The 123554-nt window shown below is 40.6% G+C and overlaps 1 protein-coding gene across 1 annotated transcript; it reads right to left on the reverse strand.

The window, feature by feature from the left end:
* Positions 1-3004: 3004 nt before the first annotated feature.
* Positions 3005-103371, reverse strand: Itga2 (integrin subunit alpha 2). Its single transcript, XM_052743775.1, has 30 exons — positions 103311-103371; positions 73169-73286; positions 59223-59332; positions 56309-56400; positions 52090-52204; positions 51800-51927; positions 49262-49410; positions 45489-45639; positions 45075-45240; positions 43227-43303; positions 40918-41056; positions 39496-39641; positions 38501-38644; positions 36753-36956; positions 35956-36092; positions 32861-33000; positions 29934-30085; positions 27346-27456; positions 26418-26500; positions 26103-26244; positions 24814-24906; positions 24253-24329; positions 24084-24167; positions 20409-20511; positions 18661-18771; positions 16560-16664; positions 13862-13975; positions 10460-10549; positions 7750-7866; positions 3005-7229 (listed from the first exon to the last, which is right to left on the reverse strand). Exons 1-30 carry the CDS (start codon positions 103369-103371, stop codon positions 7149-7151), a joined length of 3540 nt encoding a protein of 1179 aa, XP_052599735.1. The 3' UTR covers positions 3005-7148.
* Positions 103372-123554: the final 20183 nt, after the last annotated feature.

A 123554-nucleotide genomic window follows, 5' to 3' on the forward strand; every position in this document is an offset into this window, starting at 1 on the left:
GTGATTTGGGGTAATCTGTCTGTCTCAACCTTCTCTCACTTTAGAACCTTCCTGTCCTTCCACCAAGATTTAGTCTGCATCTGTGGGGATCAAGAGCTGGGTGTTGGAGTCAGTTACTCTAACCCTGAAAACACATTAGGTTACTAGGCCACTGTGTATATTCTTAGGATTTTGCACTCCTGGTGTTAATGTGTTGCATTTAATGTTAATGTGAGATACTTTCAAGTTTTTAAGATATTTCTACTAGAGCTGAGAGTGGTAATGTATGCCTTAATCTCAGCACTAGAGAGGGTTTCTGTGAGTTTGAGGCTAGCCTGGTCTACATAGTAAGTTCTAGGATACCAGGGCTACACAGAGAAATCCTGTCTCAAAAACCAAAACCCACCAAACAAAAACAACAAAACGATTTTTCTATTCAAAGGCTCTTTACAAGGCTTTCATTGAAGGTAATTATGTTTTTAAAGAGCGTAGAGAAGTCATTAAAAATGGCTTTAAAGAATTATGCCTTCAGTAAGTAGGCTTGATGCTGTGTGGGACCTGGATACTGTGCTCCTAAGTCTCCAGCATGAAAATGGAGGATTAGATTTGGGGTGTGCTGGGAGAACCAGAATGGAGCATCCTTGAAAGTTTGTAGTTCAGGACACTGGGAGCTTCGTTAGTCCCCACCTAGGAGTGGCAGAGTTAATTGGTTGTTGAGTGATCAAAGGCTGACATCACCCCAACATGTAGCCATTTCCAGTTGACTGTTGAAGTGGAAGAGTAGCCTTAAAAACAAGCAGCAGCCTTTAGTAGATTGCTTGCTTTGGACTGTAACTGGGCATGAGGTGAGTTCCCTTAAGAAGCACGATCGATAATCATGGTACGTTTGTGCTTCACCTGCCTTTGAATGGGTAGAGAATGGAAAGGGTCTTATCTTCACATGGAAGTAATAGATGCTCAGCCATTGATGTAGCCTCTAGATTTTTATCTTTTGGATATGAGCTGTAGAGTCACAATATGTCTTCAGAACGTTTCCAGACAGTCGTTAAGAAGCAGTTGTTTGGATCTTGGTTTTGACTTTCTGAGTATGAACATTTTGGCTAATGGGATTCCTGGGTGAGTCTTGAGTCCCGTTTCTTTACTTCCCTCCCTGGTCCGGGCCTTGTGAACTATAACCATCACCTACCAGTCCTGTTCCCTCTCTACCATTTCCAGCCTAACTCATCCATTTTTTTAGTAGTGAGCCTTCTCACCGGTGCTGGGATCCCAAAGCCCTGAGTTTTCACCTCTGCAATCCAACAAAGTTGCCTTCCTCCCCACCTCCCATCCTGCTTCAGGCTTGCTGCTTTGCTGTGGCTGGTGTGGGCAAGCTATTCCCGCTTCTAGATTATTCTTCCTTCCCAGATTTTGTGGATTCTGCTTCTTGACTTTGTTCCAGTCTCTGAATGTCATTTGCACAGAGAGCCTTCACAGACTGACTACCCTGCTTAAAAGTAGAGTCCTGTCCGTTTCCTATGCTCGTGTTCTGTTATGGTACCTGATGCTGCCTGAAGTACTACATTCAGTAGTTTATCACCAGTAGTTTGACATTAGCTACGACTCCGTGTCACCAAAGTACACGAGCTTGTAGTGTTCACTCAAATATTTGTTGAGTGAGTAATGGTGCTGTTGGTTTCACATACTGTGTGTCAAATTAAACACACCTGACATGTAAGTTGTGCCACACACAGATGTGAAAAGGCATCTGGTTAAAGGAACCAGTGGGCTAGTCTACTGTGTGTTGTAATTATTTGAACCCTCCAGCAGAGGGCAGTAGATCCAGGCCTATAATTGTGACCGCCTTAAATCACATTTTATACTGACTAGAGTTGAGTTTAGTGTGGCCATTCTGTAAGGCTAGAGGGGTCCTTAAGTGTGACTAAGGTTTGGTCTTTAATTAGTATCTTATTTAAAAATTAAAGGTTACAGTAGGGGGAGGGACAGACTTGTAGAGAAATTTTGTTTGTAGTTTTTAATACTAATACAGAACAGGAAAAGGAATCAATTACCTTTTAAAAGTGGGTCAATAGAGAATTATTATATAGTTACCTGTATGGGACAAGATGATAGCTTTAGTGCAGGTTTTCAGATGTTAGTGCTGAGAAGGGGAAGTGGGCATAAAGTCCCAAACTGACCAATAATTTGCAATTGGTACCTGCTGGGAAATGGAAAATTAATAGAGTGTCACTTGGCATTATCAGCCACATTCCAGGGCAGACCCTGTGCCCAGGAGTAGATGGCCAACACAAAAGGATTCCATGCTTTTTTGTGCTATTTTTTTTTGTTTTATTTTGCGTGGGTTTTTTTTTGGGGGGGGGGTGGGAAGGGAGAGAGAGAAGAGGAAAATAAACAAAGTTAGTTGAGTAGGGAAGTGGGAGGGTCTGGGAAGAGTTAAGTGAGGGGAAAGAGTGTGGTTGGAATATGTTGTCTGAAAATTTTTTAAATAAAATAATATAGGTCTCTCTGTAAAGAAAAATAAAACAGAAAACTAAAAACAAAGCAATAACAAAAAGTTATTTTTCCCAGCATTGAATTTTAAGCACATGGACTCGTTTTTCTATAGAAAGCTGTATTTGGGAGTGAGAATTCACATGTAGGAATGCCTAATACCAAGTGGGAGATGTTTTAACGTTGATACAGATGGAGGCAACACAGTCACATTCTGCCTGGACTTTGCAGTGGACTGCCATGCATATCATGACGGCACTCTGCAAACTCAAGTCTGTCTAGCGTCAATTCTTCAGTGTGTTCATTTCAGTGTATGCAATTTTTTGACATTTAAGTCATCTCTCACTTAATATTCAAATGTTTTAGCTATCCTTTGCACATGGTAGCATATCAGCTGCTTTGAGTTTCTACCAGACCAGAAACTTATGTTACTGACAGTCCGAGTCTTCAGAACACATCTTGAGTGTGTTCTGAAGCAAAAGGGCTCCCTAAGACATATTGACGTGTAACTTTGCAATAAAAACCAAAGTTGAGTAGCTCACTTTCAAAACAGTTTTAATGACATTTAACGACAGGGTATGAAAAGAACAATTTACAAGTAAATACAACATTTCTGTCTGGTTCTCATGCTTTGATACCAGAAAGGCTTTTATTTGTGTCAGTTACTACAACTTGATTGTTTCTAAGAAATCAAATAAATTCACCAAGTTGGTGTACAAACAAATACATTCATCTTATTTACTTTTGGTGGAGAGAAAAAAGACAAAATATTTCATTCAAACCTCAAACGTTACATCTTAACCAAGATTACCTATCATGTGTGAAGGAAATAAGACAATCTCCTCTTTTAAAAATAGATAATTCTAATATAGTTGTACAATATATACATTTACCTTTGGCTTCCTTTGCCAAAATCAAGTACAAACAATACAATCTATATATTTACACAATGACTACATCTTTATACTTTAGAATTCAAAGTAGTAAATATATTACTCCCAAATTCACCCCTGTGTTTATCTTTTAACTGGATGTTTACTCTGTCGTGTTAATGGGAACAAACCTTCCTGAATGTACATGAAGGGTATAGTTCTAGCAGGCTGTGTATGGACTTGTTCTGTGTGTAAGGATGACGGAGCTCTGCTGAGTGTCCTGCCTTCTGATGAATGAAATCTTGAGACTTTCACGTGTTAGGTTACAGCTGTGTATCAGATGGATACAGTGTAACATTATTATATATAATTTAGAATAATCACTTGTGTGACTGTCATAAATTGGCTGTAGTTGTCTTTAGTCTTCACAGTTAAAAGGCAAGTTGCACTGTTTTATGAACATAACACTGCCAGGTAGGAAAACGTCTGTCCAGCTAGGCATTCATAGTTTGCTGCTAAGATGAGTGGTGCATCACTTGAAGTGTGTCCAGTTTCTTGATTACACTATTCTACCCTCCTGCTGTTTACAGAGTTGTGTGATGACCACACAGGAAGCAACTCGGGTTTTTTTTTTTTTTTTGGTTTTTCGAGACAAGGTTTCTCTGTGTAGCTTTGCGCCTTTCCTGGAACTCACTCTGTAGCCCAGGCTGGCCTCGAACTCACAGAGATCCGCCTGCCTCTGCCTCCCGAGTGCTGGGATTAAAGGCGTGCGCCACCACCGCCCGGCTGCAACTCGGGTTTTTAAGATCACATTTTGTGATATACCATTTATGAAATGGAAATTTTAACCTGACATCTTTTGAGTCCTATACTTACTTTTGAAGCAAAGGTAGGGTTGAATGGACCATGTAACTTCCTTTCAAACACTGCCTACCTGCCCCCAATAATTTCTTGAGAACACTCATCTTTGCTTAAAATTTCTTGAAAAACACAGGAGTCGTTTAGTAAAGACTGGATGTGGGGCTCAACTGGGGACATTTGTTATTGTCCTGACCATGGCGGAAGATGCAATCTATCCTTGAGTAGGTAGAGGCCACGGATGCTGCTTAAAACCCAGTAAGGAACAAGACAGGCCCTCCCCTCCTATAACTACCTGCTCCAAAATTACAGTATTGCTAAAGTCATAGACCCTGGGGCTTGTGTGAGAAATGCTTTAGAGACTTTTGTCTAAGTCTTGCTTGTAACCCAGCCCTACCCCTTTAAAAACTAATCAAAGCTGATCACCGAAACCAAGGCTAGTCAAAGGTCACAAGCTCTATGTGTATAGTAGTACATAACCCTGTTTGCTACCTTCAGAAGGAGAGGGAGGCTGTTAAATAAAGGAACTGTGTGCTATGGGTACTCATAAAGCACACTAGAAAACTCGTGTGTGTGCGCGTGCGCGCGTGCAGTAGGTTAACATGGTGTGTGAAGTATTCTCTGTCAACCTAATGACTGGTTTCTCCACTCTAAAATAAAATTTTGGTTCGAATGACACAATGATTCCACACAGCTGTTAGAAGAACTGGACTCTGGATCACGTACCTAAGAGAGTACCAAGCTGTTTTTGCTGTGCCTCCCTGACCTTTACAGCTAATATTTTTTCCCCTCTGTTTGTTTAGCTTTATCAAGGATGAAGTAAGCCAGTAACTGCTCCAATTAGCTCTGGACAGCCATTCAGGGGCCTGGCCTTCCATACACACACAGGCGAGCTGGTTTTCCTCTGAGCTCTCTAGGTCCCGTTCTTGGAGGTTGTATAGTAGGAAATCCTTACGGTTGACTTTTCAGAATGAGTCGCTGCTGAGCCCTGATCCTGATTTCCCCTTTCATAATGAGAACAATGAAGTTCCTGGAGGTTAAGAACCGGGCCAAAGATTGGCACGTACAGTGTGTGACAGAGTGGCTTCCCCTGTTGTTCCCTGAACCTCTTTCTTCCAGCTCTCTTCTGGAGAACGTATAGGCTCAGAAATAAGGAGCAGAGGGTGGAAAGGGTGCACAACTCCCTGGAGTGAGTGCAGTCTGTTTACCTCACCAACACTGGGTGCTTGTCAAAATGGGGGCCACTGGGCTTTCTATCAGCCCGACCTAGTAAGAGTTTCAGGAGTTGGGGCTGAACAGTTTTGCCTGCCCCGGTCAAGAACAACGGATGCACCTGCTACGTGAGTGGTTTCTGCTGCTCCTCCAGCCTGCAAATCCCTGAGCTGTTCCATTCACCTCCTTTGTAACTGCAACAGCTACAAATGCAGGCGTAGTTTTCTTAGTTGTGTGGCAGCAAAATGAAAATAGCCCCCTAAAGTTAGTGTAGAGAGTGATCACACAGGTGTGTGAACTAAACAGGGGACTTTCTCATCCCACCACTTGGGGTAGTGTGTGGGAGCGGGTTGGGATTCACGGTGTGGGAGATAAAGTGGATAACTACTAGAGAGAAAGGCAGGCGACCGGGGGCTTCTGTCATTAAGGGCGACAGGGAAGGGGAGAGGCAGGGGAGGCAGTTAGCAAAAGAAATTGTTCATCTCTAGGTTCCTCCCAGCTAGCTAACCAACTGAAAGAGAGCTCTTGCTATTCCTAAAGGGAATGCCCCTCCCCCTTTCCTTTGGCAAGGGATGGCCCCAGCAGACGGTTCTACTATAAATATGTTATAGTATAGGTTACTAGTAAATTTTGATACCTTGACTTTTAAACTGTCCCCGCCCCAGCATAATGTTTGTGGGGGTTTCTTTAGTAGGTGGCATATTTATCTTCAAATATTTTATATATATATATAAAATACTTATTATGTACATATAATCTGTTTTTCCTGGTTATTCAAGCATGTTTATAGTAAGATAGGACTCAGAAGAGGCAGTCAGGGCCTGAAAGAAAGCAACAAATTTTATCTACTTTTTTTTTGAGATCCTGCCAAACAAGCACTCTACGATTAAGCTAAGCTCCAGCATCCTTTTTCCTTTTGCTTTTAGACAGGGTCTCCTTAAGTTGTCCAGGGTAGCCTTGAGCTCACTGTCCAACTCAGGGAGACCTCGGACTGCTGTCTCAACTTCCTGAGCAGCTGAGATTACTGTCCTGCAAGAGCAGGACTTTTTTTTTTAAACCTAGTTTATAAATAAGATTGTCACCTAAAAGTATCCTCTATAGCAACCTTGGATGAGCAGCATACATTGAAAAAGCAATCTATGCTGGTTTTCTCTCTTTTCAACCAACATTCATATTCATTATAGTAATATAGTTATTATGTATGTGGAAGGATTCAGTATAATATACATATTATCTACAATATAATTTATGTCACAGTTATAGATATGTAATACATACTTATATATGCTATATTGATTGTATATAACATATATAATATGTGTTATGTATTATATACATACCAGGTGCTTTCCACTTTTATTGATACTGTTAATCAAAATAAAAAGAGCATTCCCCATGCACTCTCCCACCCCCCAAATCTGAAAAATGTTACAATTTTCTTGAAGGCTTGTCATGCATAGACGCACTCCGTCTTCCCGACACAGTAAATGTTAGCATGTAAACATTGGACTAGCCAGTTTAAAGAGTACTTTTCCTTTCTGAATAATGTGTGATCTTTGTAGCCCTAACCCCCACCCACAATGTCTTCATTCTCAACTGACCAGCAGTTACTCTAAAACTATCAGGCTAGTTTGCCTATTGAATTATTTAAAACTGGACTGTAAAAGAAATCCATTCACCACACAGTGAACTCTAGCTGGGGTGTCACCAGCCCCCATGCCGTGGTGTCCGTGGCGGGGTTTAGCTGTTGAGGTCTGTGGTCTCGTCCATCTCATCTGGATTTTGGCTCATTTTTTTATATTGTCTTTTGAAGAAGCCAAGCTGTAAGGTGACAACATAACCTTTTACCACACTGTGACTCCAGTTACCTTGATTTGATCATTACCTGAAACCCATGCAACCCACACCACACCTTGCCCAGAAAATACCAACCATGAAAAGAATGACATTACCACCCGTGGCTTACTCAGCACGTGCCCTTGACCTGCTTTGTTGCCCACTTTTCTGCAGCCCCTCTGGACTGCCTGGAGGTTTGGGGCGACTGGTACACAGGCTGCTGACTAATGTCAGCACCCGTACATTGAGGAACTTTATGTTCAGGGAGTTAAGTTGCATTGTGTGGAATTGAATATCTGTCATATCCGTTTGAAACTGAACAAAATGTTCAGGGTGCCGGGTGATAGGGAGGTTAAAACAAAAACAAGTTCTTACTGGCTTTTCAAAGACTTGAGTAAGAAAATACAAACAGCCTTGCATTTCTTTTCTTGATGGCAAGAGGTACCATGCCATTCAAAACAGGGGCCTTTGGGAGTACCACATTTTAGCCATGAAGTTTTCTTACCTTCCACAAACCAGCAACCAGAGCCGCCAGCAGGAGGATCCCAGCAATTATGCTTCCTACTATAACCCCTGTTGGTACTTCGGCTTTCTCGGTGGGTTTCATTATCATGAGGGGAATCTGTGAATGAACACGTGCTCACAACTGACTCGTCTATTTAGCGGAGCAGTAAGATGGCCTAACACAATTCAATAATTTACAAATACGACCCACAGTTCCAGAGGGGGGCTGTGACTTGTCATAATGGCATCTGTCCCCTAAGCATCGTGGAAAACACACTGCAGACAACTTGGAAACTCGGGTAATGCACAGCCTTTTTACTTTTTCTTTCTCAGCTGTATTGCTGTCTTATGGCTATGCTGAGCTGAAAGCATCCATTGCTTTCGTTGTTTAAAGTAGGCACTTCAGTTCCCAGCATATATTTTGTGTGTGTATGTGTGTGTGTGTGTGTGTGTGTGTGTGTGTGTGTGTGTGTGTGTGTGTGTGTGTGATCAGACGAGACCAAAGTATCCTTGGAAGGGGGGCCAGCATTGCCTTGTCCAAGCCCTCATTCAATAACTTCGCGCCAGCTTTTAAAGTCCTGATTTCAATACCGTTCACGTTTGATATAAAACACTGGGAAAGTAGAATCGATAGGAGATCTCAGGGGTGAGGCTGACATTTTCAGTGATGACATTGCCCTTGGGCATACTCATGACCTTATGCCCATGTCCCATGAAGATTGTGGCAGTGGGGTGGAATGGCATCCTTAGGGGCTTTGAACAGTGACACTTCATATCCCTTTTCTTAGTTGAGAAAAGGAGTCACCACAAAATAGTCTTAGAGAGCAAAAGGGAACAATACTTAATTTATTTACTTGATACCATATTAAACTGTACTGACAAAGGAGCTGCCTTTTTTTTTTTTGTTTCCTTGTTTTTCTGGTTTTGTTTTGTTTTTTGAGGCAGGGTTTCTCTGTGTAACCGTGGCCATCCTGGACCTCACTCTGTAGACCAGGCTGGCCTCAGACTTAGAACTCAGAGATTAGCCCACCTCTGCTTCCCTGGTGCTGGGATTAAAGGCATGTGCCATCACCACCACCTGGCAACCTGCTTTTTATGGTAGGAGACATAGGAAGCCAGCTCTGTGACTATGGTTTCTCCTCGTTTGTCTTAAAAAGCTCAAGTGTTCTGAATGAAATTGGTATAAATTCGTGCAGTTCACTTCTGTGTAGTAGTGAGCTACTAAAGCTTTATTCCAGAGCCCACCAACCTGATGCTTGAATCACCCTGTACCCTTGAGCACAATACTTCTTCATGTATCTGATTTTGAAATGGGCCTTCATATAGGTGTGTGCCAATGTATTCTTTGGGTTCCAAGGATTCCTCAAAAGGTCATCCAGATTATTGTTTGGATTACTGATTAATTTCATAAACACAAATAGAAGTCAGTCTCTGCTATTAATTAGTACTGCTCATAGAAAAACCAAGAAAAGAAAAATCTGGTGGATTCATGAAAATGAAACTTTGAATCTTCAATTAATATCTTCAAGGGCTGCTTTCAAGAACGACTTTAGCAGAGTTTACATATCACCCAAATGCTGCATTTTTCTAACATGAGCTTTGAGGACAGTCTATACTGCTTTCTCTCTTCACTTAGGTTCATAGCAGTTTGACTTTGGAACCTGCACTTCCCTTTGGCTCTGTTTCTGGGTTTCCATGCCCAGCCTCTGCAGAGAGGGTGTGGGCTTTCACTGAGGTTCCCAAAGCAGAGGCAGAAAAGCAGCCTCTATTGTGTGGAATCATTTTTCCTGGGACAAGAGTGGGACAGCAGTGTTGTGAACTCAAGGCAGGCATTGAGAAAGGCCGAGAGTTCATGGGGCCCTTGGCTTTTTAACCAATCTGTAGGCTGGAGCACTGGACAGAGGCCAACGGTCCAGCTGGCCTTGGGGGCAGAGTTGTGAACTGACCTCCAGTTCTTTAACAAAAGCTTTGGGAGGAAAATGCTCGGGGGCTCTGCCAGCAGATTCATCGGGCATGGAAATCCTGCTGTATCTAAAAATGGCACATGCTAACCAGTGGATCACTGCTAAGGAAAGTCGACTCTGCCAGCCCCAAGAACAGACAGCCTTTGTCTTCTGTAAAAGGACAAGTCTCCATAGTACTCTCCCTTTTGAATGAAGGTTACATTTGTAGGTCTTTAGACTGTAAGGCCATGAATGGACATGTCACAGTGCCTGGTTATAAGAAGCACTTTTAAAAAAAAAGTGTAATAAATGCCTGATTTACATACTCTTACAATGCCCTGGGTCGAAGTCACGATTTAAGCCAGCATAACTTAGGTCTTATGCCTCAGAGCCTGATGCTTTCTCCCAGCACAGGAAGAGGTGGGGATGTGGCTTGAGGCGTGAACTGTTGCCATGGTGTCCCAAACACAACAGAGCCCCTCTGTTTGTACCTCTTCTGGTGGATCTTCACTTCTAGAAAGCCAGCTTTGCAGCGTGAGGGTGGGGTGGGGTGGGGAGGGGGAGCGGGGCGCGGGTGCAAAGAAGAAGGCAAGTGTGTCACTGGACTCTGCGGCACAGCCACCCTGGCCACACCTCCACCTGATGGAGCCCAGGCAGGCCTTCAGTGTTTCGGTGGGGAGCCTTCTGGGTGGTCAGAGGTGAGAACGGCTGTTCCGTGTGTCGCACGCTAGAATGTCTGTCCCAGGGAGAGGGATGCAGCACACTCACCGTGACGGCGTTTTCCTCAATCACGTACAGCTCAGGGTTGTGTGTGTCAATTTCTGCTGCTGCTGTCAGTTGCACGGTCTGGAAGGTCGACTGGAACATAGAACAAAAACATTTCATCCTTGCAGCAGTAAACACAGAAGGCCCTGGCACGTTGGAGGTTGGTTAGTTCCTGGCGGACAGTCACAAGAAGAAAACTCGGTTCTGAAGATTCCTCCCTTGCGTGCTTCAACTCGCCGTGTGGACTAAGCCTGCCCATCCGAAGCTGCGGAGCAGCCTTTGAAATGTGCAGTGATTGGAGCCTGCTGCTGCAAATTAGACCAAATCTCAGGGTGGCACCCAGATGGGAGCCTTGGAAACACCTCCTGACATCATTCAAATCTGAAAATGATTCAAACAGAAGGCTCACAAGGCCTGTTTTTAAAAAGAAAAGTTTGTCACTGAGATTTTTCTTAAATTTAATGAAGCTTGATACATGAAAGAAAATTGCACATAATACTCTTTCACTCGTACCTGAATGAGGCACGTTATGGGATGAGACACCAGCATTTGAGTTTCTTCTGTTGTATAAAGTATTACTATCTAAAAGTATACCTGAACTTGATTATACATGATGGCTGTGGAAACCTTGAGCCTTCGTACATGTTAATCACATTGGGAATGATTTCATATGTCCTCATCTAAGTGTCTCTATCACATGATACTGACTGGGGTGGATGGATAAGGACATACATTATGCTGATGCTATAAGTAAGAATATATAGGAAGCTTGCATGACGTTATCAATTTGTTGATGGAAAAAGAGTCTGTTCAATGGGAACATAATGATGCCAATGTCTTGCTGCCAGTGTTTGCTATACAACACAAATTGTGGGCCTGATAATTAGGTGTGATAGAACTAACATTCAGATTTTAGAACTGTCTTCACGTGCTCTGGCTATTAGGACTCCACTGTCCTGGTTACTAGGGCACACAAGTCAACATCTTTGTGAAGTAACTTCCTAGACTATATCCAGGAGCCAGCAAGAGAGAATATATTTCCAAAAAGTGAGCAATTTGTTTCCTTTCTGCTGGCCCAGCCTCTGGTTATTCTTAATTTTCTCAAGATGGAAAATTGCATCATATGTTAACCCTAAATGTTGATATTTTAAACATATATTATAGGTGAAACATTAAGAGTATTTATATTGTGTGTGTGTGTGTGTGAGTGTGTGTGTGTGTGTGTGTGTGTGTGTGTGTGTGTGTGTGTGTGTGTGTGTTTAGAAATCGCTCAGTGGTTAAGAGCCCTCACTACTCTTGCAGAGGACTCCAGTTCAGTTCCCACCTATACCTTCAATTATAGAAGACCTAATTCCCTTTCCTGACCTCCAAGAGCACCTGCATGCATGTAGTACACATGAACTCATGTAGACACACACACACACACACACACACACACACACTTAAACAAAAAGTGGCAGTCAAGTGAACTCTAGGCTATATAGCCCCTGTAGACTGTGTGATGAAATAATTGTTCTTAAAATGCTCATATAGCTGCCCACACAGAGCAGGCTATTCTTACACAGACCCAATGTCCTACACTATTAACTAGTAGAGGAAGGTGTACAACACACACCCAGGAGAGCAAAGTAGCACACTTGCTAGCATTTGCCAGGGTTTTCCTTGCAAAAGGCAGCCAATGCTATTGGGAAGCCCGAGCAATCAGTATGTGATGAGATACTTGAGATGTTAAGCTGAGGTGCATTGCATCAGAAAAAGAAGTAATCACATTGTGAGCCCCATACAGGAAATGAGACCCGAATCTCAGACTGGAGCAGCTGTTAAAATGGATGAAAGTAAGGCAAGGGTAAGCAGCTGGCTTCTCATGGAGGAGGAAGACGTGCCGTGCTTGACACCCATTGATACCCAGTAGTAATTCTGAGGATGTAACTATTGTGAAAAAGGAAAAATGCTCCACTGCTTAAGAACTTGCACCCAGAAAGGAAAGGCTGCCTCAGAGCCTGTTGAGAGGCACTTTCACAAAGCCTGATGGTTAAAATATTGTAGCTTCAAGCAAACTCCAGAAAACCCAAATACTTTTCACAGAGGAGTTGGAGCGACAATATTTTGATGTGCAGAAGTCAGTTTTCCTTTCCACTTGGCAAAGTTTGTTACAAAAAATATTTACTCTTCAGATCTAAGGAGCCAGGAACCCACTGAGTACCGAGACTGGATACCAAGCTTCAGCAGCTGGGAGAACAGTGGTACCTCCAACAGCATACATCATCTTTTAGGACTTAGAACTGTCCCAGAGGCTGTAAAGCCAATGCAACTGACAGGCAAAAGGAGACAATATCCTCAAAAGGAATCCCAACCCCTCAGTCTTCCCTCTCCCCCAGTTCTGAAATCTTTCCCTAAGCTTCCGCCACTCTTTTCATATTATGTCGTCACTCAATCTTACTGCTTGGGTTTTGACTCCAGGGCCAAGGTAGGAGGGCGATCTCAAACTAATCCACAACTCCAACTCAGAGAATGGGGACTATCGCTGGTTGTGAAACGGTGAAAATTGAGGGACCAGAGTTCAAAGAGAACCAGTGAGGGCCATACTGATCCCTGGGAGATCCAAACTAAGATAGTTTGTCAACGCTCAGTGCCAGCATTGGAAAAGGGACTAGCTAGCTATTCCAGCAGCCAGGATCAAGGAGGCTGAGGCCCGCTCCTTCTTGTGTTACCTGTATTTACACAGTTCCTGCCAGACTAAAATCCTGACGACCCAACCCCTGCTCAAATAGTGCTATGGTAGACTCGAGCCCGCTGGGTAGGGAAACACCACCAATTGTTTTGGCGCTTTCCTTTTCATGGGTGTGGAGATAGCCGAAGAGTTGTATGCTGTCTGCTTTTACTCATTAAACTGAAGCTAAACTAGGAAAGTGGAGTGTCTGCCTATTTATTAATAGAGGGAGATGGACCCTCAAGCTGGATTCATTGCTTCATGGTTTAAGATCAATGACACACTTGGCTGAGAGTTCAAGGAGAGAGACAAGGGCATGAGCATCCTGATTCAGGTGTGACTACAGAAAAAGAACTGTGGGGACATCATGAAGGAGACCAAGAAGATGCTGTCTATGCCAAGGACAGCAAAGGGATCCTTGGCACCATTCATATAAATGCCATGGGCTGCTGTGACATCTAAGAGGCAGACCTCTTCATGAGCTCTCCAGATGATTCTGAGGCAAAGCCAGACAGGGTGAGCACTGAAAAGGGATGTGAACTTACGACCCAGAGTACAGCTGCTCGGGCTTGCTTGGGCATTTCTGACTGTAGGCAGGGCGCTATTTCATCAAAAAGGAGGAATATTTTTGACAATGAAGCTGCATGCTTCCTTGCTCTCCCTTGATAGACCTGGTAGTGAAAGCTGATACTTACAGCAGCGAATGTCCCGTTCCAGACTCTGGTAGTCACATTGATGAAGTACTCTGATTTCATGTGAAGGTCTTTCAGCCAGCAGGTGATGTCACTGCAGGAGGTGGTTCTGCAGTCCTTTCAGATCGGAGTCCATGGGGAGAAAGAGGGAGAGAGAGAAAACGGGTGTTACAAATGCTAAAACTTTAGAAAAAGATAAAACAGTGCTAGGAAGGACCTGCAGAAACAGGCACTATCAGACTCAATTGGTATTCATATCATTATTTATATTTATACCTATTATTACTTATACTAATTTATATTAGTATTTACATCTATTTTAGTATTTATTATTAGTATTTAGCTCTATGAGTATTTATAGCTATATATTACTAGTATTTATACTAATTTATAACTTCAAGGGATTTTGATAATATGTTTCAGACTATAAGCAGAGTTGACATAGCTTTTTCCAGCCATTTCCCATCTGTATTGATAACCTCAGAGATAACAGAAATATGTGAAAAGAAGGATGTTGCAGAATATTTGTTTAACCACGTAAAGATGTGTTGCACTTGTTTAATTATGTAAAGATGTGTTGCTGTTTCACCTTGCCTGCCTAAGACACTTGATTTGTCTAATTAAAAGCTGAACGGCCAATAGTAAGGGAGGAGGTATAGGCAGGACTTCCAGGCAGGGAGAGTAAGTAGGGGGAGGAATTTAGGCTCAAAGGAGAAAGAAAAGGAGACACCACGGAGACGCCAGAGGCCAGCCAGGCAGACATGGAGGAAGCAGGAAAGTAGGGCATACAGAATGAAAGAAAGGTAAAAAGCCCTGAGGCAAAATGTAGATAAATAGAAACAGGTTAAATTAAGTTAGAAGGGTTAGTGAGACAAGCCTAAGCTAAGGCTGAGCATTCATAATTAATAAGAAGTCTCTGTGTCTTATTTGGGAGCTGGTTGGTGGCCCAAAGAAAATTCCAACTACAAAAGGGCACAACCTTTTCATTATACTATTTATGACTGTAAAAACTAAACACAGTAACTAATTCATGTTATCAGCAATGTGCTAGGCAAGTAAATTATTGAACAGAAACAACATGTTGTATAATTTAGCCATTAATGACAATAATGAATTTCCTACATTAAAATATGTCAGTAAAAGAATCAGTAGTTCTCAGGGGTTATGGGAGAGAGGGAGGTATGACTACAGAGACCACAGTAGGTTTTTAGGGTTGTTAAGTCACCCGGTATGCTGTCGTAATTAATGGACACAGGCCATTATACATTTTCAACTCCATAGTGTGAATGCTTGAAATTCTAACCATGAGCCCCAGTGTAAACTATGGCATAGGGGATATGTTCTGTTAGTGTAGGTCTGTCACTTATGACAAATGTGCCACCCTATCATGGGATTTCAATGGTGGATGAAGCCATGCATATGTGAGAACAGGAGATATATGGGAAATTCCTCTACATTTCACATGATTTTGTTATAAATTGCTTTAAAAAGTAAAGTCTTTTAAAAAACAGTCTATAAGGCCGAGCAAGAGAGCACAGTGGATTAGAGTACTTGCAAGCATTAGGACCCGAGTTCAAGTCCTCAGCACCCACATGAAAAGCTCGGCCTGGCTGTGTGTGCCTGTAGCTCCAGTGTTCGGGGATGCAGTGCAGAGAGAAGTGGATCCTGAGGGTTCTCTGGTAATCTAGCCTTTCCAAAAAGTGGTGAGCATCCAGTGTAGTGAGAGACCCTGTCTCAAGGTAATATGATAGAAAGCAATAGAGAAGTACCCCGGCCCCATATTCCTGTGCATGTACCATACAACCACAGACAGACAGACACACATACACACGCACAAAACACCACATACATATGCACATACACTCCACACCACACACAGGGACACACACACTGTACTATTCATACAGATATACACATTGTATATACACACACTCACACCATGCTCCCCAACACACATTGTACACACACACACACACACACACACACACACACACACACACACATACACACACCCCTGAAAACCCAAAAGCAGTCTATGACACTGGCTTATGTCCGGCCAAAAAATAACAACATGGCTTATTTATGTAACAACACACATATACATCGACATATTAATGCATTATAGAAAAAAAAGTTTCATTTTAACCTTTTCTGTTTATTTCATCCATCACAATATAAAAAAAAATTGCAAAGAAAGAAAGCTAAGGATGACTTCAGGATCACTGACGGTGAAAAGCCACAGCTTGCTAGGGTTTATGGTTTACTTACCCGATGACTGAGCTAGCTGCTATACTAACCTCATCCCCCAGAACAGGCAGAGCTGGGCAGCAGACGGTAAGCACACGGAGTTCCTTGTTAAAAGCTAGCAGAGGAAGTGTTGGTTTCCATGTGCTGGTTTCAAGCCTGATTGTTTCTGTTGATTCTCTTTCCCTGCTCTCCATCCCCTGACCCTCTGCCCCCTCCACCTCCAGTGGCCTCTTTGGCACTTCCCTGTCACAGCCCACATGTCCTGTTGATGCTGTGAACTGTGGACCTAAGCTTGAAAATGTGTTTGCTGTATTCCGCTTCCCGCTCGACCTCAAAGGCAAAAGGACACTCTGGAGTGTCAGCTGCTGGGATAAAACAAGAGCCCCAATTCCAGGTGCAACAAACACCAGATCACTTAAAGGCAAGTTCGGCAGGAACATTGACCTCTCCTCACCAAATCTTTCGTAGTCCGGAAGTTTTCACTCTTGAAAGACACAGGGGAGGACGCGGGTCCCAGATTTAGTGGATTTATTTCTGCTGCGCAACTGATGTCACCAGCCTACAGAGAAGAAGACCATGTCAGACTTGGAAAGAAAAATGGTTGGTGCTGTTTCTTTCAGCCTGCCAGGAAATCCTGCCGTCGTGTGGGGTATGGGAGGGACCCTAAGCTGCTTTCTCAGGGGCTCAGTGGCCAAATGCTTGTTCTCCAGTAAAACCTGAAGTATTCCAGTCAGCTGATGTGACCAGAGGAGGCAGGCCAGCTTCTCATAGCCTGTCATGATTTCAATGTAGTTTGTTCCTCAAAGTTCACACATTAGAAGTGTGGTCCTCAAGTTGGCAGTGTGGAGAGAAGGTGGGACCTTTAGAGTTGGGTTCCATTAGAACATCTACAGGCTAATTGGAAGGATGTCCTAAAAAAGGGAGTTCAGAATTCTAGGCCCTCTCTAGTTTCCAACTCGGCAAATGTACTTCCATCTGCCTCCCCCCACCCCCCTTATACCAACTACCATGAGTCCCTCACCAGAGCTGAAATGATGCTGGCATCCTATCATTAAATAGCAAGAGCTGGGGTTTAAATAAGCCTCTTTATCTGTAAAGATGCAAAATGAACTAATACTTTTCCAGTGTGACATGAGATTAAGGGGCCAGTCCTGCAGACCCAAAGCTGCAGGATTTCCACAACACAGGGCAACAACAGGAGATCCAAGAGAAGTCCCAGTGAAGGTCTAGCATGGATAGTGTAGCAGAAACCAGAGGCCTCAAACGGGACCAATGGCTCTTTGCAATGAACGTTTGCACATAAAGATATATGGATAAAAGGGTTTACTGCGTGACTCACTATGTCACATTATAACTTCCATGACAAGATATTTCCTTTTTTACTCTAATTTTTTTTTTTTTTTTTGTTTCTTTTGGGGAAGGTTACAAGGGCAGAGGTCGGATACAAAGGAATGGGGAAATGAATGGAGTCAAGATGCATGATGTGAAAGACACAAAATAAATAAATTTTTTTTTTTTAAAGAATAGTAAAACAAAAACACCATGAGTGATTCAATTCAAGGTTCTTTTCCCTGGAACACTTTAGGACTTTAATTTCTTGAAGTCTACTATGCATATTACAGAAATAATACTGCTGTAAGACCAGTTAAGTGCTCAACTAAAGGAGACCCAATGTTAACACATTTGGTTATGGCAGCAGGCACTACCTCTTGGTCCAGGCCGCATGAAAGAACCCCTGTCTGTAGCTTTCAAAGAGGAATGCCATAGCGAGACAGTTGTGTAGCTGATCTCCTTAAGGGCCCCCCTGGCAGTAGGATCAGAATCCATCCCTGGTGCATGAGCAGACCTTTTGGAGCCCACTTCTATGATGGGACACCCACGGACAGCCTTGAGTCGGGGAAGGGGCTTAGGACTGCCTCTACTAAATGTACCTCCTCCCCATGGGGAGGCCTTACCATCTTGTAGAAGGGGATAGGGGTGGGTTGGGAGGGGGAGGCTGGAGGAGCAGGAGGAGGGAAGAGGGGGATCTTTGGTATATAAAATGAATAAAAAAATTTCTTAATCAAAAAGAAAAAGAAAGAAAGAAAGAAAAAGAAAGGAATGCTAGTGTTCTGACCTTATCTTCAGATCCTGATTTCATTGCCTTGATGGCTCTCCTTAAAAGGTAACTGGGGTAATTAAAATGAATAGCTAGGACTGAGTCCTACTGGATGAAAGTCCAAGCCAGCTGCTTAAAGACCAGCTACTAATTGAAGCTTTCTAGACCTACTAAGTGCTACATGCCCACAATAGACCGAACTTCTCACTTCTCAGGTTTCTCTTCTAATAGGGTTCTGACCAAGTCAAATCCTCTCCTACCCTGAACAGAGATCTCAGCCACCAGGACGCTGATTTTCTTAGGACGGTGTTCTGCTTATAATATGAAGTCTGATGCTGGATTGTTGGGATCTGGTATGCGTAGCGTTCTCTTTGTTTTTTCAACATTCAGGTGCAGACACCATCACCCTTAAGTCATGGGTTCTGTACATCTGTATGGCCGGTTGTGTTGTCCTTACCTCGTCTGTTTGCACCCCGGTCAGATACAGGAGTGGGTTCTTTGCCTTGGTGTACTGAGGGATGTGGATCGTTACCGACGCCATGCTTACTGGAGAGCTTCCTGTTGTCACCTATGTAGAGAACCACACATGACACAAATGCTGCCAGAAAAACCACCCCTGATGCTAGTCGAGGGGGATAAAGAGTAGCAGCGTGGCTTGGGCAAGAAACTGAACCTCCCTAAGGATAATTTTTCACCTAAAAATTAAAGATCATCAAAAAATGTGCTATCTGTTCTCACTAATGGGAATTATGTTGTTAGTGTGTAAAACCCACAATCCAATGTCTGATGCTTACATTCTTAATAGTGTGATTATTATTATTATTATTATTTACCATGAATTGATTAAAAATCCTATAAAGCATGTGGTTACCATCCTCATTTTCTGAAACACAAAATCTGGATAACAAATCAAGATTCTTTTGTCATTAAAGACATGACACTAAACTGCAGATCTGAAGGTGTGCATGTCCTAGTGGAAATGCACAGACACAGAATGGTACTGACTCAGGGAGGCGGGTGAATTCCTATTTACTTTCCAAAGTTTCTATAGCATTCTTTTCTAAATCAACTATTCTTTTATAACTTATTTTTTCTCTCTCTTTCTCAGTCATACTCTGTGGCCCAGACTGGCCTTAAACTTACAGCAATCTCACCTCAGCTTCCCAAGTTCTGGGATTACAGGTGTCTTTCTTTGAATTTCTCTATAATAACTGATTCCAATCTTTAGATTTATAGCTACTTATTCAAAGATACTTAGTTATGTTGCATTGAATTGACTCAAAGCATTTTAGATACTACTTAGCATAACTGTACAAAAGCCCTACCTGTACTGTGTACAAATGATGAGCTTTTCAAACAAGACTGGTCTCCAAGCATAAAGTAGTGTAAAAGACACTCATCCACAATAATGCCAGTGTAGCGATGCCTTGTTCGTTCATCCTGAGTATTTTCTTTGAAAATATATAATTTCTCCCTTACTAACGACGCACAACTAAACACTAGTGTAGCTAGAGTTTTCCTGCCTGGCCCACAGTCAGGGCAAATCTCTCTCACTGGCCAGTCCCACAGCTGCTCAGACCCAACCAAGTAAACACAGAGACTTATATTGCTTACAAACTGTATGGCCGTGCCAGGCTTCTTGCTAACTGTTCTTATATCTTAAACTAATCCATTTCTATAAATCTATACCTTGCCACGTGGCTCGTGGCTTACTGGCATCTTCACATGCTGTTTGTCATGGCGGTGGCTGGCAGTGTCTCCCTTCCACCTTCCTGTTCTCTCAATTCTCCTCTCTGTTAGTCCTGCCTATACTTCCTGCCTGGCCACTGGCCAATCAGTGTTTTATTTACTAACCAATCAGAGCAGCACATTTGCCATACAGAACATCCCACAGCACACAAGTCCTTCTACTTTCCTGTCATCTACCTCAATGTTCTCAAAGTATGACACCCAAGCCAGCAGCATCTGCAGCATGGCCCATGGGCTTGTGGGAAATGCACACTTCCAGACTCACCACAGACCTTCTGAGTCAGAAACCTGGGGACGGGGCTCAGCTGTGTGAGCTGTAACACACTCTCCCGATGTTATTGCACACTCAAGATTGACAACCATTGTGTTACATTGTGTTACTTTCTTCTCATCCTATACTCCCTGACTTCGCTCCTCCTCTTCCTGCTTTGTCATCTTTATGACAAGCTTACCAACCTTGAGGGAGAAGACGAATTTAGGACCAATATCTTCAACACTGTTTATGACAGAAGGGGCATTCTCATCCGAAGAGATTTCACAAAAGTTTATGTTGGTGGATCTGTTGGGTGACATTGGTAAAACCAGTTATTTCTGTTTTGTTGTTGCTCTTGAAATATTATATTTATTTTATATAAGTATCTTCTAGCTTGGATTACCATCAAAATGGTTCAGTTTTACTTACAGAAGCACCAAATGTTTATTCTACCTTTTAAGCTTCCACATGAGAGAATATGAGAATCTACTGATATGAGAATATGAGAATTCTGCTTGGCTGCTGTCTGGGGAGTATGGTAATGGCAGTGCTACCTACCACTGACATTATTTGTATGCACATATATATAATATTGAGCCTCTAAATATTTAGAATTATTAATTATTATCATAATCCAAAAGTTAAAAAATAACAAATGTGAATGAATGCATGTTAGATTCCACAGACCAGTGTATGTTTCTGAGATTAAAACAACTTCCTTTTAAATCATACTCCTTCACTGTCCTTCTGAGGACAGCCTGTGTGTTTATCAGTTGTCAAGTTTCTAACACAGGTGTAAAAGTATTGTTTGAGGACTGACAGTTGTATTAGTCTCCAGACTTCTGTTACATTGGCAAATGTGTTGAAAAGGTAGACACTCCAGCTTTGGTGGTTGGATTGGATCTCTAAGCCAAGATTTTCTTCCCTTGCTTGGGGCTGTAGTACAATGATGGGTACCAGTTACTAGCTCCTGCAGTATTTGTTACTAAATGTCTTTCAGACAGGGCATAGATTTATTTTATTAATCTTTCTCTAGTTTTTGACCAACTTGAATAGTTGGCAATGAATTGAGGGTTGACTGAATTTGTTTCCATCATTGCAGAACCACTCTTAAAATCCAAAGATTTTTTAATATGAGATCTTGACCACATGATTTAGGATTCATGATTAATGCCTGCAAGTATAGTAATGCCCAGGCCAGAGGATTCCCCAGGAAACTGTTCAGATGTAGGTGAAACTGGATATCTTCCATTTTCTCACCTATTTACGATGCTTTGAAGCTATAGCCCAACCAGGCAGCTTCTTTGCATTATGTGGAGTGCAAAGGAGCTGATAGCCAGAGTGGGATTCTGAAAAGCATTATGCATGCCCCTTCACGCATTCCAGGGGACAATTTATCTAGATTATGGGATGTTCAGTTCACTTCCTAAAAGAATGGACTAGACATTTTCTGAGACAGAATATTTTCTATCCTCTGGGCATCACTATCTCTTTCTGTCTTTATCTCTCTGTACCTGTCTCTTTCTCTCTGTCTCTCTCCTTCTCCCCCTCCTCTCTCTCCCCCCTCTCTCCATCTTTTACGAAAGTTCTTCCAAAATTTCAAAAGGAAAATCTGTCACAGGGAGAGTTGAATATATGTGGAATTTGTCAAAGTTTTATGTGTATGAGAGGAAACAATGATGTGTCAGCCTTGTATGGAAAATGGGAAAACTGACTCGGATTTGAAACAGAAAACTCAGCTGTGTGTGCATGAGTTATCCTCTTTGCTTTCCAGATGTTTATGTAAGCCCCTAAACAGAGCCAACTCCTAAATTGATTGATACAGTCTGCTTTTTGTATTTTAAGGAGATCCAACACTTGTCCACTTTTTACATAAGTTTTCTCTAGTTTACTTAGGTTTACAGTAGCAATCATCTAAATTCAGGAGGATCCTGTTAAAAACAATTCTATTTATATTTATTATATGCAGAAAATATAGTGGCACATGTATACAGTATTACGGTGGATAAAGGACATGATAGGTGGGACTTTTCGCAAAAGTTTACAAAATGTTAAAGCTTTTTTTGCAGTATTGTTTTTGATGGCTATACAAACAAAAATGTGAAACAACCAATATATCTTATTACTGCTAGAGTGGTTGCATGAATTATGATTTATTCAGAAATAGAATGAGTTAAATATGTATAACCTGCTATGAAAACCATATGAAGATATGAAAGAATGTTTTAGTATTCCCTTTTAGTAGGTAAAATGTTTGAGCATGAGTGCGTGTATAACCTTGAAGATAAATTAACCGTATGTGTTGAAGATATTCCAGAATAGTCTCATTAGTCATTTGTGGGGACTGTCATCAAGGTGGAGGATAATGCTAATCTCTTCACTTTGTGTTTTCCTGTAAGATTTGGATTTTCCAAATACATTCATGTAATGCTTTAAAAAAGAGAAGCATGTGGGAAGCCATCTGGGCAGAAGATGTCAGAAGTCATTTCTTTAATATTCTCCATAACAAAAATTTTTACCATATACCTTAACATTTTATGACATACTATAGACTCTAATACCAGGATGAATTAGAATAAAAGTTGCAGTCACAAAAAATACATGGCTAAGATGTTAGTAAAAGTAAAGTCATATTTTAATACTATATTTATTCCATGTTAACCCACCTGAAAAAATATAGACTCTCACTAAATGTGTTTAAGAGAATACAGAATTGTATGTAATAGAGGGGAAAATTTTGGGTGATGTGGCAATACTCATTACTGTAGCTTTGTCATTAATTGCGTGTTCTAGCAAAGAGAGATTTTTGGAAACTCTAGCTACGGATACACTTATCAGGGCTGGATAACATGGGCTATGTTTTGTTTCTACATGCACCTTTGTGACTTTGATACAGACATGTTCTTTTTATCTTTGCTCATCTGTCTCAGGCTTCACACAGGATGGCAGGTGTTCCTTTTCAGTTTTGTTTTGTAATTTATTGCATGAACTGTATGTTCCATGCTTTCATGGACTGGGCTGTCAAGACAGGGGTTAGAGAATGTGGTGACCCGTATACTTACTGGGACACCAGTGCTTAAATGTTTTCAGAGGTCTTTGGTTTACACAGGGAAGTAGCCTTAGTTCTGAGAGTGAACTAAGGTTGGATCTGACTATAGCACCTTTTGGATTTGTATGTTACCCATTTCCCCCAGAAACCTGCCTCTGATGTCTACTGGTAACATTTTAACTACTGTCCTCAGGTTGACCTGCATTGGAAGGCAAGAAAAAGGTATTAAGCCTTTCTTCACGGATGACTTCTTTTGGAAAATCCCTCATTTCCTCCTGGTTGGAAGAAAACCATCATCAGTCATGTCTGAAGTTTTCCATTAAGAAGCTAGACTTGGTCTAGTTTCCATATCAGCTTATTTATCCCATGACTCCATTTCTTATTTGTTGTGCCCCTTCAATGTCCAAAACATGGTGCTGGGGACTTTCATGTCCAAGAACAGGTCTATTCTTGACATCCAGTATCATATTGTGAAGGGAGCAGTGAGAAGTGTTGGCAACTCTCACAACCTCCAAGAGTCTGTTTCTGCATGTTAGGACAGATTACAGGCAGCTTACCACCTTCAGGGGTGCTGACCTATGACATGTGATGAAAACATTTTTCCTCTGCCATTTCCTCTGGTGCTATTCTGAGTCAATAAACCTAAAGAGTTCAAGGGTTCCTAGGCATCAATTTGTCTGCATATTTCTAATCTAGTTGACAAGTCGGAAATAAATTCATGTGCTAAGACTGAGCCGACAGTGGACTGTAGTCCTGAGCTAAATGAGTCATGTACCAGGGTGCTGTCAGGGGGAAAAAGCTACCCACTCGGGTAGCAGGCTTCACCTACCGGGTTAAGTGAAGTTCGGCGTCATACAGAAGAGGGATCTTGAGACTGACGGAATTATCCACTTTGTTGGCTTCTTGGCTCTCACTATGAAAACAAATATTAGAAATTACTTAAAGAGACATCTCATAAAGCCTACCTAGCATAAAGTTATGATGACATTGCGTCTTACCTGAAGGCTTGGAAATGGATGGATGCCTGATTCTGGAGGTTTTGAAGGTTGAAGTCGAAGTTGATGGTAAAAGTCACCTAGACACATTAAAATCCATCAACCTGGGATACTGTATACCAGGGAAAAAAGTTCCCCAGCAAGATGAACCCATTCTCTTGTAACTCTGGATTTCATGTCTCAAAATTTTGGTTGTAGACCATGTCTGAGTACCTTGCTTACCTGAGAACCAGAGCTTAATTTCTATCAGAAGTATATGCCATCCAGCTACATTTTTCAGAATTGTCAAGTTTTGTGGTGATCTAATATTTACTTACATGACTTTGACCAGTGTTGGTCAACACAGTCACACAAAAGAGCATTATGTATGGCATGTGCACTTGGAAAAAGGTACATGAGGAAATGCTACCTTTGTTAACGATTTAAAGAGAATGACCCCAGTGAGGGAACCCCTTCCAGGAATGTGGCTGGTGATTTTGTGATGTCTGTTAAATGATGATGCCTGGTAAAGACAGTGAGTGCTCTCGAGTGTGGAGAGCTGGGATTAGAGGACACAAGCTGTACCTGCTGTTCACTCTGTAAGGCAGGATATCCCACATCACAGGTGACAGATTTCTGCGATGAGCCAACCTGGCATGTTACTTCTGTCCCATCGACCTGAAGGGAACCAAAGGAGTAACAATTAAGTGTGTGTGTGTGTGTGTGTGTGTGTGTGTGTGTGTATGTGTGTGTGTGCACCCACATTGAAAGGTGGACAAGACATCTTAGCAGTGATATTGGTTTATATTGAAATAGTTTATTGCTCTCAAAGACTTGAATACCTTGTATTATCCAAGTGGTTAACATGTTGTTTTTATTGCCAACTCTAAAGACACACTCAAGAAGCTAAAGGATTGGGGAAATATGTACAAAGATGGAAATCAACTTTTGTATTTCAGCAGCACAAATACCTTTAACATAATATTCAGGAGCCTAATACTTAGAAATACCTTCTTCATAATGTTTTTGAAATATGTATTTTTAAGAGAAGAAAAATACATGTTGGCATTTGTATTTTAAGTAACTAACAGGTTTTGCCAGTTTTCATCAGTTCATTTTGTTTTTAATGTAAGAGCTGCTATTTGGCACAGGCCATTTAAACAGAGGTCAGCATAGGTTTGCAATTCTAAACCTCTAAAGTTTACATTAATGTGAAATAGAAAGAAACTTTTTTATATCCTTTAATCAAGCAGCCCAGTTGGAAAATAGATTTTCCTTCTTTTCTTTTTTTTCTCCTCATGGCTTGAGAGCAGAAGAATTAGCAAGGGGCTCTCCCGGTTAAGTGTATTCCTGCTTTAGTGATCAGGTCAACTCAATAGAATGGCTTGGCAGGAATGCACCATCCTGGCACCAGAAGTAGCAGCATCCTGAAGCTGGGACTACACTGTGGGACTGGATGCCACTGAGCAAGTGCACCACATCTGTCCGGCACAGGACAGGCGGCCTCCTCACAGCACCGATGGCTGGAGAAGTTATGAGTTGTCTCCGCCAAGGCCTGGGGTAAAGGAAAAAGTGACCCTCACTGCTAATGGAGCCGCCCTAGATTCGGAGCCAGACTGCATTCTCAGGAGGCTTTACTAACTGGAATCCACAAGGTGGGACTGAGCATGCCTGGGGTCAACTTTGATTTTTTTTCAGACAGCTTGGAGGACAGGGAGGTCTTAAGTACCAGAGACAGCGATTGGCAGAGCTAAGGAGCGAAATGCTGTGTGGGGGTGTGGTTTGTGGGAGTGTGGGGGGGTTGGGGGGATAGGGATGTGTGTGTGTGGCGGGGAGGGGGGGGGGCGCTACAGGGGGTGGGGTTCCTTACTTACCGGCATGGTAAAAGAAGCAAAAAACAAGTTCTCTGAGAAGTCAGCCACGACTGCTGTGTTGTAAGCACTCTCCCCTCTGTTCTTCAGTGTGACTGAAAATGTTAACCTTTTGTTCTGGTTGCTGACAATAAAGGGTTGATTTCTGTTCACACAAGAAAAGGGGGACAGGTAAAGCCACTGAAGTTAAAACTACCCCAGTATTCAACACTTCCTCTGTAAAAAAGAAATCCAAAATTTTATCTTGAATGAGGAGAGGTAATGCGCCTTTTATTTCTACATTTTTTTTTCCTCATAGAAATGTAAAGTTGAACATACTGCATGTCTGGCAGCTGTTGGATGTCCAGGATCAGGTCAGAGATGCAAAGTCCATCGCTGCCACATTCTTTATAGAAAGGAATCTACAACAAAAGAAAAAAAAAATCATCATTCTTGGGTACTTGTGGATTAAAAACAAAACATAAAAGAATATATACAATATTATCCCATTTGCATAAAGGTCAAAACTATGGGATCCCAGCACTCGGGAGGCAGAGCCAGGTGGATCTTTCTGAGTTTGAGGCCAGCCTGGTCTACAGAGCGAGATCCAGGAAAGGCGCAAAGCTACACAGAGAAACCCTGTCTTGAAAAACCAAAAAACAAAACAAAACAAAAGGTTGAAACTATGGGAAACAAAACAAAGTTTTAGGAGCTTCTACATAGCATAATCATAAAGAAAAAATATTGAAAAATACAAAATTCAAGATAATAGTTTGCTTTTCTGTTTGTTTGTTTATTTATTTGTTTTGTTCTTTTTGAGACAGTTTTTGCAACTTGCTCTGTAGACCAGGCTGGCCACGAACTCAGAGATCTGCCTGCCTCTGCCTCCTAAGTGCTGGGACTAAAGGCCTGCGCTACAATGTCTGGCTGGTAATAGCTTGTTTGTGGGCAGCTAAATTAAAATAGTTATAATGGAGAGAGACAACTCCACAGGCATCTGAATTTTTAAGTGAGTGTTAACACAAGCAGTTTGGCCGGCTTTAGTCTTTATTTCTTCAAGAAGCATTTGTTGAACACCTATGGTGGCTTGGCACCTCTCGGGGCTGGAAACAGAGTGGTGAAGAAGAAATCTCTGCTTTGTGGAACTGAAATGCCCACGAATTGTGTGCATCATTACATTTAGGCCGCATCTGTGGCATCTGTAACACCCCAGTGACTATGGAAGCTGCTTGCCAGCCTCCACTTGGGAAGGGCAAGCCACACTCACGCTGAAGATTTTGACAGTATCCGAATAGGCTTCAAGGGCAGGGCTAGTGCCAGGGTTTTCCAAACTGATGTCCACACGCAGATCCAAAGGGTTGACGACATCAGAGGGCTTCTAAATACAGGAGGAGGGGGATGATTGATTACTTAGACATAGTAACTTAAAAACAAAGTCCGCAAATGTGTTTATAATTAAAAGCACCATCAGTTACAGAGAAGAGGCTTGTGCCGAATGACCAAGACTTCCTCTTTGGTCCCAGTTCTGCTCTTATCCTCTAAATTCAGAAGGCTAAGGGGACTCGATTACAATAAAAATCTGAAGTGGCAATTCTTACTGAAATGGTAAATAATCTGATTATTTACACACAGTAATTATGAGTATTTAGATATGTCCTATGTCAGTGCCCAGCTCTTGGGTGGTCTTGCTTCTCATTCCTAGTGTCTTCTCTCTTCTTCCCATGAAATCTGGAATTGCGTGGGTAATTTGACCCCATAGTAGACAAAGTCTGGAAAGAACGGAAGCCAAGTTTCTTTCCTGCTCTGTCTCCTCCCTCCTTCCCTTCCTGTCTCCTCGCCCATCTCAACCCTTTGTTCCCGTCCACTCCTAACCCTTCTCTTTCCTTCCAAATGTGTGTGTGCACATGTGTGTATGTGTGCACATGTGTATGTGTGCATGTGTGTGTGTGTGCATGTGTGTGGCACATGTGTATGTGTGTGTGTGTGTGTGTGTGTGTGTGTGTGTGTGTGTGTATGATGCACAGGGACCTTCAATAACTAACAAAAGCCCCAGGTGTTCATAAACAAGAATTCTTCAAATTAACCGATAAATAGAATAACAGAACTAATTTTGATGCATCAAAATTTCAAGAGATTTTCCCACAGTGTGTGTGTGTGTGTGTGTGTGTGTGTGTGTGTGTGTTACATGCACATGTATATATGTGCCCATGTGGAGGTATCTTCTGTTACTTTTAAGGTATTATTACACAGTTGCTGAGGGGGGTGTTTCATATAACTTATAAAATAAGTTTCTGATTGGAAAGTTTTTCCTAAGAAGCATTTTTCCTACAGGATAGATTTCCCAAATCAATGTGAACTCTGGCACTTATGGCCTAATAGGAGAACAAGGAATCTTTATCACATAATCTCCCATCATTCACCTAGCACAGCGGTTCTCAACCTGTGGGTTATGAGCCCTTTGCGGGTCGCATATCAGATATCCTGAATGTCAGATATTTACATTATGATTCATAATAGTAGGAAAATTACAGTTGTGGAGTAGCCATGGAATAATTTTATGATGGGGGGGGTCACCACAACATGAGAAACTGTACTAAAGGTCACAGCATTAGGAAGGTTGAGAACCACTGACCTAGTGTAAAGCGGTATTAGACACCACTTTTGAGATTTTCATGTTCAGTAGCTTAAAATGACTGAAACTTTTACCTGATGGGAGAGATGTCAAAATGAAATTGTCAATGGAAAGTTCACTCAATTAGTCATTTAAGAAATTGGGGGATTCGGGGATGCGGGGTGGCTTGGGAAAGAGGGCTGGGGGGTGGGAGGAGGGAGGAGGGGGGAATCTGTGGATAGTATGTGGAGTGAGTAGAAAATTTCTTAATAAAGAAAAATGAAAGAAGAAAAAAACCCAAAAAATCCAAAACAAACAAACAAACAAAAAAGAAAATGTTGTCTTTCAATTTTAAAAAAGCATTTATTTAATTAATCTAATTATTTTCTTTATTCAATGTGTGTATGGTGTAGGGGCACGTGTGCCTGTGTATATGTGTGTGTGTGGTGTATGTGCACATGTGTGTGTGCACGTGTGTGCGAATATATGTGTTGTGCATGTGGGGTGTGTGTGTGTGTGTGTGTGTGTGTGTGTGTGTGGGCCAAGGGGGACATCAGATATTTTCCTTCATTATGCTCTACATTTTCCCCTTGAGATGGAGTCTCTAGATGATCCTGAGTTAGCCTGGCAGCCAGCAAGCCCCAGAAATTGTCTTGTCTCTGACGTTCACAGCACTAGGCTTACAGGCACATGTATAGCCATATTTGACATTTTTACATAAGTGCTGTAGATGTGAATTCAGGCACTAATGCTTATGCAGAAGGTATCCTTAGCAGCTCAGCCATCTCTCTAGGCCCCAGTGTTTGATTTCTTTAACAATCTTTTATCCCCTTTAGTTGCCATCCCTATATAAAATGTAATGCCACTAACACATATAAAATCAGAATGTGGCCGGGCGGTGGTGGCGCACGCCTTTAATCCCAGCACTTGGGAGGCAGAGCCAGGCGGATCTCTGTGAGTTTGAGGCCAGCCTGGGCTACCAAGTGAGTTCCAGGAGAGGCGCAAAGCTACACAGAGAAACCCTGTCTCGAAAAACCAAAAAAAAAAAAAAAAAAAAAAAAAAAAAATCAGAATGTGACCGTAAGTATTATAAAAGAAATGTGCTTCTCATTCACAGAGTTAGACAAGAGATGCAGTCATTAGAAAGGCGAGCATTTCCTAACATGTCAATCCCACTGTAGACTTTCTGTACTCGCTAATCTTTTAGAAGAAAGAGGTGGAGAGATGTAACTCGGAGGTCTCACCTGTATGCTAATGTGGTGCTCAGAACAGCTCTGTACTTCATTTACAACCGTGTTCTTCTGCAGGAATCGTTCACTGTTTTCTTTAAATATCCCCCTGGAGGTTACTCTGGACGAATATCTGTCCGCATCAAGGGTCATGTTAAACAGGATGGCTAGGATAAAATCACAAAGAAATATGTCCAGTGAGCTCTGAAGAAGAAAACAATCTTGTTTTCTTGTATCTTATTGGACAAGAGCCTGACATCAAGAAAATGCAGAAACCAAATGGCATTTGTAATTTCATGTGATTCAGTCCAAGTGAAGGAAAAAACAAAAAACTGAACCAGAGAAATGCAGCAATCAGCAATGGAAAACAAAAACAATTGTACTTGCCCCGGGAAATCTACTGGATAAATTGGGCAAATTAATCCCTTTCCTGTGTATTAGCTTCATTTGCCATTAGCATAGGGCACACAGAGAAGTCGTCATTATGGAACGCCTCCGGTTGAACACATCCTCATATGCTACCAACTCTACAGTAAACCTGGACACTGGATATCCTGACGCTACTGTCGAGATAACAAACTAGATCAGATGAGGCAGAGTAATGGGCATGAGTTCACACCGCTGGCACAAGGTCAGAGGTGAAATATGATTCATTTTGAAATGAAGGTTCACGTTCTTTCCATTTCCACGCCATTACAAGGACTAAATGTTATTATGAGAAGTAACTGTGATCATCTACGGACAGGGCCTGCCATATTCTAGATGCTCACGTGGAGAAAGATGTGCATCATCGCAGCCCCAAGGTTTGAGTCAGATATTCTTAGATTGACAGTAATCCTACAGTTTATGACCTCCTTGACCTTGAGCTACCCTCTTTGAGTCTCTGTTTCTCTAGCAATCATAAATGATTAATATCAATTCAGGGGAGTGGAAATGAAGAAACTCCTGTGTGATGAGAAAATGATGACAGTAACCAAGGTCTAAATAGTCACACCGGCTGCCTTTAAGAACGTCCATGGGCCACATCCCAGAAATTAGACAGCTGGTTACAGCAGCTGTCTAATTTGGAATTACTTTATCAGATTTATTCAGTATTTTAAAGTTGAATATAATTCCCAAGACAATGTATCTACGTTACCTTTAATATCTCTATTAAAGAAACAAGAAATTTCTGGGTTTCCGTGACTTAATGAGACCAACAAGAACGTCAAAAACATGAAAGAATTGAATGGACAGATGAAAAGAAAATGATAAAAAATATGGAAATGGAAAACTAATAACAGGGGGGCTGGATAACTGTCAAAAGGACAAAGTTAGCACACTTGATATACTTTTTTAAAAAATAGCTTGATAAAATAGATATATAGTTCCATAGATCATACGGTTTTAAAAATGGGATTTCGTTCTTGTGTATTGTTATTGCTAAGCAACAAAGTGAAAACTTATGACCTGCTCCTCAGGGTAGACCTGAGCACAGCAGGATAAAGTGTCAAAAGGGCAAGGTTCCCATTGGGGAGAAAAGCCCCAAATCCAAAAGCCAATCAGTGGGAAGGGAATCCTCTGAAAGTACAGGGTTTTCAGGATGTGCCAACAGAACATATGAAGAACACTCAAAACGTGGAAGACGCACAAGGCTTATTCATGCTTTAGGGCCAAGATAGCTGGGCAGCCAGCCATGTCTGCCAGAGAATGCATTTTCCATTTTAATCTTTTAAGCAGACTAAAAATGTTCATATGGTGGTGGTTTTCGGCTTAACTATGATGGCTGCTCAGATGAATGTGTGCTCCAAGGCAGGCCTGTGAGGTATGCCACTCAAAGGTGGGTCAGGGTTTGAACACCTGAGAGTAAGGAGATCCAGAAGCGGTGCCAGTTGTGAATCCCACTTTGGCTTCTCTCCTTGTTCATTTATTTCTTGGCACGAAGCATGACAACCTACCGACCCGATTGTTTTCGGCCTGTATGTTAATTTGCTTGCAATTTCATTAAGTGCCACTAGGAACTAAGAGATCTGAAATATAGAGCTGGAGTCTGATGGAGGGGAGATCAGAATCCATGGATTAGCAAGGGAAAACATTCAGCTTTTAATGAAGTGGTGTTTTGCTTGTTGTCTACAGAGGATGCTGAGACAACAGAGCAGTTGTTTGGTTAGAAATGGCTTCAAAGAGGATGCTGTACCGCAGTCAGGTCCTGCAAGATGACCTCATCTCTCTAGGAGAGACAAGACGACAGTTCCTGCTGACATTTGCCCACAGTCCTGCCTGAGCTTTCCCCTGTCTGATGGGACACACTTCAGACTCCTGCTATAGAAATGGTAAAACAATGGTTACAAAGTGTATGTTCCCCTCTCTTTTTCTTCTGCTTGATACCAGTGCTTTTACTAAGCACACCTATGTAGACAATGGCATTGACAGAAGGTGGCCCACTCATTTAGAACTTGCCACAGTTCAATGAAATCTGTGTGTGCTGAGGATCTGCGGAAGGGAACTGTGGATAAGAGAGACTCAAAGAAAGAGCCTATGATTATGCCATTGTGATTACAATGTTTTGCAGTAAAATGTCACCAGCTAGAGCTGAGCAAGGATGCTCTAGACAAACCTCCCATGCCTAATGAACTACTCTTAGGTACTGAATGTGTGGCAATTTAAGCATGTCCAGTAAAAGATCCTTATTTCTGCCGGGCGGTGGCGCACGCCTTTAATCCCAGCACTCCGGAGGAGGGGCAGGGGGATCTCTGTGAGTTCGAGGCCAGCCTGGGCTACCAAGTGAGTCCCAGGAAAGGCGCAAAGCTACATAGAGAAACCCTGTCTCGAAAAACCAAAAAAAAAAAAAAAAAAAAAAAAAAAAAAAAAATTCTTATTTCTTCTGGTCTGCAAACCAGAACTTCTAGCTAAAGCTGTCAAGGCAAACCCATCTCCGTATGGGTTATTTAAGGTCTACTCACCCACTTGATGGTTTTGCCCAGTAGGTCTAAACTTTGCTCTGAAGCAAAGTTTGAGAATTATCTTAGCATCCTTGTTGAGCAAAGTGATTTTGTCTGGAGTGAATGAAGCGTCTATAGCCACATCAGCAATGCTTTGTGACCTGAAAGACACAAATGGAAACATATGCACATTATTGCTCAGCATACCAGCGAACATGACCTTCACATAGAGGACCCAGAGCTGGTATCATTGAATTTTTCTCTCCATTGTCTTAGAATTTGAGCAGTTTTTCCTATTTGAAAGCAAAAGATCGCAGCAGGAGTGAATGGATTTTTTTGTTGGTAACTGTGTGCCCTATCTATATCTATATCTATATCTATATCTATCTATCTATCTATCTATCTATCTATTTATCTATATGTGTGTGTGTGTGTGTGTGTGTGTGTAATATATATAAGTAACAGTTGCGCCTACACAGAATAGAAACCTGAAATCTCTTTGCAAATGAAGTGTTAAGTCATGACCCTTCTGTGTCTTTCCAACTGGGGTTGGTGTAACTCTTGCTTCTTGAGATGGCAAGAGAGAGAGAGAAGACAGGGAAATGGAGGTGTCAGAGCTGATGAATGTTGCCATGGCTTGTGCCTTGCTGCCTCCATGGTTAGCGTCACCTGTCCATGATGGTGGCAATGAGCATGATGGCAAAATATGACTGAGGTGTCCATCACAGGGTGCCAGAGTTTTCTATCCCAGTGTGGCCCTTTGTATACCTGAGACAGCCTTATTTTCTCTTTCAAAGCTGGCGTGAAATAGAACAAATATTGGTTCCATTCTATTAATGAAAATATCTGAGACACAGGCTTACCATTTCACAGGACACTTGTCAGTGAGGAAATGGAACCTACAGTCTGAGTCCCCCCATTACTGGAATTTGAACTTTACCACAATGACTCCTGTGTACACCTTCCACTATTTCTAAGGTAGCAAGCAATGATTAGCAATTTCACCTTTTTGAAAAGTACTACAAATAGATCCAGAAAACATTTCTTTTTATTTTTAGGCATCACTGGAAAGACTATTTCAAAAGTTACTATGTATCTGTGATTTCTCTTAATATGCAGCCATGACATATCTAATAAGAAATGTAACAGGGCTTCAGGTTTATAATCTAATGCTTAATTGAATTTTAGCGCAACTATTTGAGAGACTGAACATTCATTCTAATACAGATGATGTTGATTTACATGTTTTGTAAATGCATTACATATTATTCCTAGAGTTATCCAGAAAAAGCAGTTCAGCACTTTATAGGAATGTGACCACAGAATATTAGCTTAGCATGAACAGTCAGCTCAGCACATTCATTTGATCCCACGTGTGTTGACTTTTCTGAAGAATCAAGTACACCTTTCAGAACAGAAGCTTAGCCACATCACTGACTAAACTATGTCACAGTATGGTAAATGCAAAGGCACCACATGGGAAAGACTGCCTAGAGGCTTATACGGTGCCATTGCTGCCAAGTATGTGATTGATACATTATGTTAAATGAAGCCATGTAACTCTATAGCACTCCTAGCATGCCGTTCTTTAATTATTTTAACTAATTTTATTCAGTAAATGCATTTTCTAGTTTCTCAGTCTTAAAGCTATCCTTGGTTTTCCATATAACAGTTTCAATTTTCAAAAAGAAATGCATTTCACTCTTGAAAAGCTCAATTCACATGTGTACAGAGTAGCATCAAACTCAGAAATCATATAACGTCAATAGACTGTGTTTCTATTCCCAATATGTCTGGACAGTTAAAGCATATATTTTCAACAGAGAAAAATGGACATATGAGTATTCTTGACTGTATAATCAATTTCTTTTCAATTCCAGTATCTCATTAGATCATCGACCCAAGTTTTGTGTGTATTTGTCTGGTTCTTGTGTGTGTGTGTGTGTGTGTGTGTGTGTGTGTGTGTGTGTGTGTGTGTGTGTGTGTCTGTGTCTGTGTAGGTGCATGTATGTGTGTGCATGTGCATCAGGATGCCAGTGGCCAACTTTGGGTGTCATCCCCCAGGTACTCTGTTGATTGAGACATGGTCTCCACTGCCCTGGGACTTGACAATTAGTCTAGGCTAGCTGGCTAGTGAGCTCCAGGTATTGTCTCTGCCTCACCATCACTGGGGTTACATGCCACTAAGCCTGGCTTTTTGTATGTTTACTTATTTAAATGGTCTCACTATAGAGCTATGGCTGGCCTGGAATGCTCTATGAAAACCAGGCTGGCCTCAAACTCACAGAGACCCACCTGTGGCAGCCTCCCAAATGCTGGGATAAAAGGCGTGAGCTACCTCATCTGGCTCTGTCTGGCTTTTTGATGGGTCCTGGGGACTGAACTCAGGTCCTCATGCTTGTACAGAAGGTTCTTTAACCAACTGAGCTATCTTTACAAGCCCTTCACATACCTAATTTTTAAAACCTTCAACCATATTTCCTTCGAGTCCTTTCATATTCCCCCAACTTTTACACCTACACAGGCAATGAAGAGCTCAGCGAAGCCAAAACAGTGGTTCTTATTCACGACTACGGTTTTAAACTATGCTTTTTAAGCACATAGGAAGTTTCACTTTTTTGTGTCCTACAAGTTTGCTCTCATGAGGTTTCCTGACTGGAAGCTGAAATGAGGCTGTGTGTAAGAAGGTAACATTTAGAAACATGTGGGATAGCATTTTAAGGGCTTCTTCTTTTCTACACACTGACTCTTCACATGAGAAGAAAAGTATGACTCTAATGACAAAGAAATCTATCTATCTCTATATATACATATATGTACGTGTGTGTGACAAAGACACATGCCTGCCAGTAAATTATATATGAATGTATATATACACACGTATATATGTGTACACACACACACACACACACACACACACACACACACACACACACACACACATATGTATTCCCCCAGCTTTCAGAAAAACCATGTGTATTTCTTCCTTTATGCAACTCAAACCATGATAAATACATTTCCTACAGTCTTATAAAATACATTGGGCATTACACATACTATATAATCCAGCAGGTCATTTTAATTAGCCAGTCTTAATCTTGCACTTGCTGACTCACCAGAGTTGAACCACTTGTCCCAAAGCACCAATGGATACATCAGTGATGGAATCCCCATTTAAATCTCCATAGCCATCCAGGGACCTTCCAAAGAACTGGAGGTGGTTCCTGAAGGCTCCATCGGATCCAAGGATTTTCTGTAAGAGCAGATTTAACGTGAAGTTGTAGTACACACAGCTGACTCAGAGCAACAGCCTTTGTCTTGCCCCTTACATTCTCTATATGGTCATTTTTCAGGTTATCTGGTCCAGGAAATTTTATTGTTTTCTTCCCCCACGTATGATCTCTGTATTATTTTTACAATGAATCTTTCCTCAAGGAAACAGCATGGATCTTTAATGTGCTAGTATAAGCCAGTACAAAATGGCGAGAAGTCAGTGGGCTAGGAATGAGCTGAGACAAGTTCAGGTCTTGATTCCTTTCCTAGCTAGCTTTCCTCAGGACTTACACAAAATTGCCTGTTGGTGAGGCCTTCTTCACCATCCTTTGATCATCTGATAGCCCTCACAATACTTGAAAATTGACCTCTTAACTGACTTCTTATGTTTGATGCTTGGCATTTGTTATTATCTCTAGCACTGCAACTTACTTCTTGTATTCACATTTTCTCTTTTGGAATATAAGGTCAGCAAAAAGCAGAACTTTGTCTGTCTTGTTCTGTACAGCATTCTCAGAGATGGCGTTCAACAAACAGTAATGCTTTACTAAATATTTTTGATGGAAAGAACACAGATCTAAGGTAAGGGGCATGGATTGGATGAAGCCGTCCAGCTCTAGCCGTTATGTTCATGGATTACCTGGGAATACTTGGTGCGAATGGTACCCTGGTGACCATTGTAAATGTATACCGCTCCAGAGTTCTCGTTCTCCACAGGTGAACCAACGATCACATCATTAAAGCCATCCATGTTGATGTCTGATAGGGCTGCAATTGCTGAACCAAACCGAGCATTTCCAGTACCTTCAGGTCCTTCAAGGAACTGGTGCTGATTCAAGACGCCCTTGCGAAGGGAGAAGGAAGGGTTGCAGCCAAGTTTTCAATGTGTATCATTAACATTCAACGCAACTATGTGAAGGCAGACAGGGATTTAATCTTAGAATTGATGATTCTCTATTTTGTGATGAGAATTACAAATAAAAATTTTCACTAATTAAGGTCACAAGACACCTGCTCCTAAGCCAAGATTAAAGGAGGTAATAATTCTCTTTTTTTGTACCTGAAAAACCTACATAAAATGTCTGGCCTTCTATCTCCACTTTCTCTTAGTATTGGAACTGTTACCTCTTTCCAAATCTTTGATTTAAAAACTTTCTGGTGAAAGGCTAATATCGTGAGTGAAATTAAGGTAGGTACAAAGCACAAGGAAACATGATCATTTAGATCTCACTTATTGCTGAATGGTGACATAATTATAATGGGTAGGAAGTGGAAAATGAAGTCACTATCACTTCACGACAAGCAACACAAAATGGTTCTGTGCAAAGGAAAAGGCATTTTCTTTTATAAAATAGTTTTTCCTTCAGATTTTGTGCTCAAGTATGAAAATATTTAATAGCTTTGCAAGAAAGCAAAATGCCTCACCTAGGAAACTGGGTCAGTGTAGATTCTTTCTCGTTTATAGTAATTTTATAAAGATTAATTAATTTTCTGAGATAGAGGAAGCATGAAGAGATAGTGTTAGGCACTGGAGAGGTGGCTCAGTGGCTAAGAGCCTCTTTGCTCTTGCAGTGGACCTGTGTTCATTTCCCAGAACCCACAGTATTTCCCAGCACTCCATTATTTTAACTGCTTGTGTTAAAGGGTCAGTTTTTACGTTAATATATAGTAAGTATCAAACATATAAAATATCCCAACAACTAAGCACAACTGTCCCTGCCCCCTACACCTATCTGGCTTCCTATGTCAACCACTGCCTTTCATTTGCTTTTATTGCTGTCCTTGCAGAGCTCCAGATTCCTACTGAAATGGATTTAGAGTTCTGTCGACAAGCTGGAAAAATGATGCCTTCTCTCCTTGAGTCAGCTCAGTTTTATGGCAAGAATCTGAAATTCCAAGGATTGGACGTGTACCTAACTGTGACACCAAGCACTGGAATTTTCTGGCAAACTAATGTAGAAAGCATTCTAGGTCATCTGGAGGTTGCTGGAGTTGCTGGGACAATTGTTTTCACTGGGAGATGAAGAGGTCAGCGTGCCCAGTGATTACCCTCATTTCAAAGAAATGTCACAAGATGCTATAAAAGTAAACCAATATTTATATTTATGTGTATGCTAAAAAATTATTTGTGCTTATAATGGCTTCATTTGAATAGGAACACATACCCAAAGATCTCTTATGAAAAACACTATATATTAAACTCCATGCCTTTTAATGTCTTTTTAAAAATTGTAACAGTGGTGACTCCTTGAATTTGATTAAATACATATCATACTATGCATGAAAATTATTGATTATTCTAGAATAATAAGCATCCCTCAAATTTTAGATGAACTTATTTATCGGTACTCGAGTCAGTTAAGCTGTCTGTTTGATGTTGATGTTTACCTTTGTGATGGTGAAGAGGTAGACCTTTCCCTCTTCCTTCTTGAGGTCATTCATGTACATGGGAGCACCTACCAAGAGCACGTCTGTAATGGTGTCTTTATCCACATCAATTGAACACAGCACACTACCAAAATAGGAGCCAATCTGGAGTAGCAAAGCATATTCATCTTAGGAGTCATATTATCACATATGTATCCTAGCACATGCAACTCTAGGGGTTTCTGATGCCAATGAGCAAGAGACCACATTCAAAAGAGGAACCTGTAATAGCTACGTGAGCTGTGATTTAGAGGAAGACAGCAGGGACAGGGCCAGCCAAGGACAGCAAATAACCATGTTCCCATGAAAAGCAAAACAAAAACTGTTGTAATAAAGATGCCTTATCAGAGTGTAGGGAGGGGGTGGAGGGGTCAGGGAGGGAAGTATCATTTGAATAGGATCTTAAGGACAAAAGGAGTTTTCTAGGTGGAGGGAAATATGAATGATGTAATGCCAGTGGTGTGGTCTAGCACAGATCATGTCGCCTGGGAGAAAAGATAGGAGAACTAGGTAGAGATGAAGTAAAATTAGAAGGGCTGGGGATCTGAATGCCATCCCATCCAGCAATGTTCAGTGAGTGCCTGTGTGAACATTTCTTAAGGATTTAAACATTAATAAATGATTTCTTCTGTGACACTGTCATTATTTTTTTTCTCAAAATAGAAACACCATTCTTTAAACTACTAAAGAGGAGACAAAAGCCTGATTTAATAGCTACTTTGTGACTAGTTTGTGGCTCCCTTACTCCTATAAAATCAATGGCAAGAGAAGGGTCAGATTTAATCCCAGTGAACCTTCTGTTGTTAGGATTTAACATAGACATGGGAAAATTCAGATGACATTCCCAAACACAGAGGAGCCATTCAGTAAACACCAGCTTCCACTTTGCCCACTCAACTGTCCACCTGCCCCAGTTGTCCGTAAAATTAATTTCACTTGCTAGAAATGATGCTTACCTGGTCCCCTCTGTGAGACTGAATCACTGTGACAGTGCCATCCTTGTTGACACTGTACAGCACTATCTGGCCAGTATAATTTGCCCGAGGAGCGCCAGCAGCAAAGTGGACACCATTTTCAGTAGAAATTGCAGCCACAGAGTAACCTAGGAGAGAAGAAATTCTGGAGTAAGCATCCCTCACTGTCTCAGCCAGAGAGGGCTTTTGAGGTAGCAGGGATGCTCAGAAGTCTTGATGTTAGAAGTGATGATCACTCATGCTCCTGAGATGAATTGTCCTCACCTTTCTTTGTAGCTCTTACTACCTTATATAGGCTCTCAAGTTAAAAAGCTCTCCCTTGATCCTGGGTTGTTCTCATCAGCTACCTCTCAAGCCTGGATTACTGCTAATTTTAATTGTCAACTTAACACAATCTACTGTTACCCGAGAAGGGCATTTCAGTGAGGGTTTGTCTAGATTCAGTGTTCCCCTGGGCATATCTGGGAGGAATTAGGTGGATTATATTACGTGAGTAGTTGAGGTGGAAAGACCTGCTCACTGTGGGTGACACCATTCCTTAGGCAGAAGATCCTGAACTGGGTAAGAGTAAAGGAAGTGAGCTGGGAGTAAGCATATATCCATTAACTCATTTCTCTCTATTCCTGATGGTGTATATAATGGGACTGGCTGCTTCAGGTCCCTGCTGCCTTGATTCCCCACAATGATGGACTATAACTTGAAACTGTGAGCCAAAGAAATCCTTTCTTCTTTAAGTTGCCTTTGTCAGTGTATCTTACCACAGCAACAAGAAGCAAAACAAAGACACTGGCCTTTAACAAGTGTTTAATGAATGAACAAATGAATTGAAATAGTAAAGTTGCTTCATGGAAAGAGCATAGGTCCTGGAGTTAACAGAGTTCTAGGTGTAAATTCTGAATTTGTCATTTGCTAGGCTGTTGAAGTTGATAAAAATTATTAAGGTCACAGGCTCTCAAAGGATTTTGGAAGGGTTTGTGTAGATAGAATACAGATACTGAACATCACTGGATGCTTATCATATGAACAACAATAACAAACAAAAAACAAAAACCCCTAAGAACTTTAAAACAATAGAAGGACACTAGTTAGTGTATAGCATTTCAGGAACAACTTCTGTTGTGGAGAAACAACCATGTTCCAGAGATATCTGCCTGAACAGATTTGTGTGTTTTAGAAACAGTGGAGTTAAATAACATCATCAGTCACATGAGCTTAACAGACCTCCACAGAGATTTGTGTGTAAAACTCAGCTTCCCTAACTTATGGGCTGAGGCCTGACTGCCAAAGAGGTAACATCTGTGAATTAAGAACACGTAAGCAGAGGACAGAGGCTCTGCTGAGCTGACCTGAGAGTTTAAAGAAAAAGAACCTGAGTTGTCTGAGCTGACCGCTATTGCGCCTCACCTAAAAACGAACTGTGGTTTCTATCCTGCAGAACGTGCTCAAAGGCTTGTTTAGGAAAGATCAGGTGCTCACGAGACGTCTCCTGGACAACTGTTCCACTCCAGCCAAAAGCTCCCACTGCACCTAGCATCAGAATATCCTGAAACAATTGAAGAAATGAAGATTAAGACAAATCACCTTTAATGCAAAATAATTCAGGCTAGTCAAAACATTGAAATAAATGGTCAAAATTTAAGGAAATTTTCACAGTAAGCTATATATATATATCTGTTTTGATTTTACTGGAGAACTAGCTTACCATGAGCTATGCCAACAGTTTTCACCCTTTCATAGTGTCGCCTAAGACCATTCTATATATCAGATATTTACATTATGATTCATAACAGTAGCAAAATTGCATTTATGAAGTAGCAACGAAAGTAATTTTATGGTTGTGGGGTCACCACACCACGAGGAACTGCATTAAAGGGTCTCAGCATTAGGAAGGCTGAGAACCACTGAGCTATACCCTCTTGGAGGAGCTTATGATAATGCATTATGTAGAACTCTTTGCAGTAGGCCATGGCACAGGATGGACGCACAGTCGTCTTCAACTCAAAGGCACACTTTTGAAAATGCTGAACCTTTCAGAACTTACAGAAGAAACAGATGAGAACTTCTCATCCCACATACTCACAGGAAAGGCTCGTTATGAATAGGAGACACACTAAAGCAATAGAAAGTACTGATGTCAGAGGAGGGAGGAGATGCTGCTCTTCCCTAGCATGTCTTGGGAGACCTTCTGACCAGTTGTATTTCCAACTCTCTGTATGTTTGCTGTGTGTGTTGTATGCTTGGATGTGCATACTTGTGCACAAAGAGGCCAGAGGAGGATATCAGGCATACTGCTCTATCGCTCTCTGCTTCATTTCCTTCACATGGAATCTCTCACTAAAGCCAGCAAACCCCAGCGATCCTCCTATCTCTGCGCTCCCCACAGTGCTAGGGTTACAGGTGCATGGGCAGCCATGTGCCCCTGCCTGAATTGTGGGTGTTGGGATCCGAACTCGGGTTCCCATGCTTGTTCAACAAGCTCACTTACCCATTGAGTTATTGCTCTAGCCCTTACGGTCCTTCATTCTTTTCCTCAGTCCTTTTCAAATGTTCTCACATCTACATCCCTATAGCCCATGTGTTTAACCATAGCACAGCCACAAAACTCACCTGTAGCTGTGCCAGTCAATGTAGTGGACTGAAAACAAGCCTAAGTCAGGGATGGGAAAGACCAGACAGCTCAGGGTCTTCTGCATTGGTTCAAACTCAATTTAAATATCAAAGGCTACAAGTCCTTAGGAACAGGCTTGGCCAGAATGAAAGGTGTTATTGTTAAGGGTCTTTTTGTTGTTGTTGTTGTTTGTTTGTTTGTTTTGATATAAGGGAACAGGGATATGGTGATGTGGGGTTAAAAATACCAAATAGGGAAAAAAATATATCTCATTCTGAGGAAAAATACAAAATTTTGAGAATAAGCATAATGTAAGCACAGACTCTAAGCTGGGAGTATATGACTGGATAGTAACCTCATGAAATTGTGTGAAAATATTTCTGTACTATTGTATTTATTTACCTCTTTCTACAGGAAAGATTTCTAACTTTTTTCAGCATCTCTAAGTGTTGTTGAATCAGTAACATGAGCATCTTTTATTTCAGGCAAAGGATGAGCTGTTCTTGGTCCTTGGATCTGTTTATCACCCTCTGACTTCAAATTCATCCCTAAATATTTCCCAGAATCTTGTACCATTTTGTCTCTCATTCCCCTCCAATGTCCTGGGCAGGATTTGGGTCCAGACCTTGAGGGTGTTTCTGAGAACACTGGATGGATTCCCTGAGTTACCAAGACATGGACTCCAGGTCCACCTCAGGTCTCACAAATTGCCCATCTTCAACAATTCTCTGTCTCTGCTTGTGAAAAATGATACCATGGCAATGTGGTCTGTGACTGTGTCAGGGATAAAAAGGGCTTTTTTTTTCTCTGACAAATGTTTTAGGTAATTAATTGATTCCCATGAAATTCTTATAAGGATAATGTTTGGAATTAGTATAGTGTCTTTGCCATAGGAAACTCAAAGCTTTTATTATAAAAGGTATTTTCCTCTGACATAGGGAAGGAAGAATTTAACTGCTTTTTTTTTAAAGCTTAGTGACTGGGCCCAGGAATCTGAATCATTGCTCAGGGAATGGCTGTTTTTCCTACTGTGTCTAAGCTATTGTGTCTTTGTGTGTGTTGTGGTCAGTGGCAATATTGGCTTAAGCTTATCTGGTATACACACATTTTGAGGAGAGTAGTCTGCGCTGAATCCGACTTGTGCCATTTCCATCTGGAAGTGGTCTCCTCCTTGAACAGTACCTGGTAAACATCATTTTCAAAAATTATACTATTGTCAGCGATTTTAAATCAAAATTTAAAGCATGGACACACATCTGCAAGCATGTGCATTCATGAACACACACACACACACACACACACACACACACACAGACACACAAGTGTTTTCATGTCAATGTACAGCTGTAGGTTGGAGGATTCTAGGATGGGGAAATCACTAAAAAAGTGTCCAAAGAAGTGTTCAAAGTTGGCTTTGATCCCCCATTAAGCATTAATTTAATGTAATATTTATGCTGTTCTTGATATCAAATGAGCTTCAGCAAAGAAAAAATATTTAGTAAAGGTGGAAAATGAGATCAGAGTGTTCTTGTAAATTTATCATTAATAGTTAAGAAATTATGTAGGTTTTGCTTTTAAATACTGGTGTTCCTAATGCTCAGATACTTCAGATGCTTTAGAAAAAGAGGTGATTATTTTGTATTGTAGACTGGACTGATGGAAACCTGTGTCAGCCATTGGAAACCAAGACTCAAGACTAAAGAGTTTCCTAGCTGGGAAGTTTGTTTTAATTGCACTTAAGTATCTGTTGGTGTCTAACACAGCAGAACTCTATTGGTAGGCACATCCTTTTCAGTGTGGTCAGCATGGTTGTCTTTCAATAATGTTCCTGAGAAGCAAGCCAAATTCCTCCACAAACACTTCAATAGAACAAACTTTACTACTGTGAGGGGTCCTCTTGCTGAGGAAGTATGACAATAACACTGATTGCATAGACACAGTTTGGGGGAGAAATATGTTTATGTTCCTCAAAAGTCTTCGACAATAGAAAATGTCCAAGATCATTTCAAGTTAGCCTTAAATTGCATTGCAATTACTCCTACTCACAGACTCCCATCAAATTTGCTCTTACAGATACCTTAGTAGTTTTGAATAATTGCAGGAGGCCTTAGTTTTTGGTGATGATTTAAATAACTCAGAAATACCACACTTCCACAATAAAATTTGGGGTGGGACAGAAATTTCTAGTGCATCAACAGAAGATCAAGGTTGGACTGCAGAAGTGGACACCTTTGCAATACCTTCAAACCAGTTTCTAAGCAGGACCTGATATGTAGGTGCACAATTAAACACCAGTTTTATTGCTGAGTTATTTGGGTTAAGCACCTGGAACTAGGATTTGGGTTGCATGGAACTTTTTTTTAACCAACTGTGAAGAGTGTTCTAGTCCTCCAGGTCCTGCTTGTCTGAATGGGTGACAATTCTGCCCTGAGGATGTTCCAAGGCTATGGAGGTGCATCAGTAATGCTGTAATAAGTAAAGCCTTTCCCCTAACTGAACTGCTGGAGATCATCACTGAATTTTCAATATTTTAAAGGTATATATGTTTACTATAAACAAATTCAAGAATTTTTGAAATAACATAAAAAGAAAAAAACTATGATTATAATAGATATTGGTAGATTGTTCTCTCAAAAATTGAAAAAATTCATCATCTTATCAACCATGTTTGAGCTTTGCACCTCAGAGACTTGTAGAAAATTAAACAGTATTGATGTGTCATCTTTTAGGCAAAGTACAAAAGTGGCTGGATACATATTTTTCTTCTGCTCTGTAATCACATTTCTCTTATAAATCATGTAGTCATATCTTTCTTCCTGACATGTGACATATCTGAGTTAGTCTTTATGCACAGTCTATGAGTTAATATCCATATAGCAAATACATTATATGAAAATAACAAATTATCCAACAAGAATTATTTGAAGGGAAAGTTTGTGCAAGGCCTTTGTACCTTCAATGCTGAAAATGTGTTCTCCTAGTGTTCCAGCCTTTTCCAGAAGAGCGGCTTCATCGGCCACATTGAAAAAGAATCTCTCTGTTGGAGTACTAGCAATGGCTTTGATTTCCTTGATTAAATTTTTAGTATCAAGGGCATTTCTGTTTAAATACCCAAGAACCTTGAAAAAAGAGAGAGCAGGACAAAGGTCATTCTTCTTCTACCTCGATTTCCCTATCTGTTCATTTCAGGACGTTTCTGATCATCCCAGAGCTTCTTGCAAACACTCCCACAGCCACTTATTCAGTTGATAGGACTGAAAACGAGCAAGAAGCAGAGAGACTGTACAAATTGCAGACCGGGAAAGTGATGGAGTTCAGGACTGTGTACCCATCAACCGCCAGACATGTCCAAACAGAAGCCACTTACTGCTATGCCGAACCTCAATATCTCATCATCATTGCATTTCTGGATCACCTCTTTCAGCATTGACCCATCATGGGATTCACCATCAGTCACAACTACCATGACTTTCGTAGCTCCTGGGCGCCCACCAGAAGCTGGTAAATAAGCCTCGTCTCTGTGACAGATAAAAATGCTCATTATTAACAGAAGCTAAGATGTAGATCCCTGCTTTGAAGTAGAAATGGAAAATTAGCATCTTTAAGCACATCAGTCATAAACTATGTTGTGTTTTCCACATCAATTCCTTCTATGTCAATGCCGGTGTTATATTTAAGAGCATTGTTCTATTTGTAGCTTCTTCAGAGAAATAAAAAATATAATTCACATTTAATAGTAATTTCAAGAGATTTCATGGTGTGTGTGTGTATGTGTGTGTGTGTGTGTGTGTGTGTGTGTGTGTGTGTGTGTGTGTATTCTAGTTAGCTTTTTGTTGCTGTGATAAAACACCAAAACAAAAAGAAACTTGGAAGGAAAGAGTTTATTTGGTTTACGGGTTATATCTATCATCAAGGCAGAAACTGAGGGCAGGAGCTTGCAGCAAAACTATGGAAGAAAAACAGCTTCATCTGGTTTGCTTGGCTGCTTTTGTTATACAGCCCAGGCCGACCTGCCTAAGGATAACACTGCCCACAGTGGGCTGGACCCGCCCCCCAGGCATCAATTATTAATCAAGAATATGCCATGTAGTCATGTCCATAGAACAGTCTGATGGAGGTAATTCCTCAGTTTAGCCTTCCCAGGTGACTCTGACTCTGTCTTTGTCTCTGTCTCTATTCTCTCTCTCTCTCTCTCTCTCTGTGTGTGTGTGTGTGTGTGTGTGTGTGTGTGTGTGTGTGTGTGTGTTGTATATGGCCCATATATGTTTTCCTGTATAAATGCATAGATACACATGCATGAATGTGCATATGGAGGTCAGAGATCAATATTCAGTGTCTTTTTTCTATACCTCTCCACTTCAGTTTTTAAGACAAGGTCTCACTAAACCTGGATTTCAATGACTCAGCTATGCTGCGTGGCCAGCAAGCTCTGGAGTTGCATCTGTCTCTCCCCTCCCCAGTTCTAAGCATACAGACATATACCACAGCACCTGGCTTTTATGTGGGTTCTGGGAATCCATGTAAGCTCCTCAGTCTTGTGGAGAAAGCACTTTACCCACTGGGCAATCTTCCAGCCCCACCCAAACCCTATATTTATATTTAAAGAGTCAAATCTATTAATCCATTTTCTTATATTCCCTTTATATTTGATACGGCACTTATAAAAAATACATGATCCGTTTTAAAAAATGTCTAAAATTATCATTAAAATCTCATGTACATGCTTAATCCTTTAATGCTTTCATTTTTTTGTATTTTGTATTTTCTTTTCTTGAGATAGGGTCTTGCCATGTAGCCCAGGCTAGAATCATAGGCATACACCAATATGCCCAGGTAGATTGAAAATTTAATTCAGCTAAAATCTATTTTGATGCAAGAAGTAAGGTACATTATTCAGCTTTATTTTCTTCTATATAGACAGCCAACCAACAAGTTATTTCTCTCTGTCTATTAGAATCTCCATGACGTTCTTCCTAGGGGATGCCACCTACTTCATAGGGTAAACTATCAGCTAGCTATGTAATGATTTCTGTTTCCCGTTCATCCCTTCTGTCTTCATATTTATGTCTTCAGTGCTGGCTAACCATCTGCCCACTTACCAATACTCTAATGCCAAGGTTTTTAAAGCTGATAAATCATTTTTGTTAGACAGAATATTTTATGTGTATATTATTAGGAAACATGGAAATGAAGAAGAAATATATTCCATATTTTCAGACAGACAAATTTTAATCACGGAGCTCATGTCATATCCTTTTTTTAAAAGTGACGTTTATCCTTTGTGGGTACAGTGTACACCAAGAGTGATTTGAGGATGGAACTGCCTCATTTAGTTTTTATTTCCTGAATTGTCCTATAATGGTAGGTGTTTGATGAAATAAAGTGTGTGGAAATAAGGGGATATTTACAGAAAGGTTATCAGAATTCTGTGTGTGTGTGTGTGTGTGTGTGTGTGTGTGTGTGTGTGTGTGTTCTGGTAGGTGATGATTAGAATTTGGGTGGGTCCTGATTTTTGTTCATTGTGAAACTGTGGTGGTAGTGGGGAAATTCAGGGCTTTAAAAAGGTAATAAAAGCCAGACAGGCCACACACACCTCAACAAATAGTAATCATGCCTTATTTTGGAGATGAAAGCTTAACAGGCCTCCAGGTTCCTTCCTGGTGGGTAGGCCCCAGCTACATTCTCTGCTGAAGACTGAAGTCCTCTGAGATTATCTTGACAACATTCTTTCCTTAGTCTGAGTTACTAGACTGGAACGGGCTCTCCACTCAATGACAGGTGACTCATTTTTATGGCCTGCAGTTTATGAGATGGTCAAGCCCCCAAAGAGCTAGAGACAGAAAGACGAAGACAATCGCATCTTCTCATATGGACAGTGTCTTTTAAGACATATGAAGAAAATCTCACCAGTTGATGAAAGCAGGAACTTCAGTATACATACAGAGAAAAGGAGGGGACAGATAAAATAGGTAATGAGGAGATAGACGTGGCAAATTTCATGATGGCCAGCTATGTATCTTAGGAGAAGTGGGAAGAGGTAAGGCAGCACGGAGGGTTTTGCCTGATGATGGCGTGAACAGACACCAGCTTCATGAGCAGTGAAGAAACAGAATGAGGCTGCTTTAGGGCACGATGAATGTTCTGAGATGGTACTCCCAATAAAGACGCTCAACTTCAGTGGGATGCCTGACGACTTTGGGGAGCGAGCTAAGAGATGACACATAGCAATGGGGGAGCCCACACAGGGTTAGTCCTCACACCAAGGGTAAGGACATTGTTCCTGAAAGGACTGTGGAGGAAAGAGGTCTTTGTTCAGTGACGAAAAACCAGGAGTAGGAGCCCAGGAAGAGGCCAGAGTTGGTGGCAATCCCAGAAGTTTATGGTGTTCCATGAAGACTGAGTTCAGAGCAGCAGTGTATGTCTGCCCTTATCAAATGCTCAGAGGTGCTATGGGCGACGGGCTTGAGGCTAGCTGGTGCAGAGACCATGTTCACCTAGGGGCAGAGCTACAGGCTTTGCAGAACAGGCAAGAAGAATCACAGACAACTTGTTTTAATGACTTTTGAAAGAATAAAAACAGGAAGTGGAAAAGGTTGTGAGCAGGTTTAAGAGCAGGCACATTATTCTCATTTTTAAAAAATGACAGGCAGACATTTAATAAAGTGTCTAATAAAGCTTACAGAGCAGAAAAAGAGAAACTGAGGTAAGAAGGAGGTGGATGCCATACAGTTGTAAAATTCACACCCCTGTGTGTTGCAGCAGGAATAATAATCTTAACGTTTAGATTCTTGTGCATAATGCACAATGAGCTTCATTAACGTGTACAAAATACTCTATTAGCTTTATTTGTTTGAAGTTAATATTAACAGTGGTAGAATCTTTCCTTTCACACTATTTTAATCTAAGACCTTTGTATTTTATGCAATTCATGAACAATCATATCACATCACTCCGTCTGTCTGACCATCCCAGACCATGGTGTGTGAACTCAGTTCCCCTGTACCATGTCAAGGGACACATGTCACAGAAAGCTCAGGCTTGTCTCTGCTGGTTACTTTTGTTTTGACTTTTTCATTCCTTTCTCTTACTTTGAGCATTTTGATGTTGTCAAAGGGTTGACTCGATAGCATTAAAACTTACCTTGCAAATTTGATTGCTTTGAAGGTATTGGTGAGGTCCCCACCGTATTGGAAGGTTCTGGATGTGGCTTCAACCATTTCCTCTTTGGTTTTGAAAGTGTCCAAGTTAAATATAACTCTTGGGCTATTGGCATATTGAATTAATGCCACCTTCAAAAGAGAAGTCTATTAATGATCATTAGCTTATAAACAACTTATATTTAGCCAATATAATACGAAAGGTGAATTTAGATGTGTAGTCTGATAACTTAAAGAAACCAAATACAATTCTGTGCTTGAAAATCATTCTTCTTTCTGTGGAATTATCTTTGTTGGAGGTCTTCAGTATGTAACAGGAGCATGATTGCCACGCAAGACAATCTGTTACAGCTTGCACTTTGGTTCAGAAATAACTTGAGATTCTTAAAGCACTTCCTTAGTATATTTAATGCAAAAGAATATTAGGTTCTGCTTTCTGGTGCAAAGATGAAAGTAGATACAAATAAATAAACTTTCTAATTATCAATGGATACTAGCTTGAAAACAACTATAAGCAATCATAGATGGAGGGTAATATCTCAATAGTTTTGAGTAGTTATGTAACAGAGTCACAGTTGAATTGAAAAAAAGCTCATGTATTCCTAAGCTATGTACCTAGTTTAACTGACTGTTAGAGCAAGGGTGTTAGCTATCCACGTGGGGCAGGGAATCTCTGGCCTTCAGAGTATACACAGTGGAAAGAACCTTATTTGAGGGAGCAAACAGAAAGATAAACTTCTGAACAAGGTATCTAGGGGACAGTTTCTAATACTGTAGACCAAGGAACTTACATCTTTCTATCTCTATGCCTATTTCTGAGCATTAGAAGAATTCTCCCAGCCCTGGAGATGGGATCGTGTGAGCAGGAAACAGGGGTGAGTGTTGAGAGGCTCTCTGGAAGACATAAGACTCATAAGAGGTAAGACTACAAGGGATTCGGAGGGACAGCCCTTGATGCCTGAGTCCAGTTTGTAGTTTTGCCTGGGAGGAGGTATGACAGCCACTGGGAAGGCATGAGAAACACGGTGATCATCCTATACATCTTACTATAAGATAAGATGTGCAACTGATTCTAAACTAACTGAGGATATCAGCCAGATACGATCCTATGACACAGCCGTAGACCTGAGTGCAGAGAGGAGGGTTTAAAGATAAGGTGTATATCAAATACGGGCCATAAGAAGAGAGACTAAACTCAGCTACCTCTAGAGAGGAGACAATAGATTGTGGTGGGAAGACACAGAAGAAAGTCGAGAATTCTGGAGACTATTAAATCAGCTGGGACAGGTATGGTAACTGATTTAGAAACAGGAAAGAAAGAGACAAATGGGGACAGTTTCTTCTTAAGGAGATTTAAAGGTGGTGTTCTCCAGAAACCAGGGTGACATGTAGCCTTCATTAATAGAAGTTTCTAGTAAAAAGCCATAGTGGAACTTTCATGGTCTCAGAAGGCTGTTTGCCCACTCCCTTGGTATGTAAAATCAACATCAAAACTACATATATTACTTCTCATACTGGGTCACCTTGCCAAGCCTTAATACATGGGGAGGTGCTTAGTCTTACTGCAACTTGATATGCCATGTTTTGTTGATACTCATGGGAGACCTGCCCTTTCCTAATCAGAAAAGGAGGAGATGATGGGGGGTAGGCATAGAAGGGGTTGGGTGAGGGACTGAGAGGAGAGGAGGGAGGGGAAACTATGGCTGAGATGTAAAATTAATTAATTAATTAATTAATTAATTAATAAAAATATAAAAAAGAAGATATAATAGAATCCAATTGAGACTTCTCAAAACATAGAAAATTTCAAATTATTGAAAATATTTTCTTATGTAAAATACAAGTCAGATTATACTAGATTATAAACAAAAGGCTATAAACTAATATCAGAATTATGCAGTTATTTTTGAATTTCACAGAATTCAGATAATTCTTTTACAAGCAAAGTGTAAACTTGAGGAATTCACTATTGATCAAAATGGATATAGGGAAAAATATGTATCTAATTTAAAAATGTATTATTTATTATTTTTTATTTATGTATATATGTGTGTGCCTGTGTGAATTTATGTGCACCATGTGTGTGTGTGTACAGGTGCCTGTAGAGGCCAGGGGACTTTGGATCTCCTGGAACTGGAGTTGTAGGCTGCAGACTGAACCTGGGTCCTCTGCAAAACAGTAAGTGTTCTTAAACACTAAGCCATCTTTCTATTCCTATAAAGGTATTATTAATAAACTCATGGGTTAAAGAATTACAATAAGCAGCTTTTAGAAGAGATACTAATGTTATACACCATTCTTTTGATAACTCTGTCAAAAATAAAACTAAAATCAGCAACACTGAATGAAGCCATGGGCCAAATACTGACCTTAGAAGTGTATGTTTCAATTCATTTCCTAGGTCACATTAAATGCATTAAAAATGAAGATCTGACAAATGAAAAATTTAAGACTTCACATCTAACATTATTCTCCCCCAAAGGAGAGCCATGTGCTCATTTATGATTTTTGATGTCCTTACCTGTGTCTTTTTAGGTCCTATATCCAGGCCTTGTACAAATTTTTCCAAAAAGTTCTTTACCGCCTCCCAGGGATAAATACTGTTTGATTCATCACATACAACTACAACATCTACAAGGGAAGGGCAAGCTGCACAGGGAGAGACAAAGGAAGAACACATTTTCCAAAGATAAGTCAAACTTCACCACCATATATGCTTCAGACTTACAGAGAGGTTGGGTTGGACTTGGTACCCCTTCCCCCCGTTAATCGTAAGGCGTTGCTCAGACATCCTTCACATTCATATCTTACCCTGAACTGCAGGTGAAAAGCTGGTCAAGGACTGAAAGTCTGGACTGATGTCAGAACAAATTCCAGTCGCATAATACTGATTTCCACACTGATGTGCCCACAGAGGACCACAGGTCTTCAAAGAAAGGAGAAAATAATATACATACACAGGAAATGTAACCTTCTACTTCTCCTTTTATGGAATTAAGACACCATATCCATTCTTTCCCAAGATATTAGGATTCACCAACTCACACACACATATGTGTATATATACATACATATGTACACATGTATACACATGCATGTATATATACATATATGTGTATATATATATATTTGTGCATGTGTGTGCATACATATATGTTTTACTTGTACTTATGTCTTTGTGCTACTTTTGTGCTCAGTGCCCTTGGAGGCCAGAGGAGGATGTTGGCTTCTGGGAATTGAACCCAGGTCCTCTGGAAGGACAGCCAGTGGTCTTAATCACTGAGCCATCTTGCCATCACCTGATTTACCAATTTTACAAAACTAGCAAGTCAAAAATGCATTGGAAGGCCTGGAGAGATAGCTCAGTGGTTAAGAGCACTGGCTGCTTTTCTAGAGGGCCCAGATTCAATTCCCATTCTTCACATGGCAGCTAACAACCTTCTATGATTCCAGGCCCAAGACATCTGACATCTTCCTTTGGTTTCCATAGGCACTGGCAAGCACCTTGTGCACAGACATACATTCAGGCAAACATTCATATGGCTGAAATAAAAATAAACTCTCAAAAATCTTCATAGAATGTGTTTGAGGGACCATGCTCTGGGAAGGCTAAAAAGACAAGAAGAAAGCAACAGATGGCCTGCTTCATGATGGGCCTTCAGGGAGAGAGATGCGGCCATCGGGGTAGCTGTCAATGGAGAGAGAGAGACCATGGGTTCCCCCACCAAACTACTTCTAGAAAAGCTCCATAAGAAAATTGAATGCAAAGTTGGCTTTTCGTCTCTCAGGTATGTGGGTCTCACATGACTCATTTATAAAATGAAGATAATCAGGTCTTTTTGCTTGTAAGATTGTAGAGACTGAATGTTCAATGATCCATAGATATAAAATACTCAGAACAAGTCAAGGGAAAGAGTCATTACTGCAGTAGCACATCATTGTGGTTGTCTGAGCATGGGGGTCTCCTCCTGTCCCATTCATCTAGGACTTCTCAATAGGAACCAAAAATCTAGCTGCCTCTAAGGACAGGTAGGGGTCCTCAAGAGTGCCTGAGGCCAGTATGGACACTATGGCAAACAGAAAACACACTTCTTATATTCAGGGGCAGGCCACCGTGTCCCTGCTCATGTGATATTTTAAAACCCTTTGTTTTTCTTTCTGAGTTTATGAAGGCAAATTTTGAGTAAAACCTCATTCTTGTAAAGCACATTAACACACAAAACAACACAATTGAGGTAATGAACTGCTACCTTTTACCCTCGCTGTAAACTATGGTGATATTTTATTTGTATTAAAATGTTATTTGTATGTTAATAAATAAAGTTGCCCGGGGGTCAGAGCTATTAGCAAGCCATAGGAAAGCAGGGCAGTGGTAGCGTACGCTTGTAATTCCAGCACTTGGTAGGCAGAGCTGGATAAGTCTCTGTGTGTTCAGGGATACAGCCATTATTGGATACACATGCCTTTAATCTTAATACCAATCCTGGAAAACCTGGAGGCCTATACAGACAGGCTGTGAGGAGGCGGTCATGTGGTTGGGTTTACAACCAATGAGAAGGCAGGACAGGAACTCTATATAAAGACTTTAACACAGGGGTAGCTCTGGTTCGGAGAGGTAGGACCACCGCAGGAGGAAGGGTAAGGTTTTAGCTCTTAGCTCTGACCTCTTGGCTTTCTTCTTTGCATTGGTTCTGTGTTTCTTATTTAATAAGAAGGTTGGATACATCTACATTAAACTATTTCTTTACTGTGAGTTTCAAGGTCCCTAGCTGGCTAGTATTTATCTCCTTGCTCAAGCATACATATCCTGACTCTTACTATCTCCACGAACACAGCACCAATTCTTCATTTTCATCAGCCCTTTGATGAAAGCTGAGAACTGGTGATTAAATAATGATTAAAGCACACAGGAGACATTAGACTCTCTAAAATCAAATTTTCTAGAGGAAGAGAGGTCAAGTCTAAAGATACTGAAAGTTACCAAAAGAACTTCACATTATATAAAGCTGTGACCCATGCATAACAGAGCACTAAACTTATGGACAGATCAATTATTTAAACTGAATAGAGAAGTGTGAACTTATAGGAAGCAATTGGAAAAACAAAAGGAATCTATTTGACCCAGTTTAACTGTTAGTGGCTTAATCCTAGCAGCTGCGCTCATATTTCATGCTCAGTGAGCAAGCACGGTTTTCCTGCCATAAAGCTGGAACATTTTGCCAATTAGGAAAAAGTCATTGTTGCTTCTGGCTAGCGCGCACGCGCGCGCGCACACACACACACACACACACACACACACACACACACACACACACAGTAGAGGACAATCATTCATACCCATGTCTGCATCCTCAGTCGCTTTATCACCTTGGCAGGTAACTCATGATACATGCAAGAAGAGAAGCTCTTTTTCATAAGCAATGGAAAACAGAATGAAGAAGCAGAAGTTACAATACGCCAATTGTTACTGCCAAAGCATTCTTGCTTTAAGCCCAGAACTTAAGAAGGTTCAGAAATATGTGATGACTGTTAGTCTTTTCCACATAACTCTTAAGAGGAGTTCAAGAGCCTGACCTTTTCAATGTGTAAAGAAAGTTGGGTCTTTTCCTCTTCCCAGCTCCTTTACAGTGACTACTAATTCTCTTTGTTAAAAATTTTTATTGTATCTAGAATTAAGGATTAAAACTTTTAAAGTACATCTACAGTCCATAATTCTCAAGATATTCTTCTGGTTTAGCCAACTGCAAAAATAAACAAAAACCATAAAACCAACTCTATTATAAAGGTCTCAGAATATAACAAAGCCCGGAAGATACCTTGCAATAGTTGTTTATACACTGCTTTGACACATATGATAACCAATATTTAATTTATTTAGTGGTAATAGTTTTTCTAAATGTAAATGTTTGTTATTCTAAATAAAATGACAATATTGGTTACAATTTTTTAAATCAAGTTTTTTTTTTTTTTTTTAAAGCAAGATTTTTGGTTAACAGGTCAATAGCACAGACAGCCTGGGCCTTTGAAGACAGTATTTCAGAGCTGTCTTAACTAGACTATTTTTATATGAGCCAGAGGAAATTTCAAATGTGATTTAGTTTTTACTTGTCTTCTTGTCTTTCAACTTTCTAGGGGATGGAGAGGGTATGTGAATTTTTTTTTCTCCCTGTTTGTATAGTCAAATATTTTCAGGAATTTCTTATATTAAATCGGAGCTCAGAAATTCTTCTTGCCTTCAGAAAATTTCCTTTCGTAGCTCACTAGAAAATAAGTGACAGGACAGGCAGATAAATGACATGATAGACAGCTCCTCACTTTACATCGGGTCAGAGTAGCCAGAGCTTACAGCAGCGATTCAAGACAGAAGAGCTGCCGGGCGCTGGTGGCACACGCCTTTAATCCCAGCACTCGGGAGGCAGAGCCAGGCGGATCTCTGTGAGTTCGAGGCCAGCCTGGGCTACCAGGTGAGTTCCAGGAGAGGCACAAAGCTACACAGAGAAATCCTGTCTCAAAAAACCAATAAATAAATAAATAAATAAATAAATAAATGAATGAATGAATGAATGAATGAATGAATGAATGAATGAATGAATGAATGAATGAATAAATAAATAAATAAATAAATAAATAAATAAATAAATAAATAAATAAAAAGACAGAAGAGCTGCTTGGCTTTGAACCCTGCCTGCTGAATGGAAGGTGCCTGCACATGCTCCCTGAGGAAGCAGAAACAGGGAAACAGGACCTGAGATTTTGATGGTATCCACACCTGCTCCTCACACCTCTCAGGGGAAAAGGGCTTCTTCTGAGGCTTCCCGTTTCATCGAAAACATTCTATTGCTTGCTGAATACTCAAGAAGGCTCCACATCAACACTGTTACGTCTCCTTGGTTATCCAAGGAGCATAGTTGATCCAAAAGCAAACTTCAATGTTTAAATCTCCAGATTATATTTGATAAGGGGGATGTCAGGGGGACACTGACCACAAGTTCTCTCCAGAGGAAGGAGGATCTGAGAGCACAACACTCACTAGAAAGCCACCGGTCCCCGAATTCCTGGTGAGGGTCAAACCCAGGCTCATGTTGGTTTTTATCTCTGTAACATTTGAGATGCTTGTTGAATCTTTAGGAGAGAAAGAGATGTTTTAAAGTATTAACTATTTACCATTCACTTAAGCTATAATAAAACCAAACAGGCAGACTCATGTTTCTACATAGGTTTGAATGTGGCATAACGTGTCTAGAAACTAGCATTATATGATGAGTGGGGATGTGGTGTCTTCAGCCACTCACTACTCACTCCCGTGTGAAAGGCAATTAGGCAGCTGCACTGTCAGGGTATTTAAATATGTGTTTTTAAAAGAAAATGTTCTCATCAAACAAAACACACAATGAGGGTACCATGCATTTCTGTTTGCCACCTTGTCTCCTGCTCTCTCTCTCTCTTTTTTTTTTTAATTGGGCTTGCTTAAAATAGTCTTAATGAACACCATTTGATAGACTCTGGCTCAAAGCAGTAGGAGAATTTCAAAACAAAACCATGGGACCAGCCAGGTAAAATAAGAAATGAATCTGTCCCTCCAAGCTATGGCACCAACCAGTACCTGGCTGTTTTCTCTCCTGAGCCACTAAACTCCATAATTCACCTCTGTAACAAGTTCTCTAGTTTCAGGCAAGCCAGGGCCACTACTTTCGTTAATCCTCAACTGGGTGGCTTCCCGCATTTCCCAGGGCGACTGCTGTAAGACTTCCCTCTTCTCAACACTCCTTCCCTCAGCCTCAGTGAGAAGCTCACACACTGTGGCCATGAATCACACTCTCCAGGGAGCTTGGTTCCTCCACACTGATGAGGGTTACTGCTAGGACTTCCCCCTCCCTCCTTCCTGTCTGTCTTAGAGGAGGAGGTGTTCTCCTCAGACTCATTCTGCCAGGCACCAGTGACACCTCTCTGGCTAGATTAAACGCTGCACTGTCATTGGCTAATACACACTTCATTTGTACCACCCCTTCGTAATCTCTGCCATTTTCTGGAAATAATTCTTAATCTTGTTACCCCATTGAGCTGTCTTTCCACCTCTCCTGTATTACCTAATTTCTAGAAATGTAGACTGGCTATCAATCCTTGTATTATCTGTCTGTCTGTCTATCTATCTATTTATCTATCTCTTTATTACCTCCCAGCCCCACTGGACTTACAACTACGTTAGTTTGTTAGTTACATATGTTTTGGTAGAGTAAGAATTTCTTTGGTATAGAAAGAAAACAATGAAACTCCTGTGCATATGCTCTTATTTTTAAATTTATTTTTTATGTAAACATATTATCCATAAAGCAATGTGCCAGTCCATGTGTTAACTTAAAATTAAATATGTGCATGTCTTCTGAACTCCCTGTTTTATTCAAAAATGTTCTATGACCGTTTTTGCTGAATATCTGGCTATACCTCAACAGTGTTATTTTTCCTAGGCTATCTAAATAGTATAATTGACCCAAAAGCAAACCCCGATGTTTAAATCTCCAGGTTTTGTTTGAAAATAGGGGTGGGAAGACACTGACCACAGATTCTCTCCAGGGAAATGAGACTCTAGAAGAAAAATCTTACCAGAAGGCTACCACCTACGTGCTGAAACATTGAGATGACACAATGGCTTGAGGTGATACAATAACATGGGTGGTGTGTGGTTCCCTTTGGTTGATGCTTTTCCTGGAATGCTTGGGATAGAACCCAGGCCCTCACATATTCCTGGATCTACCATTCAGCTACACACCCAGTTGTTAAGTAAAATTTTTGAGTATCAATTCCATATATGATTGAGTGTTTAGAATTCTATCACCCACATCCCTTTTTATGTGAACGGAAAATGTGTACTCGGGCTTCACACTTCAATCCCTGTAGCATTTGACATCACTGACCATATGACTCATTGAAAATTGGCTTATTTAGCTCCTACTGTGAGGCAGAAAACATGTTACAAACTTGTCATATAGAGATGTGTAAGGGATACTCCTCTTCCTTTTTCTATCATGTGTGTGTGTATATGTGTGTGTATGTGTGTTTGTGTGTGTATATATGTGTGTGTGGGGGGGGGTGTCTGTGTGCATATGCCTGCACTTGGAAGCCAGAGGACAACTGTGGATATTGTTCCTCAGGCACCATTTACCTTTTTTTTTTCAGACAAAGCAAGTCCTTTACTGACTGAACCACCTCCCCAGCCATGTTTCTAATATTTAATAACTGTCATTGAAATCCTTTTTTTCTTTGAGTTTTTTAACAATGCTCTTTCTTATTTTATGCCTTGATTCTTGAGGACTTGGACTCAGCAATGTTTGTATTTTCATGGCTCTCCTGAGGAGCTAACCATTAAGCTGAATGTCCTTTTACTTCCTTCAGGAAATACTGTGTGGGATATTACTCTTTCAGCTTTCTAGTCCTACATCTGTATTAAATATTTCACATTGTAATATAACACACCTGCAATGTATGTAAATGAAATAGCAAATAATTTTAAGTTGTGTATTTTTATTAGAATGTAACTATTCAGCATAATCTGAAATATATAGTGTTTCTTAGACCCTTCAATCTCAGCTCCAGAAATATTGTGTTTTGTACATAATGGCTTATTCTAGAAAGAGGAGATAGAGAAATATTGATAGTCTCAGATTTCTGGCCATAATTTGAAAAATAAAAATGGTAGAAATCATTCCATGGTCTAAGGCAAATGTCCCAGAAGGCAGAACATTACCCATGAAGATTATTAAACCAGGTCTTCAAACTCATTTAAAAATTTAGATATGAACTGGTGTCCATATGATTAAATAAACAAAGGCCTAAGGCTATCTACATTTCTTGAAGACAAATTTGAGATCTTTTTGTCATTTTGTCTCAATTTATGACAAATGAGAGTTTGCTATTTGTAAAGAATCGCATTGCTAAGTACAACTCACTTTGCAGGTTCAGCTTTTCACAAGTGGCAGCGGGTACATCAACAGGGCACTTGTATACATCTCCCATTCTGTTCTCAGGAAAGCCACTCCATGGTGAACCAACCAGTAGCCTAGGAACAGGATGTTCTCATGAGTCATAGCATGCTATGGACAGTCTATTAAAGAGAAAACTGACCACAGGTCAGCAACATTACATTTCACTTTAATCTTATATAAATTCATAGTTCAAAGGTGTTCACTTATAATTTGACTTGTTTCCTCATAGCTGATCAGGACACTTAATGTCTGTGATATGTCTGCTTTGCTAAACACCCTGAGATGTCTCTCCACAGCAGCTAGAGAAGCATAATGCTTGCCACAGTATGAGCCACACAAGTAATTGCAGATTTTCTACTAGGCAGTTGCATTAATGCAATAAAAGTGACAGTCAAAAATAATTTTAATAATGTATATTAGCTCCACATTAAAAAAAATAGCATGTAGTCAGCATAAAATATTTCAATGAATTACTTTTAATTTTCTCCCACAAAGTATTTAAAATTTGGTGCATATTTTATGCTGAGAACACATATCAATATGCAAGCAACATTTTAAGAACATAAAGGACACAAGCAGTTAGATACTACTATATGTATTAGCAAAGTGCTGAAGAATGACATCATATTTATTCTTACCCAAGAGTAACAACAACTGACATTTTTGGAGTTCTTTCTATGCCTTAAGTTCTGTCACAGGCTGTGTTATTTAGGCAGCAGGTGAGGTATCTTTGTGGCTTTACGGCTCCTGCCTTTATAAAGCAGATATTTGCGGTAACACTGAACACATGTATCTTGGAGATCTCCTTACTGATTGCAATATTTTTGGTGCATATCTAGAATACAGGATGAGTCTGGTATTCACATCCTTCCTTTGGTTAGCTTCGTTTCCCTTCTAGGGACTCTGCTTCTCCTCCCTACAGAAATACTCACTAGATGTTTATGCTCGTATGGTACTGAACAGAAAGAGAGTATGTACTGTTGGATCATTTTTCTCTTATGCATATGTGTGCAGATGCACATGTGTGTGCAAGTGAGTGTGTGTGGGCCAGACAATAATCTGAAACACTATCAACCTCCTTTGAGACAGGATCTTTCATTGGCTAGGAACTCCTGAGTTAGACTACACTGGCTGGCCGGGAGGTCCTAAGGATCCACCTGCCTCAGCCTCTCTAGCACTGGTAACAAGTGAATCACCACGCCCAGCATTTTTGCATAGGTTCTGGGGCTCAGGGTCGTGCTTCTGAGACAAACACTTTATCAACTGAGCTGTTGCTCAACCCAATCAGCTTAATCTTCAGAGGCCATAGCTGGTTATGTATTGTGTAACAGCCAGTTACTAAGGAAGTATACTTGCTTTACTGTTAGTTGTGCTTTTTTAAGTTGAGAAGATTATCTGTGAAATTTTTCCGTGAGTGTTCTTTGCTAATAATTTGTCATTATCACTTACACTTTTGCTCCATGCTAAATGTTATGTAGTAGACATATAGAAATCCTGTCTACTAAATCCGGCATAACTATTTAACATACATAACCAATAAAACAATTATATGAGAGAGATGAAGGATAGGAATTAAGTTCTTCTGTGAAACAAATGTTAAAATAGTCAAAGGATGCAAAAAGAGACATAAAGGATGAAAATTTATACTTCAATAATATAATTACCTTATTCATTGCATAGAATTATTCTTAGAGAATATTCAGAATACTTAATAATTCAATTAACTTTTATTAAGGTTACAACTGAAAGATTTTGTCCTCCTAAAAGCAGATAATATAGTATTACCTATTAAAATGTTACTTGTACTCAACACTTCAATCACGTTGGGCACACAGGTTAAGGCTCTTGAACAGTCAGAAATCTGAGTGATGGCTATAACGTTGTTACAGTATTTATTTTAGTGGTGGGGAGCTGCTGGTGGCATTTGGCATGCATGTTTGAGCATGTCTGGTGTTCTCCATGACCACTTAGAGGAAGTTAGGAATCTCCTTTGTACTGTGAAAACTGTTTCAACAACAGTTCAAACCTTCTCCCTCTTTAGTAGTCTCTAGTACTCATTTACAGGGGGTCTACATAGCATTCTTTTGGTTTTCTTGCACAGACACTTCTTTAAAAATCAGGTGATATGCCTCTAATTTCCTGTCCAGCCCTGTCTTATTCTTGCATACTCCTGGGGTTGTAGAGTCCAGTCTTACTGAATTCAGTTTTCTAGACCAGAGTCTCTTATGCTTTCAGACATTCATACATGCCATGCCATGCCATTCCATGCATGGCAGGTTCTACCCATCAGCTACATCTCCTGTTGGATAATCCTCCTTCCAAAAAGCCATCTGGCTCTTTGAACTCTGAGGACTAGATCCTCCAGTAAATATGAAGGTTGATGAGGGCAGAGATTCTGTGCCTGTAGGTCTAAATATTTGCTGAACAAATGAATGAAAAAAATAAGCATTTCAGTTACTGATTGGAAGACTGTCTCAGTAAAGGAAAGGGTAATTAATAATCTATAATTATCTTTTAGCTGAAGGACATACTATTTTTGTCCAAGTAAAGGTGAAAATAAAGAGCCAATACACACACACACACACACACACACACACACACACACACACACACACACACACACACACACACTATGTGTGTGTATATACATACATATATATATATGTATAATTTAGTGTTACCTATTAAAATGTTACTTGTACTCAATGCTTCAATCACAGTAGGCACACAGGTTAAGGCTCTTGAAAAGTCAAAGAGAGCCCAAAGGAAGCATACACCGTGACTGTTCTGTTAGCTATTTCAGATTCAGTCTGTACCTTCTACTATGCGTCAAAATTATACTTCTAAGAAAATTAATGTTTTAAATTTATCTTTGAAATTTTCATACATGTGTACAACGTGTCTTGATCATAACCACTTTCCACTCCCAAGCCACCTCCCTTGTACCCCAGTGCATCCTTTCAACCTCCTTTTTAAAATCTCCTACTAATTCCAATTAGTGTTACCCATAAGCGCATGGGTGCATGACCCTTCACTAGGGTTTTGGCAGCCTACCAGTAGCCACACCCTGAAGAAAATAGTCTTTTCCTTGCCCAGCAGCCATCAATTACCCATAACTCATCTGCTAGGAGTGGGTTCTCATGCACCCTTTCCTCATCCATGATGGAATGTTGACTGGCTTGATCTTGTGTTGATCACGTAGAGATAGAACACAGCCGCTGGGAGTTGATGTTCTCGATGACTATGCAAACCCAGAAGTCATCATTTCCCAGCTTAACTCCCCATCCACTGACTGTTCCGTTCTTTTGCCTCCTCCCCATTCTGCATAGTTTCTTGAGTCTTAGATGGCGAAAAGTTGATACAGATGACCCATGCGAAACTCAGCACTTCGTGTTATTTTACACTTGGTACTTTGATCAGTTATGAGTCTCTGAGCACAAAGAAGCTTCTCTGGTCAAGGTTTAAGGGATGAAGGAAAGTAGACTGCGGAGTCTATTTAGGAAGAAAACAGCATCATGATGGTCAATCTTCATAGCCAAATTTGACTGGATCTGGAATCAGATGGAACCATAATCTCGACTGTGTCTAAGAAGCTTAATTCCTAGATGGTTGAACTGAGAAAGGAAGACTCATCCTAAATGTGGGCAGCAATCATCCATGGCTGAGGGGGCGGGGCTTTGATCCAATGGAAAAGAGAAATCTAGCTGAGTTCTAGCACTCATGACTCTCGGCTTCTTGACCAGAAATGAACTGTGACCGCCTGCCTCATGCTCCTGTGTTCACGCCTTCCTCACCATGATGGCTGTGCCCTCAAACTGTGAGCTTAAATGAACCATTATTCCTTAAAATGCTCCTGCCACGTGTGTTGTTAGAACAATGAGAAAAGTAACTAATGGAGTACCTTAAGACAAGCAGTTACAGCAAGTGTGGCTCTGGCCCTTGGCATTCTGGGAATTCCTGTTAATGCTGGTAAATCTTACAGTATTTTGGAGTAGGTATAAGGCTTTCCAAAAATTATCTTATTTAATCTCCAAAAACAAATCTGAGATTATATTATTGGCATTTTACAAATGGAAGTGTTGAGACAGAGAGATGAACAATTCACTCCTTATAAAATTGCTGGTCATGGTCAACTCTGCCCCTGTCTGAAGAACTGGTTTTTAACCTCCAGACAGCTCTCTTTCCTCTTCAGTGCAAGAAGCCCTAGGGTAGGCTTGGGGCTTGGGAAAGCTCTCTACATAGATGAGATGAGTTCTAGAAACTGGAAGCAGAGGGCCAGGTCACACTTACTGGGAACAGGTATACGGCTATGTAGTGCTGAAGGGAGCCACAGTTCAGATATGTGCATGCCATGGTCATCCTTGTGAGAGTACATATACACAGCAAGGGACAGGCCATGCTGTTTGCAATGACAGTCAAGGACAGAGCAAGTTCAGTAAATACCAGATTTGATCACACAGGTGACTTCTTTGATACACACCTCTTTAACAAAGGCACACTGAGGAAAGTTAAGTATGTCTGAACTAAAGTGCTCTGTTTCTCAGTGTCTCCAGCAGTAAGGATATAGCACCTGCTCTCTGCTAGTCTCCTTGAGAAGAAGCCAGAGATACTGGCTGCTTTCTCTCCCACTGAGAGCCCTGATGGGCAGCTCCCCTCACCTCCTCTCAGAATTCAGGATTAGTTAACCTTGAAATTAGAGAAGGGTTAAGATGCTACCATCACCCTTACTACTGGGAACATTGTGACTCTTTTAAGGTAAGCAGACACAAAGAAGAGGGAGAGGCATACTTCTGCTCTATCATATGCCACTCAATAAGGAGTAAATAAAAGCACTGAGATGTCAGGGAAAAAACAGAAATAAAGTTATTTTCTTCATCTGCTATCTTAAATTATTGAAGACAGGAGAAAGCAATACAAAACCTGGCTATTTGGGGTGTACCTGAAGAACAAAGGAGTCTTCGTCCCTAGTTCACGCATGACTCATTCTGTAAATATTATAGCACATTAGGTATCCACCTCCAGGCCAGCAATTCCAGGGAAGGTTCTAGACCACAGCCACGGCCTTTACTGGCAATATTTCCCACCCTGCAGCAGACACCTTCCCACACCCACAGATTTTTATGGAATCCTCTTCCTTACAGCTCATCCCCATGAGAGGAGGCTATGAAGTCACCAGAGGCCACTCCCAGGGAATCATGACATCCTTAAATCAACCAGACAGGAAGTTAAGGAGGCTGGTATTGTCAACCATTAAATTTTATGGACACACGGCTGTAACAGGGAGCAGAACAACAGTACAAATTTTTCAAAGGGAGGTATGGCATCCACAGGTGGGAAAAACATGTTGAAACATGACAGGAATCCTTTGTAGTTATAGATTTCATTAACTCTGAACCAGAAAAAAAAAAATAGAGCTGTGTGAATAGTCATGAGTGCTGATCCTCCAAACTAAACAAAAACCCAAGATATAAACTTCTTCTTCCCTACAGTGAAACTGGAAATTCTTCCAAGACTGTCTTAAATAACACTTACTGTTCAATTATCTTGTGGGAAAATAGTGATTATGTAGACTCCCCAAAAGCAGCCAATTTGCCCACCTCAGTGGAATTCAAAGTGCTTTGTTTAGTCAGTAAACAATATTTATGATGGTGTAGGTCCAACAATTTTAAACCCACAATCCAGGAGGTGCTAAAAATATCTTCCTTTGTTCTGTGGGTCTCTAAGCTCTCCAGACATTTCATCAACAGTAAGGATTTTTATAGAGATTGCCAATGGAGGCGCAGTTAAAACAATATGGTATTGCACACGCCTTTAATCCCAGCACTCGGGAGGCAGAGCCAGGCGGATCTCTGTGAGTTCGAGGCTGGCCTGGGCTACCAAGTGAGTTCCGGGAAAGGCGCAAAGCTACACAGAGAAACCCTGTCTTGAAAAACCAAAAAAAAAAAAGAAAAAAAGAAAAGAAAACAATATGGTATTGTCAAGAAATTTTTAATGAGTGCCTATGGGATGGACATGTTGTACAACTCCAGGAGGTACCATTCTTATGTAAACTGTATGTCCTGGCCCTGTACAGTAGACCACCTATGAGGTTGTGTACAGTGGCAAGACCTACTGTCTTAGGCTTAGGGTTACTATTGCTGTGCTAAAACACCATGAGAAAAAGCAAACTGAAGAGGAAAGAGTTTATTATTACACTTCCATTTTACTCTTCATCTCTGGAGGAAGTCAGGACAGAAACTCAAACAGGGCAGGAACCTGGAGGCAAGAGCTGATGCAGAGGCTAAGGAATGGTACTGTATGGCTTGCACCTCATGGCTTCTTCAGCCTGCTTTTTTATAGAACCCAGGACCACCAGCCCAGGGATGGCACCACCCACAGTGGGCTGAGCCCTCCCCATCAATCACTAATTAAGAAAATGCCCTCTAGGGTTGCCTACAGCCTGATCTTACAGAGGCCTTTTCTCAAGTGAGGCTCCCTTCTCTAATGACTCTGGCTGTGTCAAATTGACATAAAACTAGCCAGAATACCTACTATGGACCATACTCAGTTGTAGGTATCAAGGAAGTCACTAGAAAAATTCTGGCCTTAAATTTTACATCCTAGGGAAAAGATAGATAATAAAGCTTGTAAGTGAACCATATGGTGGCAGTGATCAGTGCGTTGGAAGGAAGATGAGTGGAATAGAGTTAGGAGTATGAGGTGGAGAGTGGTATAATCTTTATTTGAATGGTTAGAGAAGCCCCCCTCCCCTCCAAAAAAAATACTGTTCAAGATTTAAGGAAACTTAAGTATTCAAGACTTAAAGAAAAGAAAAAAAGAGTCAGGAGACTTTGGTGGAGGAGTAGCCTGGGGCTGCAACAAGCTGGAAAGTCCAGTGGCTGGGGAAAATGGCAAGAGGTGGGATCAGCTTGGCAAGGGGGCCAGACCACATATAGACTTGCATTTAATTAGTCCTCATTTTTCTTTTTCTTTCTTTCTTTCTTTCTTTTTCTTTCTTTCTTTCTTTCTTTCTTTCTTTCTTTATTTCTTTCTTTCTTTCTTTTTTGTTCTCTAAGTAAGAAATGTTTCAGGGGGGTGAGTAGAGTGATCATAATTGGACATACTTGGGGAACTGTGACAGGTACTTCATTAAAACGATTGTACTGAAGCCACAGGGGAGCAGGTCAAGTATTTGTAAGGTCCTTGTGGTCTCCTGGGTAAAAGCTGGCAGAGGCTCACAGAGGTTCAGAGAATTCCGGTGGTGAGCACTTGTCTTGTTTAAAATAGTTTGTCAAAGTAGGACCAGCAGGATTTCTTTAGGTTGTCTTTCAAAGGAAAACTTAAACAGAGGAAGCAAGAAAGAGGGACAGAGGGGTGGAGGGATGAACACAAGCTCAAGGCAAACCCTTGGAGCTGGGATGTTAAGCAGAATGAGTGTCATCATCACAAAGGATGCTGTCAGCTGAGCAAGATTTTGAGATGAAGAAGCTCAACAGCTGTGTGAGAGACACCTGGAGTTTGAGATGTCTTCTAGACCCCGGAGGAGATACCTTACTCATGACTGGAGCCTATTCTATGTAATATCTATATTAACATTAGAAATTTCAAAGCCACAGTGTATGAATAAGAATATCATCCTTTTATTATTCTAGGTTATTGACAATACAGTGCATCTGGCAAGTTATAAATAGAGCCTTGCTTTCTGCTAGTTAATGGAAAAGGTATTTGGGAATGAAGGAAGTCACCTATAAAATTTTGCCCCTTAGGGAAAGAGGGGGCAGGTAGACTTTTAGGTCATAGTATTGCTGTTCCAAACTCAATAGTCAAACTCTTTGGTGTAAGTTAAAAGCAATGTTAGTATGTCAACCTCATTATGTGACCACAGACTCTTCGGCTTCCAGATTGTTCCCTGAAGTGGTGAGATAGCAAAACCTTCAAGGTCTTTCAATGTCACAACAGAGTCCACCAACCTCATTATCTCTAAAGCATCTTAAGTCTTTTCTGCTCCATAAAAAGCCTAGAAATTAATTTTCTCACTGGAATCAAAGGAGCCAATAAATACCAATTGTGGCTTTAAATCATCTTCCATGAAGTTTTCCTGAAGTTAAAATCAAAAGCTGAGATACTCACTATAAATACTTTTGGTGATACAAAATCCTCCACTTTTACCCATCCTAGGGAACCAAGTATGATTTTTAAGATTACCACATTTCAGACATCAAAACCCACGAGACAATATCTTTCTGCTGGGTGCTTTGGAGGCCATTTTTTTTTTTAATCAGAGATAAACACTTGAATAGCAACAGCATTATAAAACTACACAGTGGTTAATGAAGGACTCATATGAATTATCTCCTTTGGTCCTTATAATTACCTGTGAGGTGTTATACCTATTTCTGTTTTTGTATAAAGACACTGTGTCTACAGTGGTTTGAATGAGATGCACCTGCCCCATTCCAAGACGCAGGCATTTGAACACTTGGTCCCCAGTTGGTGGTGCTGTTTGGGGAAATTTGGGAGGTGTGGCCTTGCTGGAGAAAGTATGTCACTGAGGGCAGACTTTTAGAACATAGCCTCATCCTACTTCCATTTTTTCTCTTTCTTCTCTCTGATTTTGATTGGAATATGACCTCTTTCTCCTCCTGATGCTTGCTGCCATGTCTGCTCATAATGGACTCACCCCTCAGGAACTATAAGGCCAAGTAAACTTCTTTCTTTAGGTTGCCTTGGTCATGGTGTTTCACCATAGCAATGGGAAAGTAACTAGTACAGAGTCTCAGTGGCAGCAGAATATACACCCACTTCTATGTCCCTTCCATCCAAATCCACAATTCTACCTTACTGGGTCCACTTAGAACTCTTTTAGACAAGAACTCAACAAGTGTTCATCATATGGAACTTAAAAACATTAACAACTACCTCCTATCTATGCCACTTAGCACTTCCCACATCCATGTTCTGATGGAGAGAAACGTTTCAGATGATTGGTTACCAGAAAGGCGTATGTATCAAAGCTCTTTACTTTTGTAAGTTAATTTTTTTTTCTGGAGCAGACACTTGATATTATCATGAGGAATATCTGATATGATGTTTTGGAACCGTGGAGGATTTTTCCATAGATCATTGATATGTCTCAAGCGTTCTACAACAGCAGGTATCTTTCAAGTGTGAGTCACAAATGTGGAGTGTGTGTGTGTGTGTGTGTGTGTGTGTGTGTGTGTGTGTGTGTACATGAGCATCACAAACTCAAGTCCAGAATGGATGATGGAAGAAACAAGTTAGAGTAAGAGATATTTAACACACATAGCCTTTGTGTCTGCTATAAAACTGAAAATTTCTCACTTCTATATGACTTTTTATTTAAATTTCTCCTACAGAGACATTTTTTTGGGGAACTATCACACTTATAATAAATAAAGAATTTTACTAAAATTTCTCTCAACCAAAAAGTTAAAACAATAACACATGCCCATATATAGATATAGTGATTTTTTTTTTGATGAAGTATTCATTCATAGTTCTTCTCTCTTTATAAGGAAGTAGAATGCACTAGTCCTTGATGAAACAAGAAAATACATTTCCATGACTGGAAATACCCCTCATTCTTAGTCAGTCTTCGTCTCACAAGTGATTTCAGTTACAATGATTTTGAGTCATATAATGAACTCAGATTGTTCTTGGGGCAAGCCTTCATTCAGATTACACAAACAGAAACAGTGCATATCAGTGCTAGTTCCAGGAAATGATCTTAAACATGTCTCAGGCCCTCACAGATTGTTTGTGATAAGGATTGCATCATCCGTGCTGGACATCCGGTGTATGAGACTCAGGCTGGAGGCAGGCTGGCCCTCCTCTGCCTATGCCGAAAGAGGAGCACACCAAGCTTTGCTCTTAGCCACAGGGCTGCACAGCAGCTCTGCTCAGGAGGGTCAGCTTGCTTTTAAAACTATGCAGCTCACAAGAGACTGTGGAAAAGGCTCAAGAAGTAATAAAGAGATGTCACTGATACTATTAAAGTAGAAGTCTAGGGTGTAATAAAAATCTAATAAATAATGCTACTAAAATAGCCAAGTTGGCTTCATTAAAATCTAGTAGATCTTGAAGTAAAACATGCCTATATTCTTAACATTGGACACACAGGACAACTCAAACTGCACTCCGAAATAACAGTGTGATTTAAGAACACTTCTACTGGAGCCTTGAACGAGTTAGAGGAAAAGGGCTGAGAGATGGAGTCAAGGGTAAAAGAGATTGTAAAGGAAGTCAAAGTAAGCAGACAGAAAAGGGGCAAGATCTACTTCAGAATAAGCAGTAAGACATCATTGACCTGTGTGTGTGTGTGTGTGTGTGTGTGTGTGTGTGTGTGTGTGTGTGTGTCTGTGAGACACCCTGACTCAGAGCAAACACTCACAATTTATTGAACGGATTCCTAGCAAAAGTTAACTTCATTAGTATCAGAAGGAAAGTTAATGTTTAAACAGTTTTTCCCACATCTGCTACTTCCATAACGTCTGGGCAATTGTCATAAATTAGGAGTGGGGAAGGGCACAGTGCCAATTGTCAAAACAAATGGGCCATTCTGGAGCCCAGGTTCCACATTATTTTTCTTCTGCTCTGGGAAGGCAGCCTGTCCTAACTCAGGACCACCTATCCCTGGTGCCTTGTACCCAAGGAAGGCCCACTGATAGGGACGGGCTAATGACAGAGGCCATGAGGAAATCTTGTACCTCTAGTGTCCTGGGCCTTGGAAAGGGAAAATGAGCTTTACCCTTAATGGAGGTAGAAGCATGAAAACATGAGCTACGACAAGGGTTGGCCCTGAATTATCCCTTCTCTCTTATTCCTGCATTCCTACTCTGCATATAAATCTTCCTCTTAGACCGTTCCACACTCCGGAGGGCAAGTTCCATGCTCTGCGTTTCCTACACCCCACATAGGCACAGTATCCAGTCACAGTGGATTAGGTAATTTTGTCCATGGCTTAGCCTGTTCTGTTCCTTTGCTTGGCAAGAAGGCGGTGAGAGGATTTGGACAGGCTCGCCCGCCAGCTCTGCTCTCTTCTTCTCCGCTTTGTGCCTTCAGCCCCTTAGACATGAATTGTCCCTTCTCCTCGGTGTGGTGCAGTACGTCTGCACAGGCTGATGATGATTAGACACTGGCTGAAGGGAAGGAAGGCTGTGGTCCTAAGCTAAAAATTACACTTTACCAGAAAGTTCCATATTGGTATTGAAGGCACCAACCCAGCCAGTTGTAGAGTAGGGCCTCATTTCCCAATAGCCATTGTCATTATTTACACAAGAAATATTATGGGAAGGCTAAGGCAGGATTTCGAATTATCTGATGTCCCTGATCTCGATGTCACCCAATCAGCATGAGAATTTCAATATAATCGGCAAATACCAAAGCCTTTTAACGATATCTTGAGTTCTTCTTACACAGAGAGAAACATCAAGACTGACCCTCACTTTCTCAGGATTCTACATTAGGTCCCTGTCATCTCTTTGTCATTTTAGTCTTATTCAACTGCCACATAGCCAGCAGTTGAGTTCCTCACCAATCCATAACTGACATCATCTCTAATAACATCTATTACAGATGGTAGCGCTTTCTCTTAGACTTATTCTGCCTCTGAGAAGCTGATGCTGAAAACAAGACAAAACCACCTCAAACTCAATGCCAGATTGTTCTTAGCTAGGCTGTGCCTTTGCAGTAGACCACTGGAGTTCATGTGGAGCTCCTCTTCAGCTCATAGGTCTTAAGGTAGTCTCAAATAGTTCACCCCATAGGCTATCTATGGTGAATCAGTTGGAAGTAGGCTTCTCATTTAGTCATTCAACAAATTATTATTATTTAAATGTTAAGCTGTATTTTAATTATGTGTTTATATGTGTGTGCAAATGTGTGCATGTGAGTGCAGGCATCAGATACGCTTGGAATTGTGATTATAAGCAGTTAATAGTCATCCTACATGGATAGTGGAAATCAAACTCTGGTCTTCAGCAAGAGCAGTATGCACTCTCAACTAGGGAGGCATCTCTCCAGCCTCAAGAAATAGTTTATGGATTTCTTGCAAAGGAGCAGATGCGAACTTGGGTTCATTGGCAACTTAATGAATTGGATTCTAAGGTCAAAACAGGGCTGTATCACCCTTCTAGCTTGCTTTCTTCTCTATAGTAATTAAAGAAAAAGTTATAATTGGTAGAACTGATGCTCCCTCCTGTACTCCAAATGATTGCAGGAGTACAGTCCTTGGAATGATTAGCCTGGCTGTTCTCTCCCAGGCTGACAGACTATTTCCAACCGTGATTGCTTTCTGGATCTCTTCAGAGTAAGTAGTTCAGGTTCTTCTCCAGCCCACCTGTCTCCATCATTTTAATCCTAGCTCAATCTTTGCTTCTTCTAAATGCCTTCTAAGATAAACCATGATAGTTGCATTGTATTTCCCCATCACACAGGTAAGCATGCCCCAGTGCAGAAACAACATGGACTTAAAATAGTCTTTTCTTTTTCTTTAAATCTATTGGATTAGTGAATCAAAGGTAAGTTCACAACATGAAGATTATACATGGTAATTCTCACGTAAAGGTCACCCGAAGTTCGTGTTATTGTTTAAAAACATCCAGAAGGTGAAGATCAGGACCTAAAGCTCCAGGCTGAATGGGCAGAGCTTAAGTCCTTGGGCTACAATGAGAGGTTAGGTTCTATGGACCTGTCTACAAATGGGCATCAAATTGGAGAGGGGAGGAACATGCCTTCCTCAACATAATTTTCAGGGTTATCTTATTTCCTTGAGTTTTTTTTTTCTATTACTTTCACAGTAAACTTAAACTAGCAATGGATATACATATCCATTATATGTTTATTATATATACATATACACATATATAGATGCATATTTTCCTCCAGTTTCTCAAAGGTAGTCATTTTTCACCAGATAATAAAGCTCTGGTTTATAAAATGTAATCCTTTACATTAAAATTCTTGGGTACTGTCCTGGCTAGTTTTATGTTAACTTGACACAAGCTAGAGTTATCTGAAAGGAGGGAACCTTAATTGAGAAAAATGCCTCCGTAAGATCTAGCTGTAGGGCATATTCTTAATTAGTGATTGATGGGGGAGGGCCCAGTTCATTGTGGGTGGTGCCATCCCTGGGCTGGTGGTCCTGGCTTCTGTAAAAAAGCAGGCTGAGCAAGCCATGATGAACAAGCCAGTAAACAGCATAGCAATAGTAACTTAAACTAAGATGAGTACTTTAGGATAGAACTAAATGAAGGCAACTTTGTGAGTTTTCTATGAATACATATGAGAACTCTTGCTATCAGGCACATTGAAAGCTGACTTGGAGCAGAGGGGGCTAAGCCCCACTGAAGGAGAAGATTTAGGATGTTGTTCTGCCCCTCCCCCCGCAAGAAGGGACATCAAAATAACATTAGCTAGATGATTACTTTTAAAACTCAAGGAAGATCAGTTCAAAGGTTAAGGAACCAAGGCAATATCTATCTGTCTATGTTTTATCTACAACCTTAATGGTCAGAACTTGTATTGTCAGTAAAATTTTTAGAGAAAGTTTTCTGTCTGGGATTTCTCCTCACTAAATAGTACTATTCTAGTATCCCGATAGTTATCAATCTACAGTTATCAACTCTCGAAGAAAAAACCCCTCATTTACAAATATTTGATCAAACAAACAAACAAGCAAACAGCAGAGCTGGGTGCACCTTTAATTCTCAACACACCCTGAAGACAGAGGCAAGCATATTTCTGTGGATTCTGGGCCAGCCAGAGTAAGACGGTGAGGCTGTCTAAGGGCAATTTTAATGCATTATCCATTAACAGTATATTCATTCATCTATTTGGATTAAAAATGGATTTAACTACTACATTTACACAATTATATTTTATTGAAATAATAAGGGAGAGAATAGTCTTACCATTTGCCCTGTGAGGTTGTGAGCTGCTGCACGGCATAGCCAAACTGTTCACTTGAAGGACCAGCAAATATTTTTGCTCCTGGGAGGCCAACATTGTATGCCAGACAACTTAAAATACCTATTTAAAAGTAGAAAACATCATCAATATTTACAATTTTTAATGTAAGGGTATAATAGAATTGTTAAAGACCATGTTAAAAAAAAAAAAACAAAAACCTTGTTCGACCCGATAACTATTCTCCTTATCAGTGTTGATAAGAAATAATAGCTACTACATCTAAAGTCCTTATGTGGGCCCTGGCATGGGTCTAGATAATCATATGAAAATTCATTGCCTTAACTATCCAGCCCCAGGAGATAGTCACCAAAGGCATTTTGCTTCACAGAGATTTTTGAGGCTCCAGGTGAGTCTCTCGTGTCCAGTGCTAAGGGAAGGTCAGGATTTGAACAGGAGACTGAATCAAGACACTAGGCTCTTAAACTGTTGTCCTATCTCTAAGAATTATGAAGTGATTTAAATTCTATTTGTGTTTCCTCGCAGAGCAAGACTCGATGCTACTCACACAGTGCCGGAAGGGTGCCCTGCTCCTGACATGGTCTCCACCTGAAATGTGTGTTAAAAACGCAGTGCTGGGGAGGGAGGAAAGTCATAGCTCAGGAAATCAGCATCACTGTTTCTCTCGGAAAGTGATGCTTTATAGGCTAAAGATTTAGGAAATGGTGCATTATCTTTTGATTCCAGTGGAAACTGCCAAAGCACTTCTGTCTTTTGCGTTTTCTTGCTTAATGGTCAATAAATGACAATCATGAAAAACAGAGCAAACCAAGGGAGACAATACCTAATAGACTTTCTGAAAAACTTTTGTTTCTGATAGAAGAGGAGAGAAGAGTAGGGTTAACTCCCTCTGGCATTAGAGTATTGATGCTGGGAGTCCTTCACACTGTGTAAGCCAGGCTTTGTGGAGTTTGAAAGATGGCAGTGTGCCATGTTCCTTGGAGCTTCAGCATTTATCTTTGCAGAGCTTAAAAATACCTGGACTCTTTAAACTTAATGCCACTGCTCCTGTACCCTTTGTCTTCACAAGGGAAGATTTCACTTTGGGGGCCGCATTATGGCTGCACAATGTTTCAGACGTCTGTAGTTCCGCACACCGAAAGACTGGATGAAAGGGCTTGCTTTCCCATTGTGTTTCTGAACTTATGGGAGGAGATTCTATAGACTGTTCCAAAAGGAAAAATGAAGTCACTGACGATGCTTTGGGGAGTTGAAATAGTCAATGTGCCTTTTTAAGTGCCAAAAATACTCTACTGGGCGTTTGCTCACTCAAAAAAAAGCCCACTCATTATTTCTTAGGAAAATAAAGTTGCCAGGAAGAAAAGGGCACATATTAATTTTGCAATACAATGTGACATAATATGCACAGGTCAGCATTGGAAATTCGACCTGTAACATCTGTCTCTCGATAGGACCACTGTTCCTTTTTACTGAGGAAAAAAAAGCAAAAGGAAATAACATAAAATTAAACAGAATACTGAAAGTGGCATTCAGAATGCTTGTGTTTCTAATTATTACTTCATTTTCACCCACTATGAGAATTTAGCAAATACTGTTTGAATATTTATCAGGTCTTATATATTCTAGTTAATGTTTGAGAGGTGATGTCAAACTATTGTCACTTTAAACATATCTAACACCAGAAAGAATATATGTGGCTGGACATACAATAAATAACACAGCTCTCTCCCACTATTAAGTTAGACTTTGACAAATCATGTAATAGGAAGTGAATCAGGATGGAGTTCATTTTCTTATTCAATTTTATGATATATTGCATTTATAGGCATTTATTTCACGTAGTGGCAAGTGTATGCTTTCAGAAATGTGTTCTTGGGTGCTTTTGTTATTATGCAATCATAAAATGCGCATAAACACACAAGATCACTATTACACTCTTGGGAAACATAATCTTTTAAATTTCTTTAGTGAATTTTTTTTCATACAATATATTTTGATTATATTCTTTCCTCTCAACTCCTCCCTGTTCCCTACCCAACCAACTTCATGTCTTTTTTCTTTCTTTCTCTTAAGGGTCTGTGGTACTCTATGTCATCTGTTTTTTGACTAAAATGCTGCTATACAACATATACATATAGCATATGTGCATCATTATATATGCATATACACAAATAAAATGATTGATTTACGAACAAGGAAACTGGAGTTCACTTTAACACTCTAATTGTATTATAAATGTATGTATATTATAAATGTGTATGTGGAAACCATTTTCAAAGGTGGAAGAAATAATTTCACCTTTCTCTTTAAAACCCCAAGGTCTTGCTGTAGCACTGAGAAAATCCAGTTCCCTCACAGAGCTTCCAAAGTCCTTTCCTACCTGGTGCTCTTGTAGCTTTCTGGCCTCACCCTCTCCTTGCTTCACCAGGTCCCAGACACATCCCTTTTCCTTCTGTCCTTGAACACGCCCAGAACATTCCAGGCATGGTCTTTGATATCTGTCTCACTGCCTGTAGCTTCCTCCAAACTCTAGTTTAGATATCATTCATCATATCAGCCTGGTTAGTCTCTGTTCCAAGAACTTCTTTAATCCCTCGATTTAGCAGCAATATTGTCTTCCAACATTATCCCACTGGGGTGACAATTACCTGCAGTTTTCTCATGTGTCCATATTTCTCGATGTCTGCTTCTGTCAACTAAAATGCAAGCCCCTTGAGAGTCCAGACCTGGATTTTATTTACCCATATTTTCTCAGCATTTAAGGTAATATATTTGTGTGTGTGTGTGTGGTGTGTGTGTGTGTGTGTGTGTGTGTGTGTTGCACATGGCTAGTGCACATACCCATGCACATATGGAGGCCAGAGAACAGTGTCAGGCATCCTGTTTTATCACACCATTGAGAAAGTCTTTCGCTGAACTTGGAGCTAGACTAGCAGCTGGTAAGCCCCAGCACTCCCCTGTCTCCACTCCCTCCTTGGTGAGGAGCTGGTTTTGCATTGGCTTTACTTGGGTCCTGGGGCTTTGCACTTAGGCCCTCTTTCATGTTGTTTGCATAGAAGTATTCTTAGTTGTTGAGCCATCTCTACAACCTCAGCAGCTAAGAAGATGTTTACTGAACAAAAACTGAGGGAGAGATAATGCACAGCCCGGAGTGCATTCTTCAAATTTAAGTATAGTTATTTTTTTAAATATTTCCTCCCAACACTTTTCTCTCTATAGTTTAAGCCAAAGTACATATCCTATCATCTGCTACTCCACTGAATCCAGGATTACATTAAAACCTACTATATCTTTTTTGTTGTTTTTGTTGTTTTCAAGACAGGGATTCTCTGTGTTGTTTTGGTGCCTGTCCTGGATCTCACTCCATAGACCAGGCTGGCCTCAAACTCACAGAGATATGCCTGCCTCTGCCTCCTGAGTGCTGGGATAACAGGCATGCACCACCACCGCCCAGCAAAACCTACTATATCTTAATGGTCATGTATTCATGACAATGGCAGAATTATCTTTACTTATTTGAACCCTAGAATCACCTTGTGTGATTGCAAAGCCCGCTATCACCAATTGACAAATAAGGAAAGTATAATTCATGAAGATTAAATGTCCTTATTGCTATGTCCAAGTTTTTTCTCAAGTCTTGACATGGTTCGTTTTCTCCAACATTACTGTTTAGAAATTCTGTTAATAAATGATCTGCTCATGTTCTCATAAAACCTGCCACTCGTCATCACCATCCCTTTATTCTACTGATCCTAAAATTCTCCTTTTCTGCTATTTAAATCATTTCCTTGAGACTCTGCTTCTTTTGATGAATCTAAGCATTATCAAACACACTTATTTCTCTCCTAAAATGTACTTACATCTCAGTATCTGTGCCATCAATTCACATTGGACAGAAGCTATCTTCTCAGTTTCTGTAAATCTAATACTTCTGTATAAAGCATCCTGTCTAACTCAAAATCTGTTTCTCCTTTGTAATCCTAACATTTGTAATGATACTTTCCTATTATCTCTTTAGGACCATATTGATATTAAGAACTACATTTAATTCATCTTGAACTTCCTTTTTCAACTATGCCTACATGTCTATACCCACTAAGAAATAGCTCATTCAACAAATATTTATGTAGAGCCTTTGTGCCATGAACTTTTCCACATCCTGAGGATATAGCAGATGAAAAGAACAAACAATATCCCTATTTTCTCTGACTTTCCACTCTTGCAAGTTGACAACAAATGAAAAATTACATCACAACATGATAAATATAGAAACAGAGCAAGAGACACCAGTCCTCAATACAAGTTAAATGTTAAGACAAGCTTGAAGCGGCAGCATCTAACTTGGGTATTGACAGATGAGTTGGAATTCACTCTATGTGGAGAAAGACAAACTCACTCCAGGCACAAGGATCGCCAAGGATCATCATGTTCAGCAGTCAGATACAGGTATAGAAGAGAAGACTGTGGTAATGGTGAATGGTTATGGCTCAGAAAGCTATAACCATCCTCTTTCATTTCTGTAAATGTTCCCAGTTCTACATTAGATACAATGTCTAACCAATTTACACTTTGTCCTGCCAGGAGCATATTATTACCCAGACTACAAAGCTTTCATTATCCAATAAGAACTTTTGTTTGTTTGTTTGTTTTTTAAGACAGGGGTTCTTTGGTAGCTTTGGATCCTGTCCTGGAACTCACTCTATAAACCAGGCTGGTCTTGAACTCACAGAAATCTACCTGCCTCTGCCTCCTGAGTGCTGGGATTAAAGACATGCACTACCACAGCCCAGCACAATAAGCATTCTTAAAGCATTCAGCAAAGGTGACCTTGTTAGCCAGTTGCTGACAGTAGCCAAGCCAAAGTATTCAAGTAAATCTCATCAAATGCTCACTACATAGTTCACACCCACTCTTAGTGTAGTGAGGGTATGTTAGTTACTTTTCTATTGCTGTGAAGAGACACCATGACTAAAGCAACTTATAAAAAGAAGCATCTGATTGTGGATTTGCTTACAGTCTCCGAAGGTGAGTCCATTACCACCATGATGGAGAGCATGGCAGCAGGCAGGCAGGCATAGTGCTAGAGCAGTGGCAGAGCTGACATCTGATCTAATAAGGCCACACCCCTTAATCCTTCCTCAAACAGTTCCACCAGTACGGCAGCAAGCATTCAAATATATGAACTATTCTCATTCAAGACACCACAGATGAGGATAGAGGAATACCATCCCTTTTCTAAGTTACTCACAGAAGTGGTGTGCCCTGAACATGACACTCCAAATCATAAGTGACCTTCCCTCTGCTCCAAACATATGCAGCTTCTACCAACCAGGGCTCTCAGGAGTGGAGAGCTAGGCTCCACCTTCCTGAAATGGTGCTGTCCTGCACCCACAGATCTGAAGATCTGGGTCTTGCAGCCTACACAATATTGGTCCCTCTTTGAAGGAGACATTCCTCCGTCTCACATACCAGCATACCTCTGCAGGAATGGACTAGAATGAATCTGATAACTCAGTGTTCAGCCCTGCTTGTTCATCCGAGTTACATTCCGTAACTCAGAGAATTATAGATGAGTCACATAAAAGAAGAAAGCACTGGGAGTAATGAAGATTGAGACTTAGCATCATCTGTGCTGCATTGGGGCAAGTTTCTTACCTTCTCCAAGGCTTGTATTTTTAACCTCTGAAAATAAGGACTTAGTCTAGGACTTCTATGTATAGAAATTCTATTAATTAATATAGTTTCTCATAATACAAAGTAATTGGAGATGCTTATTATATATGAATTTCTCATTTTATATTTTGTATTTCTTAGACGATTGTCTACTCATTTAAATGATTAAATTTCAAAGTTGATTTTTAAAGCAATTTTTGAAAGCTTTATAGAACACCTCATTAATTTTAGATATTTTGATAGTTAGTGTTAATGATCAACTTGACAGGATCTGGAATCACTTAGGAGGGAAGTGAAGGTTTTTTATTCTCTGAACATGCCTGTGGGGGATTGTCTTGATTAGGTTAATTTGGGAAATTGATTAGTTAATGTAGGAAGAGTCACCTTAACTGTGGGGTTGGGGCCATTCACTGAGTAGGGATCCCAGACTACATAAAAAAGGAGATGTTGAACTGGGCACCAGCATGCATCAGTCTCTAGTTCCTGGTTTTAGATGTGATGTGACCAGGTGCTTCCAGCTCCTGCTGCCATGACTGACTTCAGCCAGTTACTGGGAACTGGAATGAAGTCCTACTGTTTTGAGTTATTTTTTTGGTCAGGGTTTGTTATTACAGTCATGGGGAAAGAAAGTAAGAAAGTAATCTCTCAAGAATAGAGCCAATTCTTCATATAGTTTCATGTTCTTCTTTAAGGATTTAAAAGAAATTCTGTGCACATATATACATGGAGGTCAGAAGAGGCCATGGATCCCCTGGAGCTGAAGTGATAGGTAGTCATGAACCACCTAACATAGATATTGGTAACTGAACTCCTGTCCTCTACAAGGGCAGCATGTGCTCTTAAAATCCTGGTTTTCAGTTTTCTAGAATACTCTTCTAATCCTCTTGGTGTTATTCAAAGGTATATGTTTTGACAAGACCTTTAAGTATGAAGACTAACTTAAGCCAAGTCAGTAACCTCACAGTTGAATCCAAGTTTTAATAATGTTTAAAAATAACAGTACTAAAAAGCAATTAATATCGATATTTAAGATAGGATTCTTTATCCAAACAAACAAACAAAAAAACTCAAGGCTTTATTTTTTTTTAAATGTTAGTATCTGGTATCATTAACAAAACCAAACCTATCTCATGTACATGATGAACAAATTAATCTGAATAAATTCTGAGTACTTCTTGAGTACAGTGAAAATCATCAGCAAGAGAATGCAGCAGTGAAATATTTTTCTACCCTAGAGAAACTCCCACCCAGTCCATCAATGAGCCCCCAAATGAAGATCTCAGTCTGTGATTCCCTGCTCCAGCGCATGGTTCAGAAGGAAGGCCAGGCAGACCTCAACATTTGTAACAATAATTTCTACATAAACAATCTTTTATGGTTCAAGCATTCTAAAAAAAAAAAAATCATTCCCTTATACTTTCATTGTGCTGCATTCACAATTTTGTTTGACTCCATGATGACAATTGTAGCTAGCTATGCTTACACTTGCAAATTCTGCTCTTTGACTTTGCTATCCACATGCAGGAGACTGCGTAATCAGCCTCGGAGAGCCTGCCTTCGAGATCTGAGGAGGTTCTTTCAAGATTCTTCCTTCTCCAGGTTTTCCAGCTCTCGGCTTATCTTTCTCCATTACCATCTCTTGCTCATCTCTCCTGCATGTATGTGACATCACTGTTTTTGCCGAGGACTCAAGTTCAGTTCCTAGCATCCATGATAACAACTCCCAGCCGCCTGCATCTACAGTTCCAGGGAATCAGAGGCCCCTTTCTGGTCTCTGAGAACACCTACATGCGCATCATGCACAACAGACTCACAAAGGCAAACACATAGACACAAATAAAAGCTATAAAATGTCAATGCTCAACCAATTGCTATTTACTGGGGGGATGCTTATGTCACTTACCAAGGAACTGTCTTTGCATAGGAAACTTCTTGATTAACTACTGAGAAAATAAAAGTTGTAGGACAGAGACAATAGAAGCCAGGCTGCTGAAGAATGTGTGCACATTCTAATATTAGTTTTCTGTGGCTACTGCAGAACATTACTACAAAGCCAATGGCTTAAAACTACAGAAACTTGTAAGAAATTGAGTCAGGGTGTCAGCAGTGTGTGAGCCTTCTTGAGACTCTAGGGAAGGATCTACTTCCTGCCTGGTTTAGCTTCTGGGGACTAAGGGCACACTTCAACTTACACCTGCATTGCTCTAATCTGTCATGCTGTCACTTAAACTCCTTGTTTTTGTCATATCTGCCTCTGCATCACTCTTATTTGAACACTTATTGTTGGGCTTAGGGCCTTCCAGGTAAAAACAGATGCTTCATTTCAAGAGCCTAACTTAATTGCACACGCAGAAGCCTTTTACCAAATAAGGTAGCATGTACTAGTTCTAATGGTTAGGACATCGACATGTTTTTTTTTCCCCAGAAATGGCCACTAAGTCTGTTTTGCTCTGCTGTCTGCCTCCCCCACCAAGTCACATTCACGCTACACGTAAAATACATCATGTTTCTCCAAACGTTTCAACCCATTCTATGCTAACTCTAGGCCCCAAATCTCACCTATTACCAACTCACCACATCAGGCAGGAGTATTTATCATTTATCATCCAAATCAGGCAGGAGTGATGTTTCCATATTGCATCCCAGAACAAAATTCCTTTTCATCTCTGGGCTTCCCAACTTCCCAAACAAATTATCTACTTCCAAATATAATAGTGGAGCAGGCACAGGAAAGTCAATTCCACTCCAAAAGGCAAAAATCAGAATAAAGGAGCCACTAGTCTCAAAATCACTTGACATTAGAGGGGAAGTTTTCATTGGATCTGAGAATAACTCTGTTATTCATGACTTTGTCGCATGAACTATTGGCACTACAGGCCTTGCTACCCACAGCAGTGGTCTAAAGATCCTTGCTCTTCCCACTTAAAATGGTAGCATTTCTACTGGCACAACATTCCTTAAAAACCTTTTAAACCTGTAATACACGTCACAGGGATCTGTGCCAATGGATGAACCACCATTAGCAGATCTTTCCTGGGTAACCTCCTCTGTGCTGGATAACCTGGTTGTGCCAAGATTGTTTGAGGACTCGCTGTTAACATCCTAGTCTGTCCAGAAAAACTTTGTCTAGCCAAGCACTGGCCTCCGTGCTGGGCTTGCTTTTGTAATGATGAAATTCATAATATTGCTTGGCTTGGACTGCTATGAGGGACTAGCCCAGGAGCTTATTTCTCATAGTTCTGAAGACTGGAAGTCTGATTCCGGATGCCTGCAGGGCTGGGTTACAGTAAGAGCCCTCTTCTAGCTTGCAGATGGCTGAGTTCTTGTTCTCTCTGCTTCACTAGGCTGAAAGAGAGAGAGGGAGAGCTAGATGTCTAGTCTTTGTGTAAGGACACCAATTCCTCCAGTATTATAACCTAATTACCTCCCATAGGCTAACCCTTAAATACTTTCACTGAAGATTTCAATACATGAAATGTGGAGGGATATAAGCACTCTGAGTGTTATGTGCTACAATCTGCATAGGCTGAGGATTTTCTGGATCATCAAGGATGATGATTCTTGGTTCTTCTTCAACTTGCCTTTTCTTTTTCACAGTTGCTGTGTTAGCAAGGAAAAGACAGTCTTCGCCTTCAGCATTAGATCTGGAAGTTGGCTCAGCTAAATGACCCAAGTACAAGCTTCACAACTGTGATTTTTGCACAATGTACAGGCATAGTTAGATCTAATTTTCTGCCACAATACAAGGGAAGTCACATTTCCTCCCGTTTCCAATAAGGATTTTCCATAGTTCCTTGTAAGCCTGGAGGCAGCTTGAGCATCTGTATTTGTATCAACATTCTCCTCAAGGTATTATATAAAGAGCCTTTTGCCAAATAAAGCAACCGTCTTAGTTAGGGTCTCTATTACTGCGATGAAACACCATGACCAAAAGCAACCTGGGGAGGAAAGGGCTTATTTTGGTTACAGTTCCACATCACAGTTCATATTCAAAGGCCGTCAAGACAGGAAGTGAAACAGGGCAGGAGCCTGGTAGTAGGAGCAGCTGACACAAAAGCCATGGAGGAGTGCTGCTTACCTCTTGCTCCTTCATTATGACTTGCTCAGCCTGCATTCTAATGGCATCCAAGATCATCAACTCAGGGGTGGCACCAAGCACAATGGGCTGAGCCCTACCATGTCAATAACTAATTAAGAAAATGCCCTATAGGCCTGCCTACAACCCAGCCTTATGCGGGCATTTTCACAATTGAGGTTCCCTCCTCTCCAATGACTCTAGCATGTGCCGATTTGACATAAAACTAGCCAGTACAGCAATAGGCATAGGTTTTATGGACTAAGTGGTGACTTATTTTTGAGGGGGTCACCATTTAACTCAATAAAATTGGTATGGGAAGAGTGTAGAAACTTTGCTCCTTTTTTTTTTTTTCACAGAGTTGGGCTTATATGGAACTGCACTGGCAGATAAAAATTGCAGGACAAAGAATAGGCTTGCAAACATTTGCTGTAAAAAGTCAAGTTCACAAGTTCATTCCCTCTTTCCTGTAGGACAACACACTACCTGGACAGATGTTCACCTAGCCTTTCAAACAAACACCATGAGACTAGCTGGAGTGGGTCAAAGGGCTCCTATGTTAGCACACTCATGCAACTTGCGAAGCTGTGAACAGTAACATCTTTCTCTGGTTCACAAATATTTGTTTGCAGTAAATGTATTTATCACGGATTGGGCAATGACTCTACGCTCACATAAAGGAAATAGCATCACTTTGAAATAAACATCTAAATGTATTATCCAGGCTCAGGGAATGCTGTGGGCTCCACTCAAAAGTCCTGCATTGAAGCCCTAGTTCCCAGTGTGAGTAAGTGCAATTAGAGAGGGACCGTCAGGAAGTGACTCAAATTGAATAAGGCCATCACAGTTGAACTCTAATCCAACATGACCAGTGTCCTCCCAAGAAGAGGAAGCAACAGTGAGCTATCTCTCTCAGTGCGAGCGCGCGCGCACACACACACACACACACACACACACACACACACACACACACGGAAGGACCATGCAAAGACAAGAAAAGAGACAGCCATCTTCAAGAGCCCCTCACATTTCTGTACTTGTCCCCAAAGCATTTAGAATGCTGGCCTCCATAACTATTAGAAAATAAATTTCTGTGAGTTGAGGTATCTTGTCTGCAGTATTTGTCATACAGTGCTAGCAGATTAGAGAAGGGGAAGTCTAATTCTATCAGAAAATTTCAATTTATTGCTCTGCTTTAAAAGATTCTACCCATATAAGCACATATATAAATACAAAGAAAGATATATAACAGATGTTTCACACAATGCTCATATTTTTATGAAAAATTCAAAGTGATGTGTGTGTGTGTGTGTGTGTGTGTGTGTATGTGTGTGTGTGTGTGTGTGTGTGTGTGTGTGTGTGTGTGTGTGTGTGTGTTTAGGGGAGCCAGTGGGGAGCAGAGGAGAAGAAAGAAAGAGAAAAGAAACTACATCAAGTCCTGGAGAATGGCTTCATGTGCTCAGGTCATGTCAATGCCTTTCCACATTTCAACTATTCGATCTTGAAAGGAAGAACCATCTCAAACAGCCCCACTGTAATTGTTTTTTGGGTCCATTTACTGTGACTTGGTGCTGCTTAGCAACTCAATAGATTTCCTTCATTTTCTAAAGGATGCGGGAGGGTGAGTTGCACTTGGCAGACTCACTGTCTCCTGACAGCTGAGCGAGCTCGAGACAGTGAAATAACCGTGCTGGCCCAAGAGTTGCTGGGAGAACTCCTTGCAATTCCTTCATTGAAGTGATGCTCTATTTTCGACTTCTCGGTAAATGCCTTCTGTGTAGGAGAGGAGCCCCTTTCCTGTCTGGTCTCCCCACTATTTCTCTCCACCTCACATAGTTGACTAGTCAGGGCCTGTTACCTGACTTGCTCATTACAAAGTAAGTGTCACACATCTTCAGGCAGTAGATAGGGAAACAATCATTATTAAAATGAGCACTGCTTCTCACATCTCTGCCCACAGGGAACTTTGCTATAAAGTGTCTTTTAAAATATTTTTTCATATAATATACTCTGATCACACTTTCCCCCTCCCATACCTTCTCTGAGATCCTCTATCCCTCCCCTCCCATCCAATTCCACACCCTTTCTTTCTCTATAGTCTTTTTTTAATTTTGTTTTTTTCAGATTATACTATAATTACATTTCTCCCTTCCTTCTCTTCCTGAAAAACCTCCTATATACCCCTCTCCTTCAAATTCATGGTATCTATTTTCCACTAATTGTTATTGGATGCATATGTGTGTGCATTTTGAGGAATACACACACACACACACACACACACACACACACACACACACACACACACACAATCTTCCTAAATATATCCTGTTCAGTCTATATAATGTTACGTGTGTATATGTTTTCAGGGCTGACTCTTTGGCATTGGACAATCAATTGGATAATCACCTCTTCCTCTCCCACCTTTTCTCAGTGGCTCAGAGTTGGCTGTGTAGGGTTGAAGCCTCATGGGCTTTTCTCCCATCCCCTTCCACACACCTATGAGTATCATCCTTGTTGAGATCATCTTTTGCATCAGGTCTTCCCTGATCATCTGAGCCTTCCTTCACACACCTTTTTCGTATCTCCTTGGTAAGTGCTCAGTCCTCTCCAATTGCATCGCATGGAGTAGTTTGCATCGCAGCTACATGCTCAATCCTCCTCTACCTCTAGGACAGTGATTCTCAACCTTCCATGCTGCCACCCTTTAAAACAGTTCCTAATGTTGTGGTGACCCCCAACCATAAAATTATTTTCATTGCTACTTCATAGCTGTAATTTTGCTACTATTATGAATCATAATGTAAATATCTGTGTTAACTGACGGTCTTAGGAGACTCCTGTGAAAGGGTTATTTGACCCTCAAGGGGTCGAAACGCACAGTTTGAGAACCACTGTTCTAGAACCTCTTCTCCCACCTACCTAAAGCTCACATAGCTGACACCATGACTCCCCCACACATCCGAACTCAATCTGTCCCCCTGCTTGCTATGAGCCTTTTTCCAGAGAGTCATGGATTCACTCTGCCTCGCAGCTACTCTCACTTATCAACCTCTCAGAGACTCTTCCCTCACACCTATGGCAGACAGACTGGAGTGTTCCTCCCGTGATCCCCATCTCCTGACATACATGCCTTTAGGTGAAAGTAGGACCCTCAACTTTATATAATACATGGGAAGATTAAAAGCAAAGATAGAAGCAAATGTCATGGTTAATGCCTACCATCAATGTGAGGAACAGAAAGGCAATCCTTTTTCAGGCAGAAAATCAAGTGAGACCTACCTCCACCCAACACCACGATTACAGCCTTCTTAAAAAAAAAAAGTCTGAAAAGGCTCCAATGAAGCCATGTTCAGACTCTGGACCCTCAGAAACTCAGAAAGGTGCATATTATTTCACATCAGTATAGTGTGGCAATTTGTCATACCATAATAAATAACTAATATAAAATCTATACAAACAGCATAATTGCTCCCATTTCTACCCAGCATTCTTTGTCTTCTTCATTATGTTGTATTTATTTATTCATAATCAAATATAATCCCCATGCCATATGCTTTTATCATCTGCCCAACCTATTAAAGTGTGTAAAGGGAGACACGGTGCTTTTGCAGGGATTGAAACTTCTAAAATTTGAGGAAGAGAAGTTCTTCAAAGAAATAAAATTATTTTGCTAGACAAATTTGTAGGCAAAATATTTATTTGGGATGAAAAAAGCAACCCCAGTGACATTTTCAAAAACTGACAATAAAAAATTAATTCCCCAAACACATCTACAGTAATCTTTTTCCAGCAGTTCGTGGCTGCACATTTTTAAATTGCCTATTCAAATGACAGTTTTTATAAAATAATTCTCTAAATGCAATGACACGATTCACTTCTTTCTTTTATCGTGGTGAAATTATAGCAGATAAGTATATCCTCTTCCTCTGTACATTTTATTTTTAATGCCATGTAAATGTTTGGGGTTCTTTTCCAATCACATAGGGATTAGGACATTTCAAGGCACCTTAAGTTTTCTTTTCCAGGGATTAATTCAGAACTCTGGATTGCAAAATTTAACAATTAGCTTGTGGTTGATGTCTTTGTTGTTGAAATATATTGGGAGAGAGACAATAATCTTAACTCTTTCATATTTAATAAAAATATCAGACTGTGTGAGTGTATGGGCAGGGCCTGTACAGAGATATCACTAAAACTTAATCTCTGCATGTTTTATACTTAGCCTGTTTGTCCATAAGAGTAGGGATCATGCTTACTTTATTAGCTGGCATATGTCCCAGTCCATACGGTAGAGACTATCAGTAGTAATTGTTGAATGAACAAAAACCAGTTAACCAATTAACCTATAAACAATGAACAGTGAATGGGCAACAAAGACCTGTTTAATAAAGAAATGACTCAGAGTTCTGGCTGGTTCAAAGCAAGGGAATGTAGGGTGCTGAGCTGACTTATCTATGGATGGATTAGTAGACACATTAATGACTACATGTTACATATTATTCTGTACAAATACAAATTATAAACACATGCATTAAGAGTATATACTGTGAATTCCTGTGTTCATGCAAATATACATGGTTTGTTTTCTATTTAGAGTTCTATAGAACATCTCAATTTTCTTCTGATGCAGTTGTAGGAGAACCCTAAAACGTTCACATTTGATGCTGGTAGGATGGCAGAATTATGACAAAGGCAGAAGTAAATTATTTTTGTAATGTAAAAAAAAACATCCACTAATGGAGCAAGGGCAATAGTATGGCTGTGGTAGCTAAGAGCTTGACCTGTGAGGTTAGGGCAGCCTTGTGATTAAGCTTCTCAGTCTGTGACCACTGCTGCTATCTCACCATAAAATAAGTCAATATGTGTTCCTCCCATACATCAGATAGTGCGTGAAAAACTCTCAACCAAGTGCCCAACCTGTGATCGGCACAAAGGAAAGTCAGTTTCTTTTTGTTTTGTTTTCACTCTTAGTATCATTGTGCTTGCTTGAGACTAGCACACTTCTTGGGAACTTTCCCAAACAACACCACTTTGGAGGACACACCCACTTTCACCACAGACAAACGAGCATATCCTGAACAAATTTCCATTTAATTTCCTAGATCTGCTGCATCATGAGTAGTCAGATGACACAAGGCTGCATTCTGCTGACACACAGAAAAAGCACACCATAAAACCCAAGAAAATAGTACCAGTCCATGGACCCTCCCAGGAAGCCACACTGACAGGAAGCGGGCGATGCAGACCCTACTACAGAATTAAGCAAACAATCTTCAACTCTAAGTGCAGCTAATCATTACGAAGAATATAGGTGGTACAGGAAACGGCGATAGATCACATAAGATCTCCTGCACACGCACACATAACCACAGGAAATCTGGTTTTAGTAGTATTGTCTTCAGTATAAAAAGGATCACAGTGCAGGTAGAAGGTACCTTCTCCCCACGAATACAATCAAGTTTAAAAGCTGCAGTCCTTTGAAAATGAGCACATGGCATGTACAGTTAGGCTCTGTAATGTTTGGCTTACAGATACAGACACACAAAAAAGTATACAAGTCGAATGTGAAAAGGGATACCTTCAACTTCTCATGACTGCAGCGGTGTAACCCTGACCTTGGCTTTCATAAAAAAAGAAAACTGCTCTGGGAGAGTGACACACAGCAACCTTAGCACTTGGGAGGGAGAGGCTGCTTCCAGTTTCCTAGAGTCTGACACTCAAGTGGCATATGATGGGCATGCCATTATTTCAATGTTCCCCTAAGGAAATACATGATAATAAAAATGAATGAATACCAGTCTATGGATTTACAGTATGCAAAATGTTCTCCCCTTTATAATGATTACACTTGATCCACCTTGTGAACCAACAAAGTAGAAAATCATTTGCTAGTGATTTATCTAAAGCCACCTAGAAAAGCGATGGCATGTAACCCACTCTTCATAACTTCAGTTCTATGTGGCCATGAGCAGGAAACGCTCCCAATACAGGCTTGCTTTCTTCAGTGGTTTCCCCTAGGGGGACATTTGGTAATGTCTGATAGCTTTGATTGTCACACTGGAGTGTACTATCTAGTGGGTGGAGGCCAGATACGCTGCACAGTATCCTGTACTTCCCGGTCTATTCCCCTCCCCCCGGGTCTAGAAGAATTATCAAGCCCCAGATGTCAGCAACGCTGATGTCTAAACTGTAGTCTAAACAGTGAGCAGTCTCGTAAGCAACATTAAGTTGTTTAAGTTTCCGTGGTGGAATATTTTGATACTCTTCCATCAGGAGGCAGAGTCGCATTTGCCTCCCCCTGATGTGAAGTGGGACTTGCTCACTGTTGGATGAAGAGATGCAATGACATGATTTCTAAGTCAAAGACAGAGATGACCATGACTTTCTCTCAACATTCTTTAAAGTTTTGATCATTTTTAATTATGTGCATAGTGTGTCTCTGTGTAGGTTTGGACACATTAGTGCAGGTGTCCTTGGACAACAGAGGTGTCCAGTCTCCTTGGATCTAGAGTTACATGTGGTTCTGAGCCTGTGAGCCACCTTACATGGTGGCTGGGAGTTAAACTCAGGCCCTCTCCATGAACAGAATGTGCTCGACACCACCAAGACATGTCTTCCAATTTCTTCCCAGTATCCTTTTGAGATTCTTGCCTTTGGAGCCCAAGTCACCACACATGAAGTCAGGTTATGTAACAGATGCCTTGCTAGAGAGACAAATGGATACTCTACAGAAAGGGAATGCTGCCTGCCCTCTGACAGCAGCGAATGGCCAGAATCTCAAAAGGACACTCCTGGACATCCCAGCATAAGAACGAGACATAATAAACGATGGTTAAGACACTGGCTTGGGGTGACATTACCATTAATAGCTAACCAGTGCAATCTACAGACTATTGGCCATAGTGAATTGCTGTGGCAAACAGAATGTCTTCCTTCCCTGCTGAAAGTTTCTGACACATGAAAGTGCCAAGGATTGTCTTCAAGTGAAAGCTGTTGGGACTGTTTGTAACAATACCAATGAAGACAAAAGGGCGGTTTTCAAGGACATATTCAGAGGGTGATCAAAAGGCATCTTGAAAACACATACAGAACATTGCAGGTTGGAGTCCCAGGTGCTAATCATTTCAAATTCCAGGTGTAAAAATGAAGCAGGAGCATGCTGAACTTGATGAGTTCTTGAGATTTCTTTGGGGTCAATATCAGAGGGCCCTAGCCTTAAATTCTTTGACCTAAATCTATAGATATTTTTCACAAGATATACATCCCAAAGTTGTAACTTGAAAGCAGTGATTCCTTGTGAATAAAGGGGATGAGTGTATCACTTTATACTTGACAAATTACAAAAAGTAAATGAAAAAATACAATGTTGAGGAAGTTGATAGATTTCTGCATTGCAGATGGCTGTATTGTTGAATATGTGACAAGAGCTAACACACACACACACACACACACACACACACACACACACACACACACACACACACACCATCTCTGGCATTGCAATGCTGCTTTGGGAAACCATCCAAAAATGAAACAGGAGGGAAAAAAAAAAAAAACCTTCTTGTATAGTTTCATTATATACAGTAGGGGTGAAGGAAATCCCACAGGATGCAACCTAAATATCCAACAATGGTACAATAGCTAACCAGGAGAAAGCAGGATACATTGATTCATGCCTGAAGGAAGACTGCTTAACATACAGATTTTCTCTGCAAGGCTGTTTGGACTCTTTCACACTTCATTAGAACTCCAGCACTGCATCTGGAGGCAGTTGTTCTAGAACAAAGCCAAAGATAAATACATACATACATATATATGAACATACCTACATATATGAAAGAAATAGGGACTAGAATAAGAACACTTGTGTATGCCAGGAAAGCTGTGACAGACCAGCAGAGCACTTCCCTACTGACCTCAGCTAGGAAAACATGTACTAGGGAAATCCAATGTTTTGCTGTTGTGTTCCTGTCCCACCACAAAAGCTCCTCTGCTGTTGATTTAGGGACTCTGAATATAGTATAGCACACCCTCTTCTCTTCCATAGTTTCTTTCACAGATCAGATTCCCACAAATAAGCCATGATCCAAATAGTAAACAGAAATTTTAGAAACAAACAACTTATGCCTTAATTTGCATGCTAGTCTAAGTAGCCCAATGAGATTGCCTTCTCCATACTCCTGGAGCATAAATCACCCCTCTTTCAAGCATATCCAAGCTACTTGCCTGCTAGCCACTGAATAGTCATCTCATATCTATCATGCTCTTGCAGAGATTGTGTTTGGGTAGACCTTATATAGTCCTCCAATGCCATGTCACAATGTCTGGGTAAGTCATCTCACATCACCTTATCACATAGGCATTGCACCATCACAAAGGAAAAGGTGGAGTGATAGTATATCTTTTTTTGAGGGAGACCACATTCACACAACTTTATTATAGCACTTTTATTATTATTCCTTTTTATTATTTGGTACTGTTTTTAAATTACTAGTATTTCCTGTGCTTATTTTCTTTTTCTTTTGCAAAAAGATATTATGACGTAGCCTGGCTGGTTTCAATACATCATATAGACCAGGGTGACTCTGGACTCTACCTCCCTGAGTGTTGGGATCGCAGTTGAGCCTGACTGTACACAGACAATTATGCTTAATTTATAAATAAAACTGTGATGTATATGTAGGTATAGGGGAAAGGTTTTGTAATATCTATGGTTTCAGACATCCCCTGGAGGTATTGAAATGTAACCCCTAGGGATGACAGATGATACGGTAAACACATATTAATGACGAGGCAAATTTGCAAATAAAAACTTGTGAGAAATGGAACATCAATTTCATGTGTTACTGAAGTCCAAGAAAACGAGAAATGAAAAAAAATGGGGATGAAGAAATATTTTAAAATATGCTGGTTGAGAAATGTCATGAGGAAAATAAGGAAGAGTATAGAAATATGACCCCAAATTTTTGAAATGGACATAAGCACAGCATGTAAATAATAAGTGAAACTGAAAAATTGCTTCTTTGACAGTGTTTATAAATTTCATAACCTTCTGGTAAGAATGATGAAGAACAGGCATGACAATGAATTGTTATATAGATCATACACTAATTAAAAGCTGAGGTTATGAAAATCATTTCCTGTTCACTTGAAAATTTAAATGACAAAATTTATGAAAAAGAACAACTTGTAAATATAAGGTAAAATGTTCATCTGTTTGGATTTAGCCCTACAACTCAACCCTGTGGCCTCCATGTTTCTGTACTTTGTTTCTGCAGCTCAACTCAATCCTAATGTTTGACACAACCCTGTGACCCTGCAGCTTGGTTCTGCAGCAACGTCTAGGACATTTCTTCAAATGAGGTTCATTACCTAACCTCCCACAAAAAGATCCTATTTGCATGTCTACCAGTGTTTTGTCTCTGACTTCTGTAAGGCATCCGTGAATTCTGATGAAGCATCTTTAGCTATACTCTGTAACTTATACACATATAGATATAATTACTGTGTAGTATGAGATGTTGTGGTGGTTTGAATGAGAATTCTGCCCCCCCCCAAAGGCTCATATATTTGAATGCTTGGTTCCCAGTTGGTGGAATTATTTGGAAAAGCTTAGGAGGTGTGTCACTGCAGGTGGGCTTTGAGGTTTCAAAAGCTCATACCGTTCCCAGTTAGCCCTCTCCACCTTGTGCTTGTGGATGAAGATGTACATGCTCACCTACTGCTCTGATGCCATGACCTTCTGCCTGTTGCCATGCTCCCTGCCATGATGGTCGTGGCCTCACCCTCTGAAACTGTAAGCCCTCAATAAACTCTTTCTTCTATAAGTTGCCTTGTTCAAGAGGTTTTGACACAGCAAAAAGAAAAGCAACTAAGACATTTGAGAGTTCAAGTAAACAATTGGAATTCCAAAAAAGATTGGAATAATAATTATAAGAAAAACCAAAACCAATGTTTGGTAATAGCCAACTATCCAGACTACTTGGTAAATTACAGCCAACAAAACTGATATCCTGTGTGAATGTATTGTTACTTAATAAAGTCTGACATAATGGAAAGACAAAAAGTTACAGGGCAAAAAGATAAATATTAGACATTCTAAAACTAATTCAAATATCTAAGCTGTTGTTTAAATTTACACTGTTAAAAAAAAAAAGGAAAAACTTTTTTTTCCAGAGCTTCCTGTCAAGAATATTAAAAAGGGAGTTGTGGCATGGCTCAGCAGTTCGGAACACTTGCTGTTCTTCTGGAGGACCTGAATTCAGTTCCCAGTACATAGGGAGGCTAGCATCCCCAACTCCAGAGATTGAACACTGTTTTCTGGCCTCTGGGCATTACACACACACACACACACACACACACACACACACACACACACACACACACACACACACACAAATAAATACTTTAAAAGAATATGAGAAAAATGAGCTAAATTTATGCAAACTTTTTTTCTAAAAATCGTGGTGTATGTGTACATAAATATTGTGGTATATGTGTACATGTCACATGTTTCTGCCTGCACATGTGACCCAGTGAGAATACGAGTGTCGGAGGACAATGGTCAGGAGGTGGCTTCCTCCTTCCTCCTGCAACCGCAGGGTCTACCTTGTTGTTTCGGTTGCTCTCTGCACTCCAGGCTAGCAGGCCTGAAAGCTTCCAGGAAACTCTTGTTTCCACCTATCATTTCCCAATAGGAGTGCTGGAATTACAGATGCAAGCCACTACATCTGATTTTCCATGGGTTCTGGAGATGAGACTCAAGCCATCCTTGTGTAGCAAGGATGAGGCATCTTGTGAGCTCACAGAAAAAATTTGAGAGACTCAAAAAAGAGGAAATGGTTTCCATTTTATGGTAATAGCTCGGTCTTGACATCAAAATCCAAAGGAAGAGTGCATAAAAATCGAATCAAAAACTAATCTCAATCATGAACATGAATACAAAAACTAATCCAACAACCCATTACGAATGTTGATCAAGCCAGACACAGTCCACTAATATGAGACTTTCATCATGTCTGAAAAGCAGTCAATGTCATTTGCCCTGTTAATGGATTATAGGAGAAAATTTACATGATCCTCAAGATGAAGAAAAATATTTATAAAAGTAAATCAGCTGTGAATTTAAAATATATCTTGGCAAAGTAACAGGGAAGGAGAATCGTATAATGAAAGAATATCTTTGAACAGCCCATGGTCAACAGTGCACTGAGCACTGAGGTGCTGACATACTGAAATCTGTTCATGACAAGTACTCTCTTCTTGCCTCTTCTTTTCAATATTCAACACAGCATTTGTTACTGTATTGAAGGCCCTGTTTAGGTCAGTGTGACAAGAAAGGATTAGAAAAGGTTAAAAAAAGAATGTATACCTGATACAATGGTGGGTTGGAGAACTCATTGTTCGCAAGTATGTCCATTATCCAAAAATTAATTTACAGACTCAATACAGTTAAATATTCTAAACATTTTAAAAGCTAAAGAAATGCATTGGTATTAACAAGCTAATTCCAAATTATATATTAATTAATGAACAACTACAATCAAAGAAGATTATAATATGTTCGAACCAATGAATAAAATAACCAATAAATTGTGTGTGTGTGTGTGTGTGTGTGTGTGTGTGTGTGTGTGTGTGTGTGTGTGTGATGGCATACCTTTTAAAGGTTAGGGAACCATTTTCTCAGGAGTAAGTTCACCTACTACTTTGTCAGATCTTGGGACAGAACTATATAAAATAATGATACAGAAATTACATTTCAATGTATCAAAATCTTGATATCATTTAGAAAACCATTTTAAGAAATCATTGCTTATAATAATATCAAAAAGTATCACATTCCTAACGAAAATCTAACATACACTAAGAGTTGTCTGTACAGAAAACTAGAAATCATTACTGAAAAGATGAAAGACCTAAGCAAATGAAGAATTTATTAGAATGGTGGGTTGGAGAACTCATTGTTCACAAGTATGTCCATTATCCAAAAATTAATTTACAGACTCAATACAGTTAAATATTCTAAACATTTTAAAAGCTAAAGAAATGCATTGGTATTAACAAGCTAATTCCAAATTATATATTAAAATGTCAAGACCAAGACACTCCCGAAGAAGAAATAGAAAAATGCTCTATTGGAGATCCTGTGCATCTGCTCTAATTAAGACAGAGTAATTTTGGAAGACAGTAGAGAAGCAAGAGGTAGAGGCAAGTATCCACAGTGCTTGTCTGGGATAAAGGAGAGACTGAAGGATGAACTCTTCATTCAACAAATGCTGCTAAGATTATCAGTTATCTATATAAAAAACATGATTCTTTACTTCTACTTCTCTCATTCACAAAAATCTACTACAGAAAAATGTAGGTCTACATGAAAATTCAAGGTCAATACTGTTTTAGGGAATGCAATACAAAATCTTTATAACATTGAATTAGGGAACTTTCCTTGAAGTTACAGTTAAAATAAAACAAAACGAAAGCAATTATCACAAAATCCAAGTTCCACTATATTTCCATTAAGAATATTACCAATATACATCATTAAGAGAATAAAATGGAGCGGAAGGCTATCTTTGGATCACACATAACTGGCTGGTAAAGTCCTATAAATCAGCACAAAGATGGACAACTCTACTGTGATTCTTAAATTCATTTGTGTTTCACAAGCAAAAGGTTAACAAGGCCAGTGACGGTGCTCAGCAGGTTAAGACACTTGGTGCCAAGTCTAGCAACCTGAGTTCTACCCCAGAACCCATATGTGGAAGGAGGGGACTGACTCCCACAAGTTGTCTTCTGACCTCCACACATGTGCCATTGTGTGCACTCCTCCTCCACTAAATGAGTAAACGCAAGAGCAATTTTTAAAGAATTAGCAAAGTCCTTGATACAGAAGAGGAAGGAGGAGGCTTGTCTTCTTCTAGCTCACAGTCAATCAGAGCAAACAGCATTCAAAGACAGCATGTGAGAGTTGCCAAAAGGGTCCACGTGGGGAGTGACACTGAATTGCATGAGGGATGTGTGTGCTTCCTGAGACACACGTACTTCAGTGAAACAGAATTAAATTGATTTGCAAATCAGGCATCAATAGCTTGAGTACATCTGGACAGGAGGCCATGAAGCAAAAAAAGAAATTATAAGATTGTATGTTGACCAGAGGCTAACAATGTCATAAGGCCTTGACCCTCTTCTGAACAATAACCAGAAATAATATTGCAATGATACTATTACAGCCTGATTATTTGGGGGCAAATATTAAGCATGGTTGTAATGAAGGAATTTCTTATTTGCTATATGTGCATAGATCATTTTCAAATCTGTATTGTATTTTCACTAGGATTATATATTATATTTTTATTCTAAAAGAAAAATAAAGATCATGTAAGAGTCTTATAATTTTCAGGCTAAGTTGTTTTTTGCTCTCCCCCAAAAGAACATTAACAAATACCTAGAAAACCTTATCAATTAATGTAAACTATCTACTTCATGCATCCAGTTCTCTGCTGTTGCTCTGTACTATATCTATCTATCTATCTATCTATCTATCTATCTATCTATCTATCTATCCATCCATCCATCCATCCATCCATCCATCCATCCATCCATCTATTGAAACAAGGTCTCTCCTGAATCTGGAGCTTGCTGTTACATCTAGATTGGCTAGCCAGCATCCTCCCAGGATCCACCTATCTCTGGTCTCCCAGAGACTTAGTAAAGGTTATAAAATCCAAGACGGTTCTTACTCTACCAAGCATTGAAGAAGCTGTGGGCTGAAGGAACTGAATGTAACTGTGAAACAATTCAGAATAGAGCTGTCTGGCTGCTCTGGCCAGAATCCAGCTTGTATTCTGTCTGCACAGCTACATGGTATCCATGGCAATGAACTCAGGCCTGCACAAAGACAAACAAAGGCCACCTTTCGATGAATGACAGCTGCCAGTGTCCAATGTGGCCATTGGAGCGGTGGCTTTCCTCATGCTTTTTAACCAACAATGAACTAATCTCAGACACTGACAATACAGCCTCCAGTGTGCTTTCATTTGCCTAGTTCTGTTTAAACACTAACCTCATTTTTTATACAGAAAGCTTCTTACTATAGACTGTCTCCATTCACTTTAAACTGATAAAAGCAAGAATTGCAGTTGCAGGTTTAGAGCACAGAATGATAAGGCAGGAGTCTTTGCTTACAATTCTAGTTTATTTTTAACTATTTGGGCAATGAAAACAGACAAATCAAGAGAAACTACAATATATTTAAAATCAGTGGCTGCCACAGTATTCTGTGAGCTGAAAGGGCTAGAAAAAGTCTGCAGTTTAAGTTTGTACAGCATAGTGAATATAACTTTTCTGTACACGAATCATCAGGTATAGACTGGATAAAAACTGAATATATGCAATTGCAATAATTATAACTCTAACAATATTAAGAATAGGGTAAAGGAGATGGCTCAGTGGATAAAGTGGCTGCTCTGTAATCATGAGGACCTAATTTGGGGTTCCCAGCATCCATGTAAAGGGAGCTGGGCATGGCAGTAGATATCTATAAGCCCAGCACTTGGATGAAAGGGAGACCAGAGATAGGTGGATCTTGGGAGGATGCTGGCTAGCCAATCTAGATGTAACAGCAAGCTCCAGATTCAGGAGAGACCTTGTTTCAGTAGATAGATAGATAGATAGATAGATAGATAGATAGATAGATAGATAGATAGGTAGGTAGGTAGGTAGGTAGGTAGATAGATAGATAGATAGATAGATAGATAGATAGATAGATAGATAGATAGATAGGTAGGTAGGTAGGTAGGTAGGTAGGTAGATTAGATAGATAGATAGATAGATAGATAGATAGATAGATAGATAGATAGATAGATAGATAGATAGATAGATAGGTAGATAGGTAGATAGATAGGTAAGTATAGTAGAGAGAATCAGCAGAAGACATTCAACATAGACATCTGGCTTCCACACATATGCACATGGGCAAGTACACACATACTCGTGTATGTACACACACACACACACACACACACACACACACACACACAAAACACATACACACAAAATTAAGAAGAAATACCAGCTTTCCCCACCCCCTCTCTCTTCCAAGATTCTTTCCACAGACACCAAAGCTGTTCCCTCTCACCCTTGGGTTGTGAGTGTTTGATACTCGTACAGATGCTACAACACAATTTTGGAAAAATTATACATGCACCATGAATGAGTATGATTAGAAAATCTGAGATCTAACTGTAATAAGTTACGTGCAAGCATTTCCATCTTTGTTTGGATACTTTTGTCTTGTCTTCTCTCTGCTCTCTCCTCCACTTTTCTATCAAGTGTTCCTTGTGGAATGACCTCATTTCATCCACTCCTCACTTCTACTTAACTCAGTCCTTGGAGATTCTCACTACCCAAGCAGCCACACTCACTTAACTTCTGCAAAGTTGTCTTGTTGACCAACACTTCCTTCTCTAAGAACTTCTGTGGTGCCTCACTTCCTACAGACTTCTTGCTAAGTCTCCAGACACCATTCTCTCTCTCCCTATACCACTTGTTCCTCACCTGATCCTCTAAAGTAGTGCCCAAGTTCTGGCTAGAGGCCTCTTCCTCTCTCTTTGCCTGACTCATCAACACCATGTGTTCAGTTGTCTCCAGATGCAATACCTCCCATTTCTCTCCCTATCTCACTCACTTGACGTATCCTAAGGCTACTATACAACACTGTCTACTAACTAGAGAATGTCTCTAACTCAACCTCTCCAAATTGACCATCTCTTCCCTACAACTTGCCTCTATTAGCACTCCTTACCTCCATAAATGGCTGGACATTGTGTGTTACATATCATGAATGGATGCATCTGCTTTATCTTTTTCCCTTGACATAATGAAGTCCATGGCCAAATCCTGTATCATCCTTTTCCTTCATAGCATTTAAATTTTACTTTACTCTCTTTCCCCACTGCTATTCTCTGAGGTCTTTTTTCTTTATCATCATCTCTCCTGGTGTGGTAAACTAACACTAAAACTGGTTCTCTCCTAGACGTTCATGACATCTTCTACCTGGTCTCTGTCCCTTGTCCTCCTCCTGGTCACTGGAGTGCTCTGGTAGTGAGCAAATCTGAGCATATCACTTCCTTGTTCAGGTACCTTCAAAGCCTTCCCTCATCCTCAGATAAGACTCTGTCTGTGCCATAGTTGAACAGCCTTAAGGCCGGATGACCCCTGACCTCTCTCTCTTCCTTCTCTGAGCTTCTGTTGTCTGTTTCGTGAGTTGTTTTCATTGTGTCAGTGTTCCTCTCTGACAGAGGAATTAACTCAGGTCTCCTTCTAGTAATCTTGCTGTCTGCCTCCTCTTTCTATAATACTACTTTCATCCAGGTAAAATGATGGACCAAATCTGCAGCCTCCACAGTCCTCCACGGAAGATCTAAACTCAAATGACTCCTTTCTGTTCCTATGAAAGCTTCTCTGGAGGCTGGAATTTTTAGTGTCACAATGATATTTCTTTCCCTAAGCTCCACATTTTGTTTGGTGTCCCTCATTAACTGTTTGAAAACATAATACTTATTATGCCATAGAAACACATAATAATTCTCAGTTGTAGAAAGCATAACTAAATTTAAAATTAGATAAAAATTTTTGAAGGGGTTGAGTGGAATTTCCTTTTGATGATTTAGAAACTCAAAGACAACACCAGACACTAATTGCTTCTCCATCTTTCTGTGATGCTACCCACAGTATATTTGGTTTCATCTTTCAGGTAACTGACTGGCATCATGGTTTCAGGATGGCTGAAGCTTCTTTGACCCTCACATCTGAATCTAACAAAACCATATCATCTGAAGAATGAAGATTCTTTTCCCAGAAGTCACATAATACAGTGGTTTTCAACCCCTTTGGATATGTTTATAAGATTAGAAATGTATACATTGTATACATATGTGGAGTACCTGTGTGTGCTTATGTGTAGGATTGGTCAGTATAGAAAAAAACAGTTGGATAGGGAAACTACCAGCCAGACGGTAGTGCTGTGGATATCGCTCTGTATGCTATGAATGTGTTGCTCTGATTTAGTTGATAAATAAAACGCGGATTGGCCAGTAGCCAGGCATGAAGTATAGTGTAGGCAGGACAAGCAGAGAAGAGAATTCTGGGAACAGGAAGGCTGAGTCAGGAGATGCTGCCAGCTACCACCAGGAGAAGCAAGATGTAAAGATACCGGTAAGCCATGAGCCATGTTAAGGTATAGATTTATAGAAATGGGTTAATTCAAGTGTAAGATCTAGCTAGCAAGAAGCCTGAGCCATTAGGCCAAACAGTTTTAATTAATATAAGCATCTATGTGTTTATTTGGGTCTGAGCAGTTGCGGGCCCAGGTGGGACTGGAGAAAACTCCAGCTACATGGCAGAGGACTTTTATGAATGCCAAGAATTTTGGACTTAACCCTGTATTAGATGTGGTGGGAAACACCAAGTGTTTGAAGTGAGGGTGTAGAGTACTGAACCCAGATAAGTGTTTTAGAAAGGTAGCATGGCTGGAGATGAGAATGATAAGCTAGAAAGACAAGAAACAAAATGGGCAAGCCAGTTCCAAAGTCATAGAGGTTCTGACACAAGAAGATGAGGGCTGGAACTGGGTGCAATATAAGTTGCATTGATTGGTAGACTCTAGATTGCAAGGGTAAGACTTAAAATATGACAAACACATTATCAGCTTCCCTGCTTGCATGGCACACTGCCTATGTGAACTGTAAAGGAGACATTCTGGAAGTCGGGTAGTGGGTTCAGTTTAGGAGATATTGAGTCTGGCGTGTTAATCGGACACATCGGTGTGGAAATGCAGTGTTTTGAACTCAAGAGGTGAGTGAGGTTAGAGACCCTGCCTTAGGGAAAGAGCTGGCTCTAGCAGCACCTTTAGGATGAAGAGGGAGATCCAGGATGGAGCTCTGCAAACACCATCTAGCAATAGGTAGAAGAAGAGCCTCCAAAGGAGGTGAGAATGAAGCTGAAGAGAGGAGAGGAGAAAAAGAGAACAGAAGCCAGGGATGGGGGCATTTCATGAGGAAATCAAAAGTTAAAAGGAAAACTTACCATGAGAGGAACCTATTGACTAGTTTACAGACAAGGAGAATAATACTACAGGAGAAAGAGAGGGCGATGTGATCCAGAATCCATATGGAAGATTCCTTGGCCCATGAGGCCCCTGGAGAAAGTGTGACTTTATTCATGTTAAGGTTACAGTTGATTTCCTCTCTGGATGTGTCCTTAGTTTACAGATTATCTATGTGTCTTGTGATCTCTCTTTTCCACCCTCAGCCTGCCCATGAACAATGAAAAGTGATAAATATGGAACAAAACTGAGCACTTGTTCCTCTTATCCACTTGTGAGAAGGGTTATGGAAAATGAACTTGAATCTAAGTGTCAAAATGAGATCCAAGATGAACTGTCTTCTAATATGGTCTGCCTGGGTGCTGTAGAGAATGTAAGAAGAAGAAACAGACATTCATGCATACCTTTACACTTCAAACTTTTGTAGGTATTTGCAATCACAATTGTGCATGTCTATGATCTAGAAAGACTAATATATGTGTCTGTTTAGTGCTAAATAATGTTGAATGCTTATATAGCTAGGGTAAAATAAAAAATTAACGTACTGCTGGCCTAGAGCTTTCAACTAGATGTCAACCTTAGATACCTAAGGCAGCAAACATCACTCTACCTGCCTAAGGATCTCAACTGCCCTCTCAAATGGCAAAATTTTATTGTGTGATTTCATTTAATTAGACGATTAAAATCAAGAGAAAATGTGTTCCTTGAAAATATGAATAACTAAATCAAAAGGAGGGAATAAATATGTGGAGTAGTTTTTAAAGATGCTGTAGAAATCCCATCTACTTGTTGACGACACTGAGTCATCCTTGTTAACTAACTACAGAAGAAAATCCCAGTACCTGACATCATGCCTCTCGGCAACACATTCCACCAACATCCTTCTCATGGCTCCTCCCCAGAACAAGCCTCAACATTTCAAGATTAGAAAATGATGTGCTTCAGAAGCTTCTCCAAATAATACCAACAATTAAAGGGAGATGAAAAGCCTGGATTTGTGTTTCCAGTACCTTTTAAGAGAGCCTCAGAAACGGAATTTCAGAATCCAACCCAGATGTCTTAAGCCCCTAGATTGGAGCTGATGGCCGCTCAGATCAATTGTGTGTCCCCAGGACAGAGCATGTGTGAAGTATGGGTTACAAGGTACCATCCTATTATCTAACGGTGTCCTGCATCTGCTAGAGTGTTGGGCGGCAGTACAGTTCTCTCTTATCTCTCACACACAGGAAATTCCACAAGGCTAACCTGGACTAGTTTTCCTCCATCTTAAAGAAAGATTAGCCCCAGAGAAGCACAGTTTAGGGAATGCTTTCCTTTGTAAAAATAATTGACAACTAGTCAATTAACAGAACTTAACATTAAGTTCTGTTAGCTGTTTAGAGTCCAGATGCAATTGCCCCCAAAGCCTTCATCTTGGGCATATGCAGGATATAGATAAAGGTGGAGAGAAAGTTCTCCTGAATCTCCCAGCAGCCAGCTGGTTCCCCCACCCTCCTTCCTCACTTAGGCAAAGAAAGTCAGGCCAGGCAGCCTAGCTCTGGCCTCAGCTAATCCCTTTGCGATGTCTAAGATGAAGAAAGTGGATAGAACTGGCTTAAGTTTACTTTCTTTGAAGGACGACATAACAATGAGAGGAAGGCAGGAGGGAAGGAAGAATTCCCCTCCGCCTAGTGTTTAAGGGGTGCTTGGCTTTCCTCCCTCCTGTGAAAAGAAATACCAGTGCGCCTTTCTGAAATAAGAAATAGGGGGCTTTGTGCACGACTGTGGGGTGAAAAATACACATCAGGGGTTCCTGCAAAGCCTCTCTTTGGGAGCTGTGGAAGCTGCAGGACTGCGCTAGATCCCAGGTTCCTGATTCCGGGCTAGCTCAGCACCTGCCCAGTCTATAATAGCTCTGTAGGAAGTTGGGAAGTGGGATGCACGGTCTGCGGGCCACCCACTAAGGCTCCGAATGTGTGAGTGTGAGAACATCTAAGCACAAAGCACTTCGAAAGATGACTTTGAAGGGTGCTTGACCGGGTGAAACACGTCTTAATCCGGACGTGTGTGTGTGTGTGTGTGTGTGTGTGTGTGTGTGTGTGTGTGTGTGTGTGTGTGTCTGTCTGTCTGTCTGTCTGTCTAAGCGGCTCCACGATGCCGGGATCCCGAGTCCACGTGGATGCCGAGCGGACTCCTCCACCAGCTCTCCAGCTGCACTAGATCCCTCGCGGCTGTCCCAGGACCACTGCGGGTCTCTCCAGCCTAGCAGACGCACCGCACCGGAGTTCAGACTTACCTTGAGCGAGGAGCGCTAGCAGCCGCAGCAGAAGCGCGCCCCCTGCCTGTCCCGGCTCCATCTTGGGTCTGCTTTGGGAAATCTAAGGTGCTCTGGAGGTGCACACAGTACCCTTGGTCGAGGGCTCCCAGAAGTTAGAGACTTTACAGAAGCTGCCCCGAGGACTTCTCTCCCGGCCTGGATGAGAGCAAGGAAAAGTTGCAGCAGCTTCTGAGCTAGGACCCGCCCCTGCCCGCCCCTCAGCCTGGGCAAACTCCGGATCTGCCCTGCCACGCCCCACGGAGCCCAGCCCCTGCAGCAGCGGCTGCAACTCCTCCAGGGCTCCACACAGCGAGCCACGATCCTGCGACTCCCACCCAACCCCCACATCCTGCAGGCAGTGCGGATGGGACCGCCTGCCTGGTGACCTTTCCTGCCCTGTCTCGGACTGTCCTAGCACACCCGACCCAAGAGTTCAGGACCACTCCCCGCAACCCCCCACACTTGTCCTCTGTCTACAGGAAACCCCTAGCCAGACCCCCAGTGCAGTTATATCAGACCACAGCCCACTATAGCTCTCAGCAGGAAGCCATGAGCCCTGAACGCTGCTCCTAGGCTGCTACTACGTGCGTGCCCGTCTCTGCTTTTCCTGAGTGGGTGGAGAAAGGGACAGAAATAAGCTCAGAATGACCAGGTTCGACACTAACTCATCAGAAAGAGCTGCTCTCAAGTTATGATTATCCCCGAGGTACTATTTTTGCACCACAGAGGGGTGTGTGTGAGAGAGAGAGGAGGGGACTGTTCATTTCCGAGGTGATGAGGGAGTTGGATTGCCGAGTTTACTTGATTTATTTCTGGACAGGTGAGAAGAGGGAAGAGCCGCTGAAGACTCACAACTCTTCCTCTAGTTTGTGCCGTCACCATTTTCCGGTCTTTCAGACTCTGGAGAGACAGCGTTCTATATCTTACTCTTTCACTTCCAGATCCAAGAAATAGAATATCCACTTTTTTTTTTTTTTTTTTTGAGCTGAGGATCGAACCCAGGGCCTTGTGCTTGCTAGGCAAGCGCTCTACCACTGGGCTAAATCCCCAACCCCAGAATATCCACTTTTAATCGCCTCTAATTCCGACTTTTCTCCAAAGGCTCAGCCATAGATTCCTACACACTGACTACACTAGAGTTATTCCAATGACTGCTTTCTATGAGGCAATCAAAAGGTTTGATTAACGAATTGCTAGTCTAATCGCTATTACTAACATCATTCAAAAGCTTTTGGGAGCGGGCCCATAAGCAGGAAAGGACTCCCTGGGTCCATGGGACAGCAAGACCCTTCTAGGTAGAACAGATGTAACTGCTTGGTAAAGACCAAACACTTATCTGTTTACTAAGCGATGGGTCGAGTTGAAACCTTGAATTCTTGTTTTGTGCGTGTGTGTGCATGTGTGTATAGGTTTGTGTGTGAGATGCATGTTTCTGGATGGGTGCATATGTATGGAGGCCAGGGAACAAACCTGTCTGTTGCTCCTCAGGAGCCATTGACCTTTTCGTGTCTCTCACAGGTCTGGATCTTGCTAAATAGGCAAGACTAGATGATATGCTAGACTCATGACCGTACCAAGTCTACACTCACTAGACGCTAGAACTTATGATTAACACTATAAATTCAGCATCCCAGGACCTTATAGTCCCAGGATGCTTCCTGTTCTCTCAACCACCGCTGTTTAGTTTTACTCACTGATCCTATCAGACACTTCTGACTTTGTGTGTGTGTTGTGCTTAGTAAGACCTGAGGTGGCTGCTCACTAACCCTGACACACAGCTGGGCAGCTCACAGTCTCCTGGTGGGCAGTCTGCCAGGTTTCAGGGAGATGACTATCTGTCTGTTTCCTTCTGACTCACTGAAATGTGAGTTCTGTTTGGAGCAGACTCTCGTTTGGGAAGCAGGATGGCTCTTTTAAAGTGTTTTGTCTGCCTTGGGGAGAAGAAAGTGCACCTTTGGGGGGATGTTGCTTTTAGAACAGGACAAATCAGCACCATGCTGCTGTCGAGGCAGAGCAGATAAGGAGTTAGCTGTTTTTGTTTTGTTTTGTTTTGTTTTGTTGAGCAGGCAAAAATGTTAGGAAAGGAAGCGCAAGTTTGTGGATTGCAATGTTTAGCCATCATGAAGTGGCTAAGACAAAATTATTTCTGAAGTCTTACCTCACACATACCTTTCCTGGGTTAGTTAGTTGGGAAGCCACATTCACTTCAGGAAATAAGGCAATGACTGAGTTTTCCCACTGTAGCCTCAGGATCCTTTTATGCCATTCAAACTTATAAGGAACTTTTGTTTTTATTACGTTTACCATATAAAATATTAAAACAGAGCATTTTCAGATGTTTGTAAATTAATTTTTAATACCAGTAACCATTACATATTTTCATAAATGTGATGTATTAAAGAAAATAACCTCTTTTGGATGTAAATCAACCCATGAAAAGAGCAGCATTGCTTTATATTTTTGTTAATTATTACCAGTATCTGGCTGAAAAATAGACATGTTAATTCACATATCTGGCTTGACATGTGATCCTGCTGCTGTGATCCTTTGAGTTAAATCATAAGGATTAGTGTGTTGTCATGCAGATGTGTAGTTTCTACACCCATGGCAATTTTAGACAATCTTCTAATATTGTATCAAAATTCAATAAGCAGTAGTTTCTTTTCTTCCTCCAGGTCTTATCATTTTATTAACTCATACACTATCCCTTGTTTCCTGGTTTGTTGGGGCAGTCAGCCAGACAACACTTGCCACTGTAATGTCTGTCAACATAGATGTCTGTAAAAATCCTAGCACCTTATTCTTCAAAGGATGCTCTTACTGAAGGTGACTACCTTTGCCATTTTCATTGAATCTACCGTACTGCAGGACAGCTAGTTTACTCTTCTTTATCTTCTGCTTATTCTTCTTGGGAGTGGGGTAAGACTCAGGAAATCTCAGCGTAATATGAAGGGTGGGTTCCTTTTGAGTGTAGTCAGAGGAAATACAGCCATATTCCAGCTGCTTAACAGCAAAGAACAGCCTTTGGCGATCAGGGAGAATTCCTTCCTCACCCTGGATCTTGGTCTTTCCATCTTCTATAGTGTCAGATTTCAGCCTTCAGAGTGATAGCCCTCCCAGTAAAGGGTCTTCCAGAAAATTTTCATCTTCTACTACAAATGGATGGTTAGAAACAAGAAAATCCATTTCCTAAAAGCTAGTTAAGACATCTGAAAACATATTAAGGACTTTTCCTATTCTACAGCATTAAAATTCACTGGTCTCCTTGCTTCCCTCCATATTGATGACCATTACTCAACATTTGTCTTACACAGCCAGAGAAAATAATAAGTGGCATGGGCAACCAATGCCTCAGTATGATTGTGTACATTGTTTTAGCATCAATGAGCACTTGGAAGAGTCTTTGAACACTCTGAGGCTGATCATGGGTGGAAAGAGGCTTTCCTATGTTTTTCTTCTCTCAGAGCTAGGCCAGAATTTTTTTGAATGAGGGAGGGGAGGCTGATGAGGTTCCTCATGTTCCTTTCTGATCTCTTCTTGCTTCTTGTTCATCTTGCTTATTTCATTCCTATAGAAACATCATTCTAGAAAACTCTGTTCTCCTTTTTCAGGGCTATCACCAAGACACCTTGCCACCAAACTAACTTTGTATGCCCTGTGCCATGGCTACCTGGGCCTCCTTCTGTTGTTGCTTGCAAGATTTCTCACCAGTTGGCAGGTATGGTGGTTTGAATGAACATGGCCCCCACAGGCTCATATATTTGAATGCTTAGTCACCAGGGAGTAGAACTATTTGAGACTAGAAGGATTAGTAGGCATGGCCTTGTTGGTGTAGGAAGTGTGTCACTGGGCTGGGCTTTGAGGTTTCAAAAGCCCACACCAAGTCTGTTGCCTGGATAACAGGATATAGCTCTCAGTTACTTCTCTACCACCATGTCTGCCTGTCTGCCACCATGCTCCCCACCATGATGATAACAGACTAGCCTTCTGCACTGTAGCAAGCCCCTCAATTAAATGTTTTCTTTTATTAGTTGCCTTGATCGTGGTGTCTCTTCACAGCAATAGGACAGTACCTAAGACACAGTCTTCTACATAATCTGTATTTCCTTATCTTGTCTTCAGTATGCACTTATACTTGTAATTATAATTTTCTTTCTGAGATGTGAGCTTGATTGCTATAAATTTTCAGATATTGAGATGGGGAGATATCTCAGTAGGCAAACACAAGAACATGGGGTTGGATCACCCACATATAGATCGAGAGTGGCAGCATGAATCAGTGCTGGAGGTAGAGACAGGTAGATCACAAAGACTCAGTGGCCAGTCAAAGTGGTGAGCTGCAAATTAAGTGAGAAACCGTAAAAAAAAAAAAAAAAAAAAAAAAAAGCCTTAGACAAAATCCAAAATCCCTACTGATAAAAGTTCAGGAGAATCTAGGGATAAAGGGGACATATCTCAACATAGGAAAGGCAATATACAATAAACCCACAGCCAAAATCATGCAAAATGAAGGAAAAACTCAAAGCATTTCTACATTGGCAACATTTTCTCCACTCCTGTTCAGCACAGTACTTGAATTGTTACCTAAAACAATCAAGGAAGAAAAAGAGATAAAGGGGATATAAATTGGAAAGGAAGATATCAAAATACCATCCTTTCTAGATGATATGATAAAAGACCCTAAGGTCTTTCAACAACTGGAAGTCTCATACAACTGATAAACATATTCAGCAAAGTAGCAGGATACAAAACCAGTAGCCTTTCTGTACACCGATGACATACATACTGAGAAATAAATCAGGGAAATAATTCCATTCAAATAGCCCCAGGAAAATTACTTGGAATAACTTTAACAGAGGAAATGAAGTACTTGTACAATAAAGACTAAGATACTGATGAAACTGAAAAGACACCAGAAGATGGAAAGATCTCCCATGCTCATGAGTTAGTAGGATTAACGTCGCAACAATGACCATCTAACCAAAAGCAATGTACAGATTCAATGCAATCCCCATCAGAATTCCCAAGAAATTATTCACAGAAGTTGAAAAAGATAACCTCAAAATTCATGTGGAAATACAAAAGACCCAGAATAGGCAAAAACAATCCCGAACAATAAAAACACTACTTAAGATCCCCTTATCCCCAACTGCAAGTTAAACTACAGAGCTATAGTAGTAAACACAACACAAGACTAACTTAAATATGGATGTAATGATCGATAGAATTGAGGGCACACACATAAGCTCACATTCTCACAGCCTCCTGATTTTTGACAAAGTGGCCAAAAACATGCATTGGAGAAAAGGTAGCATTTTTCTATTTTATTTTTGGGTTTATCATTTAATTACAACATTTTTTCCTTCCCTTTTCTCCTTCCAAACCCTTTCATCCACCATTTCCTGCTCTCCTTTAAATTCATGGCCTCTTTCTTCACTAATTGTATTGCATTCATTTATGTGCATACTTATCTATTTCTAAATGTAAACTGTTAAGTGTGTAATGCTACCTTTATGTATGTTTTCAGGACTGACTGTTGGGCACCAGACAAGCAGTTGGTATGTTCTTCCTTGAAGAAGATCACCTCTCTTGTCCCCTGCTTTCCTTAGTTGCTTACAGTTCTTTGTGTGGGGTGGAGGCCTTGTGGGCTTTTCATCAATTTTGGCATGCTTATTATTGTTATCCTATTTTAAGATTTTATCTTACTGCAGTCAAAATGGCCAGGATAAAACAACAACAACAACAACAAGACCCACAAATGACAATAAATGCTGGCACAGAAAAGGGAACACTGCTTATACTGCTGGTGGGAGTGGAGCCTGGTGTAGCCACAATGAAAATCAGTGTAGAAGCTCCTTAAAAGCTAGAACTAGATTTACCATGTAATCTATCAAAGCCACTCCTGGGCCTATTCCACACTTACTAGAGAGATACTTGATTGGCAGTGTTCATTGATGCTCTGTTCATAATAGCCAGGGAGTGTCAACAACCTAGATATCCACTGGTGCTAAATAAGTAATGAAAATGTGCTACACTACACAATGGAATATTATTCAACTGTCAAGAAAAAATGAAATTACAAAATTCACAAGTAAATGGAAGGAGCTGGAAATAAGAATTTTCAGTGAGGTAACACAGACCCCGAAAGACAAATGATTTATGTTCTCTCTCATATGTGTATGTTTGCTTTGAGTTTTTAGATATGTGTCCTTACATTGGAGTAACCACAGAAGGTGGGAAACTAGCAATGTGGGAGGGTGATTTCAGGGAAAAGGAAGCAGAATGTAGGTGCTATGAAAAGTAAAGGAGGAATAATGGAACTGGAAGGGTTAAATGGTATTGGGGATGGGAGGGCAGGTGGAGGAGGGAGTACTACAGTAATTAGTACTAAAGACCTTTGGAAAATGCCATAGGAAATCCTACTGTAGAAGCATCCTAAGATACACACACACACACACACACACACACACACACACACACACACACACACACACACATAGAAAAGGAATTTTAATGAAGTTACCATATCATGGGGGTACAATGCTTTTTCCCGACATTATAAGCTATCACTTGAAATAAGACATTATAAGCTATCATTATAAGCTATCCCAGTGCTTTTTGAGTTGTTCAGTGGGATGCTGTAGACACTTTCAAACATTACCAGCCATTGCTATTGTTCTTGGATATCTTCCAGAGCTTGATGATAAGAACCTATTGCTGAAAACATCACATACCTGAGCCATATAGGACGTGAAGATATCAAGCTGATATCAACCTGGAAATTTCATCTCTGCTGGCTAGCTTTCATAGTGCTAGAAGATTCTGTGCATGCTATCAGGGCAGAGAAGTTTATTAATAGTCTTACATCTCTGTGAATATTGGGAGGTACTATAATGACTGGCCTAGTGAGATATACCTACCCACTGGTGTAATAATGACCTGAGTGTGATGGGAGTATCCAACCACTCTGCCTGGATTTAAAGACTGGCTCACAAGACACAACCTGTATCTGTTACCATTAGCTGGAGTAAAACAAACACTGTGGATGGATAGGAGCCCTGGAGGAGACCCTGACATTATTTGTTAAATGGAGATGGAAATAAACTGCCCCGTGAGTTCCTTTTTTATATCTATAGATTAGTGCATTTCTCAACCCTCATCATAGAAGCTTTTTAAAAGTTAAGTTACTTTAAATTTCATATATGTTTATTTATGTCAGTCATCCATGCTCCCTCCAAAACTTCAAAACTTCTTTCTTTATTAAAAAATAAATTTATTTATTTTACAACCAGGTAGCAATTTCCCCTCCCTCTTCTCCCAGTTCCTCCCACCATCCTCCCTCTGTTCCCATCCCCTAACCTACTCCTCCTCCATTTCTGTTTAGGAAAGGGCAGGTCTCCCATGAGTATCAACAAAACATGGCATATCAAGTTGCAATAAGACTAAGTACTTCCGCATGTATTAATGCTGGGCAAGGTGACCCAGTATGAGGAGTACGGTCCCAAAAGCCAGTAAATGAGTCAGAGATAGCCCCTGTTCCTACTGCTCGGAGTCCCACAAAAGGACCAAGCTACACAATTGTAACATACATACAGAGTGCCTAGGTCAGTCCCAAGGACATTTGCTCAACTATGTTCATAGCAGTTTTATTTGTAATAGCCAGAAGCTGAAAACAACCTAGATGTCCCTCAGCCAAGGAATGGATAAACTAAATGTGGTAAATTTACACAATGGTGTATTAACTCAGCTGTTAAAAACAAGGACACCAGGACATTTGAAAGCAAGTGGATGGAACTAGAAAACATTGTCCTGAGTGAGGTAACCCAGACCCAGAAAGGCAAACATGGTATGTATTCACTCATAAGTGCATATGAGCTATAAAATAAAGAATAACTATGCTACAATCCACAGATCCAGAGAGACTAGGTAAAAAGGAGAGTTCATGGGGTGGGGGGGCATCCAGATCTCCCTGGGAAGGGGAAATAGAAGAGATTTCATGAGTGGACCGAGGGTGGGTTGGTGTGGGGATATGAGTGATCAGGTTGTGGGGAGCAGAAGGAGAAAGTGCTGAAAGAGACTACTGGAAGGGGGGAGCAATTCAGGGTCAGGTAAAAACCTGGTACAAGGGAATCTCCCAAGAATCTACAAGAAGACCCCAGCTTAGACTCCTAGCAATAGCAGATATGTAGCCTGAACTGACCATCTCCTGTGACCAGATTGGTGTCTAGCCCAATTGTCATCAGAGACACTTCAACCAACAACTGATGAAAAGAGATGCAGACCCACAGCCAAACATTAGGCAGAGTTTGGGGAATCCTGCAGAAGAAGAGGAAAAAAAGATTGTAGGAGCCAGGGGAGGTCAAGGACACCACAAGAAAACTCACAGAATCAACTGGGCTCCTAGGGGCTCACAGAGATTGAACCAACTTCTTTCTTGAGTCTTCCAGGTTCTTTTGAGAGAAAGATGAGACTGAGTCTGAGTTCTATATCTCTATTTCCTTTTTTCAGCTATGTGAGAGATCTAGTTACCCTTCTTACCTTTCAGTCCATGAAATGTGCTTATGCCCTCTTAATCTTTCTCATGAACTTGTTTGAGCAGGTTTCTATTCATAATGCTACATTAGCAGGAACACACATTTCTCCCTCCTGTGGGAAATCCCTAAAGACAGTGAACACGTGCCATTAACTTCTTTCATTCTTTGTCCTTAAGATAGGGCCTGCCACTGAATTGATGCACCATAAATACTTATTTTATTAATGAATAAATATATTTGCTCAACTAATGATTAATTCCTTTGCTTAATAAAACAAAACAAAACAAAACAAAAACAGAAAAGAAGCTAATATTGTAAAGGATAAAAAGGCCCAAGAAAGGGAAGCATTGCTCAAAAAAAACAAAAAACAAAAAACAAAAAACATTAGATTGCTTGCTTTTTTTCAGGATACCTGCTTTATGATCAAGGCAGCTTATAACTATCAGCTATTCTGCTGTCTGCAGAAAACTTGATCTCAATGAGAGATCAGTTGTTATTCAAAAGGGGGAAAGTTCATTATACTTAAGATTAGTGTCAGCCAAAGTATAGTTAATTAATTGAAAGAATATAAAGAAATTCCAGACATAAAGACATCTATGACAGCCTGCTTGGGATGGAAAACCATGAACACAACTTACTCTGGGCATCATCTAAGCATTGTATGACATCTCAGCTTTGTCTTGCTGGGTACCCCATTCCCTCCTCTGTAGGATGACTTCCTTATTCAGTCATTCTCTCTGGCTCCCAGCTTTGACTTGTAAATGCCTTTGGTTTTTATGACCTTTCTCTGCTCTGAATTAAGTAATATTCTAATTTAGTAAAGTGTCTTCTTTGGTTTAACATCCTCCAAAAAACACTCAAGATGATTTTTTAAGGTTTGTGTGGAGAATAAACAATCCTTTATCTACTAGGTAGTTTTAATTCCCAACCCCTAAGGTCAAGAACTCTTCCTCAGCCTTTTGACCATTTAGCCTTAAGTACATTTCATGAGTGACATTGACTTCTATTTTGTTTAAAGCAATTGCGATTCTACCTTTTAGTTTGGAGTCCGTCCTTTCTGATGGAAACACATCTCAAATGTTTAACAACAACAACAGCAAAATCAAACAGAGCCAATAATCCCATTAGCATTTATTTGATTGACAGGCCAGTGAGATTTGTTTACACATCAAAAGAACTCTGTGATGCTGGGAGAACCTCCAAAGATTCTGCACTTCTGGGCAGTCAGAATGTCAGACTTAATCACCTTCTAAATCTTTTCTGCTTCTGGGCCCCCACTGTGCTATATGAAAGGCAGCAGCTCTTCTGCAAGCTCACATTTTTTCTCCAGGTTTCCTCCCTAATTTTCTTCTAGACTGTCATCTCTTCCACAAACTCTTGTTTCTACAATGATTCTTTACTTTGATTCGTGCAGGAAGTAATGCTGTAATTAATTGTTCATGTATGTATTTACTTCACATCTACCATGCGCAGATTAATGGGTTACGTACTGTGATCAGAACCAATATTGGTGACCTTCAATAGCTGTTGTCAGTGCCCTTGGAATCTCATTACCAAACCCTACCTCTGAGGAACTGTTGTAGCTGAAATTATACTGCACATGAGAAAGAAAATGGAAGCTCAATCTCTTTGTGATAGTCAGGAAAATGAAGACCATCTAGATACAGTTTCTTTAGACTTGCTATGAACCTTTATACAAATAAATTTCATAAGGGGTGGCTGGTACTATTTTTGTGAGTGTATATGATGTGTGTGCACATGTTAAAGTAGCAATAAAGGTCCTTTAATGGAAATCTCCTGGTCAAGAGAATAGAATCACTGACCTGGGTGGGTTGGCCTGGGTGGCCCCACTACATTTGGGCCATGTCAATCACCTGGCCAAGAGAAGGACCCTCGTAAGGCAAATTTACCTTAAGTCATGCTAAAGAGATAGGCAGAATCATAATTCCTTTAATGAGATACCATACTACTTCTTTCCAGAATTCCTGACCACTCTAACCAAGTCCCTACAAGTCGCCATGGGGCTCATTGGGTCTGCCCACCTGGTGCAGAAAGGTCCGAATTTTCCCTTTGTGTTTTTCTATGTCTTTCTTAGAACCTATGTATGTCATTTTTTTCCACACTCATATTTTGGGGTTCCTTATTCTTTGTCTAAAGCCTCCTTACCTGCTATTGGCGATTTGTTCACCATGTGTTTGACTTCCATGTCTACTTAACTTAAGTAGCATGGCTTTTCCCCTTCTCTTCTTCATTCTCTTCTCCAGGCAACTGTGATTTCCAGTTTGTCTGCTCTAGGGATTTTCTCTTAAACCCCACTAAAATTGTCTTCAATTCTTTGGGACTAAACTCTGAGAGGAGAATCCAATTTTCATCAGTATCACCTGAAAATCAGAAAGGGACACCCAAAATTTTGGGTAGTGTGTGTGTGTGTGTGTGTGTGTGTGTGTGTGTGTGCGCGCACGCACACACACACACACACACACACACACACACACACACACACACACACACATGCATATTGTACTTATGGAGCTCAGAAAAGCTTGAGGTAGGAGGTCTTTGTTATTGCTCCTCTGCTTTATATGCCGGTTTCGATGGCCTGAAAACTTCCCTGGGCTCTCCTCTCTTTGCCTCCCACCTTGCCTTAGAAGCTTTGGACTTACAGATGTACACTTCTGTGTCTGGACTTCTGCGTCTGGCTTTAGATGGGCTCTGGGAACTCAAATTCAGTTCCTCATGCTTTTGTGGCAAGTGATTCACCCACTGAATCAATTCCTTATCCTGACATAGTACTTTAATATTTCAGATCTGTAGGCAAAGAAGGCATTTGCTTTAAGACAGCTAAAATGTGGCCCAACAAGAAATTATAAACTTATTTTTATGAGATTCTGCCTCCCTTCTTTATTGTAACTTGATTGCATGGTTATCAAGGATGAATTTTGTAGAGGACTATGTGAAATCACAAAGTTAAGAAGTTGGGTCGCTTTTATTAAAAGTTTACATTGCAGAAAAACTGGTTGTTTTAAGGCCCTTAAAAGTATAAGTTTTCAGATGACATGGTGCTATAACACTGTGCATTTCTTCTTATGGTTTATGAAGTATACACGGGGAGGGGGTAGTAACTTTCACAACTGATAAACCTGTTTCTGAGTATAAATGAGGCCCCATTCATAAAATGCCCAAATGTCTTCTTTTGAATGTTTCGACTTCTGTGTATAAGGCTCCTGCATTTAGAATTGTTTCTATTTTTGGTCTTTTTCTCCTTTACCTTTTTGTGTGTATGTATGTGTGAATTTGAATGTGAGGGTGCACATATGTATATGTTCTCTGTGTGGGGGGAGGTCAGAGGAAAACTTTGGGTATAGTTCTCAGGCACCTTCCAACTTTTATTTGAGACAGGGTGTCTCATTGACCTAGAATTTTGCCATGTGGACCCAGACAGCTGCCCCATGAGTTTCCTGGGATCCACCTGTCTTTGTCTCCCACCTCTCATCTCCCCATCACTGGGATTACAGGCACATACCATTGCACTTGGCTTTTTATGTGGGTTGTGGAGCTCTGAAGTCGGGCCCTCATGCTTCTGCTATTGGGCTCTGTGGCTTGAGGACCCCGAAGCTCTCCACCATCCAAGTGTGCAGCTCTTATCCATATCCATGGTCTGTGATGGCACCAGCCTTCATAATGCTAGGTCTGATTGAAAGTCAGCCTTACAATGAAGCTTCCTTTCAGATGGACATCTTAAGGAGGTTCATGGAAGGTTTGCTTATACATGGAGGTGTACACCCAGCCCAGAGAGACTCACTTCTTGCCGTTTCCTATCCCAGGCTAATACATATGGAAGCATCTGCATACATCCAGGATAACATTTCAAAATTGTTATCAAATGATGACAAGAGGCTCATCAAAGGGATTACAGAGTAAATATTGCAAAAAGAGGAAACTGCTCATCATGGTAGAAACATCCAGTGACATTAACAATAGCGTGCTCTATCTTGGCCAGGATGTGACATATGTAAGGTGGTAGGTGTTTTCCTCACGTAATCACATACATTACTAGGTCATGAATCAGAGAAGGGACTGACTACAAGTTAGAACTCACAAGCATGTTCAAGCGATCAGTTACATGAGCAAGAGAGGAAAATGGTAACATGAGCACCATGCCACACAATCTGGCTTCGACGAATTGGACCATCATGGTAGTGAGAAACGAAAAATGAGGACATCATCGCAACCGGTTGATGGGCACGAGGCGCACGTCCTATTAGGCAGCAGAGGCTCAGAAGGAAGGATCTATCCAGCTCTTAGGTGGTAGCTTAGCCACAGAAACCTTGTGCTAATGACACCCTGCATCTACAGCATGCCTCCAGCGGAGACTTCAAGGCTTACACACTTCTACTGGCTCTCTTCTATATGACTGCATATTGGCTGCTGATTACTTTTGCTCAGAGTCTGTCTTCATAACTGCTTTCCAAATTAGGGTCTCCTGCTATGCAACTCACCATTTTCAGCAAAAGCAACAGAACTTCTGTGATATGGCATATGTGGGTCGTGAGTTGCAGACATGAACATGATAATGAAGGTAAAAAATGGCAGTCAGAAAACTCAGGTCAACTAATTTCATCTATGCGCTAATGTATGGTTGTGTTTGAACCTGAAGAATAACTTGTTGTTTCTATTGGTTATAAATATAGATGTATTTACTATAAATTGTGACTTAAAATGTACCTGTTTTGACTAAAATAATAATGCTTATTAGTTTTTATTACAGTGATTGCTATAACAGCTGATTAAGTTTTGTTTCTCTGATGTAATTTACTAGAATCCAAAGGAAAAAAATAACTTTTGGGTTGCCTGAAATTAACTAGAAGAAAATACACACACTGGGCTAGCAAGATGGCTCAAGGGATAAAGATGCCTGTTCTCAAGGCTGATAACCTGAGTTTTATCCCCAGGACTCACATAATGGAGAGAAGCAATTTCAACTAGTTGTCCTGCGATGTTCACATATGAAATATGCACACCCCCATGTACAAAATAAATAAAACATAAAAAACTATACCTACTGAAGAGCGTAATCTGTAGGGATTGAGGACGGGGCTGTGAGAGATCTGTCTGTTACTATTTTAAACTCAATTTATTCTAGCTTCCCACAATGACTTCATGATCCAGGCATTACGATTTGCATTTGAATGAGGAAGCTCAGTTTAGGAGAGACGGACTCCAGCAACATGTCCTAGCATGAGCCCCCAGTAAATGGCAGAACTCAGGGCCATGTCTCCAAGTCCCATTCACTTTCCATTACATTACTGAGCCAAATTATACTTTGAGACACAAAATCCCTGATTACACTTTTCAAAACTGCTTTACATGGAAAAGAACAATGTAAACGCAGTGATCTATGTATCATATAACCGCCGAGGAAGTTTCTGCTGGGGCAACTAAAGGCCTGTACATATGTTCAGTCCTAGGCTCAACCCTCTCTAGGATCATATTGTTTCACAGGAAACACAAGATGAAAAAGATCAAAAATTTTCAAATCTATAAAGAGTCTCTTCTCACCCATTAAACACATGAGTATCAAATAGAAGAAAATAAAATATATCTATAAAATGAAGCACTACTTAGCAACAAAAATAAATGAGCAATTGTTAAATATAGGCACAGGTTGAATTGTAAACACGTTATGCTAAATGAAAATGGCAGACACCCAAAGCTTTAAACTTCATGAATTCATTGGCATGGCATATTTTAAGAGGCAAAGCTGAAGACACAAAATTCCTATCAACTGAGCAGGCTGGAGACGAGGGAAGATACTGAAAACTGTCAAAGGTGATAGAATATATTACAGCTATGCACACTTTCTAAACCCCAAGAACTTTGGAATTGAAAAGAATAAACTTTGGCATGTAATCACAGCTTCCAAGTTTGAAAAATTCAATTCAAAAGGAAAATATAAATCTACAGAAAAGAAGATAAATGGAGTCAAGTCTGGGCTTGACTCCAGCAAAGCCGTCTGGGTAAGGAGCTGTGGTGGACCTGAGGAGGCAATTTAAGGAAACAAAAAGCCAATATTTTAATGCCACAGTGTCTAGGAAGGGAAAGAAGAGAGACTCATTCTTCATATTTAATCATGTACTTAAAAGGCATTTTCAATCTACCGAAGCATATGTTCCTGCCTTGAGTAGAAACTGATAAAAGAGAATGAAGGTTTTCTTTTCTTTTTTTTTTTTTTTTTTATAATCAGTGGAAATAATAGTGAAACATAAAACAAAGGCCTGACTGGAAAGCTAAGTAACCTCTGGTCTAAAGCCAGCCCCATCCTGCATTATTTCTGTTCAAGGATGCCTGCCCGACAGTACCATCAAAGGCAAGTCAATCAATATTTCCTGGGGAGATCTGGCATTCCCTCTCATTTTTGACAGTTTCTCTCTCAGGAAAGAGAGAGCACCAGAGTGACAGGTACTTCAGAGGCAGGAGAACTCTTCACAGTAAGATATAGTCCCTTCTTCCCACTTCCCACTACATCCAACCTATGACCTATCTATGGACTCCTGCTGTAACTACTTCACAGAAGGGAGAGTGAGGATGGGGCAGAGTATCCCGCCATCAGCTTTGAGGTAAGACACACTCACAGGGCAAGAGAGACTCAGCAACTAAAACTGAAAAGCCCCATGAGTTTTGCCAAGGTTGGCTGAAGTCCCTGGCATGGCAGCTTTGGCTCAACCTTTAACAGTAAATGGCAAATTCAGCTGCTGTTCGTTATCTGCAAGGTTGAGGCATTTCTACTCTTCAGACTGTGATTCTAGGCTACAGCATGTATATGAATTTATTTCCGAATATTCAGTTGAAAGATACCACAAAGAAGAAAAATTAGCAGGTCAAAAAGCAAACGTAAGATCAACCCTTTAGCTGCATGACTACTGAGCAAACTTAAGATCAAACCTTTAGCTGCATGACTAATGAGCAAACATAAGATCAAACCTTTAGCTGCATGACTACTGCCTTATTAACTGAAGCCAGTGCTTTCCTGTCCTATAGATTTCATTAATTAGAAAAAGAATTGGATCATTCTAACTGGAACCTGTGAACATTCCAGGTCCTTCTACACATCAGTGTAACAGTCGCGGTTCAGAATTGTTTAGTCCCATAGATTCTGCCATAACCCGAGTTTCATTTTGAAGTATTAATGGGGTCAGTAAGACATCAATGTCAACACAAGCAAGTATCTAAGATTTTTTTACGATTAGGATTTAGTCAGCAGTCTCTGCGGTGCTGAACACATTTTAAAGTTTATCTTAGCCAGGCAGTGGTGGTGTACACCTTTAATCACAGTACTTGGGAGGCAGAGGTAGGTAGATCTCTGAGTTCGAGGCCAGCCTGGTCTACAGAGTGAGATCCAGGACAGTCAGGGTTACACAGAGAAACCCTGTCTCGAAAAACAAAAACAAAGCAAAACAAGAACAAAACCAGTTTACCTTATTTGATAACAACAGATCTCCTCTAGTTCTCTCAGAATTTGCACACCTGATGCTTCATCTGCCATCTCCATTCTAATTACTTGGGCTTTTGAATCTGAACCCAGCTCCTTTAGAAAGTGTATCACTGAAATCTACTTTAAAAAAAAATCAGTATGAAAAAGTCTGTCATTTTGTATTGGTGTTTAGACCACTCATCATTTTATATGGTTATATATAATATATTGATTATTAATATTAATTATATTGGCAATATATTTATATAACATACATTATTAATATATCAATATTGATATATTAATATTATATAATTAAATATATTATTAATATAATCAAAGGTACTTTTTTATGTTACTGGTTGTTTTCTATGTGTCTCCTGTCTCATTTTTTTCTTTGTTTCTGTCACCGTCTTCTTTTTGTCATTTGTAGTACAAAGATTCCAACCCCTTTTCACGGCAAAAACCTCTTTCACATGATTGCCAATAAGACAACAGTTGATTTTGCATAAGTGGGACTGTGTTTGCTAGACTCTAAGTGAGATTGTCTTTTGTCTTCCACTGTACGCTTTCTTCCTTACTCCACTTCTTGAAGAAGTAGATGAATAAATAATTATTAAATATGAGGGTTATGGAGAAATCTAGGATAGCATTTATATATGTGTAGTTATTGACAGACACAGAGAATAAAGATGAGGTGGTAATTACATTATTGTCATCTCCATATCTAGGGAAAGTGTCTGATTATTATATATTTATACTAAAGAAGCTTTAAATGTAGTATTTAAACTTTTAAATAAACACTTGAAGCATATTAACTCGATATCTCCAGGATGGCTGTTTATAATTGTGTTTTAAAATGTTCTACCCTGGGCCGGGCAGTGGTGGCGCACGCCTTTAATCCCAGCACTCGGGAGGCAGAGCCAGGCGGATCTCTGTGAGTTCGAGGCCAGCCTGGGCTACCAAGTGAGTCCCAGGAAAGGCGCAAAGCTACACAGAGAAACCCTGTCTCGAAAAACAAAAAAAAAAACAACAAAAAAAAAACAACAAAAAAAAAATGTTCTACCCTGAATGATTCTTCTTCTTTTCTGGGGAGAGTGCCCAGTAAATTGCCCACAAGAAGCTGAGTTTGTATCCCCAGTACCCACACATAGAGCTGGTAATGGTGGCCTTGGGCTCATTAGCCTAGAGCTGTGGAGCAGAGACAAGAAGATTCTTGGAGCTCCCTGGCCAGCTAGTCTTGACAAATTGGTGAGCTCTAGGTTCACGAAAAGACTCAGACTCAAAAATATAGTGGAGAGTGTTAGAAGAAGACATGTGATGTTGACGTCTGGTTTCTCACACATGTATGTGTGTGAATGTACATACCAAACCCACACATGCAGGCACACAGAAATACACCACACATGCAGGCACACAGAAATACACCACACACACAGACACTCAGAAATATGCCACACACAGACACAGACACAGACACAAAGAGACAGACAGACAGACAGACAGACACACACACACACACACACACACACACACACACGAGAAAGAGAACAAAATTCAAAGTTAAAAACATATGCGTATTCTTAAACTATTCAAATATGTCTGTAAGAATCATTTCCATGCTTCCTCTCTCCAGAGAGTTTATGCTTCATAATGAAGATTAAAAAAAGCTAAAAAAAAAAAATCTGGACAGGCCTTGTAACATTCCCAATCTACCCTTTTAGAAATCATACTCTTTGGAGAAGTCTCTATAATTTCCCAAAGGGAAACCAGAGAGCTTCCAAACAGCTAGACAAATGGAGGCTCCTGGAGGGTATGGCACCCAGAGAGGCTTGGAAGCAGTGTACATCTCCTCCCATACCGTGCCCTGTGCATTTCTTCATCTCTGTCTTTTCTAATACCGTTTACAACAAGCCAGTGAATATAAACGCTTCTCCATGTTATGTGAACATCTTGAATTCAGGGAGGGGACTGTGGGAATCCTAACTTAAAGCTGGTTGGTTGGAAGCTCAGGCTACAAACTCTGGGGTTGTGACTAGCATCTAATGCAGGGACCGTTTTGGGGAATTGACCTGACATCCCTCCAGGTAGATCATGGAGGTCCTGCATCAAATTAGAAGATGCTCAGCTGGCTGGTAATCCATGACATTCCCTCAAGGTACATCATGGAGGTCCTGCATCAAATTAGAAGATGCCTGGCTGGCTGGTAATCCATAACATTCCCTCCAGGTAGATCATGAACGTCCTGGATTGAATTAGAAGATGCCCAACTGGTTGGTTTCCACTCCAGAACTGCTTGCTTTGCTGATGGAGACAAATCTCCACTTTTCAAGGTCACAGAAATGATCTGTGTTTAGATTGTGTAGGAAAAGCTGAGATTCATTTTACTTCCTCAGTTGGCCTAACCTATTATACAACAAAAGATTTATTATTAGGTCATCTCATTAGGAGAAGGTAGGCAGTTGTATAGATTCTGTGGTTTTTGCCTCAAGTTCGCAGGACAATCGCATTGCATCTTGTACAGGAAACACCACAGACATACTTAATTTGCTTTTTGTTTCTTCCTTGTAGAGTACCAAAGTAAAGGCTGCAATGGAGCTTAAAAAAATAGTTGATCCTTTGGAAGGAGTCCCATTCATTTTGGAGAAAATACATATTGAAAAATCACAGTAATCACATTCTTCCTTAAGTCATTTTTATTTAAGACATAAAACAGGATGCTCATTTACCTTGACGTAAATTACACAGCTGATGCGCAAGATAAGATAGAATTATACAAAAATATCAAACCTTTGACCTCAGAACAGTGTACAGGATACGCCATACACAGAGCATTCAAAACGCTCTTTCACACACTCAGCTAATTCTAATTATACCTCGCCAATGACTGTCACCTTGCAGCAAATTCCACAAATTTCTATGCAAAAGGTTCTTTGTTCTTGAATGTCAACAAAGCATTTTCACCTAATCATTTTTTTAATGATTCTATGCAAATAACTTTAAATTGTCCCTTTGATGAGTTCAGTTTGAGGTAAGTTAGGAAAATGAGCAATCTAATGCTTTAAACTAGGAAATGCAGAAACGTGTGCAGGGAGTATGATGGATGCTCCAGGGCGGTAGTTATTAAATGCAATATTCTTCTTTTTAATAAGATAGATACATAGTGCACATGGCCTATTAACAATCTTACAGCTTCACAGTAGTAACACACAGCATGTCATCCCTACAGGCCAGTGTTTCCTAATCCTGCAGCGGGGACCTGCTGCTTCCCCTGTGGGGGCAGCAGGTGGCACAGATTCAAATGCTAACCACTAGGGTCACCTGTGTGGAATGGCTCCGGAAGGAAGAATCTGCAAACTGTCATTTCAGACAATGGTCTTCACATGACGCTGAGATGTGTTAACCCCAGAAACTTAGCCCGGGGTTAATCTATAAGTAAGATTATACTTTTGCTCTTATAGTGACAAGTATGTTGGTGAGTGCTGTAGGGTGGGACACATGGAGTCTTAGGAAACTTTGGCCATTTTCATGGATTGGGTGGTAGAAATCAAAGACAGGTAGTTTCATGTCCTCGTCTGCCCACATTTCTTTTGTATTTATCAAAGTATAAGTTGTCACGTAACATCAGATCTACATGTGGTGACTTCCTTCACTATGGCTACTCTATGGAAGAAAACAGAAACAATATTCACTTCCCTTTTTCCCTCCATCTCTCCCCAGCTCTTAAAATACAGGTGTGGGGACAAACAATACTAATAGGGATTAATCATGAACAGAGTGGGTTTCCATTTCTGATGTCATTTGGAAGATTTCTTTTAAGATTTTTGTCCCCAGTTCATAAGCATAAATCAAACAAATGAGAGATCAGATATTCAGCCTCAAACTCTTGTATAAGAGCCTCAAAACTCCACACTCCTTTTTCTGAGTATGTACCTTGAAACACACAAATGCCAAACGTCACCACAGCACTCAGTCATTGGCCCCTGCTTTATAGCCATGATTCCCATGATGTGATAAATAAGGGGTCTCTGAGTCTTTGTTCACAAAATATAACATGATACTAGCCTAGTCCACACAAGGGGCATATGGCATGGGACAACCTTGCTGAGGAAGCCCCACACCAAAGCATCTGCAGGTTGAGGAAGAGAAATCTAATTGGCACGCCGAGCAGGGCTGCAAACAGACTCTAGCTCCTGATGTCCATCTTCTGCAACTCCA

This window comes from Peromyscus californicus, unplaced genomic scaffold (assembly GCF_007827085.1).
Source record: "Peromyscus californicus insignis strain IS unplaced genomic scaffold, ASM782708v3 Scaffold_18__1_contigs__length_77618521, whole genome shotgun sequence".
Lineage (NCBI taxonomy): Eukaryota > Metazoa > Chordata > Mammalia > Rodentia > Cricetidae > Peromyscus > Peromyscus californicus.

Excerpts from the sequence above, each read along its gene's own strand:
- Itga2 (XM_052743775.1), bottom strand. The coding sequence starts at position 103,371 with ATGGAGCCGGGACAGGCAGGGGGCGCGCTTCTGCTGCGGCTGCTAGCG. Across the intron at positions 27,457-29,933 it reads AGCACCACATTAGCATACAG|AAGCCCTCTGATGTCGTCAA; the intron begins GTGAGACCTCCG and ends TCCTGTATTTAG. Across the intron at positions 18,772-20,408 it reads AATTCGTCTTCTCCCTCAAG|GTGACAACAGGAAGCTCTCC; the intron begins GTTGGTAAGCTT and ends TTCTCTACATAG.